The 144,179-nt window shown below is 39.3% G+C and overlaps 4 protein-coding genes and 1 non-coding gene across 20 annotated transcripts; 1 reads left to right on the top strand and 4 right to left on the bottom strand.

Moving 5' to 3' along the window:
- Window positions 1–9,520: 9,520 nt before the first annotated feature.
- Window positions 9,521–25,602, bottom strand: LOC131252554 (probable LRR receptor-like serine/threonine-protein kinase At3g47570). Of its 8 annotated transcripts, none has more exons than XM_058253152.1 (4): window positions 25,456–25,602; window positions 25,211–25,319; window positions 24,164–24,278; window positions 9,525–9,803 (listed from the first exon to the last, which is right to left on the bottom strand). In XM_058253152.1, exons 1-4 carry the CDS (start codon window positions 25,577–25,579, stop codon window positions 9,801–9,803), a joined length of 351 nt encoding a protein of 116 aa, XP_058109135.1. In that variant the 5' UTR covers window positions 25,580–25,602; the 3' UTR covers window positions 9,525–9,800. The 8 variants fall into 8 exon arrangements, with proteins under 8 accessions (XP_058109134.1, XP_058109135.1, XP_058109133.1 ...); XM_058253150.1 differs by lacking the exon at window positions 9,525–9,803 and adding an exon at window positions 9,882–10,607; XM_058253146.1 differs by lacking the exon at window positions 9,525–9,803 and adding an exon at window positions 19,711–20,622.
- A 17,071-nt stretch (window positions 25,603–42,673) lies between these two features.
- Window positions 42,674–128,421, bottom strand: LOC131252556 (cytochrome P450 72A397-like). 9 transcript variants are annotated; one of them, XR_009174536.1, is made up of 6 exons: window positions 128,012–128,421; window positions 127,498–127,744; window positions 127,159–127,357; window positions 123,010–123,077; window positions 121,012–121,066; window positions 42,681–42,804 (listed from the first exon to the last, which is right to left on the bottom strand). XR_009174536.1 is itself a non-coding variant. In XM_058253155.1 (3 exons), the coding sequence occupies exons 1-3, from the start codon at window positions 128,077–128,079 to the stop codon at window positions 123,045–123,047; spliced, it is 300 nt and encodes a 99-aa protein (XP_058109138.1). In that variant the 5' UTR covers window positions 128,080–128,421; the 3' UTR covers window positions 122,123–123,044. The 9 variants fall into 9 exon arrangements, 1 of the variants encoding a protein (XP_058109138.1); XR_009174535.1 differs by having other exon boundaries at window positions 42,684–42,804; window positions 127,634–127,744; XR_009174533.1 differs by having other exon boundaries at window positions 42,690–42,804; window positions 127,634–127,935; window positions 128,019–128,421.
- LOC131254509 (small nucleolar RNA R71) lies at window positions 55,583–55,689 on the top strand. The gene has a single exon (XR_009175621.1). It is a non-coding gene; the product is annotated as a small nucleolar RNA R71 (small nucleolar RNA).
- On the bottom strand, window positions 80,023–83,901 carry LOC131252552 (LRR receptor-like serine/threonine-protein kinase EFR). Its single transcript, XM_058253144.1, has 2 exons — window positions 83,099–83,901; window positions 80,023–80,520 (listed from the first exon to the last, which is right to left on the bottom strand). Exons 1-2 carry the CDS (start codon window positions 83,871–83,873, stop codon window positions 80,117–80,119), a joined length of 1,179 nt encoding a protein of 392 aa, XP_058109127.1. The 5' UTR covers window positions 83,874–83,901; the 3' UTR covers window positions 80,023–80,116.
- A 3,893-nt stretch (window positions 128,422–132,314) lies between the features above and the next one.
- On the bottom strand, window positions 132,315–136,126 carry LOC131252550 (probable LRR receptor-like serine/threonine-protein kinase At3g47570). Its single transcript, XM_058253142.1, has 2 exons — window positions 133,404–136,126; window positions 132,315–132,811 (listed from the first exon to the last, which is right to left on the bottom strand). Exons 1-2 carry the CDS (start codon window positions 136,120–136,122, stop codon window positions 132,429–132,431), a joined length of 3,102 nt encoding a protein of 1,033 aa, XP_058109125.1. The 5' UTR covers window positions 136,123–136,126; the 3' UTR covers window positions 132,315–132,428.
- Window positions 136,127–144,179: the final 8,053 nt, after the last annotated feature.

The following is a 144,179-nucleotide window of genomic DNA, read 5'->3' as shown; positions in this document are numbered from 1 at the left end:
AATCGATTTCATAAAGTCTGCCAAAAGTGGCTAATGAACTTCGTGTCACGATCGGAAGTAATGGTCTTGGGGACCCCGTGTAGCCGTACGACCTCTCTAAAAAATAGATTCACCATGTGTGTTGCATCGAGGGTCTTCTTGCATGGGATAAATTGCGCATCTTGGAGAAACAATTTACCACCACGAACACTGAATCCATGCCGCATTGTGTTCGTGGGAGACCAAGCACAAAATCCATTGATAAATCCTCCTAAGGACCGTTAGACACAGGTAACGGGGTGTAGAGGCCCGTATTCTGAGATTGCCCCTTGGAGGTCTGACAAACATGGCAACGTTGTATAGCTTTTTCCACATCGCATACTAATTGCAACCAGTAATACCGCTCTTCCACAAGAGCTCCCATCTTGTCTCGCCCCAGGTGTCTACCGAGGCCACCTCCATGTAGCTCCTGAATAATTTATTCCCTCAGAGAACTTTGGGAGATGCACAATCAATTCCCTTTGAAGAGAAAATCATCCTGTATATGAAGGTCACTGGGGTGACCTTCTTGGCACTTCATCTAAGAATCTTTGAAGTCCTCATCCTCGGCATACAGCTCTTTGAGACAGTTGAAGCCGATCACCTCGTTGCTCATCGTAACAAGTATTAATGCATGACGGCTTAGTGCATCAGCCACCTTGTTCTGTTGCCCTGACTTGTGCATCAGAACGAACGTGAATTCCTGTAAAAATGCAACCCATTTAGCATGTACACGATTCACGTTAGTCTGACTATTAATAAACTTTAATGCTTAATGGTCAGTTTACAAAACAAACTTTCTTTGAATCAGATAATGCCGCCAATGTCGCAACGCCTGAACAAATACGTACAACTTAAGCTCATAAGTCGACCACTTCTTTCGGGCTTCGTTGAGCTTCTCACTGTAGAAGGCTACCAGCCTGCCTTCCTGTGATAATATCCTCCAATTCCGACGTATGAAGTGTCATACTCAACCTCAAACAATTTGTCAAAATTAGGAAGCACTAAAACTGATGTTGTAGATAAACGATGCTTGATCTCATGAAAGCTCTTGTCAGCTTTATTGGTCCACTGGAACGGTCCTTTTTTCATGCAATCTATTATAAGCGCGACTATGGTACTAAAATCTCGTACAAATCAATGATAGAAAGTCGCCAACCCGTGAAAACTCCTCACCTCATGAATGTTTGTCGGGATCGGTCATTCCTTAATAGCTCGCACCTTTTCATCATCCATACGAATGCCTGTGGACATTACAACAAATCGTAGAAACAATAGACTGTCAGTTAAAAAACTACACTTCTTTAAGTTGAGGTACAACTTATTGATTTGTATGACCTGCAGCACCTGCCTGAGATGTTTCCTGTGCTCCGTCTCATCCTAGTTATATATCAATATGTCATTAAAATATACTACCACAAATCGGCCAGTGAACGGTTTTAGAACTTGATTCATTAAACGCATAAAAGTACTTGGTGCGCTCGATAGGCCGAAGGGCATGACCAGCCACTCATACAACCCTTCCTTGGTCTTGAATGCCGTTTTTCACTCATCACCGGGTCGAATATGAATCTGATGGTACCCGCTTCTTAGATCTAGTTTAGAGAACACCTTGGCCCCTTCTAACATATCGAGCATGTCGTCCAACCGTGGTATTGGGAACCGATATTTGATGGTAATTTTGTTGATTGCCAGGCTATTGACACACATGCGCTAGCTTCCATCTTTTTTTGGCGTTAATAATGCTGGTACGGCACATGGGCTCATGCTCTCTCTCAAGAGACTCTTATGGATCAATTCCTCCACTTACCCCTGAAGTATCTCACACTCCTTTGGACTCATCCGATAATGAGGGCGGTTAGGCAGGCTAGCTCCAGGGACGAGGTCTATGTGATGTTGGATGTCCCTCATGGAGGGCAATCCATCAAGTAAATCCTCAGGCCAGACTTCTTTGAATTCGTTTAGCAACAGTCTTAAACTTGAAGGGATATTTGAGGGTTCCTCTTCCTCGCCCTTCACCACTACAGTGTATACCTCGCCGGTTTTCTTGGATTCCTCCGTAAAATCCCGAATGGTCAAGAGGGAACTCCCCTCCACTTTAGAGGTTTCAGGGTGGTTCTCTGGTGCTATAGGGGCAAGGATTATTTTTCGACTATCCTTGACGAATACGTAAACATTATTTCGTCCCCGATGGGTCGCATCACGGTCCGACTGTCAGGGTCGACCGAGTAATATATGACAAGCTTCCATATCGACCACATCACAAAGTATTTGATCTTTATAATTTTTATCAATTGAAAACGAGATAGTGCATTGTTCAGTTACCTTGGTCTCATTCACCTTTTTTATCCAGCCAATTGAATACGGGGAAGAATGTTTCATCGTTGGTAGCCGCAACTTGTCCACCATCTCTTGAGACAATATTCTCGCTACTACCACTGTTTATGATCACATCACAGACCTTTCCATTAACGGTGCACCGAGTACGAAATATATTGTGTCGTTGTGGATGTAATTCCTTTCGTAGGGCATACAACAATCGCCTCACAACTAGAAATTCGCCATGATCCTTGCCCGTCATTTCATTGCCACATGCTATTTCTTCAGTGATTTATTCATGTTCATCAAAGCGATGATCTTCTTCTGCGGCCTCATCTTCAATGCCCCCTTCGTTTATAGTCAAGTGTGCTGCGGGACGTTGAGGACAAGTGTTTGATAAGTGGCCTAGTTGGCCACAGCGGTAACAATTGTTCGAACTTAACCGAGCAAAAGGATTTGGAATCCTACTCAGACTTGCTGTTGTGGGTGCTAAACGTTGAGGCTTGAATGAGCTGCTCCCCGTATCACAGTTTGCGGTCATAGGAAGTTGAGGTACTGGGTCTTTTCCTCGTGGCAGCACTGGATCCTGTGTGGGACCCGTCATAGAGGATTGAGTTGAAGGATATGGACGAGCAGGAGCTCTTGCAAGTTATGTTTCTACCCTACCCGCCAATTGAACTGCTTCATCCACAGTCCCGACTGGGTACATCTGAACTCGGTCCTGAATTATCAGTTGCAACCCACCTATAAATCATGCTACCTTATGTGACTCAGATTCTGACAAATTGTTTCGTGTAGCCAGCCGTTGGAATTCTTCAGTGTAATCTGTGACTGTTCGATTTTCTTGTCTGCAATTTTGATATTGCTGGAATAATATCTGCTCATAATCACTAGGGAGAAATCGAGATCGAAGAAGACGTCTCATCCGTGGCCATGATGAGATGGGCGCCTTGTTTTGGCGGGCTCGTGAGAGTTATAATTGTTCCCACCATACAAAAGCACTAGATTTTAATTTAAACGCTACCAATTTTACCCTTTTATGATCTAACACGTCCCTGTAATCAAAATATCTCTTTACTTCGGCTAGCTAATCGAGAAAATCTTCTATACGTAATAAACCGTTAAAACTAGGAAGTTCAGCCTTACCTCGATAGTCTCTTTCAGCACGATCTAGATGATCACCTCCATGGATTGGTCATCGAGCAAAACCCTCATTAAAGTCCTCGTCGCTAGAACTTGAATTATCTGGTGTAGCCCTACGGTTTGCCACTAGTAGTGCTCTACGAAAATCGGAGTTGCGTCGTACAGCAACCATGAGTGGTGGAGCCACCATGGGTGGGGGAGCACGGCCTAGGGCTCAGGGCGGGAGTAGCGCATTCGCAAGACGGTCGAGAGTTGCCTGCAGCCCTTGCATGGTCAACTGACTCTTCCAATGGAAAGCTTCCATTCTTTCCGAAAGATAACGAATACCTGGATCACCGTCCACAGGATTTTGATTCATACCTTCATTATTTGCCATCGGCCCGAGGAGAATCTTCACTTTAATATCAATTAATGCATGGATGAACGTAATGAGGATAACTACTCTGAATCCACGGAGCTTCTCTGGACTCCTCATAGAGACTTCTCGAATTCATGAGGAAAGAAAACAGAAAATAGAAATAAATTCTAAGAAATTCAAAATTGATTAATTGATGAATAAAAATGAGTTCACAACCCTTTAAATAGGGGTACCAAGCAATGAGAAAGAAATTAGAATCAAACTACAATTCAAACTCCTAGAATCCGCAACTTATTATAAATAGTAAACTTACTATTTATAGACAGTCGTGATGTCTACTAGTGCGTAAGGTTTTCAGCCAAAAATAGTGTCCTATTTGGCTTCACCAAACTGTTCTCCTAATTATTCTAAGCTCTTTTCACATTGGGCGCAACTCCTAAAGCCCGACGGATGAAGAGTTATAATCAAACTAAAACTTACTATTTATAGTAAAAATGAAATTAAAACAGGGAAACGACCGTCGATCCAGGGATTTTTTGCAATTTCGAGCTGCGCAACCCGGCATAGCGGGGTTGGTTGGCTTCAGTAGCTCGCTCTACCCCAAAATCATATATTTTACGTCAGATAACTCATTCTGGATTGCAAGATACGCCCGATTTAAGGTTCGATGGTCTGGATCACTTTTGTCGTTGACCGGGCCTTTTCTGATCCATCTTGGCCATGTAACTGTCCGTGACTCACTCTACATTAGAACTCCACCATCTATCATGTGCGTCCCACCTTTATTATGGACCATTCATCATGTGAGGCCCGCTTAATGTGTTTAGTCTATCATGTAGGGCCACATTTTGAAGTGGGCCATCCATCACATAGGTCCCACCTTTGTTATTTACTGCCCATCTCATGGGGCCTGCTTGATGTGAATAGTCCATCATGTGAGGCCATATTTTGATGTGGGTCATTCATCATGTAGGGTCCAGCTTCAATGCCCACCATATATCATGTGGGTCCCACCTTTACTGTAGACCATCCATCATGTAGGGCTCAACCTTCAACATAGGACGTTCGTCATGTCAACCCATCTTTGATATCAACCCTCCATCAAGTGGTCCCACATTCAATGTCCACCATCCATCACATGGGTCCCACCTTTGATGTGGACCGACCATCATGTGGGGCCCACCTTTGATGTGACTGTGCATTATATGTGCCCACTTTGACGTCGACCATTCATCATGTGAAGCCACATTAGTCATTAATTATGTAGGCCTATCCTAAAGAAATTGTAAAGAGAAAAGAAGATGATCCAGATGAGAATTATATACTGAAAAAGTTTAAAGATGAACTTGTCCAAATTAACTAAAGAAATCTACGTGTATAAGTCAAATGAGCTCTTAAAAACTAAGGGCCTATTTGTTAATGCTGAATTTTTGTACTTAATGCGGAATTGGGAATATGTTTTGTGTATAGTGGTGTTTGTTAATGCGTAGTTAACGCGGAAGAAGGAAACGTAAGTGGTTTTTCACTGAATTCTTTTTGTGATAGGAGTCTGGCTTAACGGTGAATGCAGAATGCACACAGTGAATTTTTCATTTTAAAAAAAATGTTGCTTCCCAAAATTACCCCTTTTCAAGTTATTATGACAATTTTTTCTCTTTAAATTGTTTGCGCAGCACAAATTCAACTTTTAACCCATGAAACTTCTTTATGCCCCCACCATGATGTATGTGTTTCATCCATTATGTTCATCCATTTTTAAAGATCATTTTAGGGCTCGATATCAAAAAGAGATGAATATAAATCTCCGGTGGACCATACCATAGGAAAACAATAGTGATTGGATATCCATCATTAAAATTTTCCTAAGGCCTAATGTACTGTTTATTTGACATCCAATCTGTTGATTAGGTCATATAGACCTAGATGAATGGACAAAACAAAGATCAACTTGATCCAAAACTTTTATGCCCCCAAAAAGTTTTTAATGGTCGACGTTAATTCAACATTGTTTTCCTGTAATGTGGTCCACTTGAGATTGTGATATACCTCATTTTTTGTCTCATACTATAAAATGATCTAGAAACATAGATAAATGGCATGGATGAAACACATACATCATCGTGGAGCCCACATAACACTGACCATCAGCCATTGGCGGGTGGCAGGGAAGTAGCCACCCTGTTTGCGGATTTCCTGTAAAAGACTTTCGCAAGAAGTTCCCGACAGTGGGAACGCAGGTGGGGCTACTAGGATGTTTGTGATAAATCCTCACCGTCCATACATTTTGTGAGTTCATTTTAGAAAATAAAGCCAAAAAGAATCTATACAATTCTGAAGTGGGAACGTCCACCGTTGAAATATTCGCAGGGCCACAGTAGTTTTGAATCATGCTAATATTTGTGTTTTCAGTTCATCCCAATAGGAATGACGTTTTTAATGGTATGGATGTCATGTAAACATCACTGTCGAACCCAGGGAAGTTTCAACTGTAAGAATTTTCCTAGATACCTTTTTTTCCTTTAGTATGGCCCACTTGAGTCTTGGATCCACATCGATTTTGGTCTAATCTCCTAATATTGCTTCACAAAATGGATGGACGGAGTGGATTCCTGACAAACATCACAGCGGGTCCCACCTATGTTCACAGCGCAGGAGCGCAGGAACTTCCTGCAAAAGGCTCTCGCAGGAAATCCGCGTCCTCCGTGACTCGCTACTGAAGTTACGTCCCCAAGTTATGTGGGCCCCATTATGATGTATGTTTTGTATCGATGTCGTCCATCCATTTGTAAATATAATTTTAGATAAAGATCTAAAGAATGAGTCAAATCCAAAGCTCCAGTGTACCTCACCACAGAAAACTATGGGGAGAGTGACGCCCACCATTAAAAACTTAAATGGGCCACAAAAGTTTTTGATCAAGCTGATATATGTTTTTTCCCTTCTTTCATGTCTGTGTTAACTTGTGAACAGGTTGGATTTCAAATAAAAATCATGGTGAGCCTTAGGAAGGTTTCAACGGTAGGCATCAATTTCGCCACTGTTTTTTTGTCATGTGGTCATTTACATATTTGGATCTGCCTCATTCTTTAACTCATGCTCTAAAACTAAATATCCAAATAGATGGATGGTGCAGATAAAGCACATACATTATAGTGGGCCCATGGAACTTGATGACATCACTTCATAGCAAAATCTATCTATTCCAATCCGCGCGGATTGGTTGGTGTACTTCACACCAGCTATATAACTGTTGGTTCTGTGGGTCCCATCATGAGGTATGTGTCATATCCAAGCCATTCATCCATTTGGCGAGTATTAAAGCTTGAATTGAAAAATAATCTGCATATGATTTTTGGAATCACAGAAGCTTTGGATCAATATGATTTTTGGGGTCACAGAAGATCATATTAGAGCTCAAGAAAGGATGCGGATTGAAACCCAAACTTATTTAGGCCACAGAAGTTTTGTAATGACCTTATAAAGGGTTTGGTTAGCATATAAATATAAGATGGACCTTATTTAAAGTTTTTTAGCTAATGATTTTATTTTCATTTAATAAAAAATAATTTCTTTATGATGTAAAACATTTCCAAACGAGATATAGGGACAAATGTGTCAAATTAACATATTTCAGACATTTAAGATGTTTGTTAACAAACCATTTGTTTCAGATTCAATACTTAATTTTTAGACTTCAGCCGTAATTATCAAACAAGTTTTTTTACTTCAGATTTTAGATTCAGGCTTTAGATTTCAGTTTCAGCTTCAGATTTCAGATTCGGTCTTCAGACTTCAGATTTAACAAACGGGGCCTAAGTTACGTTTCAATATCACTTATTTTTTTAAGAATTGTTTTGTTAGTTTCTATAAAATTAAATGATAAAACCAAAAACAAAAGTTTGCTTTTTTTAATGTGCCAAACAACTCTTTAATTTACACCAACGAAATTACATGCAGTGAGCTTCACGTTTTTGGGAAAAAAAGGAAAAAAAAAAAAAAGAAAAGAAAATCTACATCGATCAGATATCTGGCCAAACATCTAAAATCTTCTCGCAATGGTAAGAAGAACTTTCAGATCCATGGAATACTTTGGACCACACGTCATGCCACTTCGAAAGTGAATTTGACAATTCAATACTACCAGCGAAGAGAATTGCACCTGGGTGCCGTGGGGCCTACCATGATGTATGTGTTATATATCTACACCGTCCACGCATGTTGCCACCTCCTTTTAGAGCATGAACCCGAAAATGAAGCAGATCCAAAGCTCAAGTGGACCACACCACAAAAAATTGTGGGGATAAAGACACCCACAGTTAAAACCTTATTGGGACCCACCATGATACTAATTTGCCATCCAACCTGTTGATAAGGTCTCCCAGACCTAGATAAAGGGAAAACACAAATATCAACTTTATTCAAAACTTTTGTGCCCCTGAGAACTTTTAATGGTGGCGTTCAATCACCAATGTTTCCAATGGTGTGGTCCACTTGAGCTTTGGATCTACTTCATCTTTTTGGGTATGTCCTAAAATAAGCTTACAAAATAGATGAATGGTATAGATAAAACATACATACATCAAGATGGGCCCCACAGCACCAAGGGCACTAGGCAATCCACTTCAAACAACAAGGAATACACCAATACAAAGCATATAGTAAGAAGAAGAAAGGAAAAAAAAAAAACCCAAAACATCACAAGCAGTTGATCAACAACCTGCTATGCATCTTAAGCACCAGTGCACCACCAAAATTAGACTACAGGTCACTCATAACCACACCAAGTTTCAATCCAACTAGAGGTCAAAATAACTGACAATGGACGAAAATGAGCAAGCGTCCGAGCGGTTGGGTTGGCTCACCCATATTCAAAATACTGATTTTTCCTGGCCCACGCTTGGCCCATTGCTAGCCCTAATCATTCCATATATTCAACATCAATATCTACATCTTACTAATAAAATATTCAACTATTTTGTTCCATTGTTTTTTGTTTTTTTTTTTCTAAAACAAATTATTTAGGTCACAAATTGTACAATTGGATGTCCAAATCAATATCTTTGCAGTGAGACTGGTGCAACCACATAATAGACTGGATTGAAAAGCCCAAACAAGATAACTGATGGCCTGTTTAAATCAACCACATATTTGAGGAGTACCCTCCCTCATAGATCTGAGGGCAAAGATGGCAGTCGCATGTAATGGCCTGAATCCAAATGCACATATCAGGCCCCACCTCAATCTAGTTACCCCATCTTCATCCTATATGGAAATAAGTCTAGTCTACGGAGAATGGCCCATGGAACAATTGACGCCATCCAAATGTTTTCCCTGCTTTGGTGGTAGAATGGTTCAAATCAAACTTTGATGGGGTGGGTCAATTAGCATGGGAAATTGAAGTTTGATTGATGGAATTCTCTAATAAATATTAGCTGTTAAAATATGTTGGATCGACTATTTGCACTCTCATATCTACTCCCGTCTTACCTTCACCATGATATCAAGGTACGGAGAATTTCTTAATCACTACTGCATGCGACAGAATCTACACCACTCAAAAGGTGTACCCGAAATTTCAATATTACACCAAGGATCACACCAATCCAGAGCATGAACCATGAATGAGTCCAAAACATCGTATTAAAGTAATTATGGTGATGGAATGGATAATATGATTGTTTTGGGATCTCATTTCAGTGGGCCATGTGGCCAATAGATTTATTGCTTAGTGACAAATGTTATACATACAAATCTTAGAACGATTTTATAATTTAATCCAACATTTCGCCTGGGATTTGAAACCCCCAAATCCATGGAGCCAAACGACCCCTTATGGAAGATGAGTTTGTCTTGCCCTCGCCCTGGTGGTTGCATAGAAATACCCGGGCCGCTCAATGCCTCTCACGAAACTGCCCTGATTTTGCTAACCTTCCTTCAAGATTATGCGTGCAATAATAGTCTGTCACTGCACACGTATCATAAACAAGTTTTATATAGACCAGTCTGATTTTGGTAAAATGCACACGTAAAGTAATTGAACATGATGAATGACCTGGATCGCCTGCAAGTGTTGTTGATCCAGACTATCCGATTAGTGGGTCCTGTTGTAGATGGGCCATAATCCCAAAGGTGCACTATTCATCCCTCGTTCCTTTTTCAGTTCTTCTCTGGCATGCATTTGTTCTTCTGATTGAATGGGTCCCACAATTATTTTGCAGAAAAGCATCCTGACATGGCTTTAAGGTTCCATGTTCTCTCCCTGTGGACACAGATTCATTGGATCTAGGACGGGGGAGGCAACTGTGATGTATATGTTTTATACCCCATAATGTCCATTCATTTTTCCAGCTCATTTTAAGAGCATGAACTAAAAACGAAGCAGATCCAAAGCTCAGATAGACCACACCACAAGAAATAGTAGCGATTGAACACTCACCATTTAAAACTTTCTAAGGCCCATCACAATGTTTATTTGCATCCAACCAGTTATTAAGGTCTCACTAACCTAGATGAAGGGAAAACATAAATCTCAGCTTGATCTAAAACTTGTGAGGCCCCAAAAAGTTTCTAATTGTGGGCATCAATCAACATTGTTTCTATAGCGTGCTCCACCTGAGATGTGGATTTGCTTTATTATCAGGCTCATTTCCATAAAATAATCTGGTAAAACAGATGGACGGTGTGGATATAAAACACATACATCATGGTTGGCCCCACAATCAAAGATCCACCCAGCTCAGTGGCCGTGAAAGGCTGAGATCATTTTGCTCTGCAAGGGTGGCACCTATCTTTTAGTAAAACACCAGCTCTGTTTGGTAAGCACCAACTCGGGATGCTGCATCGAATGGTTGGAGTGTATCTCACATAAACATACAATGGGTCATGTAAGAAACCAAGGGCGTGCATCCCTGTACCCAATGGTTTCCCTTGGTATGCTCCACCTTAATCACAAACCAGTTTGATTTTTGGGCCTTAAGCCTAATAATAATGATGATGGTGATTACGATAAGAATTACAAAAATAACAACAAAGATGATAATGATATGAAATATATGAAATTATTACCTGGAGCAATGTACCCAATAGATCCCTTCATCCCAGCTGAGCTAGTTTGGGCAACCTCTGATAAGAACCTGGCTAGCCCAAAATCACCCACGCTAGCAATCATGTCATCATCAAGAAAAATGTTGGTTGGCTTTAAATCTCGATGAATGATTGAAGTTTGGTAATGATTATGTAGATAATCCAGTGCAGAAGCCACATCTATAGCTATGTTTAACCTTTGAGTAAACTTCAAGCTCCTTCTCGGCTGGTCATGGCCATCTTTGGGCAACCACTTCTCTAGACTTCCATTGGGCATGTACTCGTAAACTAGAGCTTTAAAATCATTGCCCTTAAAATCAATGCTCGAGCAACAAGTTAAGATCTTAACAAGATTCCGATGCCTAATGTTTCTCAAGGCATCACATTCCGCCGTGAAGCTCCCCAGAGCTCCTTGTCATTGAAGGTTGAAGACTTTCACTGCTACCGTAGTCCCAACATGATCTAGAATCCCTTAATATACGGCGCCAAAACTTCCAGTTCCGATCAAATTGGCAAGAGAGAACTCATCTGTTGCTTTGAAGAGCTCCACATAAGAGACGTTCATAAAAGGATCCTCCACAGAAGGCACAGAAAAAAGTTGGGGCCCACTGGTGAGCAATCACTAGTGGGTGGGTCCCACATGTTTAGGCATCTTCCGGCCTTTCTCCTTTTCGGTTATATTTCAAATTCAAAATTGAATTTGATTTATGATAGGAGATAGGGATAAGACCGGATGATATGGTCTCATCCAATCTCCCCTCCTTTCCTATAAAAGGCACGCGCTCTCTCTCGCATAAATATAAGATATACAAAATACTGAGAGTATACGGAGAGAGAAACATTGTGCACGAGAGTCTGTCCATCTTAGCTTGTCCTTGGGACGATCTGATCCATAGATCGCAATCCGGGACCACTATATACCGTAGGATCAGAGGTGTGAATAGTTCCATCTGCTCTAGTAGTAGATAGGCGGGCCATTGGAGCACCGTTCTTCTGCTTTGTAAAGGTTTCAAACGTCGTGTAGACCGTCAGATCTTGAGGGCTCACCTTCCGCGCTTCCCAACAGTGGTATCAGAGCAAATTTAACGGCGGATCTCCGATTATATTCATCTAAAAAGGTAAGTGACCCAACCTTTTTTTTGGATTGGAATCTATGACTTACGAATGGTATTGGATCAGTATATGTATGGTGGATTAGATTTTGGAAACACGCATGAGGATACATGTAGTATATGCATGTATCCTGGCTTTAAATCTAATCGGCATAAATGTATACACGTATGCCATATGCCTGTAAGCCCGATTAAGTTTCCATACACATTATGCATCATACCACATGCGTGTACATCACAGTCATACCACATGCGTGTACATCAAAATAAAATACAGCAATAGTTGTTGTTGTATTGAACTATCCCACTCAATATAGAGCCGGTGACGTACCTCACCATACATGAATGATTGGTTGATGTACATACACCTGTGTTGGCTTCTGTACATATACGTGTCACGTGTCACGTGTGTTGGCTGACGTGTCACATGTGATGGCTGATGTACATGTACGTGTGTTGGCTCATGTGCACGTATAACACATGTGATTGGCTAGTGTACCGCTTGCCATAAATGATAGCACACTTGGGAATTAGATTGGCTAGTGTACATCAGTGACGTACACAACTAAGACACGTTATGTGTTTTATTTACGTTGACAAAGATAGAAGTTGAATTTACATGGGTTACTTGATATGTACCATGATATGTATTGTATCCAATCCGACCATCCAATTAGACCCAAAACATCATGTTGGTGGCCCACCGAATAAGATGGCCCATTCACGTTGATATGTACATTGAAGTGCATTCACATAGACAAGTGCATGTGAATGTGGGCCCTATGGAGCATGATCATAGCACATTAACGTGTCCTTTTTAAGTCTTTAAAAGAAACATATATATTAATGCATGAACCATGATCAGACCGATAGGATACAAAAGCATAGCTACTGCGGATTGGCTGATGTGAATAAACCCAGCCATTTAGTTGTTGTATTCAAATACACTGCCATAAATATAGCTGCCGTATGAAGAAGAAACGGATTGGCTGCTGTTCAATCACACCAGCTATATTAACGTCAGCAACATATGTAGGTCTGATCACATGGTATAAGTTGTATCAAAACGGTCAAAAGATACACATGTTATTCTATATACGTGTTGTTTTGTACACACGGTACACATGTTGGCTGTACATGCAATAGCTAATCTGTCCATGCAATAGCTAATCTGTACACATGGTACACATGTTGGCTAATATGCAAGTACACGTGTTAGCTACTGTAAACGTGTGTGTACGTGTTGGCTAATCTGCAAGTGTACACATATTATATTGGGTCATAGCTTCTGTTATACACATGTTTACACGTGTTGTACACATGTTGACACGTGTTGTACACATGTTGACTGATGTACATGTGTTGTACACGTGTTTAGCAGAAGTTACCATGGCTTCTGTACACATGGCTTTAGTACACATGTTGTTTTGAACTCATTTTTGGCTTCTGTACACATGGCTTTAGAACACATGTTGTTTTGAAGGATGATGGACTCATATAAAAAAATATAGTTTCCTTTATTATATCATCTTCACTGTTGATCTATTGCTCATTAGTGAACGAAACGATCATCAACCATGATGATTAATGTTGATGAAAGGATCCATCATCAACAATGATCATTATCGGTAATGATCGGATCCATCACTAATAGTCATGATCACAGGTGAAGATTGTACTCTCTTTAATATCTTAGCACTTCATTTTTCTTTCTGATGATGATGCTTATATATGTGTGATGTAATTAGGCTTGATGTGTTTAGATCATAGCCCTCTACATTTTCCATTAGAAATTATAAAACTTAGTGCTTAGATGCTCCCTAACAAATAAAGGTTGTGCATAACCTGAGTGGAAGTTTATTCTCCTACACCAAATGATGCATGCAACCATGTAATGGTAGGTTGCACGTTATATAAATTTATTCTTATAAAAGCATTAAACTCATCTTAAATAGAGAACTTAATTGTTCTACACTGCCCATTCGGGTATGCGGACTTTCAGATCTCATTAAGATGTGTTAAGTGCTTTTATACTTAAAAAATTTATATAACACGTAGAATGCTGATGATTAGTGTCAATACCTTAGATCATAGCTAAATAGTGATACTTATGTAATGTAAAGATGGCCACCAAAGCGTTAATCGCTGAACAGCTGAAAGGACAACATTTCGATGGCAACAACTACGAAGACTGGTCCCGGGCGGTGCGATGGCTTCTGGACGAGGACAACATATTGCACATAATCGATGAAGTTCAAGAGGAACCATTATTGTCTAAAAATGAGAATTTACAAGAACATAGGGTTGCGATGACTCGCTACAATAAATGGCAAAAACAAAATCGTTCAGCTCATAATGTCCTTCTTAGCACTATGCACAAAGAACTCATACCTACGTATGAAGTGCATGAAACCGCTAAGGGAATCTGGGAAGCACTGACAGATGCCTATGCGCAGAAGTCAGATGCGAGAGTTAGGGCAATGGAATTGGAATTCCAGGAGTACAGGATGTCTGTCGGCTGTCCCATCAAAGATCATATTCGTAAGATGGAGCAAATGATAGGTGCCCTTAGGAATGTTGGGTGCAAATTGACTGAAAATCAGAAGATTATAGCCATGCACCGTTCCTTGCCTGAATCTTGGGCCCAAATCAAAAGAATTCTGAACCATACTGATTCTATCACAACGTTCAGAGACTTTTGTGGCCACTTGGTACGTGAGGTTGAAATGAATGCAATTCAGCCAGGTTTGGCCAAGGTCTTTATAGCAGAGACCCATAAGCGAAAAGCTAACAATAAACGGTTCAAAGCTCGCAAGAAGGCGAAGAAGAATAATCAAGAACAGAAGACCACAACACCTCCTCCAAATCTCAAGAAGGGGAATGGAAAGAAGAAGCAGAAAAAGATAAAAATAATCTGCTTTATCGTGGAAATTCCGGCCATTATGCTCGGCAGTGTGCCCACATTTCTCAGTCAAAAGAGACTTTTTATGTACGCGTTTATTCTGAAATCCTTTCCGTTGATACTATATCTAACGAATGGATTTTAGATTCAGACGCAACAAAGCACGTGACATGGAGTCGTCGAGGACTCGAGGAATTTCATCTTGTAGCCAAGGGGAGTTACAAGCTGTACATGGGCAATAACGTTATTGAAGATGTACTAGGGATTAGTGTTTGCCATCTTCGTACGCGCATAAAGCGAACAATAATCCTCAGTGATACTCTTTTTGCACCGGGGATGCGTCGGAATTTAATTTCTGTTTCTAGGTTATTATTTGATGGTTTCGATATTTGATTTTCTGGGACTAGAGTTTCTTTGAGACAAAATAACCTCATCTTTGCATGGAGAAATTTAATTTCAGATTTATTTATTCTAGACGTAGATTGTGATAATGCACCTCTTGCTTTATCTGCTATGTCGAATGAAATTGTAGTATCTGAATCTCAAAAATAGCACGCGAGGTTAGGTCACATCGGAAAGGATCGTATGACAAAACTAATACGTTCTGGTCTATTAGACTCCTCATCCAAAGTTAATTTGCCTTTTTGTGAACATTGTGTATTCGGAAAGACTTCGAAGAAACCTTTTCCTGAAGCGGCTAGGTCCAAGGGCACACTAGAGATAATCCATTCAGATATCTGTGTACCATTCAATGTACATGCCAGAAATAGATGTCAATACTTTGTCACTTTCATTGACGATTACTCTCGCAATGGATATGTGTATCTCATCTTACACAAATTTGAGGCTTTTGATTGTTTTCTTAAATATAAAGCTAAGGTGAAAAATCAGCTTGAGAAAAAGATTAAAATCCTTCAATTTGATAGAGGTGACGAGTATACATCTGAAACGTTTAAATCATATTCTGAAAATGTTAGAATTATTCGGTAGTATATAATGGCTTACACTCCACAACAAAATGGTGTTGCAAAGAGAAGGAATAGGACACTATTAGACATGGTTAGATCGATGATGGCATAAGCCAATCTCTCTACTACATTTTGGGGAGACGCACTGTTAACAGCCGTCTACGTCCTTAATAGAGTCCCATCCAAAACCATTCCTAAGACTCCATATGAGATTTGGTCTGGGAGGACTCCTTCTTTAGCCAACCTATGCCATTGGGGATCTTTGGAATATGTTTTGCTACCTACTCAACATAGAGGTAAACTTAATAGTAAAACCATTGAATGCGTGTTTATTAGGTACCCTATGCATTCAAAGGGATACGTTCTAGTTTATGAGGACCATGGACGATGGATTGAGATAGAATCCGAGGACGTGACCTTCGTTGAAGATAGATACCCAAGCCGAATGAAGCAAAAGGTTCCAATAGAATTTTTTGAAATACCTGATGTATCTCAGGAGAGTGGGAGTTCTGCTCCTCAAGATGAAGATGCTCCTATAGTTCACCAGGACAGTGGGAGGACATCTCAGCAGGCTCCTGAGTTACGTCGAAGCGAAAGAGGATTGATTCCCCAAAGATACTTCGATATTGAGGGGCAAACATTCTCTTGCGTTGCAGTTGATGATGATGAACCTGATTCATATCAAGATGCATTATTATCTTCTAACTCGGCCGATTGGGTAAATGCTATGGACGAAGAGATCGCCTCCATGGAGAAGAATAAAGTCTGGGAACTTGTTGATCTGCCTTCCAATCGCAAAGCGATAGGTAATAAATGGGTACTTAAGATCAAAAGAAAGGCAGATGGTACAGTGGACAAGTATAAAGCACGATTAGTTGCTAAAGGTTTTACACAACAAGAAGGCATTGATTACGAGGAGACCTTTTCACCTGTTGCAAAGTTCTCCTCAATCCGCATGATCTTGTCCATTGTCGCAAGTTTAAACTTAGAGTTATATCAGATGGATGTAAAGACCGCATTCTTAAATGGTGACTTGGATGAAGAGATATACATGCAACAGCCCATGGGTTATGTGGACAAAAAGTATCCAAAGAAATTCTGCAAGTTGTTGAAATCTATATATGGGCTGAAGCAATCTTCAAGACAGTGGTACATGAGGTTCCACTTGGCCATCACCACTTTTGGATTCACGATGAGTGAAGAAGATCATTGTGTATACATGAAACGGTCTGGAAGATCTTTTCTGATACTATCTCTATATGTAGACGATATCCTGTTAGCTGGTAATGACATGCAATTGTTAATATTGACTAAAGATTGGCTATTCTCGAACTTTGAGATGAAAGACCTCGGTGAAGTCAACTTTATTCTTGGGGTAAAAATCATCAGGGATCGCCCTAAGAAATTTTTAGGCTTGTCTCAAGCAACCTATATACAAAAGATCTTAGAGCGGTTCAGGATGAAAAATTCAAAAGCTGTTGAAACCCCTATGGATAAAGCTACCAAGCTAGACAGAAAATTGTGTCCCCAGACTGAAGCCGAGAAATTGGCTATGTCCTCAGTACCTTATGCAAGTGCAGTAGGGAGCTTAATGTATGCTATGCTTTGCACCAGACCGGATATTAGCTATGCAGTTGGCATAGTCAACCGTTATCAAAGTAACCCGGGACAGTCTCATTGGCAAGCCGTCAAACGTATATTTTGCTATCTCAAAGGAACAAAAGACCTAATGTTGTGTTATAAAGGCACAAGCCTGGAGCTCAAAGGATATTCTGATGCTGCTTAGGGTAATGACGCCGACGAGGAAAAGTCTACTTCAGGGTATGTATTCTTACTCAGAAGAGGAGCTATCTCATGGTCGAGTAAGAAACAGACATCCACAGCTCTTTCATCTATGGAGGCCGAGTACATTACATGTTGTGCTGCAGTTCAAGAGTGTGTATGGGTTCATATATTTCTATTGAGTCTGGGTGTTGTACCAAGTGTTCATTAGACTATATCGCTGAAGATAGATAATACGTCTACTATTGACTTGACAAAGGACACTAAACACCACCAGAAGTCTAAGCACCTTGAGATCAAGTATCATTATGTCCATGATCAAGTGAGAGATAAGAAGGTCGCCCTCAGCTATATTCCTATTAAGGAGATGATGGTTGATCCCATGACGAAACCTATAGCTAGAGATCTATTTTAGGTTCCATGTCAGGTAGATGGAAAACTTGAATAATGTACTTGTTTTGTAGTACCTTTAAATTTTATTAATGAGTAACACATTCAATTTATTCAGTATTGAATACTAATATAACTAGGTAAGTAGATCATCAACATTTACCTTGAGATCATGTGGGATTTCTATTTTTGTCGGCAGGCTGGTTACCCACTCGCACGGGTTGACTAACCTTAAATGTATAAGAGAGGTACATTTGGGACTATGTTTATACATTGAGGTATGAACTTCCCTTTATTGTGAATAATAAAGGATGAGGATATGAGTGAGTCGTATTCGCTTACAATCTTATAAAGATTGAAGATGAGACTGATAAAGTCGAATAACATAATCGCACCATTCCGTTACATGCGATCAATGTTATGGCCTGAAATTAAAGCCAGGTTATGAGGTTATGAGATGAGTTGTACCCTATGTAGAATAACCTGCGTATTGTAGACCCGACATTCACCTAGTATTGTCTACTTTACGACGTGGATTGTAGCCACGTGCTGGGACCTATTACCTACAGATTGCTTTGATTCGATCTAATCATTGCAACGTGCGAGTAGCCAGTCCCGTAGGTGACTCTTTGTGTCCTTAGCTACCCTCCTCTTGTGTATATGAGGATGAGATTGAGTGTTGCTACTTTAGTGTACGATGACGAAAGGTCCTTGATTGGCCAGACTCAGTTACGCTAGGAAAGCAGCTTGATTAATTCCAAATTACACATCTGCGTGGGGAAGATCCCGTGACAGCTACACCAAGTTTCTAGAACTATAAATACGCACTTGAAGACTTATGCGCCGACAGTATCGAGTTGTTTTTATTAGACTTTTGCAAACAGTATTTTTCTTAAAAAGCATATATATATAAGTATTGCTTTGAATTGGTTTTATTCGAAGTTTGTGAAAAATCAAGTTTTCATAATAACTCGATAAGTTGGATAAGTGCGTATGTTGGCCGAGTACTCCAGGTCGGGAGTTAACTCCATCCGGTGTGGTCATGCGGACTAGGACAGGCATTGCAAAGCTTGGGTTATTGAGTACTAGTCAGGTGGTCACTTAGTACTTAAGCACCTGTGAGAAGATAATGGTGATCCAGCTGGTCCCACGCCTCTGATTCTTTTGATCGCGATGTTTGGTTTTATGATTGTTATTAGGCAAGTTAGATGGACAAATTTATGTGCCTATCCCACAATGTGATTGAGTGGGAGATGTTGGACGTAGGCCGGTGGGGCCCACTGGTGAGCAATCACTAGTGGGTGGGTCCCACATGTTTAGGCATCTTCCGGCCTTTCTCCTTTTCGGTTATATTTCAAATTCAAAATTGAATTTGATTTATGATAGGAGATAGGGATAAGACCGGATGATATGGTCTCATCCAATTTCTCTCTCCTTTCCTATAAAAGGGATGCGTTCTCTCTCTCGCAAATAGACAATCATACAAAATACTGAGAGTATATGGAGAGAGAAACATTGTGCACGAGAGTCTGTCCATCTTAGCTTGTCCTTGGGACGATCTGATCCATAGATCGTAATCCGAGACCACTATATACCGTAGGATCAGAGGTGTGAATAGTTCCATCTGCTTCTAGTTCCGATCAAATTGGCAAGAGAGAACTCATCTGTTGCTTTGAAGAGCTCCACATAAGAGACGTTCATAAAAGGATCCTCCACAGAAGGCACAGAAAAAAGTTTCCTTCTCGACTTTCTTACCCAATGAAGAGTGGTAAAGAAAGACAATAATGATATAAGACACAGGATAACACCAATTATTGAGAACTTTGACTTTCGAAGCAAGAGGCTTCTCCCGTTTCTTGGAAGCTTGGCTAGAGCATGGATGCAATTGTAATTCATGAATACCCCCACAAAGCTTACTATTTCCAAGCACTGAAATTCAATTAGCATTTCCAAAGACCCCCTGTTTTGGTAATTCACCCTCAAAATTATTGAGGAATAGATTTAGATACTCTAGAGAAAACTTCTCCAGATATCTTGGAATCTTCCCAGATAAGTTGTTGCGTGAAAGATCCAGGTATTGAAGGCCTTCTAGAGTACTAAATGTTGATGGAATTGATCCTTGAAAGAAGTTACCATCCAACCCGAGATACTCTAGGCTGAGACAATTGCCTAGCCAGCTTGGAATTTCGCCTGATAATTTGTTATTGAAAACACTGAATATTTCAAGAGCTTGCAAGTAACTGGCTTCATGTGGCTGATTAGTGAAAAAGTTATCTTGAGCTCGGAGATCAAGCAGAGATGGAATGCTGAAAAGTTGTTCGGGTTAGGTACTTCTAAAGTTATTATTGAAGAGGAGTATGAAGTTCAGGTCTATGCAATTACCAAGAGTTGAAGGTATGCTCCCTGATAGTTTGTTTTCATGTAAACTGAGTAGGTACAATCTGGTGATGTTGCCCAAGGAAGATGGAATTTGTCCTGATAATCCATTTGAATCCAAGTATAGTTTCTCCAACTTGTTAAGCTTCCCAACACCAATGGGAATTGTACCTGTCAGAAAGTTATACTCCATATTCAGTACTGTTAAGCCAATAAGATTCTGAATCCTAGATGGAATGCTTCCGAATATCATATTTCCTAAAGATAGGAATGTCAGTTGGGTCGAAAGATTTGCTATCGAGTTGGGCAACGCACCACTGAGACGATTTCTGCTCACCTCCACCACTTGTAAGCTACTGCAATTGGTCAAAGAATCAAGAAAACTCAAGTCACGAGCTTTCCCAATTCCAAGTTCATTTACCCCCAAAACGAATCAGAAGAGACCCTTGAGGTTTCCAAAATTCATGGGCACAGATCCGCTAAAACTATTCATAGCAAGGTTAATTACTGCAAGTCCGGAAGCAATGGATAATGAAACTGGTATGGGTCCTGTGAATTGGTTTCCTCCAACACAGAGTCCTTGGAGATTAAGAAGAGAAAGGCCTATATTAGGTGGAAGATTTCCATGAAATCTGTTAAATCCCATGTCAAACATGACAATAGAGGAGAGATTGTAGAGCCGAGGCAGAATTGTACCTGACAGTTTATTTTCACCTATGCTAAGAAACTTTAAGCTCACCAATTGACAAAGGTCATCTGGGATGCTGCCCTCCAGACTATCTTGAGAGATAAAGGTCAGTGAAAGACGAAAGGTTTCCAAGTGAAGGTGAGATGCTTCCTGCAAGACTGTTGTGATGAAGGTTTAAGTAGGTGAGCTTCGATAGAGAGCCAAGCTCAGTCAGAATCCTCCCTGTGAGCTGATTCCCAGAAAGATCAAGAATTTGGAGTTTCAAACAGTGGATCAGATTTGCTGGATATTCTCCAGTGAATTTGTTATTGGTCAGACGGAGATACGTCAAGTGGAACAACCAGCCAATCTCTTTAGGAATCGTCCCATAGAAGCTGTTGGTTGAGAGACTGATTATCCTCAGAAAGGTGAGGTTCCCTATGAAGGGTGATATGGAGCCCACCAAGTTTTGGCCAGTGAGGTTCAAGGCGGTGACCCTTTGAGGATGCCGTCGACCACCGCAAGTGACACGTTGCCAGTGGCAGAAGTGGAGAGTATGGTTCCATGAGCTCAAGGAATGTAGAGGATTGTCGGTTATCAGATGTTTGAGTTTGAGCAAAGCAAGGAGATCCGTTTCGTTGGAGAAGTGAGAGGCAGATCCAAAGAAACATGGAAGGTAATGGAAGATAGAAGGAGAAATGACCAAATTGCACATAGCCTCATACGTGGGAGCTCCATTTTGGAGTTTGTGAATGTAGTAAAAAGGAATAGTGAGGAGAGAAATATGGCATGGATTCTCCCATACATTTATAGTCGGGTTGGGCAGCCTCAGATGGCCTGACCTGCTCCTCCCGTTTTCCTTCCATATGATAGGTGGGCCAGTGGCCATTTACATTGGCCCTGCCTGAAATTTTTGTCTTGTATAGTGTGATGTGTTTCACATCCTTTTCAATATAAGTAATCTTTGCCTTTATCACTTCCAAAAGATGGTTTCTGTGCTAGCAATAGCTCAGTGGTTTTAAACAAGTTGATGATCTGGTATCAACAATTAGAGTTGACCCGTCATGTGAATATACAGCTTTCATATTTCATTGTGAGATAAAAAATGAAGTTATGTTCATCGAAAGAAGAAATTCACAGAATTTGTGGTATCAGAATGTAAAGAAAGATGCAAAAGCAAAAAATCTGTTGAAAGTAGTAAAATCACCTTGTGTTTGCAAAATTTACAGAAAGGATTTATCGAAACAAGAAATACCACGACATCAAATGCCTATCTGCGATTGGGGAAGCATTGCTGCTTGGGAACTAGTCAACTAGTTGCTCATTCACACCATCACCAAATTGAAGAACAAAACTGTAGCCTGTTTGTAACATAAAAGCACTATCATTACGATTTTACAACATTTGTTTAAACACGTAATCCGACGGTCAAATGCAAAAGAAATAAGAGATAGGTAAAGAAATTTGTAATCATTACAAATTTTCATTATACTACAATGGCAATCTCCTATCCAAACATGCACAGGTGTATTTTTCCTGTTGATTTTTGACATTTCAGTAATAGAAGTATCATCATTATGAGTTTACCATGCCTATCCAAACATGGGAATTTTCGGTCAAATTACCTGTTTTCCAAGAGACGGGTATTGTAATTTATAACCATTGCACTTTTTCAATGAATTGCTGATGGGATTCGCAATCCAAACAGGCCCTAAAATTTCTACTGGGAATTATAGGACCCTAAGGCATATCAACACATAGTGATTTCCCACCCTTCGTCCTATTCATTGCATTGGTTTTATTTATTTTTTTGAAAGGTGAAATTTTATTAAGCAAAAAGCAAAAGGGGCACACAGGCAAAACAGACTAAGAACAGCAAAAGACAAGAAAACAGAAAAGTAAAAAACCTAGAAAAAAAAAAAAAGGAGAAAACCTAAAGGATATAAATACAACAACAATCAGCGCCATGTCTGGAACAACCCTCAAAAAACATTACGGGTCCAATCCCGCATAAATTGGAGAACCCTACAGAAAACCCCTGCTTCCGCTCCTCTTGTTGGGGAAACATTGACCGTTCCTTTTATACCATAAAGACCATAATACAGCTAACAAGGCTACACGCCATCTCCTCCTCCCCAGCTTTCCCCCATCCGAGGCATGCCAAGCTAGGAGAAGGTTGTCAATAGATTGTGGCATAACCCAATGGACCGATGCATGATCTAGAATCCCATTCCATACACCCGGCGAAGGAGCAGTGAAGGAATAGGTGATTGATAGTCTCAGCTTGATTATAGCATATCAGGCACATGTTGGGAAGTACCAATCCCCTATTCATTGCTTTAATGAGAACCAAAAATCATCTATGCCCTTGCAGAATACAGGTGAAGGTCTCAGAACAGAGCAGTCTACTGGAAACATGCAGAAAAGGCAAAAAGGGTACTGTTTGCCTATTTCAACAGGGAAATAACCACTCACGAGAGAGCACATGAAATTAAGAAATGCTATATTTTGATAGATTCATGAATAAGAAATCATAGGACTTCAGGAAATACTAAACCACTCACAAAATACAACATGAAAAAGATCCATGAACAAAATGTAGAAATATACATTTTGATAACATTATAGAATGAAAGTGCATGAAAAGCTTATCTACTAGGTAAAAGGAACGAAACCATACCAAGCTTAAAAGGTTGACCCTTTCCTTCAGAACGTATAATAGCATATGTGGAGCTCTAAATGTTAAGAAACAATAACATCTGTTTGCAACCAATTCTTTATTGCCCAAGCTCAGACAAGGGCATTTTCTAATGTCCCTACAGTTACATTCAACTAAATAAATATCCAAGTGTAACATGCAGGGATTTCGCAATAAATTAATTGCACAAGACAGCTAAATGAAAACAACAAGCAAAGCAAAATACACCAAGAAGACAGATTCATAGCTATCCCATTAGAAATGCTGTCACAGAACTTTGTAGCATTCAACTAATGCAATTGCAAGGATTGATAACTGAGAATCCACGAGTCATACTGAGGGCTCACCCTAGACTTCAGTGCAGTTGGACGAGCTTTGGGGGTTACAATCTGACCCAGGGTGGATTTGTTTGACTCCATTTCCAGAGAAGGAAAAAGGGGAGTACCAGGTGGCGTAAGAAGCCTGGAATCAGAAAAGAATCCTCAGTAAGTCTCAATCCATACTTATCTGTTTAACCTCACTAACATCATGCATAAGCCACCAATAAAATTGCAAATAAAATCTTCCAGTTCCGATGCAGATGCATCTCGAACAGGCACACATGTGAAAGCAAAAAATCAAGATGCTTAACAAATAACAATGATTAAGAAAGGCAGAATATACTTTCCATCTTGAAAGGAAGTAAATTTCCGCTTTACAAGGAAAAAAAAAAGAGAAATGAATTTCTCAATCAATTTCACAACAATATTTCTGGAAGAACTAATGCAAAAGAGAATCGTTACTGAGAAGATTGTTCTTTTTTTTTTTTCTTTGAAAGGTAAGATCGTTCTTTTAATAATTTGTGATATAAGAAAATTCAACATTGCTAATTTGTAGTAGTGCAAATTATATAAAATTGTCTTCACGGCTTCTTTACACCACCAGTTTTAATTCCTCTGTATAAGAATTTTCTGAAACTTTTGGTGGTAGAAGTGCTGCAATACATGGTATGCACGTGCATCTCCAATCCTTTGCAAGTAGTTTTGTTTGATTCTACAGTGTTTTTTTTTTAAAAAAAAATCATAATAATAATGTGCATTACGGTTTGCAACTCAATTTTTACAACAAAAAACCTGCCAGAACTCTTGATGTTAGGGGAAATCTGGGCGATCTGATTCCCAGGCCGATAAGATGATGCTGCCAAATTATGAGATAAGAAATGACACCTCAGTTGTGATTGGGGAAGGAAAGGGTGGGAAATGCTAACATGATTAATGGGTTCTTCCCAAGTACCAAATGTACTGACTGCACTTTGGAAGCCCTGCCAACCACAACTTGGTGGTGCACCCAAATATTCCTTATCATCAATGTTTTTCAGCATTCCTTAGGCAGGGGATGAGACGCTGTAACATTACCAATCATAATCATTTTTCTCGCTGTCGGAGTTTAGGAAGTCATCAGAAGCAGTTTTACGTGGTGTTGATGACACTATCTTGAATATGGGAGAACCGCCTGGTTTCGACCCTGTTATCCAGAAACATTTACAAGTTAGAAGATGGAAAAGATCTATTACTTTGTGGATAAGTCCAGTTTTACAAGATTGATAACACTAATTAACAATAGGTGAATTTGATACACACATTTCCAAATGCAGCCATACATGTCAAAATGGCACGTGTTTGGGACATCCAAGCCGTGCAACAGGTGTCCCCCACCTCGTAGATGACCCAACCGAAAGAGCAGGCCGGTCCACCCATCATGTGGGCTACACTTGTATGCTTCATGTAAACAAGATAGAAACTTGCTACCGAACATCCATTCTTGTGTCCTACACCATATCTGATGGGTAGGCTGGCCCAATGTCGGGAGTAGGTCATCTACATGGAGGGGTCCACCTCAGGAAGTCACATGTATGCGGTAGATAGAAAATTTACAAAGGAGATTCAAACGTTGCACTGTCGAAAATGAAATTCGAATAAAAAAGAATATCTGAGTTCTGAAGCTATCACTCAATGGACATTGACATCCGATTCATAGAATACTAATAAAGAAACCAAAAAAAAAAAAAATGATGATGCGAAATAGCAATTTGGCAGCATTTTCAATACCTAAGGCCTGGAAATAACTGAATCTAACCACAAGAAGTCTGAATGTTACAGTGGGAACCATTGTAGATTTTATTGAAGGGAAAGTAGCGTCAAATGCCCCCAGTTTCATGGATAACTACTGTAATGCCACTGTAGATTTTTTATTGGGAAGACGCTTGCGTATCTCGCGTAGGTACCTAACGGGGTCACTTTCTCCGTAAACGGGTTAACGTGCTCGAACTCTACCGCCTCCATCAAGTACATCACCCCAATTTTTTGTTCTGGATTAGAAAATCGGGATGATTCAACCGTAAACGCACGTGCCTAGCCTATAGGATTAAATGGTATTGAATTGTATTCGGTGGGTTTTGCACAATAATCATTGCATGTCGGAAATATGATGGTATTTTAATTATCAATCCATGTTTAGGATAAAATTCTTAATATGGAAAAAATATTGGATTAAGAAAAATCCGGTTTGGTTGACCATAGAATTGTAATCAACTAATCAAATTCACAATGAATGTTAGTCACTTGTATGGGTAAACAAGTCTATCAATGTGAGGCCCACATGTATAGTAGATTTCAAAATTTATAAAAATCTTAGTTAAGACCAAATGCAATTCCATTCCATTGAATCCCAACCTTTACTACCCTCACCAAAAGCCCGATGGAATTTAGACAGATCAAATACAATTCCATCCCACTTAATCTCATTTAATAGTATGCGCCAAACAAGCTCATTTAGATACCATCACATTAATTAGGTTTATGATCAAATTATAAATACCTTTTCTAAAAAAAGATTAAAGTTACTTAATCACTTCAATTTTAGAAGTAAAAAAATCAAGATAAGCTTTTCTTAAATAACTTATAATCTAAATGCCACTTAAATTCACATGGAATAACTCACCTTTGTTTTGAAATCTTCATCGTGATTAGACACATCATGTAAATGGACTGAATTCCATGTAAACTCCACCATACGCCTGTCCTACCTGTCTTTAGTCTTCAACTACCTAAATTCCAAATCAAAGGGATTTAAAGTCGAGGATAATTTTAAGTTCTTTAGCTATATTTAGCAACTTGTATATGGAATTACTAATAATTCAAAAATACTAATGCATTGAAATTATGTAGCATATTTACAAGAGTTTGAATGTAATTACTAAATTAATATTAATATCCTTAATGAGGGGACATATGTAATGTTTGATATAGTGATTATAATAAATTAATCGAAATATATACGTTGACAAAAAATGATGAAATTTCATAGTTCGGATTGACCACAGCATAGGATCACAACTAAACCACTAGCGTTTTTAATCATTGATTTATAGGGCTAATTTATGGACTTCTCAAATCATTCCATTAATATAATTTTAGTTATGTAGTTGATAATGAATTAATAGCTTAGTGACAACTATATGTTACACATCCCACTCTCTTTCTTTCAAAAATAAACAAAAAAGGAAAATAATTGATAATCTCACTAAAAAGAGAGAATGCAAAATCAGCATGACAGATGATTGACAATTCCCTTAATTCCAAATACATCCCTTCCATGCTTCCAAATGACTTTTGGATTCTGAAAACCCTTCAATGGAGGTGAATCCTCCCAATCTATGCTGCCAAACGGGACTTGATTCGCTCCACACGCCTGCCTCGGTGATGCAGACACGTGCCAATTTTGGACGTTGTTAGGACACGTGGCAATATCAAACATTTATGCTTTTCAAATGGGTCAGGACAATGTTTTAAAAAGCAGCCCATTTTACTCACATGGACCACAGTGTCCCTAGTAAACTTAAACTATTAGTTTAAAGAATTTTCTGGCCGTCCATTAGTCCAGAAATGAAGCAGATTCATTTCTCAGGTGGACCATATTAGCGGTGATTGATCATTAATGTGCCAAAAAACATCGGGATCAAGCCAATATATGTTTTTTACCTTCGCTCATGCTCACGTGATCTTATCAGCAAGTTGGATGGAAAATAAACCTAATGGAAACTTTACTATAGCCTTTAAGAAGTTTTTAATAATAAAGTGTTCAATCACAACTGTTTTTTATAACATGGTCCACTTGAAATTTGTGTGTTTTTATTTTTTAAGCTCATTCCCTAAAATGATCTTGGAAAAAGGGATGGAAGACATGGATATAAGATAAGGGGTGTTCCAAAATGGTAATGGTGGCCATAACGGCCACCACCATTATCGTTATAATACGGGCCATAACAGCCGTTACGGTCCCGGTATCCACAGTTATGGCTTTTTTCATTTTTTGAAAAAATTGTTATCGAATTGTTATGGACTGTTATGAGGCCGTTACGACCATTTCGACACTTCGACCCCACAATGCATAACGGTTATTACTGTTATCACCGTGTAACGGCCTGCTGTTGGGTAACCGAATTTGAATGCCATTACATATTTCAAGTTGGGCCGGACAATAATGACAACACCTTCTAAGGGTGAGGTCGGGGCCTGAAATGCACTTCTAAAATTTTATATAATGAAGCTACCCTTCCATGGCACTTTAAGCACAAATTGGATGGTTAGGATCATTTGCTATGATCATAGCTCAGTGTCAACCTGACATAACATGAATATAAGTTTTTTTTTTTTTTTTTTTCCACAAATGGCCCCGCCTGTACCACTTAAGAAATTTGAGGGCGATTTTAAAAAACGCTGCAGTGGGCTAATAAGTGCATGGGGACCTTTCAATGCACTAGTTGTAGTTGAGAAATGTGTACAGTCCACATCATCAATCTGGATCGTTCATTTGGTCCAATTATTGATTAGGTGGTTCTCACCATCCAACCAATAGCATGAAGAAATGATTGGATGCCATTTTTTTGCCAAGGGTAGGTGGGATCATCAAAGCCCATCATACTTTGGAATAGGGGTGCACATGGGTTGGTTCAGTCCGGTTCTGGGGTGACACCGGTACCGAACCGTTCCATACGATTCTAGGATTTTCGGAACCGGAACTGAACTGTTAGCACCCTAGAACCGAACAAGAACCAGACCGTGAAAATCAATTCGGTTCCGGATCGGTTCCATGGTTATGGGCTTTTAAAATCCATCCCAATTTTGAGAGAGAAAGGATCTTTGAGAGAGAGGAGCAACGAGAGAGAGAGAAAGGATCTGTGAGAGAGAGGAGCAACGAGAGAGAGGAGCAGCAAGAGAGATAGGAGCAGCAAATAGAGAGAGACAGGGCAGGGGCAGCCGCACGCACGCAGCAGGATTGAGTAGATTTAGGGTTTTGTTTTGTTTTTAATTTTTAATTTTTTTTTTAGTTTTAAATTCAGGTTTGATTCCTCTAAATCGGAATCGAACCGAACTAAACGGTTCTTTGATTTTTAGAATTGCAACCGGTGCACTCTAGAACCGGACCAAACCGGACCGTTTGATCAGTTCTGGTCCAATTCACGGTTCTACTGATTCGATGTGTACCCCTACTTTGGAGGGGCATTTATTGGAGAATGAATGCGGACCACTTGATGGGTGTCTCCTAAAATGAACGTAGAAAGGGCCAAGTTAAGGACGACTAGAATAATTTAGTTTGTGTGATTTCTCACTAAGGCCTAGGAAGAGTGTGCTGGACCCATGGACGGCCCAGATCAATGATCTGGTATATCCAAATATAAATGCAGCTATATGTTAGATGGTTGGCCCACCGTTGTGTTTCTGGGCGAGCAAAGAAAAAGCAACAACAGCAGTCACATACCTTACATCTTACTTGGAATTTGGGTGGAAACCGTGGAATTTTTTTGAGCGAAATGACAGAATTGACCTCGGCTTCCTTTAGCCATTAACAAAAAAAGTCACTTTAAACCATTAAAGCATTAAAGCACAGCTCATTAATGAAATGGTGGCCAAGTTTATGGAACCTATTCATGCCCATATTTTAGTCTGGGCTCGTTGGCATCCAAACTACCTGCATGGACCGTCCATTTAGGTCCATTACACTCTCCCTGTAGACTGCCCTGAAAAATTCATACTAATCAGATGATTGTAATCGTCTAATTAGTGACATACAAAATGGATCTAGAATTTTGTTCCTTGAAGATAGAATCAGTCATGGATGTGTCGAAGTATCTGATTGCTCCGGTTTCTTCGTTAATAGCAGAAGAAGTGGAACCAGATCTAATGGACATTTCTGACAGGCGATTTGAATTTCCAAAGTCCAAACGTAACTATGCACATTGTGCACCGTAAGGTTGTGGTAAACCAAGGCCGCCGGATCATTACTCAACATAGATCACGTGTTGTCACATCATTAGCGGCAGTGAAATGCAGAAAACTTCAATTTACTGCACGGTGTGAGATGAGTCAATCAAATCTCACCTCATCATCACACCACCACCAATGGGTGGCTCAACAACTAATCGCATCCCATAAGGTATGCGGTTTCCTGCCAAAAGCCTTTCCCATTTAGTTCGTGGGAACCTCGTGCGGCACCGTATGTTTGTGAGAAATTATCTGTTCACCCGTTTTGTGAGCTCATCTCACGATATTAGGAAAAACAATATAAAACTGGGCCAGGTGCAATACTCCGGTGGGCTGATAACCTGAGGATTACATGCCTACCGTTGAAATATTCATGGGACCACATCCCAGTAGGAATGATCGTTATGAATCGGATGGATGGCATGTAAACATTAAATGTTGACCCAGAGAGATTTCGACTATAGGAACCTTTTCCGTATGGGCCACTTGAGTTTTTTATTCTTCTCAATTTTAGCCTTAGGTTCTAAAATAAGTTCACAGTACGGATGAACAAGGTGGGTTTCTCACAAACATCACAGTGGGCCCCACTTAAGTTTTCAGTGCAAGAACTTCTTTCGCCAAACGGATGGACAGGGTGGGTTTCTCACAAACAGTACAGTGGGCCCCACTTAAGTTTCCTGCAAAGCCTTCCACTGGAAATCCGTGTCCCTAGGAAGTTATGGCTAGGGCATTAAAGTAGTGTTACAGTTTAGTGCTACAGTTGATATGTACTACAGAAAGTGTCACGTGCGACTCGTGGGGAGAGGAAATTGGTGAAGAGAGAAAATGGAGGAGAGGAATGGGTAATGTACAAAGAGAAAGATGAGTTTTCAATAGTAGATGGGTCGTTCCAGTTTTTTCAGCTTTTGGTTTGCTTAGACTTCTAAAACTATCTTTTGTTTGAACTAACGTATTAACATTAGCGAACATTAGGCGTCACAACAAATGTGCGGATGGATATTACATAGGCATTATGGTAGGCTCCACATATCCATTGTTGTATAGGGCTTAAGAAAAACAAGATAACGCATAAATCCAAAGAGAAGCTTAGCAAGCAAGGATGGATAAAATCCAGGTTTTGTAACTAATGTCTAAGCCTTTGGGTCCTTACTCATGACTTAGCCGTAGACTCGCAAGGGTTTTAATGCTAAAGTCACGGGTTCAAGCACATATTATAGTGTGTGGGTGTTAGGGTGTGTCAAAAAAAAAAAAAAGAAAGAAAGAAAGAAAGAAAGAAAGAAAAAAAAACTAATATTTAAGTCCTTACTTTCTAACCACGTAGATTTTCAAACGGTACACAATTATCAATGGTTTATATTAAAAATCTTATTTAGTTTCATAAAATCTCAAAGGTTATCACTCTTTTAAAGCTAATTATATAAACAAACTTGTACATATACTCCTTGATGTCTACATCATTATAAATGGTAGAAAAAAACACTTAAGTAATTATATGACATGATTATAGGATCCGTAGGCATATGAATGGTTGAAATGACAAATATTCATTGGTCCAATTGTAAGACTCTTATCAGGTGGGCCATATATGATCATTGGTTTAGATCTAACCATTGAATTATTTAGATTGAGCGATTCAGTGAGTCCCAATATAGTTGTGATAATTGTAAATAGTTTGGGATAGGATGCTTGAATCGTGATCCCTCCTATACACTCCTATACACTGTTATTAAGCCGAATATGAAAACCTATTGTGTGGAGACTTTAGAGGAGAGAAGTGTGATGAGTAAGCTTTTTTGGTCCTCTTTCCTATACATAGATATCCTAGTTCCCTCAACAATAAGATAAAACTCTAGTCTCATTGAGAGATTCTACTAAATGCTTGAGATGCGAAAGATCAAAATTTCATTTGGCGACATTTAGGTATCGAAAATGTCTTTTCAATCAGGTACACTTTAAAATTATTGTTTTGAATATTTATTATTGATGCATAAATGATCTGTCAATTCCACGATACAATATAACGCTTATATCAACAAACAAGTGCATTACAAATTAGGAAGTAGGGCCGTAAATGGGCTTGTCTCAAGCCAAACAACATCAAAATTTTAAATGTCCCCCCTTGAACAATTCGAAATCTAGGCCCGGCCAATCCAACCCAAGCACAACCTCTTGACAATTCTAGAGAAGAGGATAGTTCAACCATTATGACCATGTACCCCACTTATTTATAGTGGGTTTAGTAATTTAAGTAGTTTAATTTGTGTGATTAAGGGACCAATATATAATTACCCAATACGCGAGTATCAAATACCTAGGGGTGTACATCGAGTCGAACCGGGCCGAGCTGGCCTCAGCTCGACTCGGCTTGGCCACTGGCTGACCTCAGCTCGAACTCGGCTCAACTCGGCCACTGGCTGACCTCAGCTCGAACTCGATCCTCAAGCCTGCTTGGTCAACTCAGCTCGGTTCGGTCAACAGCTTGGGCCAGCTCGGGCCGAGTTTGAGCCAAGATCGAGCCGAGTTCGTCATTGAGGCATTTCCACAAATACCTGGACTGCACCTTCAAAATTCCTCTGTATGTGAAACAAAAGTAATGATTTTAAAGGTATTTTATCAAACACCTTCTAAGAAACATAAAAACCAATAAAAACTAAGAAAAAAAGGGTATTTGTTTCATGTACATACCTTCCTTACCATCTGCCACACTTCGTTGAGTCATTTTATCAAACACTTGGTGAGCAATAGAGCTGGGCATCAGTCTGGATCGAATCGGATTGGACCTAACTGGGTCCGATCCGAAATTCCAATAGTTTGACCCAAACTTGATCCGATTCGAGACCGAGTCCGGATCACCTGACTCGGACCGATCTGATGTTTGATTGACTTGACCCGAACCGAGTCTGACTCGGTCAAGGAAACCAAGTAGGATCAGATTGGGTACGATTTGGATCGTTTGATATGGTGTGGTCCACTTTAGTCTTCAATATATCGTACTTTTGTGTTCAATGCCTAAAATAATACCTCAAAATGGATGAACAACTTAGATAAAACATATACATCAAGGTGGGCCTCACATGACTATGAAAGAAGTGCATCACGCTTTCTCTGGACATTATGTTGAAGTGCATTACACGGCAGTTACTTTCTTTTCACGCAAGTCACGAACTTGCTGTATTGAGGTTAGCAAGTTCTATAGGTCTAATGGTAGGGTATGTGTTATATCCAAACTGTCCATTCATTTGGTGAGCTCGTCTTAAGGCTTGAGACTAAAAATAAGACAGATCTAACTATCATGTGGACCACACAAATTGTTTAACGGTGAAAATCATTCTCTGCTTCTATTTGTGGTGTTGTCCAGATGATCTTTGGATATTATTTATTTTTTGGACAATGCTCTATAATGGCCTCTAAAAACATACGAACGGTGTAGATATAATAAATACATCACAGTGGGGCCCATGTAACTTTGATATCCTTTAAACCATTCGTACAACTCGAAGCTCGAGGAGTGCTAGCGCTCGTCTTGGCACAACACGTACCTACAGCTAGCATTTAAAAAAATAAAAAAAAATCATGATGCGAAATAGCAAATTGATAGCATTTTCAAAACCTAAGGTCTGGAAAGAACTGAATCTACCCCCAAGAAGTCTGAATGTTACACTGGGAACCATTGAAGCGCATACCTAAAAGAGGATCAAAATCTTCGGAGGTGTGGAGGAGCAGCAAGCTATTCCGCTCCTTCTCCCGCTTCCGCATCTCGAGAAACAACGCAAGATTCTCTTCCTTGTCCTTCATCATAGCTCCAAGGCTCCTCCCTTGCCTCTGCTGCTATACGGGCGCTTGCATTTGCGACTCTACAACCCTGAAACTCCGATTCATCAATATACGGCAAGGAAAACGACAGTGAAAAATATATAGCGATTTCCTGATCTAAACCCTAATTCTCAACCACTCCATTAGATCTGTAAACGAGCTGCCAAACTCTCATTTTCTACAACGTATGAGACTCCATCAGACTTCATCGCGACCGTTCGATTGATCCGAACACCAGAGAAAGAGAGAGAATGGAGGTGAAAATAGGGCATTTAAGAGTGAGCGGAGAAAGGAGGCATTCATGAGATCAGGAGCTCCTTTGCTTTGATTTATTGACGCGACAACAAATCTCCCTCTCTTTATCTCTCTCTATCTAACGCTAGTTACGCTACGTTTCTGGATTATATCGAAGGGAAACTAGCGTCAAATGCTCCCGGTTCCATGGATAACTATTGTAACGCCACTGTAGATTTTTATTGGGAAGACGCTTGCGTATCTCGCATAGGTACCTATGGGGGTCACTTTCTCCATAAACGGGTTACTTCATCTTTTTGGATAACTATTGTAACGCCATTATGTAACATATTTACAGGAGTTGGAATGTAATTACTAAATTAATATTAATATCCTTAATTAGGGGACATGTAATGTTTGATATAGTGATAGTAATAAACTAATTAAAATATATATACATTGGCAAAAAGTGATGAAATTTCATATTTCGAATTGACCATAGAATAGGATCACAACTGAACCACTAATTTTTTTAATCATTAATTTATAAGGCTGATTTAGGGACCGCTCAAATCATTCCATTGATGTAATTTTAGTTATGCAGGCCATAATAGATTAATATCTTAGTGACAACTATAAATGTTACACATTCTACTCTCTTTCTTTCAAAAATAAACAAAAAAATAAAAATAAAAAAAATTGATAATCTCACTAAAAAGAGAGAATGCAAAATCAGTGTGAGAGATGACTGACAATTCCCTTAATTCCAAATACATATCCATGCTTCCAACTTAGGGCCCGTTTGGCCAGTTGGATTGGAAGGGATTGGATGGTATTGGAAGGGATTGGATGTTAAATCCCGGGATTGCCAAACAGAGCCGGTGATCTGATACCAATCCCAGGATCTTAAGACAATCCACTGACAACGCCTTTATTACCTTTAAATCCCATCCAATCCACCCCAATTTGCCAGGGACGTGTTTGGTTAGAGGGATTGGAAAGGATGGGAAGGTTTAATCCGGTATTGGCAGGGCGTGCCAAACAAACTGGATATAGCAGTCCAGGGGTAGAGCAATCCCATGGATCTCAAGACAATCCACTGACAAAATCATTATTACCTAGATATCCATGCCATCCACCCCAATACCATCCAATCCCTTCCAATCCACCCGGCCAAACGGGCCCTTATGGATTATGAAAACCCTTCAATGCCGTCAAATCCTCCCAATCTATGCTGCCAAACGAGACTTGATTCGCTCCGCACGCCAACATCAGTGATGCAGACACGTGCCAATTTTGGACGTTGTTAGGACACGTGGCAATATCAAACGTTTATGCTTTTCAAATGGGTGGGGACAATGTTTTAAAAAGCAGCCTGTTTTACTCACGTGGACCACAGTGTCCCTTGTATACTAAAATTACTAGTTTAAAGAACTTTCTGGCTGTCCATTAGTCCAGAAATGAAGCAGATTCATTTCTCAGGTGGACCATACTAGTGGTGATTGATCATTAATGTGGCAAAATCATTAGGATCAAGCTAATATATGTTTTTTCCCTTCGCTTAGGCTTATGTGATCTTATCGGCAGGTTGGATGGAAAATAAACCTCATGAAAACTATACTATAGCCTCTGAGAAGTTTTTCATAATAAAGTGTTCAGTCACCATTGTTTCTTATAATATGGTCTACTTGAAATCTGTGTGTTTTTTATTTTTTAAGCTCATTCCCTAAAATGATCTTGGAAAAAGGGATGGTAGACATGGATATAAGATCACGGGTGTTCCAAAATGGTAATGGTGGCTGTAACGACCACCGCCATTATCGTTATAATACGGGCCGTAACACCATTACGGTCCCCGTATCAACAGATAACGCTTTTTCCATTTTTTGAAAAAACTGTATAAAATCGTTACAGGACTGTTATGAGGCCGTTACTGCCATGTCGACACTTCAACCCCGCAATGCGTAACTGTTATTACTGTTATCACTACGTAAAGGCTGGCTGTTGGGTAACCGAATTTGAATGCCATCACAGAGTTCAAGTTGGCCGGACAATGATGAAAACACCTTCCAGGGTGAGGTCGGTGCCTGAAATGCACTTTTAAAATTTTATATAACCAAGCTACCTTCCATGGCACTTCAAGCACGGATTGGATTAGGATCATTTGCTAGGATCATAGCTCAGTATGAACATGACACAATATGAATATAGGTTTTTTTTTTTTTTTTTTTTTTTCCACAAATGGCCCCGCCTGTACCGCTTAAGAAATTTGAGGGCGATTTTGAAAAACCCTTCGGTGGGCTAATAAGTGCATGGGGACCTTTCAATGCACTAGTTGCAGTTGGGAAATGTGTACAGTCCACATCATCAATCTGGACCCTTCATTTGGTCCAATTATTGATTAGGTGGTTCTCACCATCCAACCAATAGCATGAAGAAATGATTGAATGCCATTTTTTTGCCAAGCGATGGATGGGATCATCAAAGCCAATCATACTTTGGAGGGGCAATTCTTGATTTTTAATTTCCCCGATAAATACAGGGAAATAAGTAATTATACTTACCCCACCTGTTTGAAATTCGCCCGGAATTACGTTTCGATAAGCGGTCCATTTAGTATATGTTATTACTGATTTAAATATGTGGGCCCCACCATGATATATGTGAGTTATCTACACCATCCATCCTTTAAAAAAAAATACATTTTAAGAATAAACTCAAAAATTAAGAAAATCAAAAGCTCAAGTGAACCACACCTTAAGGAACAATGATCATTAAAACGTTAACGGTTGAAAGGTATTTTCTCCCTAGGGCCCACATTGATGTTTATTTGTCATCCAACCTGTTCATATGGTCACACAGTCATTGATAAAGGGGAAAAAAAAATATCAGTTTGATCCAAAACTTTGGAGTCCTCAAGAAGCTTTCAATGGCAGGAGTTCAATTCCCATTGATTCCTATGTTGTGGTCCACTTGATCTTGGGATCTACTTCATTTTTTGGCTCATGTCCTAAAATGAGTTGGCTAAAGGGATAGACGGTGTGGATAAGACACACACATCATATTGGGCCCCATGATTTAACATTTTTCTCCTCCGACGACGGGAAGAGTGTTATGAATGAAAGGTGGTGGTCAACATCACCTTGGAAATCCAATCTGAAATACACTGGCAAATAATTATTACCCATTTAACTTGAATTACCTCTATAATTAGAAAATCAAATAGGTCTACAGAAAGGGCCAAGTTAAGGACGACTAGAATCATCTAGTTTGTGTGATTTCACACTGAGGCCTAGGAAGAGTGTGCTGGACCCATGGACGGTCCAGATCAATGATCTGATATATCCAAATGCAAATGCAGCTATAAGTTTTGATGGTTGGCCCACCTTTATGTTTCATGGCCGACCAAAGAAAAAACAACAACAGCAGCCTCATACTCTACGACATCTTACTTGGAAATTGCGTGGAATTTTTTTGAGCGAAATGACAGAACTGACCTTAGCTTCCTTTAGCCATTAACAAAAAAAGTCACTTTAAACCATTAAAGCACAGCTTATTAATGAAATGGTGGCTAAGTGTATGGGACCGATTCATGCCCATATTTTAGTCTGGGCTCATTGGCATCCAAACTACCTACATGGACCGTCCATTAGGTCCAGTGTACTCTCCCTGTGGAGTGCTTTGAAAAATTCATACTGATCAGATGATTGTAACCGTCTAATTAGTGACATACAAAATGGATGTAGAATTTTGTTCTTGGAAGATATAATCAGTCATGCATGTATAGAACTATCTGATTGCTGTGATTTTTTTCTTAATAGCCGAAGAAGTGGAACCAGATCTAATGGACGGTTCTGATAGGTGATTTGAATACCCAAAGTACAAAATCAAAATCAACTATGTACATTGTGCACCGTATGGTTTTGGTCAATCAAGGTCGCTGGTGTTCTGTTCCTATAGACGTTGGTGGTGTTCAGAGGCGGGGTGTTTCTCTACCCTCTAAGTGCTTGTGCTGCTCTAACGACTCTTCCAGGGGACATTCTGCGGAATCTTTGCACCACCTGTTCATCAACAGTGCAATTGCTTCTGCTTGTTGGCAAAGGCCGGGGGATGTTTTTGGGATCCCGTTTTCCGTCAATCGGTCAATTGTTGAGAACCGAGTTTTTGGTGGAACACCGCGGGCTTGCTTCATCAGTCCTCCCCGATTAGTAAGATCACCCCATCTCTTTTGCTGTGGGAGATTTGGAAGGGCAGGAATTCAGCCAAATTCGATGGCAAGGTCATGAACGAGACAGAGATTCTGTACAAGGTGAAGCGGTGGCTGCAATTGCTTGTTCAGCGAGCCCCTGATCTTCTGTTCCCTCCGCCGAGCAGATCCTCAAGGAATTTTCTGGAGATAGCTGAGGCTACTCGTCTCCACCATCCTCCAATTGTGGTCACATGGAAGAAACCGTGTATTGGCTGGTACAAACTCAACTCTGATGGTTCAGCCAGAGGAAATTCGGGGCCCTCAGGTGGAGGTGGTATTTGTAGGGTTGACAAGGGTGAGTTTATGTTTGCTTTTTTTTGCTGACTACGAGTTGGCGTCTAACATATATGCGGAGCTTCGTGCTATTCATGACGGGATTTCCCTATGTCTCCATTCTGCCATTTCTAATATCATCGTTGAATTTGACTCCAAGATCGTGGTTGATTTCCTTAATGGTATATATCGTGCGTCCCTCCTGGAAGTGGACATATTGGATTTGTTGGGTTGTAAACCCAATCCTTTTGCTGACGAGTGGCTGCAGCCACCTCAAAACAAAAAATAAACTTTTTTAAAAGAAACAGTGATATGCTGCTATATTAGAATCGTATTCAAACGGAAATGAATACACGGTGCTGTTATAGGCTTTTCTTGTTACGTAAAAAGACTAATCTATCCCTGTCCAGATACATCGCAGGGGCAGCTAGAGAAAGAAAAAAATCTAGAAAAATCTACTGTTTATCTTCTCTTAGCTAGCAGAGTAAACTTAGAAAAAATCTCACAGCTAGCAATCTAATTTTAGAAAGAAAATCTAATCTCACAGCTAGCACAGCTAGCTCAGACGATGCTCACACGGTTTTGGATTTGCACAAATCCATCACCGCTTCCAACAGGATTGAGAGAATTCAGAGATTTCGAACTATTGGTCACCTGCAATTTCTACATATTTTTAGAGAAGGGAATGGGCTAGCAGATGGTATGGCCCGGATGGGCAGCGAAACCAATCCTTTGTCTTTTATCGGAGCACTAAGCTCCTCCCCTGGCATGTTTGGGGCAGCCTCTTCCTTGATAGGTTGGGCCTAGGGGCAGTTCGAACTGGCGCGGTTGCGGATTAGTTCATTTCTCTTCATCCACTGGAGGGGATGTCTAGCTTTTCACGGAGTTCCCTTCTTGCTGAGTGTCGTTCTTCTCGGCTCGGCATCTGCACGGTTGCCTGCTGCTGCAGTTTTCTATTTTGTGAGAGTTTGGCTGCCTCTTATAGATTGGAGCGGCTGTTTGAGGTTGGAGCTGTTTCGTTTCCGCTGCAGCTCTGGCCTCTCCTGACTCTCATCTCTGGGTTTCTTTTCTCTATGCCAGTTTGCCTTTGCTGGGTTTGCCGTTGTCTCGCCGCTCTCTGCAGTTAGTAGTGGTCTCCAGTTTTCGTTTGTCTCTGTTTAGCCAGGTGTAGGGGTTTTATATTATAGGCAGGGCCCGAGTCTTTTTGTTTGGGCCTGCCCGAATGGTTGTACAAAAACAAAGAAGCTGATCAATACAAATCTTTCTTTTTTGGAAAAAAATAAAAAAATGAAAAATAAAAAATCAAGGTCGCTGATCATTACTCAACATAGATCACGTGTTGTCACATCATCAGTTGCAGTGAAACGTAGAAAACTACAATTTACTGCATGGTGCGATGGATGAGTCAATCAAATCTCACCTCATCATCACACCACCACCAATGGGTGGCTCAGCAACCTAATCGCTCGAACCTACGTGGGGCCACTGTGATGTTTGCGATAGATTCACCAGTTCATCCGTTTTGTGAGCCCATCAGAAGACATTAGGCTAAAAATGATCGGGCTGTAGTACTCAAGTAGGTCGAAAACCTGAGTATTTAGCATCCACGGTTGAAATATTTATGGGACCATAGAAGTTTTGAATCCAGATAATATTTGTGGTATGAACGGTTTCGATGGCATGTAAACATTATTGTCAACTCAGGGAGGTTGCAACTGTGTGAATTTCACTACCTACCTTTTTTTTTTTAAAAAAAATTATCATGCAGCCCACTTGATTCGTTGATTTTTCTCAATTTTAGCCTTACCCCCTAAAGTAATTAGCTCACAAAACGGATGGACATGGTGAATTTCTTACAAACATCACAGTGGGCCCTAATTAAATTCCCAGCTCAAAAACTTCCTGCAAAATGTCCTCAGGAAGTTATGGCTAGGGCATTAAAGTAGTGTTGCAGTTTAGGGCTACAGTTTAGATGTACTACAGAAAGTGTCACGTGGGACTCATGCAGGGAGGGAAGAGGAAACCGGTGAAGAGATTTTGTCAAGAGAGAGAGAAAATGGAGAAGAATGGGTAATTTACGAAGATAAAAGAAGAGTTTTCAATAGTAGATGGGTCGTTTTTTTCATTTTTTGGTTTGCTTGACTTCTAAATCTATCTTTTGTTTGAAGTCTTAATTTTAGCTAACGTTAGGCATAGCAGCAAATGTGCATATGGATATTACATAGGCATCATGGTAGGCTCCACATATCCATTGTTGGATAGGGCTTGAGAAAAACAAGATAACACATAAATCCAAAGAGGATCTTAGCAAGCAAGGTTGGATAAAATCCTAGCTGTAACTAATATCTAAGCCTTTGGGTCCCTACTCATGACTTAGTGGTAGATTCACAAGGGTTTTAATGCTAAGGTCATGGCTTCGAGCACATATTGTTGTGTGTGCGTGTGTTAGGACGTGTCTTAAAAGAAAAAAAAAAAAACCCTAATATTTAAGTCCTTACTTTCTAAGCAAGTAGATTTTCAGGCAATTATCAATGGTTTATATTAAAAATCTTAATTAGTTTCATAAAATCTCAAAGGTTGTCACTCTTTTAAAGCTAATTATATAAACAAACTTGTACATATACTCCTTGATGTCTACATCATTATACATAGTAGAAAAAAACACTTAATTAATTATATGACATGGTTATAGGATCGATAGGCATATGGATGGTTGAAATGACAAATATCCATTGGTATTGTTGTAAGACTCTTATCAGGTGGGGCGTACATGATCATCAGTTTAGATCTGACAGTTGGATTATTTAGATTAAGCAATTCAATGGGCCCCAATATAGTTGTGATCATTGTAAATAGTTTAGGGAAGAATGCTTGAACCGTGCTCCCTATATTATTAAACTAGATATGGAAACCTATGGTGTAGAGACCCTAAAAGAGAGAAGTGTGATGAGTAAGTTTAATTTTTTACTAATATTTTTTATAAATAGATGTCTTGGTCCCCTCACCAACAAGAGAAAATTCTAATCTCATCGAGAGATTCTACTAAAGGTGTGAGGTGCGGAATATCAAGATTCCCGTTGGTGATATTTAGGCATCAGAAATGTCTTTCCAATCAAGCATACTTTAAGATTATTGTTTTGAATCTCTATTATTGATGCCTAAATGATTCGTCAATTTCACAATACAGATCTAACACCCATATCAACACACAAGTGCATTACAAATTGGGAAGTAGGCTATAAATGGGTTTGGCTCAACATCAAAATTTTAAATGACATTGCTTGAACAATTCAAAATCTAGGCCCAATTCAACCCAAGCCCAACCTCTTGAGAACTCAACGGAAGAGGATGGTTCAACCATTATGACTTTGTAGATGCCACTTTTTTATAGTAGGTTTAGTAATTTAAGTAGTTTAATTTGAGTGGTTACAATTACTCAGTGTGTGTGTATCAAATACCACACAAATTTAGTAAAGTTGGGAAAACTATGGGGCATACCTTGACTTATGTATTGTACATCCAAGCCTTCCAACCGTTTCCCTAGCTTATTTTAGGGCATGAGGCCCAAATGAAGCATATCAAATCTCAAGCGGATCAAACCATATGGAATAGTAGCAATTGATCCCTTACCATTAAAAACTTCCTAAGACCCACTCTAATATATTATTTACCACTTCCTAAGATCCACTGTAATATTTATTTTCCATCCAATCTATTGATAAGGTCACATGCATCTGATGAAAGTAAAACACAGATCATATTGTGGCATACAAAACTTTTGCAGCCCATAAGAAGTTTTTAATGGTGGATGTTCGCCACTGTTTCGCATGGTGTGGTCTACTTGAGATTTGAATTAGCTTCATTTTTGGGCCTGTGCCCTTAAATTAGCTATCAAAACAGATGGATGACATGGATATAGAACACATTATCAAGGTGGGCCACTGTCACAGACTCACCAGAACCCGCGATCTCACTTGCTAGCCATCGCAGTACTAAAATGAAGTCCTCGAGATGAAAAGCAGGGCCACTTTGGTAGTTTTGTGAAAGATGAGTCCGTCTTGTGTAGCTCCAGTGCCTGGTCGTGGTATTAAAAGATCTAGAGCGGGATTAAATCTGCCTGCCAAATATGAGGATGGGCCCAAGACATAACTCTCCTCTGCCAAATACCTGAGTCCTAAATACCCAATAAAAAAATAACTCTAATGCCATCCGTCGATTCTTGAAAGTCTCCTTACACTGAATCTGACTACTGCAGTCGGATATTGCAAGTCTTTTTCGTGTCCTCACGATGTATGTGATGTTTGAATTCGATTTGGTGGCACTTAAAGCTTCTCGCGAAACTTTCCTTGTTTCATTGTATAATTATAGTTTATAACCTTCAACTTGAAAAACTACCGAATTAACCCTTACTTCCAAATTAAGCGTGTCATAATACTCCACATTCAGTGCACACGTGCCACTGGGAAGCGGATTGTGTAGTGAGCAACTCACTACACTTAACATACTGAGTAAACTCTTTGAGGTCTACCGTGATTTATATACTTTATCCTCTCCGTTAATCCATTTTACTAGATAATTTTGGAGCTTGAACCAAAAATGGGGCTTGAACCAAAAATGGGGCATATCCAATGTTCAAATGGACCACATCATAGGAAATAGTTGAATTGAATGTCTACCGTTGAAAAATTCTTGACGGCCACAGAAGTTTTAGATCAAGCTTATATTTTTGTTTTCCTTCATTCATGTCTGCATGATCTCGTGAACAAGTTGGATGGCAAATAACCATCATTGCCAGGCCTAGAAAGGTTTCAACGGTGGAAATCATTATCCCCACTGTTTCCAGTGGTGGTCCATTTGATCTTTGGATATACTTTGATTTTGGGCTCAGCTCCATAAACTAGATGGAAAAATGGATGAACGGCATGGATAGACCACATAATTTCAAGGTGGGCCCAACTGAGTTTACTCAGTATGATAAGAGCGTACTGAGTAACTCAGTACGCGATGTGATTCCGTCCCAGCCTGATTTTGGTACAGTGCACACATAAAATACAATCAACATGATAAATGGCCGGGATTACCTGTAAGGGTGAGATCTTAGGGTCTCTGTTTATCCAGACAATCCAATTAGTGGGTCCCTGATGTGAATGGGCCATAATCCAAAAGGTGCACTCATATGTATGATAATAATCATATGATGCCTGTAAATTATGGATGATTGCTTTTGTTTGCAGGATAAGTTGAGATACACCCTGATCCATGGCTCAAGTGGTAGACTGAGTGAAAGATACATCGTTTCAACACTGAGGTCTTGGTATCAATCCCTAGTGGGGGTGACTAACAGCGAAGTGTCAACTAGCAGTGGGGTGTACTAACAAGCTGACCAAAAACAAAAAAGAAAAAGAAAAAAAAAAGGATAAGTTGAGATTATTAAGATGGCTTGATCAAAACTGATTTGGCGATTTCCATTTATATTAACGGTGTGGATGGCATTTTGCATCTAGGCCCACCATTAGTTGCGGTATTGATCAATCATCGCTTTGTCAATTCTTCTCTAGCATTTATTATCTGGATTGAATGGGTCTCACCAAGCTATTTTCTAGAAAGCATGGAGATATGATCATAGGGTCCGATAATTTAGCATTACTACCGTGCAATTCAGGTCGCAAATTTAGAACCCTCTCATGATTGCTTTATTAATTAATTTATTTTTATTTTAAGCTGTCATGGAAATGTGAAAAGTTTCAAGAAAATCATGGACATGGATTACGTACTGGCAGCGTCAGTACCGAGGCGGCTATTACATAGCTAAGTGGCCCCACATGAATGGTAAAAGTTGCCGTAACAATAACTGGTTCTCAATGTTGAAAGTTGCAGCTTCTTCAAATCTTCGAGAGGGTTGAGATAAGGAGATCCGCTTTCTCCCAGCATTTTCATTCTCTGTGCGAAAGTCTTTAGCTGTGGCATTTCTAGGTTGGTGGCAGCGGGCTCAGTCACTTCGTTCAAGCTTAAACAGGGTTGCACCCAGATTTCCCACTTCCTCTATGCCAATGACACTGTTCTCTTTCTTAATGGTGCATCCTCCTCTCTCTTTCAAAGGTGCGACAATTCATCAACAATTACCAGGTGGCTTCTGGGCAGAAGGTTAATCCCAGGAAAAGTGCTTTCTTCGTCTCGTCCAAGGTTCCACCCGGTAGGGTGAGATCAATTGAAAGATCGCTTGGCTTCTGTAGAGCTACTGGGGTTTTCTCCTATCTGGGTGTCCCTATCATTGAATGCAGGGTGTCTAGCGCTAGCTTTAAGCCTCTGTTAGACAAGATCTTTGCCAGAGTGCAGGGCTGGAACGCGAGGTTGTTGTCCCAAGCTGGCCGGCTCACGCTCATCTCCCACGTCCTGAGCTCGATCCCGATTCATTCTTTGGTGGCTACCATTCTTCCAGCGAAGGTGATAGGGCAAATGGAGCAGTCCTTTTCCAATTTCTTCTGGGGATGGAGCAACGGCAAAAGAAAACTTCATTGGGTATCTTGGAGCTCGGTCACGAAGCCTAAGGAGGAGGGTGGCTTGGGTGTTCGTAAGCTAAAAGAGGTTATGAAGGCGCACCATTTGAAGATGGCCTGGAGTATTCGGTACAAGTCCAATAGGAGCCTTTGGGCAGATTTCATTAAGTCCAAATATTAGCAACCAGATTGGAACGCCTCTCTATTATCGCCCCCTACCAGTTCTTCTCCCTTATGGAAGTGGCTGGTGGGGTTGTATATCGTGCTGGATAGTAATGTTCAAGTTGATATCTACCAAGGGGAGTGCAATATGCGGAACTATAACTGGTCGGGCCTTGGGCGTCTAATTGATATCCCCCCCCTTCACATTCCTGATAATTGTAGAGAGCTCAAAGTGGTGGACTTTTTGGATGAAGGCAGCCTTGTTTCGGAACCTCCATTCGAGTTGCCTGATTGGATAAAGGCGCATATTCTCCAGCGTAGTTTTTGTTGTTCAGTTGATGATGATCGGCAAATCTGGCCTTTTGATCCTTCGGGTTGCTTCTCTGTGAAGTCTGCTTGGAGGGTGACGAGAAGGGTGGACCAAAGGAAGTCCTGGTCGAGAGGGGTGTGGCATCCTAAGGTTCCGCCAAAGATGTCCACTTTTATGTGGCGGTTATTGCTGGGGGTGATCCCGGTTAATGTGAACATTCAAGTCAAGGGCTTTTCTTTAGCGTCCCAATGCTCTTGTTGTCAGCAAAGTGCGTCTTAAGACCCGTCCATTGAATCTTTGTCTCACTTGTTTATGGACGGTATCCTGGCAGATATGGTTTGGAAGCTTCTTGTAGAGTTTTTTCATATTCCTCTCTTCGCCCACCAGTCCATCCAGATTTGGCTTCACTGGTGGTGGAACAGACCCGTTCCTCCTACCATCAGCCCCACCCTCTTCAAACTCGCCCCGGTCTTCTACCTTTGGCAAATCTTGAAGATCAGGAACGAGGCTAGATTTGACAACCTCCCTATGCATTTTCAGTCCATCCTTCAGAGGGCTAAGTGGTGGATTGGGTCCCTTTTCCACGGTCCCTCTTGGAGCCCACCCAGAGCAGCGCCAGGGCGGTCGCCCTCCCCTATTAATCTAGTTGTGAAATGGATCAGGCCTGTCGAGGGGACATTTGAGCTGAATGTTGATGGATCGGCGCTGACCAACCTAGGTCTAGCAAGGGGTGGTGGAGTGTGCAGGGACAACAACGGCAAAGTGATCTTCGCCTTCTATTCTGGCTTCGGGATTGCTTCCAACAATATGACCGAAGTTCGGGCCATGTGCGAGGGGATGGAGTTATGCGTCAACCTCAGAATCGACAAGGTGTCTGTCGAATTAGATTCCAAATGGCTGATTGATTGCATTTTAGGAAAATCCACACTGGCTTGGATTTGGAGATATTGGCGGGAGAGGATCAAGGCGCTTGCCAGCCGGGGTAACTTTAGCTTTTTCCATATTCCGCGAGAGGCGAATGGGCCGGCTGATGGCCTGGCGAAGGAAGGTAGTTCAAAGCAAACTCATGACTTAGTCAGAAATCTGACGAGTCTTCCTCGGCTAGTGAGAGGAAGTTTGTTTCTGGACAGAGTTGGGATCGGTTCCATTAGGAAGAGTGGAAGTACATTTGTATAGCACATGATAGATGGGGCCTTGGATTTTTGCATGGGCCCCATCCGAAGAGTTTTGTTCCTCTGTTCTGTTCATAGTTTCATAACAATCTTGTGTTTTTAATGTATTACTACATAGTTTCAAAACAAAGGAACAACTTCAAAATAATGCCAAATACATTCCTAATACATACTTCAATTTCAAACTCTTCCCTTTTTCTATGCATGCAACATAGTTGTTCACACCCCAAGTGCAGGGTTGTGATGTAGTAATAAACTCGGTAAGACCGAGGTCGAATCCACAGGGACTGATACCTGTACGTTATCTGGAACCAAGTAGAACTAGAACTAGACTAAGATGTGATCTAAACCAAATAGAATTTAAGAAATAATTGTGGAATAATTATCTAAAACTTTAAGGAATTCAGAGGAAGAAAACTAGGGATTCAGAGGATCCACTTGTAGAGATCAGGGAGAACTTATGCCTGCTTCAGAAATCATGGAAATTTACTAGACTTCCTTTGATATAGTTTTCAAGGGGTGAAAGGTATATGAATTAGAATGGATTCCATCATCTAACCATGCCCAGGAGACAAAGCAAACAACAGGATTGAACTAATTACCAGCCAATCAACAATGTATGAGGATCAGGAAGGGTACTGCCATCCTACCATGCCCATGGAGCAATGATGAACAATATGGCTTCCTGACTTCATAAACATAAAAAGGGAAAAAGAAATACTCAAAGCCATTGCAAACCCATTGTAATTTCAGTCACAACAGACCATAAAAGACTAAGAAAAATATTCCTTTAATAATCAACTATATCAAATTCAGTTTATGAATTAAAGACACACAGTAAAATCTCCCATCTTGCTACAGGCTTCACCTCTTAGCCCTAGCTAAAAGGTTTAGCCAACCATGATTAGGCTAAGGGCCTTAAGATTCATAGAAGGAAGAAAGAAAGAAAATAGCATAGAAGATCCGGAAACAAACCTAGCTCTCCCTGTCTTCTCTGTTTCCCTTCCTTGCCTTGCTCGTTCCAGCACCAAAGCCTTCCACTTGTGCAGCCATCCAATCCCAACTCCCATGTCCCTCCAAAACTATGGTTAGCTTCCACGTTCCTCCCCAGCTTTTTCCTTTCTTGACAGTCCCACGGTTGCTCTAGCAGCTCTCTCTCCAAAACCTCTCCAGCAGCAGAAAAACCACCTCCTGCTTCCCCTTTTTCCTCCAAACGGTTACAGCAGTAGACCACCTCCCGTTTACACCAGAGAGATCCCTTCAATCGTCCTCAAAACGAGCGCTGATCTCCTCTCTTTTCTTCCGTTCCGTAGCTGCCCCCTGTTCCTTCACATGTCTGCCTCCAGCCGACCTCCGTTTTTTTTTTACACTTTCTCTCTCTGTCTCTCTCTCTCTCTCTCTCTCTCTCTCTCTCTCTCTCTCTTTTTATAGCACTCTCGTCGGAGACAAATTTCCGTCCTCCATGCGGAAGTCTTACGCATAAGAGAATGTGTTGGAGTCGGAATAAAACAGCTTTCGCAGCAACAGGCGGAGGACCTGCGATCAACCCGCGTTTGGCTCAATAGCCGATCTGTTTCAGCTATCTGATCCATTTGAACTTCTTGGACAGGGTCAACACCTTGTTATCATATGTCTGGATGGTCTGGATCATCGACCTGATGTTGATCAGAAGCACAGAAGGGCCCACAGCGGCCGGGTTTCCCGGACGCCCGCGAAACAGGGACCGCTTGAGAGTTCCGCTGGATCCTGGCGGGGTCCTCGATCAGGCTCAGATGAGAAATCCACTCCGTCCATTTGATTCCCGGCGAAAAACAAGTTAGAAAAAACAGATTGTAGATTAGATTCCGTGCGGCCCACTGGATTTCTCCTTTCACCGTTCGTCCTGTGTTTGAACGGTTGATATCTAATCTATACTGCCTACTGAAATTATCTCTCCTAGGTCCACGTTGGTTGCGCTGTTAGAGTTTACTGAACGGTCCAGATCGACCTGAAAACCTCAGATGGTGGCCCACTACAAGATCACAGCGATCGGTTTACGAAACAGATCCTTCTCTGTTGCGTGCGGGAGCTTGCGGTCAAGCAGCTGGTTCAGTGCACCGCGCGTCTTCAAGTATATGGTGTACACGCACTGCAGCATAGGGTCCATTTTGATATATTCACGAAATCCGTTCCGTCCATCCATTCTGTCATATCCTATAAACCGTCCATACCAAATTTGAAGTATATCCAGATATCAGGCGGGCCCCACATAATGATTAAAGGGGCTGATCTGTCCGTTGGGCCACTTCCGTAGGGATCTGAGGGTTGAAATCCGTCATGTACGGTTAATTTGTGGTCTTCAGGCCATATATGGAGTTTCGAACTGATCGGATGGTGGGAACCCTATGATCTTGCATTCTGGACACTTTTCAGGCCACTTGAGCTTTAGTTCCTCAATTTTCTTGGGTTCCTAGCATGCACATCCGTCGATCTTGGTCTCCTGGGGTTCGTCCCTTGCCTTGGTGCATTCCGAACGTTAATTCCATGCTTTTAGCATCCCGATCCAGTCCCAGCTCGCAATTCCACCTTGCAACAGAAACATGATTAAAATGAGCTATTAAACGGTGCCATGTTCATAAATCTAGGCAACAACTGGGTCTGATATGCAATATTTGACCCTCAACACAACCTCCAACCAGCATTTTGCTAGTCCCGAGCAAAGTATGCGAAAAATAAGTTGAGAATTATAAGACAATTTCTACAAACTCAAGAGAGTTATGAAAAACAATTCAGATACTCGAACTCTAAGATTCATGAATGTTGGCATTACTTTCTCCTGAAATCAAGCTCATGGTAAACTTCATAATCAAGCTCAAATATTAATCCATTAATTAGAACGATTCTAAATATTGAGTTCCATGGATGTAAAGTCTAATCTTGACTTATCAACATTAAGATTCACCTCTCTATTTAAAGATATTATCGGAGACCAATAAGAGAATTCACGGTAATCCAACTTTGCCTTATACATTATCTCTTTATTCTTTTAATTTTTGACTTTTTCATTAGAAATAACGCCAAGAAGAAGGATCAAACCTCACCTATAGGGAGCAAACCTAAGGTAAAGACTGTACACCCAACTCCTTTTCAAATATCATCCATGGGGAATCGAATCCTCACCTATAGGGAGCAAACCTATGGTAAAGACTGTTCGCCCAATCCATTCAATTTTCCAAGTTGGTTCCTTTCATGTTTAGTGAGTACCAAGTAAATCTTTCAATATCAAACTGAAACCTTAATGTGAAAGCGAGATGTGTTTTGTGAAATCCTGACTCAATCAATATTTAAAACCTCTAATCATGGATTAATAGTTCAAACTTAACTGTGAAATCTAAAAGATACTGAATCCAAGAGTCATAGAAAAAAAGTAATTACCAACATCACTTATCTTGTAATTTTAAATCCAAGATGGCCGTCAAAATCACTTCGAATTCATACGAAATTCCAGAAAAATTTAAAAATTTTCACAATTTCTGCTCAAGACCAAGAAAACACTGATTAGGTAGCCTAATCTCTCACCCCCAACTAAAAATCTACATTGTCCTCAATGTAAAAGAAATAAGCATGTAATGCACATGGGACAATAAAATATAAAGGAGTGATGGAAAGATAGTACCTGGACGAAAGAATCAAGAGGCTTTCCAAAGATATCTACGTAAGAGCGGGTAAGCACAAGAGAGAAACCAACAGAAGTAGAATAAAATATCAAAAATAAAATCCTACCTATATCACTTTCGTAGGTGCTCTCGATTGCATTTAGCGTATGCAACAAGCCTTTAAACCCCTAGGTTGCCCCTAGTGGACGAGTTGTAGTCTCGTGAGGGTTTGCAGTAATGTTACCCACAAACATTGAACTAACTAATGATAAAAATGAAATGAAATGAAGAACTGGGTTACCTCCCAGGAGCGCTAAGTTTACTATCTTCAGCCAGACAAATAAAGCAACTACCCTAGTCCTAAGAAAACAGGAAACCTACCTATACCTCCATCAGACTAGGAGATCAATCCTGGTAAACAGGATCAGTCAGAGGCATGGACATGTCCTCTGAATCAAATTTCTCGACAAATGGTTTCAATCGATGTCCATTGACTTTAAACTCCTTGCCATTGTTGGGATCTCTTATCTCAACGGCCCCATATGGAAAAACAGTGACAACAATGTAAGGGCCGATCGAACGAGATCGAAGCTTACCCGGAAAGACATGTAATCGAGAATTGTACAAAAGGACCTTCTGACCAGGCGTGAATGATTTTCGCAAAATGTGTTAGTCATGAAATGCTTTCATCTTGTCCCTGTAAATTCTTGAATTATCGTACGCATCATTCCGGATTTCCTCAAGTTCATTCAATTGAAGTTTGCGTAGCGAGCCAGCGTTGTCCAGATTGAAATTAAGATTTTTGATCGCCCAGTACACTTTATGTTCCAGCTCCACAGGCAAGTGACAAGCTTTCCCATAGACAAGTCTAAAGAGAGACATTCCAATAGGGGTTTTAAAAGCAGTACGGTATGCCCATAAGGCATCAGTCAATCGGATTGACCAATCCTTACAGTCTGGGTTAACCGTTTTCTCCAAAATGTGTTTGATCTCCCTATTGAAAATCTCAGCTTGTCCACTTATCTGTGGATGGTATGGGGTGCTCACCTTATGAGAGATACCGTATTTCTTCATTAAGCTCTCAAATGGTTTATTACAAAAGTGTGAGCCTCCATCACTAATGATGGCTCGAGGCGTTCCGAATCGAGAAAGGATGTTTTCTTTTAGAAATTTAATGACCGTGCGATGGTCATTAGTTCGACACGGAATCGCTTCAACCCATTTAGTGACATAATTCACGGCGAGCAAAATGTACAGATTTCCAAACGATTGGGGGAATGGTCCCATGAAATCGATGCCCCAACAGTCAAATGCTTCAATGATAAGGATGGGATTCAAAGGCATCATATTTCGATGGGACAATGCTCCCAATTTCTGACAACGCTCATAAGCTTTGCAAAACTCATGAGTGTCCTTAAACATAGTGGGCCAGTAAAAGCCACACTACAGAATCTTGGTCGTGGTCTTTTTAGCAGAAAAGTGACCACCACAGGCCTGTGAGTGACAGAAGGAGATGACGCTTTGATGCTCATCGTCTGGTACACATCTCCTTAGGATTTGGTCTGTGCAATATTTAAATAAGTAAAGATCATCCCAGAAAAAGTTGCGCACCTCGGTGAAGAATTTCTTCTTATCTTGCGCAGTCCACTGTGTCGGTATGGTACCTGTAGCAAGATAATTAGCAATATCAGCAAACCAAGGTGAATGGGAGACTCTGAACAGTTGTTCATCAGGGAACATGTCATTGATATGAGTCGTCTCAAGGGACTCAGAGGTATTAAGGCGAGAAAGGTGATCGGCCACTACGTTCTCTACTCCCTTTTTATCTTTAATTTCCAAATCAAATTCTTGGAGTAGAAGGATTCATTGTATCAAACGGGGCTTAGAATCATTCTTCGAAAGAAGATACTTAAGTGCCGCATGATCTATGTAGATAATGATCTTGGATCCGATCAAGTAGGACCTAAATTTGTCCAAGGCGAATACTACAGCTAAGAGTTCCTTTTCCATAGTCGAGTAGTTCACCTAGGCAGAATTTAAAGTTCTACTTGCGTAATGAATGACGTAGAGCCTCTTATCTTTTCTCTGGCCTAGGACTGCCCCAAGAGCATAATCAGAAGCGTCGCACATAAGTTCAAAAGGAAGGTTCCAGTCGGGTGGCTGCATGATAGGTGCAGTGGTTAATGTGCCCTTAAGCTTGGTGAAAGCTTCCTGACATTGCTTAGTTTACTCGTACGGAGCATCCTTTTGAAGAAGAGTGCATAAAGGACGAGAGAGGAGACTAAAGTCCTTTATGAATCGCCTGTAAAATCCTGCGTGTCCTAAGAAGGATCGCACATCTCTGATGTTCTTGGGTGGAGGTGGGTTAGAGATAAGATCGATTTTTGCCTTATCTACCTCGATTCCCTTGGACGAGATGATATGCCCAAGGACAATTCCCTTCTGAACCATGAAATGACACTTCTCCCAATTAAGTACCAAGTTCTTCTCTTCACATCTTTTCAGCACACATTTAAGACTTTCCAAGCATTTGCTGAAAGATGGACCATAAACAGAGAAGTCGTCCATGAAGATCTCTAGATATTGCCCCACCATGTCAGAAAAAATACTAAGCATACATCGCTGAAAAGTGGCAGGGGCATTACATAGTCCGAATGGCATCCTTCGATAGGCAAAGGTGCCGTAGGGACATGTAAATGTGGTCTTTTCCTGGTCTTCAGGGGCTATCTCTATCTGGTTGTAGCCCGAATACCCGTCAAGGAAACTGTAATAGGAATGACCAGCTAACCTTTCCAGGATCTGATCAATGAATGGTAAAGGAAAGTGGTTTTTCCTCGTGACGGTATTCAACTTCCTGTAGTCAATGCACATTCTCCAACCAGTAGTGACTCTAGTTGTCACGAGTTCATTATTAGCATTGGCTACGATGGTGATTTCGGACTTCTTAGGGACCACTTGAGTTGGACTCACCCATTGACTATCAGATATAGGGTATATGATACCCACATCCAATAGTTTAAGAACCTCGGCCTTAACCACTTCCTTCATATTTGGATTTAGTCTACGTTATGGTTGCCGAGCGATTTTTGCATTATCCTCAAGATATATGCGGTGAGTACAAATTGAGGGATCGATTCCCTTGAGGTCTGCTATCATCCATCCCAGGGCTCCTTTATGCTCAATGAGAGTAGATATGAGCATACTCTCCTGTTCTTTCTCCAAGTGGGCAGAGATCACCACCGGGTATGTCTCATCTTGACCTAAATAGGCATATTTCAAATCAGAGGGCAAAGGTTTTAGGTCAAGCTTCGGCGGCTTGAGGTTAGACGGTAGAGGCACTACATCGGTTTGTGGCAATTCTTCAAATTGTGGCCTCCACCGGTTAACTTCAACTACCGGTGCAGTATCAAGCAAGGCACACGTCTCCCTAATCATGTCATTATCAAAATCATGGGAGTGGGCCAGGCACGTCTCCAAATGGTCGGAGGATAAGGTCAGCGGTGTCGTATCTTCCACGAAAGAGTCAATCATGTTAATGTCGTGGAAATCGTCATCATCCTCTGAGTTGCTGCCGTTATTGAAGCAAATGTTTGACTCCAATGTCAAATTTCCAAAAGACATAGTCATGACACCATTCCTGCAATTGATAATTGCATTTGACGTGGCAAGGAATGGGCGACCAAGAATGACGGAAATCTGAGTGCTCATGTTATTGATGGGTTCGGTGTCTAGGATGATAAAATCTACAGGGTAGTAAAATCTATCGACCTGGACTAACACATCCTCAATTATCCCTCTTGGTACACGAACAGAGCGATCAGCAAGTTGTAGTGTGGTTAGGGTGGGTTTTAATTCACCCAAACCTAACTGTTTGTATACCGAGTAGGGAATCAGATTGACGCTCGCTCCTAAGTCAAGAAGTGCGTGATCAATTCGATAGTTCCCGATTACACATGATATGGTTGGGCTACCGGGATCTTTGAATTTCTATGGCACGTCTTGCTTTAGGATGGCACTCACTTTCTCAGTCAAGAAGATTTTCTTTTGAATAATTTTTCGTCTTTTGGTCGTGCATAAGTCTTTCAGGAATTTGGCATATGAAGGTATCTGTTTAACGACATCAAGTAGAGGAATGTTGACTTTCACCTGTTTCAACACCTCTAGGATATCCTGAGAGTTAGAGAGAGGTTTTGGTGAAACCAACCGTTGGGGGAATGGAGCAACTGGCTTCTCTAGAAGTTCCGGTTCTAATTTTTGTGGGGCATCACTAGCTCCATCATTGTTGTCCTCTTCTGGTTCTTGAGGTTTTTTGGGTCTAACCAGAAGAGTTTTATCAATGATCTTCCCACTCCTAAGAGTAGTGATGGATTTAGCATGCCCCATCTGATTTAAAGAGCTAGGATCATTAATCTCGTACTGCGGTTTAGGATTGGGGAGAGGTTGTGCAGGAAGCATCCCCTTTTCTATAACCATCATACGAGAATCTATCTTTTGCATAAAATCTATAATTCCTTGCATTGCCTGAGTCAGCTCTTGTATGGGATTTTGAACCGGTTCCTCTTGAGGTTTCACTTGATTTGGATTTTGATTGAAGAAACCTGGAGTAGTAGCCGTTTGTCCATTCCTCCAACTAAAGTTTGGATGATATTTCCAGCCAGGGTTGTATGTATTAGAGTTAGGTCCAGTAAAAGGTCTTTAATAGTTATTTATGGCATTGGCTTGTTCATTCAACACTCCTCGAAAGGCGGGTATTGTAGGACAGTTTTCAGTTGTGTGAATATTGCAATCACAGATGCCGCAAATAATTTCATTGACCTTATCCTTCTTTCCTTCCATGGCCTCAACTTTCCTTATGAGCGTAGTCACTTTACACTTGAGATCATCCTCTTCTTTCAAGAGATATAATCCACCTTTCTCCTTTAATTAAGTCGGCCTAGACGTGGTGTTCGACTTTGGGTAATAGTCCCAAGATTGTGTTTTTTCAGCCAGACTGTCGAGGTAGTCCCATACCTCGTCGACATCTTTATTAATGAACTCTCCATTACACATTGTCTCGACCATTTGGCGCATGGAAGATGTCAGTCCATCGTAGAAAAAATTTGTAATGCGCCACGTTTCAAATCCGTATTGTGGGCATGAACTGACCAAATCTTTGAACCTTTCCCAACATTGGAAGAATGTTTCATCTTCCTTTTGGGCAAAGTTCATGATCTCTTTTTTAAGGGTAATCGTTTTATGAAGTGGGAAGAATTTTTTTATGAATTCCTTCTACATGTCGTTCCATGTGCCAATCGATCTAGGACGCAGTGAATGTAACCACGACTTAGCTTTCTCTTTTAAGGAAAAAGGAAAGAGTTTCAGCCTAATTGTATCCTCAGATACATTAGGAAAACATAATGTAGCTATAATCTCATCGAACTCTTTCAAATGTAAATATGAACTCTCTGATTCAAGTCTATGGAATTTGGGAAGGAGTTGGATAACTCCTGGCTTGATATCCATTTGTCCTGTGTTTTCAGGAAAAATCATGCATGAGGGCGTATTCACTCCCGCCGATTGTAGATAATCTCGTAAAGTACGAGGCGGGGATGCCTGTTGCACCTCATTTTCATCTTGGGTATCCTCCACCCTGGGTGGAAGTAGAGGAGGTTGGTCTTCAGCCATAACTTCACTTAACTCAGGAGATTTCGAGTGGTGTCTAGTCCTGCGATGGATAGTCAACCCCTCAACCAATCCTCCTTCAGTCAAGAGAAGTCGAGTGTTGTCACGGGCCCACTTGGGCATGAAATACTCGCAGCCCTCAATCAAATTCAAAGTCTAATCCTAAGAAAGGAAAAGAAAATCTAAAAAGAAAGAGAAGGAGAGTTGGAAAGAAATTACCAAATTGAAGCCCCTAAGTTAAGGACCCGCAAAATAAAACAAAAATAAGTTAGATTCTAAAAAGGAGAAGAACAATCCTTTAAAAGAAAGATAGCAGTAAATTGATTTCTAAAAGAAAGTGAAAACTTCTAAAATAAATTAGAAAAGTCCTAAACTAGAAAGTAAATTACTAAAAGAGAACTGAAAAATAGGAAGTAGAGAAGGAGCTTACCGAATTAGAAATTTCTATCTTAAAGGCCTACAAAATAGGAAGGTTAGTTTCTAAAAAAAAATTCTAAAAATATATTAGGAAACAAATTAGATTTTAAAATTAGAAAGTTACTAAAAATAAAAGTAGAAAATTAATTAAGAAATAACCTAGTTTCTAAGAATAAACTATTTCCTACAGATGGGAGGATACTAGAATTAGAAAATTTCTAAAATTTAAACCCTAATTCTACAAATAGAAAAAGTAGAGGAATTAGAAAAGGATTACCAATTTAGAAGTTTATGTCAGGATCCTATAAAACAGGAAACAAGTTAGTTTTGAACTCAAATAAAAATAAATAAAAAAACTAAGGTTAGTAAAATCCTAATCTTAAACTAATCCTGAAACCAATTAATTTCAGAGAATCGTAACCGTCAGTCCCCGGCAACGGCGCAAAAAACTTGTTCACAGTCTAAGTGCAGGGTTGTGATGTAGTAATAAACTCGGTAAGACCGAGGTCGAATCCACAGGGACTGATACCTGTACATTATCTGGAACTAAGTAGAACTAGAACTAGACTAAGATGTGATCTAAACCAAATAGAATTTAAGAAATAATTGTGGAATAATTATCTAAAACTTTAAGGAATTCAGAGGAAGAAAACTAGGGATTCAGAGGATCCACTTGTAGAGATCAGGGAGAACTTATGCCTGCTTCAGAAATCATGGAAATTTACTAGACTTCCTTTGATATAGTTTTCAAGGGGTGAAAGGTATATGAATTAGAATAGATTCCATCATCTAACCATGCCCAGGAGACAAAGCAAACAACAGGATTGAACTAATTACCAACCAATCAACAATGTATGAGGATCAGGAAGGGTACTGCCATCCTACCATGCCCATGGAGCAATGTGAACAACAAGGCTTCCTGACTTCATAAACATAAAAAGGGGAAAAGAAATACTTAAAGCCATTGCAAACCCATTGTAATTTTAGTCACAACAGACCATAAAAGACTAAGAAAAATATTCCTTTAATAATTAACTATATCAAATTCAGTTTATGAATTAAAGACACACAGTAAAATCTCCCATCTCGCTACAGGCTTCACCTCTTAGCCCTAGCTAAGAGGTTTAGCCAGCCATGATTAGGCTAAGGACCTTAAGATTCATAGAAGGAAGAAAGAAAGAAAATAGCATAGAAGATCCGGAAACAAACCCAGCTCTCCCTGTCTTCTCTGTTTCTCTTCCTTGCCTTGCTCGTTCCAGCACCAAAGCCTTCCACTTATGTAGCCGTCCAATCCCAACGCCCACGTCCCTTCAAAACTATGGTTAGCTTCCACGTTCCTCCCTAGTTTTTTCCTTTCCTGACAGTCCCATGGTTGCTCCAGCAGCTCTCTCTCCAAAACCTCTCCAGCAGCAGAAAAACCACCTCCTGCTTCCCCTTTTTCCTCCAAACGGTTACAACAGCAGACCACCTCCCGTTTACACCAGAGAGATCCCTTCAATCGTCCCCAAAATGAGCGCTGATCTCCTCTCTTTTCTTCCGTTCCGTAGCTGCCCCCTGTTCCTTCACACGTCTGCCTCCAGCCGACCTTCATTTTTTTTTTTTACACTTTCTCTCTCTCTCTTTTTTTATAGCACTCTCGTCGGAGACGAATTTCCGTCCTCCATGCCGAAGTCTTACGCATAAGAGAATGTGTTGGAGTCGGAATAAAACTGCTTTCGCAGCAACAGGCGGAGGACCCGCGATCAACCCGCGTTTGGCGCAATAGCCGATCTGTTTCGGCTATCTGATCCATTCGAACTTCTTGGACAAGGTCAACACCTTGTTATCATATGTCTGGATGGTCTGGATCATCGACCTGATGTTGATCAGAAGCGCAGAAGGGCCCACAGCGGCCGGGTTTCCCGGACATCCGCGAAACAGGGACCGCCTGAGAGTTCCGCTGGATCCTGGCGGGGTCCTCGATCAGGCTCAGATGAGAAATCCACTCTGTCCATTTGATTCCCGGCGAAAAACAGGTTAGAAAAAACAGATTGTAGATTAGATTCCGTGCGGCCCACTGGATTTCTCCTTTCACCGTTCGTCCTGTGTTTGAACGGTTGATATCTAATCTATACTGCCTCCTGAAATTATCTCTCCTAGGTCCACGTTAGCTGCGCTGTTAGAGTCTACTGAACGGTCCAGATCGACCTGAAAACCTCGGATGGTGGCCCACTACAAGATCACGGCGATCGGTTTGCAAAACAGAGCCTTCTCTATTGCGTGCAGGAGCTTGCGGTCAAACGCTGCTTGACCGCAAGTGTTGGTTCAGTGCACCGCGCGTCTTCAAGTATATGGTGTACATGCACTGCAGCATAGGGTCCATTTTGATATATTCACGAAATCCGTTCCGTCCATCCATTCTGTCATATCCTATAAACCGTCCATACCAAATTTGAAGTATATCCAGATATCAGGCGGGCCCCACATAATGATTAAAGGGGCTGATCTATCCGTTGGGCCACTTCCGGAGGGATCTGAGGGTTGAAATCCGTCATGTACGGTTAATTTGTGGTCTTCAGGTCATATATGGAGTTTCGAACTGATTGGATGGTGGGAACCCTATGATCTTACATTCTGGACACTTTTCAGGCCACTTGAGCTTCAGTTCCTCAATTTTCTTGGGTTCTTAGCATGCACATCCGTCGATCTTGGTCTCCTGGGGTCCGTCCCTTGCCTTGGTGCATTCCGAACGTTAATTCCATGCTTTTAGCATCCCGATCCAGTCCTAGCTCGCAATTCCACCTTGCAACAGAAACATGATTAAAATGAGCTATTAAACGGTGCCATGTTCATAAATCTAGGCAACAACTGGGTCTGATATGCAATATTTGACCCTCAACAATAGTCCCATGCATCATGAATGCACTTGGGCTAAAATAATGGGTTGAATACCAAGGTCAAGCTTGATTGATGGATTAGGCTTTCCCCTTGAATTTTGGACATTGTTAGACCACTTGATTTTCTACACAAACTTTGTATTGAAGCAAGTTGATTTATTTATTTTTTATATATGCATGTGCCTTTTCTTGCTTCCTAACCAGTAGTATTCCATTATCCAATTTAAATAGGCATGGCCTATGGTTCCCATGGGCTTTTCACAGGCTAGTTGCTAGGGGGTTTGGCTCATTATTCTCCTCATTCTAATATCCTTAATTGGTTTAGGTTGTTGATATACCTTTTTAATAGCTTACGGTTTTCATAACAATATGAACTTTTAAAACCAATTGTGATTGCTCCAAATCCTTTAAACTTATCTTGTCTTTCCCCTGTTGTATATTTTTATGGCAGTCCTTCAATGATAGTGGTAACTTTGCGATTATAAAACTAACTTGAAAAAAATCATGGATGTTATAGCTCTTTCTATTACTAGATTAGTTGCAATCATTTGCATTTCATGTAATCAATCTGATATGGATTTGTCATTTGGCATCTTAAAATAGAAATACTAAATATGTTTTGTTGTCAGCATCTTTGAGTCTTTATTTCCTCACAAGCACATCCAAAATCTCAAATTCTTTACAGAAGAATCACTACGTGAAAAACGGAAAAAAAAAAAAAAGAAAAAAAAAAAAAAAGAGGAGCTCTCTACCGTCCTTAATATGATGGAAAATTGTCTTTTCATTTAGTAGGACGGTCAAAAACCATCGTTAACTTCGAAGAAAAGATAGCTATCGACCGTCTAGAATTAAAGACGGTCTTTAGTCATCTTTCATGCAGTTATATAAGACAGGCAGAGACCGTCTGCATTTGAGACGGTCATTGGCAGTCCTATAGCGGTCATCTGAGATGGTCAAAGACCGTCTACATTAGAGACGGTCCTTAGTCGTCTTATATTGGTTATCTGAGACGATCAAAGACCGTCCACATTAGAGACAGTCCTTGGCCGTCTTATATTGGTTATCTGAGACGGTCATAGACCATCTGCATGAGAGACGGTCATTGGCAGTCATATAGCGGTCATCTGAGACAGTCAAAGACCGTCTGCATTAGAGACGGTCCTTAGCCGTCTTATATTAGTTTTTTCCCTTCATCTAGGTCTGTATGAACTAATTAACAGATTGGATGTCAAATAAACAAAACAATGGGCCTTAGGAGGAATTTAATGATAGATATCCAATCACTATTGTTTTCCTGTTGTGTGGTCCACCTGAGATTTATATCCATCTCATTTTCGGTATCAATCTCTAAAATGATATGTAAAAATGGATGAACAGCATGGATAAAAGATATACTAGTGGGGCCCACATGGCTGGTGGTAGCGGAGTAGCCAATCTGTTTCCCTAGGAAGCCGATTGCATACAGGTAACTCAGTACGCTTAGTGTACTGAGTAAACTCTGTGGAGTTCACCATGACTTGTGTATTTAATCCAGTTTGTCCATCCATTTTATCAGATAATTTTATGGCTTGAACCCAAAAAATTAAGCATATCCAACATAAAATGGACCATACTATAGGAAACAGTTTGAAATGAACTTTTACCGTTCCAAAATTCTTGGGGGCCACATAAGTTTTGGATCAAGCTTATATTTGTGTTTTCCCTTCATCCATGTCTGTATGATCTTATAAACAGGTTGGATGACAAATAAACATCACTGTGGGGCCTAGAAAGGTTTCATTGGTTGAAGTCATTATTCCACATTTTCATGTAAGATTGGATTTTAATGATGGATATCCAATCACTATTGTTTTCATATGGTGTGGTCCACCTGATATTTATATCTCTCATTCCACCATGATGTATGTTTTATATGCACACCTTCCATCCATTTGGAGAGATCATTTTAGGGCAATATCCAAAGAACGAGTTAAATCCTAAGCTCCAGTGAACCCCAGTGACGAAAACAGTGTGACAGTGATGCCCACCATTAAAAACTTCTAAAGGCCACAACAGTTTTATATCAAGATGATATTTGTGTTTTCCCTTATTTCATGTATTTTTTTTTTTACTTTTCAACAGGTTAGTTTCAAATAAACATTACGATGGGCCTTAAGATAATTTCAATGGTGGGAATCACTCTTCTCACTGTTTTCTGTGGTGGGGTCCACTACAGATTTATATCTACCTCATTCTTTAGCTCATGACTTAAAATGATATCTCAAAATGGATGGACGGTGTGGTATAACAAATACATCATAGTGGAGCCCACAGAAATTGTGAGGTGTACGGATTGGCTACTCCCCCTGACACTAGCCAATGGCTGGTGGTCGGTGCTCCGTGAGCCCCACCATGATGTATTCATTTCATGTCATCCATTTATTTTTATAGATCATTTTACGGTATGAGACCAAAAATGAGATATATCCAAATCTTAAGTGGACAACATTCTAGGAAATAGTGTTGAATGAGCGTCAACCATTAAAAAACATTTTGGGGCCATGAAAGTTTTGGATCAACCATTTTGGGTCCTAAATCGTCTTACCCTTCCATTACCATCACACGGTGGAGCATGCTTTAATGTGGGGTTACTGTCGAGGCCACCTTCATGTATGTATTATGTATCCAGGTCAAAAATTGAGAAGTTCAAAAAAATTATGAATTTAAAAAAAAAAAAAAAAAAAAAAAAGTCGAGAAGTTTAGAAAAATAATTAACAATGTTTAAGAAAAATTTAGATTTTGAAAAAAAAAAAAAAACTGTGATTTTATAAAAATCTAGATTTTGAAAAAAAAAAATTAAGAACTTTGAATAATGTTGATAATTTTGGAAAAAAAAGGATTTCAATAAAAAAATGATATTTTGAAAAAGAAAATTTAAAAAATTAAACAAATTTGTGAAAAAATTGACAAATTTGAAAAAAAAATATTTTAAAAAAGAAAACTAGATTTTGTATTTTGACAAGAAAAATTGAAAAGTTAGATAACAAAAGTGAGATTTTGATGATGTGTTGTATATCCTTGCCACCCATATGTTTCTCCAACCCATTTTTGAGCCGAGTATAAAAAATTGTGTAGATTTAAATCTTAAGTAGACTACATCACTGAAAAGAATGATAATATAGTACCTCGCCATTAAAAATTATAAAGAGCCCATCGTAAGGTTTTAGTAATGTTTATTTGCAATCCAACTTGCTGATAATGTAAAGAAGATCTAGATGAAGGTAAACTACAAAGATCAAATTGATTTGAAATTTTTGTGGCCTTCAAAAGGTTTTTAATAGTTATTCATCATTGTTTTTATTGGTATATATGGCCCACTTGAGATTATTGAGTTCTTATAATTTGAAATCACATCCTAAAATATGATGGAAAAATACATGTACGGTGTCGATATACATAAAATATATCAAGGTGGGCCCTACATGGTTAGAGTAACACCCACGAAGAAGTTACCTAAATAGTGAAATGGTACTACAAGGTCACCTCATGGGAACTTCCCATGAGGTTAATCTGTGCGCGCCCCACCATGATGTGTGTAGAACATCAACACCATGCATTTGATGTGTCCCTTTTAACTCCAAAAATCAATTATATATGAAACTCAGGTGGGCCATAGCATCTAAAACTATGTGAAGACATCCCTAAAACATATGAGAGCATTTGGTGGGGCCCACATGAGTTTTGGATGTGTATGAAACTTGGTCTGACTCCTCATCCAAGTGGGACACACATAATGAATGGGCTGGATCTATGAACCACATCTAGGTGGGCCCAAGAAATGATTATGAATGTTTTAATGGGAGGGTAACCCTTTCAATTGTAGTATGTGGTGTGGCCCACCAAAGTCATGGATTGACTTTATTTTTAAGCTCGTGGCCGACCATGGAATGGTGCATTTGACTGATGGGGCAGATCCAAAGTTCAAGTGGACCCACCATAGAAAGGAGTGGGAATAATGATTTTCGCTGTTGGAATCTTCCTATGGCCCACAGTGATGTTTATTTGTCATCCAACCTGTTCATGGGGCCCATTGGAATATACGTGTTTTATCTAAGCCGCCCATAAATTCTGATATATAATTTCAGTGGATGAGCCTAAAAAGAAAGTAGATTGAAGGTCTAATGGACCACACCATAAAAAATAAATTTCTATCGTTAATATTTTATGTGGTCCATTTACAGCTTCAATATGACTCCTTTTTTGGATCAACCCTTAAAATGATCATTTAAAATGAATGGACGGAGTAGATAAATAACATACATCACGGTGGGCCCCACAAGACCTAAAACTAAACACTTAAAATTCCCTCCGTCACCCCCACCCCCAAAATATAATCGGCCCGCACGCGTCCCTCTCCCAAATCCCTCACTCTTGTGCGCCCGCCCCTCTCCCAAAACCCAAACCCTTTCTCTCTCGCGCCCGCCCCTCCCCAAAAATCCAAACCCTCTCTCTCTCTCTCTCTCTCTCTCTCTCGCGCGCGCACGCACTCGGCCCTCTATCTCTCTCTCCGCCCCCTAACCTCTCTCTCTGTGTTTGATCCAAAGAAGGGAGGGAGCCGAAGCGACGCCCTCCCTACCCACACATGCCCTCTCTCTCTCTCTCTCTCTCTCTCTCTCTCTCTCTCTCTCTCTCTCTGAAGCTCGGTTGAAGATTCGTTCACAAACTCAAGGTATCTCTCTCTTTCTCTCTCAATCTCAATGCTGATTTATAAATTTCGGGGATTTAGTAATTTTTGGATTCCCGATTCGATGTGGACCCCATTTAGGGATTTGGAAATTTTAGGGCTTATAGATTTGAATGTGGACCTCGAATCGAGGATTTTCTGATATTACAAATTAGGGATTTAGGAATTTTAGAATTTTAAGGATCTTGAGGATTTTTGTAATTGGGGATTTTGGGTGGTTTTGATAGCTGATTTGGTAGATTTGATGTTTATTTGTTCATATTTTGTTAATTTCTAGGGTTTTGAGGGCCGATTTGGAGGATATGATGGTTGTTTTTTCATGTTTTCTTGATTTTTAGGGTTTCGATGGCCAATTTGTAGGTTTTGGTGTTAACTACAATATTCCTTGGTGGCCCTTTGATGATGGACTAGCCAGTGTATCTGTCATTGATTTCTTCTTAGTATTTGAACTAGAAGAACTTGATTCGAACAAGTGTCTACAACTTACTTGGGCTGGTCTTCTTTTTTTTTAATAATAATAATTTGTATTTTCTTCTCTCTTGTAGAACTGCATGCTTAACATAAAGTGAACCTATTTGACTGGAATTGTATATTTTCCGGTAGCTATATGCATACACAGTCACTGACTCGATAGGAAATATAGTGGGCTCATTTATTTCAGGCTTCTTTAAAGTTTCTCATATGGAGAGATGCTTGAATGGCTGAGCTGAAATAATGGATGGTCATACACTTCATTCTGGGATATCCTAGTCACTAGTTCTTTATTGCTTTTCTCCAACCATTTATTTGTTTACTGAAAGGGATCTTGGGTTACATTGAAGATGATTTGGTTTCCACTGACTTTGTTGGTGATAACAGGTAAAGAAAGATTCATATTTACTTGTTACATTTGTTTTCTTTACCCTTCTTAAGAATTAATGTGATACCTTTTTTTTTTCCCCTTCTAGAACTGCCTAATCCACAAAACAACTAGTTGTTTTCCAAGTCCAGCATTCATATAAATTTTCTTTAGCATTTCCTTGACTAATATGGCTCCAAAACTATTCCTTATATTGTTATTTAGACTCCTAGCTGAGCACTGGATGTTTAATTCATGTAGTGTCTTGTCGAGTACAATGCAGCATTAGCATCAATCTGCTTCATGATTATGCTCGGATTTGTTGATGATGTCCTTAATGTTCCATGGAGAATGTAAGTTCTGGTTTCATCCTTAATGGCTTCCATATGTGCTTGAGAAGCTTGACTTAGTCTTTTTTCATTCTGGTTTCTCATTCTAGAGAATTTCACACTTTTAAACTGTTTAAGGGCCTTGAAAGTTTCCATTCAAGATGATATTTGTGCCATTTCTGAAGGTCCATGGAAGAAAAAGAACCTGCTAGAATTTGGTATTGTCACTCAATGCATTGTGCCTCAAAGAGTCAATGACCAATGCCTGACAAATGTTCTTTTGAAGATAAATGTCAAGGTGAGCTGTTACTGAAATATTATGTCCATTCCCTATCACTACCAAAAAAAGGGGCAAAGGCTACAAATAAAATCCGTAGCCATAGACTTATGGCTACGGTTTTAGTCCGTAACTAGTCCGTGGAATGATTGTAGTCGTAGGTGCTGTAACAATAGGTCTGGAACCTATGGTTACGAATTTAATTCGTAGCTATAGGTTACAACAGCTATAGATATAATCTGTAGCAATTATATCTGTAGCGAAAACTTCAAACAGCTACGGATATTATTTGTAGCTAAAAGTCCGTAGCAATATGCCAAAATTAAAAAGGCTACACCTGTCTGATTAGTGGCTACGGTCAATATTCATAGCTATTTTGTATATTAAAAAATTATATATTATCATTTGTTCATTCAATTACCACCTGTACAATCATTCATTCATTCAATTACAATCAATTACAATCGTTCATTCAATCAATTACAATCCTTCATTCAATCAATTACAATTGCAATCCTTCATTCATTCAATTACAACTACAATCACAATTACAATTACAATAATGTTGAAAATACAAATCTTTGGCTTCATTAGAGAAATGTGCTCGACTTCACCCTGAATTTTCAACAGCTTCGTATAGTCCATCATCCTACAAACAGTCATGTCATTCATAAATTAGAATGCCCATTGGGAAAAAAAAAGACAAAGTGAAAGAAGTGCATCATGTATAATCATTTTTTTCTTAGTGAATTAAAAAAAAAAAAAACTCAAAGAGGAATGAAATTGACACAGAAGAAATCGTCTCACCATATGATTATAGGTTTTGGTATAGGTTTAGGTTATAGGTTTAGGTTAAGGTTTAGGTTAAGGTTAGGCTATAGGTTATAATTAAGTTTAGGTTATAGGTTAAGGTTTAGGTTATAGGTTATAGGTTTTGGTTTAAGTTAAGGTTTAGGTTCATGTTATAGGTTTAGGTTTAGGTTATAGGTTATAGCTTTTGGGAACTTGATTTTAGGTTAAGGTTTAAGTTTAGGAAATCGGGTTCGGGTTCGGGATTGGATTTAGGTTTGGGTTTTCAAGTTTAGGTTTAGGTTAAGGAGTTGAGATTAGAATTATGTGTAGGTTTGGGTTTAAGGATTTGATAATACATTTAGGTTTTAAGTTTAGGTTTAGGTTAAAGGTTTAAGAAAAGGTTATGGGTTTAGGTTAGGTTTAGGTTTAGGTTATAGGTTATAACTTTAGGGAATTGAGAATGGGTCGTGGTTTAGGTTTAGGAAATCAGGTTCAGGTTCGAGATTGGGTTTAAGTTTGGGTTTTCAAGTTTAAGTTTAGGTTTAGGTTCGGGAGTTGAGATTAGAATTAGGTGTAGGTTTAGGTTTAGGGAATTGAGTTTAGGCTATAGGTTTAGGGAGAGGTTAAGTTTATGTTATAGGTTTTGGGATTTGGGAATAGTTTTAGGTTATAAGTATAGGTTTAGGTTAGGTTAGGTTATAGGTTAAGATTTAGGAATTTGAGTTTAGGTTATAGGATTAGGTTAAGGTTTGGGTTTAGGTTATGGGTTTTGGGATTTGAGAATGGGTTTGGGTTTAGGTTATAGGTTTTGGTTTTGGTTTAGGTTATAGGTTTTGGTTCAGGTTATAGGTTATAGGTTTAATTTATAGGTTTTTGGATTTGAGAATGGGTTCGGCTTTAGGTTATAGGTTTTGGTTTTGGTTTAGGTTATAAGTTTTGATTTAGGTTATAGGTTATATGTTTATGTTAAGGTTTAGGTTTAGGTTATAGATTTTGGGATTTGAGAATGAGTTCGGGTTTAGGTTATAGGTTTTGGTTTTGGTTTAGGTTATAGGTTATAGGTTTAGGTTTAGGTTATAGGTTTTGGGATTTGAGAATGGGTTCGGGTTTAGGTTATAGGTTTTAGTTTTGGTTTAGGTTATAGGTTATAAGTTTAGGTTTAGGTTATAGATTTTGGGATTTGAGAATGGGTTCGGGTATAGGTTATAGGTTTTGGGATTTGAGAATAGGTTCGGGTTTAGGTTATAAGTTTTGGTTTTAGTTTAGGTTTAGGTTACAGGTTTTTGGATTTGAGAATGGGTTATGGCTTAGGTTTAGGAAATCGGGTTCAAGTTCGGGACTGAGTTTAAGTTTGGATTTTCAAGTTTAGGTTTAGGTTTAGCTTAGGGAGTTGAGATTAGGATTAGGTGTAGGTTTAGCTTTAGGGAATTGAGTTTAGGTTATAGGTTTAGGGAAAGGTTACGTTTAGGTTATAGGTTCTGGGATTTGGGAATAGTTTTAGGTTATAAGTATAGGTTTAGGTTAGGTTATAGGTTAAGGTTTAGGGATTTGAGTTTAGGTTATAGGTTTAGGTCTAGGTTTAGGTTTAGGGAATTGAGTTTAGGTTATGGGTTTAGGGAAAGGTTAGGTTTAGCTTATAGGTTTTAGGATTTGAGAATAGTTTTAGGTTATAAGTATAGGTTTAGGTTAGGTTATAAGTTAAGGTTTAGGGATTTGAGTTTAGGTTATAGGTTTAGGTTTAGGTTTTAGGTTTAGGTTTAGGTATAGGTTTTTGAGATTTGAGAATGGGTTCGGGTTTAGGTTATAGGTTTTGGAATTTGATAATGGGTTCGGGTTTAGGTTATATATTTTGGTTTTGGTTTAGATTATAGGTTTTGATTTAGGTTATAGGTTAACGGTTTAGGTTAAGGTTTAGGTTTAGGTTATAAGTTTATGAATTTGAGAATGGGTTCGGGTTTAAGCTATAGGTTTTGGTTTTAGTTTAGGTTATAGGATTTGGTTTAGGTTATAGGTTATAGGTTTAGGTTTAGGTTATAGGTTATAGGATTTGAGAATGGGTTTAGGTTTAGGATATAGGTTTTGGTTTTGATTTAAGTTATATGTTTTGATTTAGGTTATAGGTTATAGGTTTAGGTTTTAAGTTTTGGTTTTGGTTTTGATTTAGGTTATAGGTTATAGGTTTTGATTTAGGTTATAGGTTATAGGTTTAGGTTTTAGGTTTAGGTTCTGCTTTTGATTTAGGTTATAGGTTATAGGTTTAGATTAAGGTTCAGGTTTAGGTTTAGGTTATAGGTTTTCAGATTTGAGAATGGGTTCGGGTTTAAGTTATAGGTTTTGGTTTTGGTTTAGGTTTAGGTTATAGGTTTTGGGATTTGAGAATGGGTTTGGGTTTAGGTTATAGGTTTTGGTTTTGGTTTAGGTTATCGGTTTTGGTTTATGTTATAGGTTATAGGTTTAGGTTAAGGTTTCGTTTTAGGTTATAGGTTTTGGGATTTGAGAATGGGTTCGGGTTTAGGTTATAGGTTTTAGTTTTGGTTTAGGTTATAGGTTTTGTGATTTGAGAATGGGTTCGGGTTTAGGTTATAGGTTTTGGTTTTGGTTTAGGTTTAGGTTATAGGTTTTTGGATTTGAGAATGGGTTATGGTTTAGGTTTAGGAAATCGGGTTCAGGTTCGGGATTGGGTTCAAGTTTGGGTTTTAAAGTTTAGGTTTAAGTTTAGGTTAGGGAGTTGAGATTAAGTTGGGTTTTCAAGTTTAGGTTTAAGTTTGGGTTTTTAAGTTTAGGTTAAGATTTAGGTTTAGGTTATAGGTTTTTGGATTTGTGAATGGGTTCGGGTTTAGGCTATAGATTTTGGTTTTGGTTTAGGTTATAGGTTTTAGGTTTAGGTTTTAGGTTTAGGTTTAGGTTATAGGTTATAGGTTTAGGTTTAGGTTATAAATTTTGATTTAGGTTATAGGTTATAGGTTTAGGTTTTAGGTTTAGGTTTTGGTTTTAATTTAGGTTATAGGTTATAGGTTTAGGTTTATGTTATAGGTTTTTGGATTTGAGAATGGGTTCGGGTTTAGGTTAAGGGTGTGGTCCCTGCAAATACAAATATAAACATGACCTGTCCAAATGGCTAGGCCCTTCCAATGCTGTCTATAGAAAATGGACAGCTTCATCATGGTCATAACAACAGTTTATACCTTCCTGGGACCCCCGCTCATCCGGATAACTCCGACGCACATCCGGGTCTACTCCATTAATTTCGAGCAAGTACATAAACACGGCTTGTCCAAATGGCCAGGCCCCTCCAATGCCGTCCATAGGAAATCTACAGCTTCATCATGGTTATAACAACGGTTCCCACCTTCCAGGGACCCCCGCTCTTCCGAATAGCTCCGACGCACATTCAGGTCTACTCCATCAATTTCGAGCAAATACATAAATACGGCCTGTCCAAATGGCCAGGCCACTCCAATTAGGGGTGCACACGATTCGGTTCTGGTTTACTGGAACCGAATAGTTAAGGAGATAGATGAATTGGTCACTGCCAGCTATTGATATGGACCATTCATGTGAAGGAGGCCACCTTTAGTTCTCATCCCTTTTGAAATCGGATTCGAACCGTGTGTACCCCTAACTCCAATCATGTGCATTCTTGACAAGAGACGTACCAGATGCTTGAATCTGAAATATGCATTTACATAAAAAATAGCATTGAGAATCGCTTCTCAAAACCGCAGACTGTTTTGTTTTGAAACTCGTTCATCTCACCTGAAAACCTGTCACATAATGAATAACTGTAACCACAATGATAACTATTATGAATGCACTATAATGAACAAATTATTATTATTATAGATAACTATAATTACAAGAAAGATATCATGCACACGATATCACATAATGTATTGTTTGATGAACTACACATGTGCATTCTTGACAAGAGACATACCAGATGCTTAAATCTGAAATATGCAGCTCTAATCCTCCCACATGCAACATCCACCTGAAAGAATGCGCATAACCGTCATGCTTAAGTAATCAATACAAGTGGCAATATAATCAAGCTAGGAAAACTAAATGTACATATAGATGAACAGATTCAGAAACATACATGCTTCAACAACAAAATAAACCGCATCATCTTCTGAGTATTACAAATAAACCACAATCCCATAATCATGCTGCCAGGATGAGCTCAACTGTTGATTTATGAAGCTCAATGCGAGCCATTGAAGTTAATCATTTTAGGCTCTGTTTGGTTGCCACTTCAAAGTGATTTCATCTCATTTAGTTAACAGTATTATGTTTTAGAGATCATAGTTTAGTTTATGTAAATTATGGGTTACCAAGAGCTTTTTTATCTTTATGGAAATCTCTAATACACAATTAACGTTAGGATGCCTTTGGTTGCACCAATTCAAATTTCATGATATTTCACCATGAATCAGTCCAGTCCGGTGAAATTTTTCATGAAATTTGGTGCAACCCAATACACCTTATATAAAATGAGATGGACTCATTTTTAAGTAGCAGCCAAACAGGGCTTTATCCATTAAAACTAGCCAAACAGGGCCTTATCCATTAAGGTTTAGGTTATAGGTTATAGGTTATAAGTATAGGTTTAGGTTTAGGTTTAGGTTTAAGCATTCTTTAATAAATCAAGTAATAACCCCAGCCAGCATGCACACAATGAATGTCAAAACATAGTAAATAGAAGGCTAGTTACATGAGCAAAGAACCAATGTCATATCTTACTCAAATGGACAGGCCTTAACAGCTAAAATACACCATTCACATGATCCTGACCATTAGATTGAAGGACTTCCAATGATTACAAATGAACAATTGCAAAAGATCCGGCCAAGGGTCCACATTCAATAGAAAAAAGTCACCAAACAAGCACTTGGGAAAATCTTCTCTTTATCCATGAGATTCCCACCACCTCTCTTCTCGACATTTCTTCAAACAAGCAATGTGCATCATTCATCTTCCCACAACTTGTGTATAGTTCAACTTGTGTTACTCAGTTACCACCAGCATTCCTATGGTAATTATGCAGAGTTTAAAAAGTAACTCATACTCCTCATTTGTGGCACTGATGTACGGGTTTTTGCATCAAATGGTGAATCCATTGGAACTGTGCATATTTAAATTCACACTGATAGAGCAATCCCAACTAATGAGAACCAAATACCCAAAACAAACAATAGGGGCCTCAAGTACAATTCCACATACAACAAGGAATAACCCAAGGAAATAAGCAAAAGTAATATTAAAGTAGCACCAGAACAAGAGCATTAAAAACAAATCTCATGAAATGCACAAAGATATTAGATGAAAATGTACAAAGATATTAGACAGAAATGCACCAAATATCATGATTAATCATTCTAATTTCAGTACAAAATCTCATGAAATTTTATGATATTTGAATCAACCCAAAAATTGAAGCAAATTCAAAACCCAAGTGGGCAGATTGAACGCCCACCGTTGAGACATTCTTGAGGCCACAAGTTTTTCATCATTCCAAAGCTGTCGTGTTTTAAATTCATGCTAATGAGAATGACCTTGTGAGCAGTTTAAATGCACATAGACATTACAATAGACCTCATAAAGGTTTCAACAGTAAGCTATATATTATCTCCCACTTTTTCCCATCGAATGGTCTACTTGAGCTTTGGATCCACCTCAGTTTTGGGCTCATGTATGGCACTGCAAGAAAAGTCCATATGGTAATGCCACCAGCCTGACTAAGCCACGGAAGTTTTCGATTGTGAAGATATATTTTTTTTCTTCCATCTTTTATCTCATGAACAGGTTGAATGGCATATAAACATCACAATGGGTCACTGGAAGTCTCCCTTGGTGTGGCCCACTGAGTTGTGGATCTACATGATTTTAGTGCATCATGTGGCTCACAATCCAAGATAAAAGCTGTGAAAATGGGCAACTGATTTAGGAGGAATTACATATGTGGCGCCATGTGTCTGCTGATGGTTCAATAATCTAGACCATTCATGTCCATTTCGTCCATGGTTAAAAAGATTGATCAGTGACTCCCATCAACTCATTTGGCCCTGAGTCTAGTTCCCACTCGCCCAAGTCAAAGCTGACTCAGCCTGTCTTGCTTGAGTTGAAGGTAACTCAGATTTGACTTGTGTTGTCAAACCGGATTAGGTCCAACGAAGTCGGCGTTGACTCGTCAGAGTAGCACTCCACATAGATCATTCCTAAAACCATGATTCCACAGTTGGGATTTGAGCTAGATATATGCAAAATTTACAGACATTATGTCTACAGTTCATTTGAAGAGCTCTATGATAGATCAACCACCATAATCAAATAGAAGAAAATGGAATAGGGTTTGGACATTCAATATGAGAGAGAGAGAGATACCAAGGACGACGAGGGGCTGAGGGGAAGAAACCCTTTATTTTTACCTGACAGGAAGAAACCTTCTATCCACAACGAGAGTGGCAGCGAGCTGGGAAGAAATGCTCTGTTTTTTCCTGATAGGAAGAAGGCCTTCCGTCCACAAGGAGATTGGCAGCAAGATTGAGTGAGCCAGCACGAGAGAGCGAGAGGGAGAGGGAGATGGCGAGGGAGAACGAGAGGGAGAGGAAGGGTTTTTTGTTCTTTTGGAGCGAGAGGGAGAGGAGAGACAGAGGGTTTAGACAGCCAAAATTCTAAGGGCCACCGAAACGGTTTCAAGGGCAGGTGTTCAATCCTCCACTGCTTTATACTGTGTGGTCCACTTGATTTCTTGATCTGTCTTATTTTTTGTCTCAAGCCTTACGACAAGGTCACCAAGTGGATAGACGGTTTAGATACAACTCATATGCCATGATAGGACCCACATAATTTAGTGACGTCAACACACCAAATCACGTGTGTGCACCAATCTGCTTCCAAGCTTGGGCCATATTTTGGAAGGTGATCTTTAGGGCTACGTGGGGGCCACCAAGATGGATGTGTCTTATCCATCTAGTCTATTCATTTATGCAACCATGGATAGGACAGGAAACCAAAAATGAGGTAGATTGAAGGCCCGAGTCAACCACACCACTCGAAAATAATTTTCAACAATCTACACATAATTTTCAGTGTTTACTATTGTGTGGTCCACTTGAGGCTTCAATATGCTTCCTTTTTTGGGCAAATAAACTAAAATACGATATCAAAATAGATGGACGGATTAGATAAAACAAATACATTACGATGGGCCCCACTGAGACCCCTATGAGACTGGAAAGCGTCGTAGTGGATAGTAGGCTATAGCTCCGTAGCCATAGACCTTTATAGTCTGTAACCTTTGCTCATTTTTTTGGTAGTGTATGGACTTTCAGGTGTGATCTCTTTGTCTAGTTGACAACCTCCTTTCCTTTCTTTTCAATAGCTTGGTGGAATGAATTCTTTACTTGCAGTTGAATGCTTACTTTCCATTCCCCTGATTTTTGGAGTTCCCACAATCATCTTCGAGATGGATGTATCACATGGTTCCCCAGGCCAGTCCGGCGTGCCGTCAATTGCGGTGGTAAGATAAGATGCATGATTTTCCTTTTCAACTGTTAGTCATAGAGTGACAGTACTTGTTTCAATTTTCTTGGATGAATGATGAATGTATTTGTGAATGTAAATGAAAATAAAAAACTTATCATATATATATATGTTATCAATGGTGGATACCTTGTTTAGGGGGACATGAAATTCTTGTAGCTTATGGTATGGTGCCCCAATATTGGTTGTATGTTACTAATATGTAGTAGATAATACTAGGTTCAATAATAGATAATACTAGAGAATACCTAAACCTGATCCGAACCTGATTCCCTAAACCTAAACTTAAACCGTGAGGGTCCCTGAAAGGTGGGAACCGCTGTTATGACCATAATGAAGCTATCCATTTCCTATAGACAGCATTGGAGTGGCCTGGCCATTTGGACAGGCTGTGTTTATATCTTTATTTATAGGGACCACACCCTTAATTAACATATAACCTAAACCTATTCTCAAATCCCAAAACTTATAACTACAACGTAAACCTTAACCTTAACCTAAACCTATAACCTATAACCTAAACCTATAACTTAAACTCAATTTACTAAACTTTAACCTATAACCTAACCTAAACATATACTTATAACCTAAACCTATTCTCAAATCTCAAAACCTATAACCTAAACCTAAACCTTAACCTATAACCTATAACCTATAACCTGAACCTATAACCTAAACTCAATTCCCTAAACCTTAACCTATAACCTAACCTAAACCTATATTTATAACCTAAACTTATTCTCAAATCCCAAAAACTATAACTATAACCTAAACCTTAACCAAAAACCTATAACCTATAACCTAAACCTATAATCTAAACTCTATTCCTTAAACCTTAACCTACACCCTAACCTAAACCTATACTGATAACCTAAACCTATTCTCAAATCCCAAAACCTATAACCTAAACCGAAACCTATAACCTAAACCCGAACCTGAATTCCTAAACCTAAACCTATACTTCTAACCTAAACCTATTCTCAAATCCCAAAACCTATAACTATAACGTAAACCTTAACCAAAAACCTATAACCTATAACCTAAACTCAATAACCTAAACCTTAACCTACACCCTAACCTAAACCTATACTTATATCCTAAATCTATTCTCAAGTCCCAAAACCTATAACCTAAACTTATAACCTATAACCTAAACCGAAACCTATAACCTAAACCCGAGCATAAATGCGAACCCGAACCTGAACCCGAATTCGTAAACCTAAACCTATACTTATAACCTAAACCTATTCTCAAATCCCAAAACCTATAACTATAACCTAAACCTTAACCAAAAACCTATAACCTATAACCTAAACCTATTCTCAAATCCTAAAACCTATAACTATAACCTAAACCTTAACCAAAAATTTCAAAACCTATAACCTAAACCTAAACCTATAACCTACACTTATAACCTAAACCTGTAACCTATAACCTAAACCTATAACCTAACCTAAACCTAAACTTATAACTTACACTTATAACCTAAATCTAAACCTAAAACCTAAATGTATTCTCAAATCCTTAAACGTAAACCTACACCTAATCCTAATCTCAACTCCTTAACCTAAACCTAAACCTAAACCTAAACCCGAACCCGAACCCGATTTCCTAAACCTGAACCTACACCTATTCTCACTTCCCTAAAACTTAACCTATAACCTAACCTAAACCTAAACCTATAAGCTACACTTATAACCTAAACCTATAACCTTAACCTAAACTTAAAACCTAACCTAAACCTTAACCTATAACCTATAACCTAAACCTAAACCTCTACAACCTAAACCTAAACCTAAACCTTAACCTATAACCTAAACTTATAACCTTAACCTAAACTTATTCTCAAATCCCAAAATCTATACTTATGACCTAAACCTAAACCTTAACCTATAACTTAAACCTATACTTATAACCTAAACCTATACTTATAACCTTAACCTAAACTTCTAACCTTAAACTAAACATATTCTCAAATCCCAAAACCTATACTTATAACCTTAACCTAAGCTTATAACATTAACCTATAACCTAAACCTATACTTGTAGCCTAAACCTATACTTGTAACCTTAACCTAAACTTCTAACCTTAACCTAAACATATTCTCAAATCCCAAAACCTATAACCTAAACCTAAAACTTAACCTATAACCTAACCTATAACCTATAACCTATTCCTATAACCTATAACGTAAACTCAATTCCCTAAACCTCAACCTATAACCTATAACATATAACTTATAACCTAAACTTATAACATATAACCTATAACCTATAATCTAAACTTATAACCTATAACCTAAACTCAATTCCCTAAACCTTAACCTTTAACCTGTAACCTATAACCTAAACGTAATTCCCTAAACCTTAACCCATAACCTAACCTAAACCTAAACCCATAACCTACACTTATAACCTAACTATAATATAAACCTAAAACCTAAGCCTAAAACCCAAACGTAAATCCGATCTTAAACCTGAACTCGATTTCCTAAACTTAAACCGTAACATATTCTCAAATTCCTAACCTAAACCTACACCTAATCCTAATCTCAACTCCCTAACCTAAACCTAAACCTAAACTTGAAAACCCAAACCTAAACCCGATCCCGATCCCGAACCTGATTTCCTAAACCTAAACCTTAACCTATTTTCAATTCCCTAAAGCTATAACCTATAACCTATAACCTATAACCTAAACCTAAACCTAAAACCTAAAACCTAAACCTAAACCTAAAATCTAAATGTATTCTCAAATCCTTAAACCTAAACCTACACCTAATCCTAATCTCAATTCCTTAACCTTAACCTAAACTTGAAAACTCAAACCTAAACCCGATCCCGAACCCGAACCCGATTTCTTAAACCTAAACCTTAACCTATTCTTAATTCCCTAAATCTATAACCTAAACCTTAACCTAAACCTAAACCTAAACATTAACCTATAACCTAAACCTTAACCTATAACCTATAACCTATAACCTAAACTTATAACCTAAACCTATAACCTATAACCTCAACCCAAACCTAAACCTATAACCTTAACCTAAACCTAAACCTAAACCTTAACCTTTAACCTAAACCTAAAACTTAAACCTAAACCTAAAATCTAAATGTATTCTCAAATTCTTAAACCTAAACCTACACCTAATCCTAATCTCAACTCCTTAACCTAAACCCGATCCCAAACCCGAACCCGATTTCTTAAACCTAAACCTTAACCTATTCTCAATTCCCTAAATCTATAACCTAAATCTAAACCTAAACCTTAACCTAAACCTATAACCTATAACCTATAACCTAAACCTAAAACCTAAACGTATTCTCAAATCCCTAAACCTAAGCCTAAACCTAATCCTAATCTCAAATCCCTAAACCTAAACTTACACCTAATCCTAATCTCAACTCCCTAACCTAAACCTAAACCTAAACCCAATCCCGAACCCGAATATGAACCCCTAAACCCTTAGCTTAAACCTAAACCTATAACCTAAACTTAATTCACTTAACTTAAACCTACACCTTAACCTAAACATATAACCCGAACCCGAACCTGAACCCAAATTCCTAAACATTTTTAAAAAAAAAAAGGTGTGGCCCAGATCTTAAGACCCACTAGCTATATTATAGAAGAGAAAACTGTATACAGCCTAGGCTATTCGGGCAGGACTGTAGCACAATAGCAAGCCCGCCTATCATATCCTATACACTTTTGTTTTTACAAAAACACCCAAAGGTAGCTCATACGGTTTTGATCACACCCAAACCCACTTTGTCAAGAAAAATGTTACCTTGAACATGACGAGGAAGCTTGGAAAGATTCTCGAAAGAAACCTAGGACTGAGAAGCACTACCCATATGAGCCAAAAAATCTGCTGGCAGGTTCCCTTCCCTTTGGACGTGCACCACATTGACTATACCCCGCCGTCTCAATTGACTAATTCTAAATAGTCATGCCTTCCATTTCCAGCCTGGTTGCGCCAGCAAATTAATCAGTTCAACTACCAGCCTCGAATCTGATTCAATAATAATGTGATTGAAACCCCTCTCAATACCACTGAGAAGTCCATCATGTACTGCTCGCAGCTCGGCAACCGTGTTAGTCCCAAAACCATAACCATCTGAAAAAGCAAAAATGAAATCACCCCTCTCCCCTCTACATATTCCACCTCCACCAGAACTCCCGGGATTCCTCCTAGCAGAACCATCAACGTTAATTTTGATGTATAGAAACAAAGGACAAGAGGATTTATCAGTGGTCCACATTCAACTTGCACGAGTGGCCTACTTGATCACTAAAAAGATTAGGAAAGGCAATATACCAGCTAGAGCCCACTTAGAGAACATGCCTCCGCCGTATGTGGAGTGCATGAACGTGTGCCATTCAACAGGTTGGACCCACTATTAAAATAGCAGACGAAGACAAGAAGAAGTTCCATTAATTAATTGGGCCACAAGTATGAGAAAATTGGGAAACTTAGAAGCTATATGTATGACTAATGTTTGATATTCAAGGTATCATGTAGCTGATGAATGTACTTGGGTTTACTAATTCAACATGGAAGCATGATGTTAGCCCTGTGCTTGTTTGAAATGGGTCTCAGCGGATGGATGGCTCTGTTTTTATGAATGTGTATCACAATGCCATAATCTAATATTGTTGTACACGTGCTGCCAAGAGAATCCATCCATTCATATGATAATCCATACATCTCTGGCAAGATAAATTTAATCTTTAATGTAACTTTTACCACTCAAACTTCCAACTCGACTTGTTCTGATCCTGAAGAAACCGACTCTCTCTGTTGTTCTTTTTTCTTCTGACCTTTTCACCTTTTATGTAACTTTTACAACTTAAACTTCCAACTCAACTGATTCCAATCATGACAAAACAAATAGCAAGCTGCCTCCCTTTGTTTTTTGTTTTGTTTTTGTTTTTGTTTTTGTCTGGGGGGTGCAAGGTTAAAAAAAGAAAAAAGAAATAATGATACAAATAATTAGGGCTATCAATGGGCTGGGCTCTGGCCTACCAAAATTAAAATTTTGAATCGACCAGACTTGAAACAGTTCAAATTTTGGGCCAAAGCCAACCCTAGGCCCAACTCATTGAAAGGTCTACTAAGCATCCCATACCTGCATTGTCCATACCCAGCAAGCCCTAAATCTCACGCAGGAGGTCACCCCAACTATGGAACAAATGATTAAGCTTGCTCGCAAGTATTCCTAAACCATCTGCCACTGAATTTCCTTATCTAAAAGTGTTGGATTTCCTAAATTTTATAACAATTTTCAAATGGGAAATATCCCCCACCTGATACCAAATCTTCCATGGGGCTGGTGCAAGGGGATTAGAAATGGCATTAAAAAATTGTAATCTGATGACACAATAACATGCCTTAGCCCCAGGTCAATGCAATACTAATTAATGATGTCAAAGGCTGCATGTGTTTCAGCCAAATTATTAGTGACCCTGTCATAGAAGTTATGAAAGCCAAAGATAACTTAATCCATGTGATCTCCAAAGATTCTACCCCCTCCATCCTCATCAAGATTCCCACAGGAGGATCAATTAACATTTAGTTTTATCCATCCCTATTCCGGCTTAGCCCATTTTTATTTCGGCCTATCCCATCCCTGTTGGTATTCACAGTTTTATGTGTACCATCCATTTCATCAGAGATTACTACGATCTGATAATTCTAACCATCTTGTTAGTTGTACATCAACATACATTAGAAAACATAGCAATGATTCACATTCGTCAGGCGAAAGAATTACTTACATCAATTAGATGAACCATTGGATCATACAAGTTCATTCATTTTTTTTCTTTCATTTTTTTTTTGGCCAAATCCACGGTAGAATTCATTGAACGAATACCTCATCAAACTTATATCAAGTTGGTAGTCCAAATTCTAGACTAATTTCTTAACATTGTAAAGTTTTATTAAATTCATGATACAATCTCCCTTTCCCTAACATAAGATTTTTTTAAAAAAAAAAAAGAGAGAAGAAAACATCTTCTCATATATTCAATATCAATACAAATGCACTCTTAACCTAAGTCTAAATAATATATCTAGAGCTTGTTTAGGGAAGGATTCAACAAACTTATTTCATTTGGAAATCTTTCTCAAAATAACTACTAACAATAACTTAGTAATGCCTGAGGTAAGACAAACCTTCATCTAATATTTACGACCTAACTTGTTTGTCTCGGTGAAACTTGACCCCGAGATACAAGTCCTTGATTGTGTGCATTTCAAAAACAACATCTCTCATTTGCATTCGTTTTCTTGGAGATTCTGCAGAGCACAACACACCGATTTTGACCATTGAAATCAAGCAGTCATGCATTCTATTTCTTGAATTGATTTGATTTTCATTGCCTTGAATAGCTTCAGCTTCTTCTAAGAGCAGTTGTGGATCAACAATCTCCATTAGTCGTTCAACCAAAGCCATCTTAGCAAAATGATGAAGGCTTAGATTGTCCTTAAACACATCATCAGTTGGCCCCTTTCCAGTGATCATCTCTAGTAGAAGGATTCCGTAGCTGTAAACATCTCCTTGTGTAGATGCTTTTCCGCCCATCGCATACTCTGCAATTTATACAACTTATGTTAGAATCTAAGTGAACATGGCTCACTGGTAGATAGCGAGTTTCAACACCGAGGTCATGGGTTCGAGTACACATGTGGTCCGTGTGGAAAAAAAAGACCATTTGGATACAAATAATATCAAAAGTTAGAATTTAGAGAGAGAGAGAGAGAGAGAGAGAGAGAGAGAGAGAGAGAGAGAGAGAGAGAGAGAGAGAGGAAATATTCTATTTAAACAAGTAATTTGCCTTTTTTCCTTTACTAAAGATCTGAATTCCTAACGTCAATTGGTGTGCTATGAAGTTATATGTTCTTGTAAAGATGCTCTACATTGAATAAGACTTTGTTACTCAAATGAAAGAACTTTGCTCCTCAGTCATCAAGAGAATATATGAGTTGCTGTTATTTTTAATGTAATAAAAAAAAAATAAAGAGAGAAAAAAAAAAAACCTAAGGCCATTAACAGAAAAGAAATCATCATACCTTATTATGGTGTGATTCATGTGGCGGGTGCAAGTGAGTATGTATACCGCTTTGTATATCTAGATCTTAGAGAATCTTGCCAGGTGTGGATCCTTCAATAATAATAATAATAATAATAATAGGAAATAGATGAAATTGTTACCTGGAGCGATGTACCCAATAGATCCCTTCATCCCAATTGAGCTGCTTTGAGCAACCTCAGATAAGAACCTGGCTAGCCCAAAATCACCCACATGAGCAATCATGTCATCATCAAGAAGAATGTTGCTTGGCTTTAAATCTTGATGAATGATTGATATTTGGCAATGATTATGTAGATAATCCAGTGCAGAAGCTACATCTATAGCAATGTTTAGCCTTTCAGTAAACTTCAAGTTCCTTCTCTGCTGATCATGGCCCTCCCTATGCAACCACTTCTCTAGACTTGCATTGGACATGTACCCGTAAACTAGAGCTTTAAAATCATTGCCCTTAAAATCAATGCTCGAGCAACAAGTTAATATCTTAACAAGATTCCGATGCCTAATGTTTCTCAAGGCTTCGCATTCGGCCATGAAGCTCCGCAGAGCTCCTTGTTGTTGAAGGTTGAAGACTTTCACTGCTACCATAGTCCCAACACGATCTAGAATCCCCTTATATACAGCGCCAAAACTTCCAGTTCCGATCAAATTGGCAGGAGAGAACTCATCTGTTGCTTTAAAGAGTTCCGAATAAGACACGTTCATAAGAGGATCCTCCATAGAAGGCACAGCAAAAGATTTCCTTCTTGACTTTCTTACCCGATAAAGAATGATAAAGAAACATGATAATGAAATAAGACCCAGGACACCACCAATTATTGAGAATTTGACTTTTGAAGCAAGAGAGATGCCCCGTTTCTTGGAAGCTTGGCTAGAGCATGGTGGCAATTGTAATTCATGAATACCCCCACAAAGCTTACTATTTCCGAGCACTGAAACCCGACTGGCATTTCCAAAGACCCCTTGTTTTGGTAATTCACCCTCGAAATTATTGAAGGATAGATTTAGATACTCTAGAGCAAACTTCTCCAGATATCTTGGAATCTTCCCAGATAAGTTGTTGCGTGAAAGATCCAGGGATCAAAGGCCTTTTAGAGTACTAAATGTTGATGGAATTGATCCTTGAAAGAAGTTCCCATCCAACCCAAGATACTCTAGGCTGAGACAATTGCCTAGCCAGCTTGGAATTTCGCCTGACAATTTGTTATTAGAAACGTTGAATGTTCCAAGAGCTTTCAAGTAACTGGCTTCATGTGGCAGATTAGTGAAAAAGTTGTTTTGAGCTTGGAGATCAATCAGAGATGGAATGCTGAAAAGTTGTTTGGGTAAGGTACCGCTGAAGTTATTATAGTAGAGGTATATGAGGTTCAGGTTTATGCAATTACCAAGATTTGAAGGTATGCTCCCCGATAGTTTGTTTTCATTTAAATAGAGTTGGTACAATCTGGTGATGTTGCCCAATGAAGGTGGAATTTTCCCTGATAATCCATTTGAATCCAAGTCAAGTACCTCCAACTTGTTAAGCTTCCCAACACCAATGGGAATTGTACCAGTCAGATAGTTAGTCCCCATACCCAGTACTGTTAAGCCAATAAGATTCTGAATCCCAGATGGGATGCTTCCGAATATCATATTATCTCCTAAAGATAGGAGTGTCAGTTGGGTCGAAAGATTTGCTATGGAGTTGGGCAACGCACCGCTGAGACGATTTCTGCTCACGTCCAATGATTCTAAGCTACTGCAATTGGTCAAAGAATCGAGAAAACTCAAGTCACGAGCTTTCCCAATTCCAAGTTCGTTGGACGGCAAATACAATCTGGTGAGACCCTTGAGGTTTCCAAAATTCATGGGTACAGATCCGCTAAAACTATTTTCAAAAAGCATAATAACTGCTAGTCCGGAAGCATTGGATAATGAAACTGGTATGGGTCCTGTGAATTGGTTTACTCCAGCATAGAGTCCTTGGAGATTAGGAAGGGTGAGGCCTATGTTAGGTGGAAGATTTCCATGCAATCTGTTCAATCCCACGTCCAAAACGTCAATAGAGGAGAGATTGTAGAGCCGAGGCGGAATCGTACCTGACAGTTTATTTAAACCTATGCTAAGGATCTTTAAGCTCACCAACTGACAAAGGTCATCTGGGATGCTGCCCTCCAGACTATTTTCTGTGAGACGTAGATACCAGAGAGACGAAAGGTTTCCAAGTGAAGGTGGGATGCTTCCTGCAAGACTGTTGCGACCAAGGCTTAAGTAGGTGAGCTTCGATAGAGAGCCAAGCTCAGTCGGAATCCTCCCTGCGAGCTGATTCCCGGTAAGACGAAGAACTTGGAGTTTGAAACAGTGGGTCAGATTTGCTGGAATTTCTCCAGTGAATGTGTTATTGGTCAGACGGAGATACCTCAAGCGGAACAACCGGCCAATCTCTTCAGGAACCGCACCGTAGAAGCTGTTGCCTGTGAAATTGATGATCCTGAGGAAGGTGAGGTTTGCTATGTAAGGAGATATGGGGCCCACCAATTTCTGGCCAGTGAGGTTCAAGGCGGTGACCCTTTGAGGATGCCGGGGACCACCGCAAGTGACACCTTGCCAGTGGCAGAAGTGGAGAGTATGGTTCCATGAGCTCAAAGAATGGAGAGGATCGTCGGTTATTAGATGTTTGAAATTGAGCAAAGGAAGGAGATCAGTTTCGTTGGAGAAGTGAGCGGCAGATACAAAGAAACATGGAAGGTGAATGGAAGAGAGAAGGAGAAATGACCAAATTGCCCATAAGCTCATACGTGGGAGCCCCATTATGGAGTTTGTGAATGCAGGAAAGGCAAAGTGAGGAGACGTATATGGCATGGATTCTCCCATATATACAGAGAAGGGCGACTTCTCGTCCGTTGATGATTTTCTTTTCTTTTTTTTGGTGGGCCCAGTTTTCGGCTTATTTTTGGGTATATATATATATATATATATATATATATATATATATATATATATATGGGAAAAGGTACTATGCGCTCGACCTCATGAATAGCTCCCGTGAGGTCGAGCTGTGTGGGCCCCACTGTAATGCATGTCGACCATCAACACCGTGCATTTGATGGGTACCCTCTAAATTATGGGATACCCCAAAAATCAACCGTTTATGGAACTCAGGTGGGCCATACCATCTAAAATCTTGTGAAACACCATTAAAACATATAAAAGCACTTGGTGGGGCCCACCTGAGTTTTGAATTCTGCTGAAAATTGGTCTGAACTTCATGAATGTGGGACACACATAATGGATGGGCTGGATTTACAAACCACATCTCTGTGGGCACAAAAAACTGATTATGAATGTTTTAATAGTGCATGGCCCCTCCCCACTTCTGTATGTGGTGTCCCACAAAAGTCACGGATTGACTTGATTTTTGAGAACTAGGCCCACAATGGAATGGTGCATCTGACGGATGGGTTAGATGTTCGAAACGCATTACGGTGGGGCCACGCAACTCGACCTCATGGGACAGACCCGTGAGGTCGAGCGCATAGTACCTTTTCCCTATATATATATATATATATATATATATATATATATATATATATATATATAAACCGTCTCTACTTTGGCATGTAGACTGAAAAGCAGTTAGTCTTAAACTATTTCTCAAAAAACAAACCCCGTTATTTACATATGCAGACCTGCGACCACACCTTTCAACTAATGTAATCGTTACTATTAATTAAGAAAATGACAAATTTATCTTGTAAGTGGATTAAAGATGATATAATTACAAAGGTTATTCAGAAGTATGTACTTGCCTGGAAAGGCTTTACCAGCTGTAAACATATTATACATGTTAGAAAATAATGATTAATATACACTCATAATGTGCATATGATACATGCAATCTAATCATCATGTGCCCTAAAAAACAATTCATCCATTATTAAATGGACCACACGAGGGAAGGATGGGATGTCCATCATTAAAAACTTCTAGATTGCATTTGGGGCCCACCATAATGGGTGGAAGACATCCAATCCGTTTAGTATTTGTATGCTTTAATGCTTTCTTAGGGCCCTAAAAAAATAAAATGAAATCCTTATATAATTTGCAGATTTTGGAAGGTTCACTGCCCAAGTTTTATTGTATGAATATCTACTTTATTCATTGTAAACGCTTTACCAGCTAGTCAAACACACAAACTATTCAGTTTACATTATCACTTAAAAGCCATATAGAATAACATGTAAACCAATTACAGCTGAAAAATCCAGGGACAAAACCAATGCCCTATCCCCTTTTGTTTGAAAGTATGCCCCATCTCCAACCTATGGGTTTAACCTTTTAGGAATAATCCACTAAACTCCAACAATCCTGAGATAATATGGTATAATCTGTGGAGCAATTGATGCCATCTAAAATGTTTTCCTTGCTTTGGATGGTAAAATGGTCCAAATATAGAATCTGCACCGCTCAAAAGGGCAGGAAGATACAAAGAATTTCTGAATCACCATCAGCTGCGATGGAATCTGCATCACTCAAAAGGTCAATCTAACATTTCAATATTACACCAACGATCACACTAATACAGAGCATGAACCATGAGTGAGCCCTAAACGTTTTAAGCATTTCAAGCAATCCACCACTTGCCACACAACAAAGCACTAATCACAACTGCAAAATTAGCCTTGCGGTCACTCATCAGATTCAATCCAACAATTAGTTTAAATGACTAGCAACAAGCGGTAAGAAAAATATTCAACATATTCATTTCATTAGTTTCTTTCAACTTCCATGGATTATATGGTTAGATAGCCACATCAGTAGGATCCTTACTCCTGCTTTGGTGGTAGACTCTTAGGAGTTTCAACACCTGTCAAGGGTTCGAGTATCCATAGGTGGTGAAATCCTACTAAGGTGTGAGTGTGTTGGGGTGTGTGCGTCGTGTGTTAAAAAACAAAAAAGAAAAAGAAAAAGAAAAAGAAAAAGAAAAAAAAGATAGCCACATCAATAAATCAAATCAAGCACATGTATGGATTAAAAGTAAATTAGAGAAATATAAGGGAAAGCCGAAAATGCACTTGAATGATCCTGACTAGGAGGTTGGTGCAGATATTACTGGGATTGTATGATTAAAATTTCCTGATAATAGAGTATTACAGATGGCACATATGTATGGATCCAAAATCTTCTTCTAATGAGGGTCCCATTCGAGAAATTTTTTCTCATTTGAATGTTGACTATTGGCTAGTCTTGCGTTTTCTAATTGCTCCTGTCTTCATCCGATGTGGAAAGAAGGCAAGTCTATTGAGAAAAGCCTTTCACACGTCCACCGAGAAAAGCGATGTGGACAAAACAATGCCGTGTATCCTCTGCCACGGTGAAAATTTCAAGAGAAAGAAGGGATGCCCTGTTTCCACCCCATTAATTTAATCTTTTGAGGACCAATCTGTTCAATACTAAGAATCCTAAGATGATATGATATGGTGTAGCCCATGGAACCTGAGCATGCTTAAAGCCATCTCTTCACATAACACGTTGAATGAAGATGTATGGGACTAGCTCATGTCTATGATTTTTATTCTTGAAATCCATTAAATTGAATATCTACACAGTCAGATCTGCTCAGACATCTTAAAATATTCTGGTAATGATAGGAAGAACTTCTAGATCCACCGATTACTTTTGCCTCCGCGTGACTTTGAAGGTCAATCTGACAGTTCCATAGCATGCCACCATGGTGCTGTAAGCCCCACCGTAAAGTATGTGTTTTATATCCACACGGGCCATCTATTTTGGCACCTCATTTTAGAGTATGTTCTCAAAAAATAAGCAGATTCAAAGCTCAAGTGGACTACACTACAGGAAACAGTGGGGAAAATGGCACACTCAACTGAAACTTTCCTGGGGCTACTGTAATGCTTATTTGCCATCTGACCTTTTGATTAGGTTGCACAGACCTGGATGAAGGGAAAACACAAATATCAGCTTGATCAAAAATTATTATGGCCCCCAAGAAATTTTTATTGGTGGAACATTTAATCTCCAATGTTTCTTTTTGTGTGGTCGAATTAAGCTTGGATTTGCTTCATTTTTGAGGTTACTATCTAAAAGGAGCTGACAAAATAGATGGATGGTATGGATACAACACATATATATCACAGTAGGCCCAATAGAGCCAAGGACACTAACCAATTTGCTTCCAATATCACACCAATACAATGATAAGCTAGGGAACATCATACCATGCACCATAAGATCCATTGCAGTACCAAAATCAGCCTATAGATCACTCATCACAGCACCAAGTTTCTATCCAACTTGTGGTATACAATTTATTATTATTGTCACACATCCCACATGAGTAGAGGTGGGCATTTTTTAACCGATCCGGTAAATCCAACCCGATCCGACCCGTTCCGAACAGAACCGACGGCCTGGATCGGGTAGGATCGGGTAAGATCATTTAGATCCGACTAGTTTTCGGATCGAGATCGGATAGTGGTTAATCCGGACCGTTCCGATCCGAAAACCCGATCCGAATAGATCCGGACCGTTCCGATTCGGCTAGATCCGGAGTAAAAAACAATATTTTTACTTTTTCTTATGATGTGGTCCACTTGAGCTTTGAATATTCATCAATTTTGGGTTCAACAGCTAAAATAATCTGAAAAAATAAATGGACGGCATGGATACACCACATGCATTCATGGTGGGCCCCAACAGAGTTCACTCAGATATGAGAATGGGTTACTTGCACGGCACGCCAACAGGGGGGCTTACTTGCTTTACACGTCAATACGGTAGGTTGTGAGAGTATGTATTAAAGTGGCTTAACCAAGTTACTTGGGCCCCACCATGATGTATGTTATGTATCCAACCTTCCATCCATTTGGAGAGATCATTTCAGGGCAATATCCAAAGAATGAATGAAATCCAAAGCTCCAGTGGACCCCAATATAGAAAGTTTTCTGGACAGTGATGCCCACCATTAAAAACTTTTAAAGGCTACAAAAGTTTTAGATTAACCTGGTATTTGTGTTTTCCCTTATCTCTTTATTTTTCAACTTTTGAATAGGTTGGATTTCAAATCAACATTACGGTGGGCCTTAGAATAGTTTCAACTGTGGGAATCATTCTCCCCACTTTTTTCTGTGATGTGGTCTACTACAGATTTTTATCTACATCATTATTTGGCTCATGCCCTAAAATGATATCTCAAAATTGATCGACGGTGTGGATGTAACACGTACAACGTAGTGGGGCCCATAGAACTTGGTGACGTTACTTCAGTAGCCTTGAGGCTGCCTGCCCGATGGGATAACACATGCAGCATGCATTTATACAAATTTTTTATAGTCATGTGGGGCCCACCTTGATGTATATATGTTATCTAAGCCGTTCATCCATTTTGACATATCAATTTAGGTGTTGAACAAAAAATTATGATACATTGAAGATTAAAGTGGACCACACCATATGAAATGATCCGAATAGTGTCCAACCCGATCCGACTCAATTTCCCTCACCGAGTCAGACTCGGATCGGGTCAAATAAATCAAGCATCGGATCTGTCCGAGTCCAGTAACCTGGACTCGGTCTCGGATCGGATCGATTTCGGGTCCACCTGTTAGAATTTCGGATCTGACCGGGTTAGGCTAAATCCGATCCGACCCGGACCGTTGCCCAGCTCTACACATGAGCACTTGAAAACTAGTGGTATGCCCATTTTTTTCACACACCCTCACATGAGCACTTGAACCCATGATGTCGATGTTGAAACACAATACTAATACAACTAAGTCACATGTCGAAACCCACAATCCCACTACTAATCTGAATAGCTGACAATAGACAACAATGAAAAAGCTTGAGTTGGCCGATTTTTCCTGAGCAAGGCTTGGCCTATTGCCAGCCCTAATTATTCTTACATCCAATGTTTGTCTTACTAATAAAAATATTCATATACATATTCACACACACACATGCTAGACCATAATGTACCTTTCCATGAGATCGAGTGTTTGCAACACACTAGCGGTTAGATGTTGAAAATTCCGAACCAATGGTGAAATTTTATAAGAATGAGAGGAGAAATAAAACCGATGAAACTTGTTATTAAAATGGGACTCCCTGTATTCCCTGCAAAAGCCTTTAACATGAAGTACTGTTATGGAAACCTAGGAGGGGCCTACCATGGGATTTTTTGAGAAATCCATCCCGTCCATCCGTTTTTCCATATCATTTAAGGGGTTGAGCCTAAAATTGAACCAAATCCAACTCTCAAGTTGATCATATCATAGGAAGCAGTGGGAATAATGATTTCAACCATTGAAATCTCGCTAGGCCCCACAGTGATGTTTATTTGTCATCTAATCTGTTCATAAGATCATACAGGAATAGATGAAGAGAAAAACAAATATAAGCTTGATTCAAAACTTCCTTGGACCCCAAGAATTTTTCAACAGTCGGGTGTGGTCCATTCAAACATTTCATATGATTAATTTTTGGGCTCGGGCCTTAAAATTATATGGTAAAATGGATGGACGGAGAGGATCAGATCCATAAATTATGGTGCACCTCACGGAGTTTACTCAGTACGCGAGTTACTCACTGCGCAATCCGCTTCTTTCGAACAGGGGCGCGGATTAGCTATTAAAAGGTTGGGTAGCGACAGACTCGCTGCGGAAGTTACGTCACCGGAATCGGATTGCATACTGAGTTACTCAGTACGCTCTTATCATACTGAGTAAACTCAGTTGGGCCCACCGCGAATGCATGTGGTTTATCCACGCCGTCCATTCGTTTTTCCAGATTATTTTATGGGTTCAACCCAAAATTGATACATATACAAAGCTCACGTGGACCATACCACTGGAAAAAGTGGAAATATTGATTTCAACCGTTGAAAACTTTCTAAGGCCCCCAGTAATGTTTATTTGTCATCCAACCTGTTCATAAGATAAGAAAGACATGGATGAAGGGAAAACACAAATATCAGCTTGATCTAAAACTTCTGTTGTCCCCAAGAAATTTTCAACGGTAGATGTTCAATTCACACTGTTTCTGGTGGTGTGTTCCATTTGAGGTTTACATATACTCCATTTTTTAGATAGAGCCATAAAATTATGTGTTAAAAGAGATGGACGGAGTGGATATAATGTATGAATGACAATGGGGCCCACGGAGTTTACTCAGTACACTTACCGTACTGAGTTACTCAGTACCCAATCCGCTTCCTACATCACCAAGTTCCGTGGGCCCACCATGATGTATGTTTTTGTATCCACACTTCTATCTATTTGGAGAGATCATTTTAGGGCAATATCCAAAGAATGAGTTAAATACAAAGCTCGAGTGAACCCTAGCACAGAAAGCAGTTGGGACAGTGAAGGCCGCCATTAAAAACTTCTAAAGTTCACAAAAGTTTTAGATCAAGCTGATATTTGTTTTTCTCTTATTTCATGTCTTTTTTAACTTTTGAACAGGTTGGATTTCAAATAAACATTATGGTGGGCCTTAGGATAGTTTCAACGGTGGGAATCACTCTCCCTGCTGTTTTCTATGGTAGGGTCCACTACAGATTTTTACCTGTCTCATTCTTTAGCACATGACTTAAAATGATATCTCAAAATGGATGGACGGTGTGGATATAACATATACATCATAGTGGGGCCCACAGAACTTAGTGACGTCACTTCCGCAGCCGACTCGCTGCTCAACCAGTTAGTATCTAACCCGCGTCGGATTGGCTACTCCCCTGCCATGCCACCAGCCAATGGCGGGTGGTTGGTTCTCTGTTTCATCCATGTCGTCTATCTATTTTTCTAGATCATTTTCGGGTATGAGACCAATAATAAGGAATATTCCAATCTCAAGTGAACCACGTTACAGGAAACAATGTTGATTGAACTTCGATCATTAAAAGCTTTTTGGGAGTCAAAAAAGTTTTGGATCAAGATGATATTTGTTTTTTCACTTCACTTATGTCTGTATGACCTAATTAATAGATTGGATGTCAAATAAGCAATATAGTGGGCCTTAGGAGGATTTTAATGGTGGATATCCAATCACTATTGTTTTCCTGTGGTGTGGTCCACCTGATATTTATATCCCTTTTATTTTTGGGATAAAGCCGTAACATGATATTTAAAAATGGATGAACGACATTGATAAAACACATACATCATGGTGGGGCCCATCGGGCTAGCTAGTGGCAGCGGGAATAGCCAATCCGTTTCGACCCGTTCCGCATTGAGGCAAAAGAAAGAGGACGCAAATTATGTCCTACCCCTGCCCGGGCGATAATCCATCGTGGCAAGGCTTTGTGGGGCCAACGTGATGTAAGTGTTTTATCCACATCATCCTAGAAATAAAGCTGGTCCATAGCTCGAGTGGACCACACAAAAGAAAGCTCTCGTAGTAATGACACCTAATGTTGAGACTTTTTTAAGGGCCACCTAATTTTTTTGTTACCATCCAACCTATTCAAAAGGTCATGTAGACGTGGATGAAGTGAAAACACAAATATCAGATTGATCCAAAACTTCTCCATCTCCCAAGAAGTTTTTAATGGTAGAAGTTCAATCCCCGACTTGTGGTCCTCTCGAACCTTGGTTCAGACTCATTTTTTTAATCATATCTTAAAATGACATGAGAAAAACGGATAGACGGGGTGGATTTCTCAAAACACCCCATGTTAGGCCCCACCTAGTTTTCTAGGACCTTTTATGCGAGAGGCTTTTCGTAGGAAAAATACGTGAGATAGAGCCAATTACTCCGGTCTTGTATCTCCACTCTCCTATAAATCTCACCTTTCTTCTTATGAAATGTCACCATTCTTTTGAAACTTTCACCATCGGACCACTGGCATAGTACTAGCACTCGACCTTATAGGAAGGTAACATGCGATTGAGCTCATAGTACCTTTTCCTATATATATATATATATGTGGAGAGAGAGAGGCATGCTCTCCTACGCACCTACGCACGTGCGCATCTTTCCACACGTGTAATAGGTGTCGAATCCAAACGGTCCATAAGATGCGGAATCTCATGAAACCTTAGGGAGTGAATTTTCACCTTGATCTAAGATTCTGGTGGGCCATAGTAAAGAGATATTCAAATAAAGGGAAGAAACTTTTTGCATTTTTATGGCCCACCAATGTTTTGGTTCAAAGTAAAAATTGGTACTAGGGAGTTTTATGAGGTTCTGCTTCACGTGGACCGTTCAGATCTTCGAGAATCATCGGATATGATGAGTTCTAAAAAAAGTTAGTAGGTAGTCCGGGCGAACTGGTTCGCAGGTGAGCATTCTGCATATATATATACACACACGAAAATGCTCACCTGCGAACCAGTTCGTACATACTACATACGAACTTTTTTGAGAACCCATCATACGTGATGTGGATCCAAAATCTGAACCGTTCATGTGAAGCAGCACCTCGTGAAACCCCCCAGGACCAAGTTTTACTTTGATCTAAAGCTTTGATGGGCCATGAAAAATGAAAACCGTTTCCTCTCTTGATTTGCATTTCTCTTTGCTATGGCCCACCAGAATTTTAGATCATGATGAAAATTTGTCACAGGGGTTTTCATGGGATTCCGCATCACATGGACCGTTCAGATTAGACACCCATGACATGTGTGCAAAGGTGCGCACGTGCGTAGGTGCACAGGGGAGCATGACTCTCTCTCTCTCTCTCTCTCTCTCTCTCTCTCTCTCTCTCTCTCTCTCTCTCTCTCTCTATATATATATATATATATATATATATATATATATATATATATATATATATATATATATATATATATCCACACCGTCCATCCATTTTGATAAACATGCCCCAAAATTGTAGTAGATCAGAAGATCAAGCGGATCATAAATCGGTGGGGATTGAAAGCTTGTCATTGAAAACAATTCATCTAAGTCTTTGTGACCCTATGAACACCTTGCATGACAAATAAACAGCATAAGTGGCCCAAGAAAGATTTCAACGGTGATCACTGTTGCCCTCCTCAATGCTTTCTATGGTGTGGTCCACTTGAGCCTTGGATCCACCTCATTTTTGGTCTTGTGTCTTAAAACAATCTGGTGAAATAGACGGAGGGTTTGAATATAACACATACATCATAGTGGGCCTATAGAACTTTGCCACATCAAGTGTGTGAAACACAACCCAATCCTATTGGGGAAAGTAATGAATGACTTCTATAGACTTCCTTTCCACATCGGGTCAAGATTCAATGGCCCATGGAGTTGGTGGATCCAACCGGTGTTACTTTTCTTTCCGCGTATCATGCATAACCATCTAGGTTATGGTAAAGATAAAACAGTGTTAAGTCGTAGATTTACATTCATCGGACGCGGATTGATTAGCTACTGGACCCCACGGTAGCGAGTTGGCTACTGAAGTGACGTCATCACTTTCTTTGGGCCCCACCATGATGTATGTATTGTATCCACACCATTCATCCACTTGGAGAGATTATTTTAGGTCATGATCCAAAGAATGAGGTATATCCAAAGCTAAAGTGGATCCCACCACAGAAAACAGTGGGACAGTCACTTCCACCGTTGAAAATTCCTAGGGCTTACCATGATGTTTATTTGAGATTCAACATGTTTATAAGTTAAAACAGACATGGAATAAGGAAAAACACAGATTTCAGCCTGATCGAGAAACTTCCGTGGCCCAAGGAAGTTTTTAATGGTAGGCGTTGAATCCCCGCTGTTTTCTATGGTGGGGTTCACTTGAACTTTGAATCTGACTAATTCTTTGGCTTGTGCCCTAAAATGATCTCTCCGAATGGATGGAGGGTATGGATACAATACATACATCATGGTGGGGCCCATAGAATGTGGTGACGTCAGTAGCAAGACTCGCTACCGTCGAGTTCAGTAGTTAATCCGTAAAGTCCAATTTCCACAGGCAGTTGTCGCAAGAAGCTCCGATGCAGGCCGCACGGAGCTTGTGTTTGCGTAGGCCCCTACTCCTCGTGTTTCAAGTCTTTCCGGACGTTTTACAGTCAAAAGAAAAAGAAAAAGAAAAAGGAAAGTTTTATTCTTTCCCTTTCTAAAAGCAGGCTTTCGTTTCTACGGCCTTGAACTAACTGTCCGCTTTTTACATTGTTCTTGATGTAGAGCAGGTCCACCAAGCCGGCATAGTAAGCCCGATTTGCAAAATACCTCTAGATTGGTGGTCATTTTCTTATTTTAATTCCGTTTTTACTATAAATAGTAAGTTTTAGTTTGATTGTAACTTTTATCCATTGGGCTTTAAGACTTGCACACAATGAGAAAAATTAGGAGAACAGCTTGGTTAAGCCAAATAGGACACTTACTATTTTTAGCCAAAAACCTTGTACAATGGTAGATATCACAACCGTCTATAAATAGTAAGTTTACTATTTGTAGTAAGTTGCGAATTCTAGGAGTTTTAGTTATAATTTGCTTCTGATTTCTCTCCCAGTATCTCTATTTAAAGGGTTGTGAACTCGTTTATTTCATTTATTAATCAATTTCAAATTTTATAGAATTTATTTCTTATTTTGCTTGCTTTCTTTCTGATAGATTCGAGAAGCCTATGTGAGGAGTCCAGAGAAGTTCTGTGGATTCGGAGCAATTATCCTCTTGAGGGAGATAGTGCTCAACCTCATCACATTCATCCCCGCACCAATTGGTATAGTTTTTCACCGCTTTGGGGAGGGGCCAAAAGTCTTTTTAAACTTTAATGTTTGAAAAAATAATAATTTCAAAATCATTTACTAGTCTCTTTATATGATTTTAGGGGATGTGCCCAAAAATAATGCGTGTAAAACTCTGGTGAGTAACATGTTGAAGATATTGACTATTAAACACTCACCGTTAAAATACTAATGATACCATTAAATTAAGTTTTGAATTATGCTACCATTTACGTGTTTTAAGCTCCTACAAATGGGAATGACAATATGAACAATTTGATAAACCGTATCAACAATTTAGATGGCATATAAGCATCACGTTGGACCTCAGAAGGTTTCAACTGTATGTACTTTCTACTCCTCTTTTATCTCTTCTTTGACCCACTTAGGCTTCGGATCCGCCTCAATTTTTTGCCCAGGCCATAAAATAATCTGGTGAAACTATAGTGGACGGTTTGGATTTATTATGAACATCAGCAAGGTTGCCCCACCTAGATTGATTGGTTGCATGAAAGGAATTACTGGAAGTGTGTATTAGACTATTCGTTGAGAAATGGATATTACCGTCAAGACAAGCAATCAAAATTTATGGAATATATTTGTCGCTTTGGCTTTCTTGCATTCACAAACACGATACTGCTAACCTCATTGCTCACCATTACTAAGCTCGGCACTGGAGGGGTCACTACCAAATCCGAGTCGGTCATTAACGGCATTTCTCTATAAATAGAGTAGAATGTAGAATCCACTTCATATTTCTCTCATTATCACTTTGGCTTTCCTGCATTCACAAAGTCGATAATGGAGATCCTGCCTATGAAATCCATCATTATTTATATGTATTTTATCCGCTTCGTCTATTCATTTACCAAGTAAGTTTACGTCCTCAGGCAAAAAATGAGGCATATCCAATGTTCAAATGGATCACACCATAGGAAACATTTGAATTGAACATCTATTGTTGAAAATTTCTAGGGAGTCACAGAAGTTTTAGATCAAGCTTATATTTATGTTTTCCCTTCATCCATGTCCGTATAATATTATGAATATGTTGGATGACAAATAAACGTCACTGTGGGGCTTAGAAACATTTCGACTGTGGAAATCATTATCCCCACCATTTCTAGTGGTTTGATCTACTTGATCTTTGGATATGCTTTAATTTTAGATGGAAAAACAGATGGATGGCATGGATAGACAACATACATTCAAGGTGGCCCCAATTGAGTTTATTCGGTATGATGAGAGCACAATTCGATTTTGCATGGATCTTATTCATTCTGTCAATTCCTGGCATAAATTCAAAATTGAAGCATATAAAAAGCTCAAGTGGACCAAACTACTGGAAATAGTAGGAATAATGAAATCCACTTTTGAGACCTTCCCTTAGTTTTCAGTGATGTTTAGTTGTCACGGCCTGTTTGTATGGTCACAAATATGTTTAATTGTCATTCAACCTATTCATGAGGTCAGGTAGACATGGAAAACACGAATATCAGCTTGACCCGAAACTTCTTTCACCCGGTGAGAGTTTTCAAACAGAAGGCATTCAATTCGTGTTGTTTCATGTGGTGTGGTCCACTTAGCTCTACATACGCTTCAATTTTGGGTTTTATGCTCTAAATGAGCTGATAAAACGTATGGACAGCGTGTATAAAAGAGATAAGTCACGGTGGGACCAGTAGGGTTTACTCAAGTACGCATGCAATCCGCGTCGTTTCCTGAGCAAAATGACGGACATTGCAAAGCAACAAATGACTTTGGCTTTCCTGCATTCACAAAGAATAAGGAAAGTTTTTTCTTTCCCTTTCTAAAAGCGGGCTATCGCTTTTTACATCGTTCTGCACCCCGTTGGGGACGGGCCAAAAGTCTTTTTAACCTTTAATGTTTGAAAAAATAATAATTTCAAAATCATTTACTAGTCTCTTTATATGATTTTAGGGGATGCGCCCAAAAATAATGCATCTAAAACTCATGTGAGTAACATGGTCGAAAATATCGAGTATTAAATGCCCACCGTTAAAATTCTAGTGGAACCATTAAATTTTTGATTTATGCTACCATTTGTGTTTTCAGCTCATACAAGTGGGAATGACATTATGAACAATTTGATAAACCGTATCAACGATTTAGATGGCATATAAGCATCATGTTGGACCTCAGAGGGTTTCAACAGTATGTATTTTCCACTCCTCTTTTTCCTCTTCTTTAACACACTTAGGCTTCAGATCTCCCTCAATCTTTCAACCAGGCCATAAAATAATCTGGTGAAACTGGTGGACGGTATGGATTTATCACGAGCATCACCAAGGTTGCCCCACCTAGATTGATGGGTTGCATGAAAGGAATTACTGGAAGTGTGTATTAGTTGAGAAATGGATATTATCGTCAAGATCAGCGTTCAAAATGTATGGAATATCTTCGTCACTTTGGCTTTCTTGCATTCACAAACTCGATACTGCTAACTTCAGAGCTTACCATTACTAAGCTCGGTACTGGAGGGGTCATTACCAAATCCGAGTCCGTTATCAACGGCACTTCTCTATAAATGGAGTAGAATCCACTTCATGTTTCTCTCATCATCACTATGGCTTTCCTGCGTTCACAAAGTCGATAATGTGAAATACACTCCAACCATTGGATGTGTGATCCCAAGTTAGGTTCAGGGCCAAAAGATCAAGCTGACTTATGATTAAAGTGGACCACATCAAAAGAAACGGGTGGGAGAGATATATTCACCCTTGAATTTTTATAGGGCCTACCATGATGATAACATGAAATCCACTCCAACCATTAGAGGGCACACTAAAATCTAGGCTTGGCCCAAAAATAAGCTATCCGTGATGCAGGTGGTCCACATGAAGGGAAATAGTTTAGGTGAACAGCGCCCTTAGTACACAGTTCAATCGTGTGGTCAACCTGAATCACAGATTGGGTTGATTTTTGGGCCTTGGGCTTAACATGGTGTAACACACTTGCTAGGGTGGTTGGGTGTGGGCTCCAACAGTGGTAAAAAAGCAGACGTAGCTAATTGCCCCCATATTACCCATGGTCCTGCATGATAAGAGCATCTATGCACAAGCTTTTCACAGCTGCCTCACTATGCAAACATTTCCAGCTTGTGAGCAGATGATCCCAATTGACAACAACCTCACTGGTGGGTTGGGTTTCACATAAACAGAACTCGCCCTATAACAGAATCAGACCTGACTTGGGCCTAAATCAAAATGAAGGTCACCAACCTGATTTTATTCAAATCGGGGTCCTTAAAGATTGACCCCAAATTTGAAGGACCCACACCCAGCAAGATTCACAAAGATCTAGATATACAAAGAGGGTACTCACTTGCACCCCCACATGAATCAGACCATAGTAAGGTATCAATAATTCTTTTCTGTTTAAGGCTTTAGTTGTGATATGTGTTACATTAAAATCATAACTGCAACTCATATGTTCAGTTGTGGACTGAGGAGCTGAGTTCTTTCATTCGAGTGGCAGATCCTTGTTCAATGTAGAACATCCTTACAAGAACGAGTAATTTTATAGCACACCAATTGATGTTAGGAATTCAAAACCTTTGTAAAGCAAAAAAGGCAAATCACTTGTTCGAATAGGATTCTCTTTCTTTCTCTCTCTCTGTTTTTTATTTTATTTTATTTTATTTTTAAAATTATTTACACACGCACCCCACATGGGTACTCAAACCCATGACCTCGGTGTTGAATCGCACTCTGTCTACCACGAACATATGGTCACTTAGATTCTAATATAAGTTGTATAAATTACAGAGTATGCAATGGGCGAAAAGCATCTCCACAAGGAGATGTTTACAACTATGGAATCCTTCTATTGGAAATGATCACTAGAAAGGGGCCAACTGACGACATGTTTAAGGATAATCTAAGCCTTACATCATTTTGCTAAGTTGGCTTTGGGTGAACAAGTAATGGAGATTGTTGATCCACAACTGCTCTTAGAAGCAATTGAAGTTATTCAAGGCAATGAAAATCATATCAACACAAGAAATAGAATGCATGACTGCTTGATTTCAATGGTCAAAATTGGTGTGTTGTGCTCCGCAGAATCTCCAAAAAAACAAATGCATATGAGAGATGTTGCTGAAATGCATGCAATCAAGGACTTGTATCTCCGGGTCGGGATTCACCTAGACAGACAGGTTAGGCTGCAAATATTAGATGGAGGTTTGTCTAACCTCAGTCATTAATAAGTTATTATTGGTAGTTATGTTGAGAAAGATTTCCAAATAAAAGGAGTTTGTTGAATGTTTCTGTAAACAAGCTCTATATATATATTTAATCTTGGCTTAAGAGTCTACTTGTATTGATATTGAATATATAAGATGTATTTCTCTTCTTCTTCTTTTTTTTTCCTTCCTTTTTTCTTTTTTGGACTAATGTTAGTAAAAGGGAGATTGTATCATGAATTTAATAAGAAAAAGACAAAATCATATTATAATAAGAAAAGCATTGACTCACTAATATGTTTAACGCAAAAAATTTCAAAATGACTTTACAATCTTAAGGAATCAATTTAGCTTTTGGACTACCAATTACTTGATATTAGTTACAGTCTTGAGGAATTAATTCAGCATTTGGACTGCCAACTTGATATTAGTTCGATGAGGTATTCATCCAGTGAGTTTGACCATGATTTGGAAAAAGGAAAAAGAAAGAATAAATTTCTATGATCCAATGGTTTGATCCAATTGATGTAATTCTTTTGCCTGACGAATGTGAATCATTGCTTCGTTTTCAAATGTATATTGATGTACAACTAACAAGATGGTTAGAATTATCAAACCATAGTAGTCTCTAACGTAATGGATGGTACAGATAAAACTGTGAATACCAATAGGGATGAGCTGGGCAGGAATAGGAATGGGTTAATATAAAATGGGCTAAGCCTGGGCGGTATGAGTAAAACTGAATGTGACAGTATGGGTAAAACTAAATGTGGATGGATCCTCCAGTGGAAATCTTGGTGAGGGTGGAGGGGGTGGAATCTATAAAGATCACGGAGGCAAAGTTTTCTTTGCTTCTTTTTTTTTTTTTTTTTTTGAAAATGGATTTGTGTATTTCCTGTGATGTGCAACTTCATAGAGGAGGTGTCCCACCGTTACAAAAAGGAGAGGAGGACACCAATGAGAAGATCTTAACTAGAGAACTGATGGGAGGAGACTAGGAGTCCATCACAGAGCCAAGCCCCGTGCGGTCGAGGAGGTACTCTCCATGAGTCAAAAAGTTATCTTTGCCTCTAATAACTTCTATGGCGGGGTCACTATTACTGTGGCTGAAACACATGCGGTGTTTGATGGCATTAATCTGTACATCATTTACTCTTTTCAACAAAGATACAGGGGTGTGGCCCTTTTTATTAAAAATAAAATAAAAGTATTGCATCGACTTGGGGCTCAGTGATGGTATTGAGGAATCTGATTCCAAAATTGTTTTTTATGCCATCTTTAATCCCCTTGCACCAGCTCAGTGGAAAATTTGGTACCAGGTGCAGGCTATTGCTCGCTTGAGAATTGTTATAAATTTTAGGATTGCCCACACCTTTAGAGAAGGAAATTCATTGGCAGATGGTCTAGGAGAACTTATGAGTAGCGGAAGGCGTAATCGTTTGTTCCATAGTTGGCGTGAGCTCCAGTATGAGATCCAGGGCTTGGTGGCGATGGAGAATGCAGATATGGGAAATGCTTAGAATGGCTGGCTTGTCAAGGAAGGTGGTAATTAAAGGGCATTGGGTAATGCATTGGTAGTTTGGGTGGAGCCAGATGCTTTGTATTATTTGTATCATGTTTTCATTTTTTTTAAATTTTTTTTTATTTTTTATTTTTTTAAAAGAAAAACTCTATTTCTTTGTATATATGAACAGGGGGTGTACAAGCCAAAGATTTCAGGTGGGCTCCACAAAAGGAAAACGGGCCTCACCTATCATTTAATAGAATAAGAAAACACAAGATGGGAATAGAAAAGCCTACCCCATCCTGAAGAGCTTGAACCGGCCTCTCTTACTAACAAAGGCCCTGCTCCACTCAATGGGATTGCAAGCTGCACCACACAAACATCACATGCCACTCCTCATCCTGAAATCCAACGGCCCCAGGATACAAAACCAAAAAACCCCAATGCCAAATTTTCCAATCCAACAACCACACTACTGGTTCAAACTACCCACCCACAACGGCCATTTCTCAGCCATTTCAGTCACCGAGCAACATAGACTTCTGTAACAGCCCCTACGCAGGGCCAGCTGCATCAATACGGCAGAGCAGGGACCTTCTGATGCAAAAACAGCAACTGAAACAACCCAAAGGAAAACTGTGAACTGCGCTACTTCTCAGCTGCCTGCCGCTAAGATATCCTGCCAGTAGTCACAGATAACAGCAATACACAGCTAACAGAGGAACACAGCCAATCGTCTATCAAACCAGCCATGCTGCATATGCCCAACTGTACCTGAGCCCAACCAGCAAGGGTGCCTACTCTGTGTTTTTTAGAAGCATGTTGAATGCTGAAACAGAGAGAGGGCGGCTTGAGACCGCATTCGGCCGAACTTGACAGTACCCAGCCCCACCCTGTCTAAGAATAGAGTACCCCGAGCAGGAAAGGGGAGTTCGGAGGCGGAGTGAAAGAGAATCCTCTGCTCGACTTCGTTTCCTAATTTGGCTAGCCCATCTGCCACTCCATTAGCCTCTCAAGTTGCTTGTCGGATGAAGCTGCCCAGGCCCTGCTGTCAGATGCTGCTTGTGCTGAATGTTGACCCAACGCTGCTGGAATTTCTGCAGGTTGTTGAGGCTAAGGTGGTGTCCACCATGAGCTCCAGGCTGTCATCCAGCGCTTTTTTTTTTTTTTTTTTTTTCAGCTTTGCTTTCTGTGGATGTCTGTATAGCTACTTCTGCTCGAATATCTCCGGGCAGCTGCAGTATGTGCGTTGTGCTGCATCTTTGGTGCTTCATTGAATATGGTCAGTGTGTTGTTGTGGCAGGCTTGCTTCTGATTTAAATAATTAAAAAACAAAAGACTCTGAATACTAGCAAGTGCAATACAAACTACCTCTCTCCTCGTGTAAATATAGATTGAAAGGCGTTTGAAAGGAGGAATTCGTTTTATCTATTTGAAGAAAAATCGACGGAGGTTTTCAGGGAGGATTAGTAGAGCATGGCATCAGAAAGCACGGGTTTGTTGGGAGCACAAGCGAATAGAGCCCCGTCCATCATGAGAAATCACACGTCCCAATATGGAGTATGGGTGGCATCTAAGCGTTTCACCAGCTGAGCCCCACTTATTAGCTCTCGTGACTCAAAATAGAGCCATCTCACCCCTCAGGTGAGCCAAAACGTGAAAGACAAATGACCAGCCCAATCAATTTCAGAAATTAACCGGCCTGATTGATAGGCCAAAACATCCAAACTTCTTGCCTACATGATGGAGAGTTCATGTCTCATACCCTCTCGCTATATTGGCACATGTGCTTGCTTGTAGATGGGCAGGGCTTCACACGAATGTAGGCAAAACTATTTAGAGATTCAATCTTTAAAATGGAGCAGTTCCACAGTCAGTGGGATCTCCTAAGTAAATTCTCTCTCCTCAAGGCAAGGTCTCCAATTTTGTCTGGCTCTAGAGCCAGAGGTTGAGCATTCAGTTAAAGACGATGATTGCTGGTTCACCCAAGAAAAGGCTGTTGCTCGCATAATTGCAAAGCCAAAAGCAATGGACAGCTGCTTGTTTTGCACAATGGAGAACCTGAGAGTGAGTGAAATGGCCTAATTTTTAGAATAGAAAAATCTCAAAAAGTGCGACCATATAATAAAATTTCACTTCTCCTACATAAAATTCTCAATGTCGTGACCATCAGTATTGCATTTGAAGTTGGATGGACCATTAAAAGAAAATGTCGATAGTTCACATTCAACTAACAAATCAATGTCTTTGAATCATCCTTTAGCATGGCCAATCTACAAATCCATGAATGGCAGGTGACAATCATCTGACCATCACTTCTAGTGGCCCTATGGATCAACAAAAATTATCTAGCCTCACTCGCAACTCTGTTTTTTCTTTTCTTTTCTAAGGTTTCCTGAAAAACGTCCATACATGTTGCAATAGGATGCAACCCTACTTTAGCAGTTGGAACAGGTTTTAAATAGCTGAGTATTTGCTGCTGTATCAGGCTCTTTCCTATCAAATCAGGCCATATGTTCATGAGCAATACCAATATGTGGGTTAGATTTTTTAAAATTCATTCAGGAACCACTTTAATATTAGAGGAATGTCTGAGGGCTTTAATTCCTCGCTCTTTACCACCACGGCGTACACCTCGCCGGTTTCTATGGATTCCGCTACAAAATCTCGAATGCTGATTAAGAGTGAGCTCTCCTCTACTTTAGAAGCTTCAGGATAGTTCTCTGATGCCATAGGGGTAAGAATCGTCTTTTGACAATCCATGATAAAGACATACATTGACTCGTCTTCAGTGGGTTGTATCACGGTCGGATTGCTATGATTTTATTTATTTATTTATTTATTTTTATTAAGAAAAGATGAAATTTTCCCACCTAAATTTTATAGCCAGAATAAATATTTACAGCCTTGAATTTCGGGTGGGCTCTACAAAATAAAGCAGGCCTCACCTATCATACAACAAAACACAAACCAAAGGGGAGGGCCAAACTGAGATGAGCTCCAGCTGAATAATTAGGAGAATAATGTGGTTAAGCCACATACAACACTTACTATAAAAGTAAAATTACTATTTATAGTAAGTTACGAATTTTAGGGAGTTTTAGTTATAGTTTGCTTCTGATTTCTCTCCCATTACTTGGTATCCCTATTTAAAGGGTTATGAACTCGTTTATTTGATTCATTCATCAATTTCAAATTTTATAGAATTTATTTTCTATTTTGCTCGCTTTCATTCTCGTGGATCCGAGAAGCCTCTGTGAGGAGTCCAGAGAAATTCCATGGATTTGGAGTAGTTATCCTTGAGGAAGACGGTGATCGACCTCATCAAGTTCATCCCTGCATTAATAAACCGAGCATGCCACCCTTCACATTCCTAACCCTACACCCAACCTTGCAAACAGCCCTATAAGGTTGGTGTTTATAAAAGAAAGAAATAGGGAAGTTTATAAAAGACTACCTGCCTATTATTCAATTTACGTTCCTGTAGCTTTTAAAAAAGTATTACAATACAGTACTATTGTGAATTTAGGTAATCATCATTAGAGTTTCTGCCGTGAGATTTCATATTTCTTAACCCAAATTGGTGTGAGCAGTGTGAGCAAGGCATTTGCAGTTCAGGGCAGTCTTATCCCCACTGTGATGTTTATGTGAATCCACCCTTACCACTATGGACCACACTAGTGTTAAGCCCAAGGCTCAAAAATCAGTCCAATCTATTATTCAAATGGACCACACGATTGGAAATAGCGTATAGGGCAGTCCTCACCTTTTAAACTGTTTTTTCTTGGTGTGGCACCACTTGAATGAGGGATGGGCCTTATGTTTGGGCCCTGTGAGTAAATTTTACTGTTTCATCTAATAGTTGGAGTGAATTTTATATTATTATCACTGTGAGCCTTGTAAAAATCAAGAGTGAACATTTCTCTTAACTATTTTCTTTGGTGTGGCCCACCGAATCACAGGCCAGCCTGATTTTTGGCCCTGATCATAAATTGGGATTACCCTTATAATGGAAGGGATTTCATGTATACATTATGGCAGTTACAATAGGTTCAAGCTGTGAAGGAGCACATGGTGATTTTTGAATGACATCCAATCTATCCATTAGATGGACTCCTCCATACCAGCCTCTTTCCCCCAATTCCGGCCTTAATTTTGTGGGCTTGGGCTGGGAATGATTGTCAATTGGGAAGGCCTGGGATTGAATTTTGTATCTGGTTTTTTTTTTTTTTTTTTCAAATTTCTTTTAAAAGGGGAATTTTTTCCATTTTAAAAATGGTTAGAATATTTCAAAGGGCAGCACACTGGCAATCCCTCACTGACTAAAAATATGTATAGATAAAGCGTCTGAGGTGGAGCCTAGCCATAAGCAAACAACCTCATGCACCACCAGCAATCATAACATGCCGAGGGATAACAAGATTCTTCGTAAAACATTCCTTTCACAAGCCATGTAATTGAGGGTTGACAAGATTCTTCGTAAAACATTACTTTTACAAGCTATGTAAGTCAGTTGGTTCTCATCCTTGGACCATGGGTGTTTCTTTCTAAATCCTGGGCAATCAGAGCTGGGGCCACTAAATGTATGATTCAAAATATAATAGGATGGCTTTTCCAATAAGTGCTAAAAAAAAGTTTTTTTTTAAAAAAAAAAAGAAGAAGAAAGAAAGAAAGAAAGGATTATATATTTCTGGTTTGCTGCTTTTGACTTGGAGGCTTGCTGCTTTTTTCTTTTTCTTTCTGGTTTTTTTTTTTTTTTTCCTTAATTTTATATTTGGATTCAATGGACCATACACTGCCCTTAATTTCCCATCTCTTTCTAACAAACGCCTTTCTTTTGTTTCTTTTTCTCTCTTTAAATAAAGAAGACGGATTTTAAAACTTAGATGCCAAAAGCAGGGCCCTTTGTGAGACGGCAACAAGCAAAATCGAATGAGAGAAGAGAGCGTGGAATGACCAAAGAAGACCAGATATTTGTGTGGTCCCTTCATCCAGCTTTTCGTGACCTTATAATCAGGGATCCACCCAATCGTAGGGCCCACTGTGATGTATGTGTCTTAGGTGCATGTACATCCCTTGAAGTAGATCCAAATCTCAAGCAGACCACACCATGGAAACATACATTTTAGTGGGCTCCCAGAAGCCCGTCCTTGGATTGCCTGAACTTTCTGGAGTAATGACTCGGTGGGTGGATCCCTGACAGTGGGGTCCACTGTGATGCATGTGCCCTATATCTATGCTGTTAATCCATTTTGACAGCTTATTTTAGTGGGAGAGTGCTAAAAATGAAGCATTTCTAAATGTTAAGTGGAACTCATGACAGTAGGAAATTAACACCGATGGTTGACCATTTAAAACTTCATCCAGCTATTTGTGACCTTACCACCACGTTGGATGGCAAATAAACATTCCAGTGGACCTCAAGAAGCTTTTAATGGTGAATATTGTTTCACCATTGTTTCTTGTGGTGTGGTCCACCTGAAATTTGGATCTACTTTTTTTTTTAATCATGACCTAAAACGATCTGTCAAAACAGTTGGATGGCATGGATGTAACGTACATACATCATGGTGGGCCCCCACCAAAAGTTTTCGATTAAGCTAATTATTTTTGGACCCTCATAAATGTTTATTTTATTTTATCGTCGGTACGGTGGTGGCACTCAATCATTACTATTTCTTGTGGTGTGGTCTGCTGAAATTTGGATTTGTTTCATTGCCAGATCATCTGGGGTAAAATGAGTTGTCAAAAACATACATAATGGTAGGTTCAACATAAGCAGCATCCTAGGATTGCCTGACCTTTCTAGTGTGCTGATGTGATAAAGTTCCATGGCCATGGGCACTACCATGCTATACTATATATATATATATATATATATATATAGAAAAGGTACTACTGCATGGTACCTTTCCATGAGATCAACTGCTGGCAACACACTAGCAGTAGGATGTTGAAAATTCCAAACCAAACGGTGAGATTTTATAGGATGAGGGGAGAAACAAAACTGGTTTCAATGAAACCAGTTATTAAAGTACGACTCCGCATATTTCATGCTAAAGGACTCCCCGTATTTCCTGCAAAAGCCTTTAGCATGAAGTACTGTTATGCAAACCTAGGTGGGCCTACCGTGGGCTTTTTGAGAAATCCACTCTGTCCATCCTGTTTTCCATATCATTTAAGGGGTTGAACCTAAAATTGAACCAAATCCTCATATCACAGGAAACAGTGGGAATAATGATTTCAACCATTGAAATCTTGCTAGGCCCCACAGTGATGTTTATTTGTCATCTAATGTATTCATAAGTTACATACAGACATGGATGAAGAGAAAAAATAAATATAAGCTTGATCCGAAACTTCCGTGGCCCCCAAGAATTTTTCAACAATAGACATTCAATTCAACCGTTTCATGTGGTGTGATCCATTTGAACATTATATATGATTAATTTCTGAGTTCAGGCCCAAAAATTATATGGTAAAATGGATGGACGGAGCGGATCAAATACATAAATCATCGTGGACCTCACAGAGTTTACCCAATACACTAAGCGTAGTGACTTACTGCATAATCTGCTTCTATCAAACAGGGGTGTGGATTTCAAAGGACCAGTACCAATCTTTTGAAAGATCAATGACAACGCTTACATTGTTAATATTCCGAATGATGGAAAAATCTCACATACTTTCAACGTTACCAACTTGAATGAGTATCATAAACCGAAGCTCGACGAGAACTTGAGGTTGAGTTCTTTTTAAGTGGAGGAGATAGATGTAGAGCAGGTCGTAGATACTTTCGTATCAAAGATGGGCAAGAGAAGGCCCGATCAAAGGTGGAAACAATTCAGACCGTCAAAACCTTAAATCTCGCAAACAAGGATGAGCTTTTTGACATATTATATATGATTTTGGGGTTGAAAAATATTAAATCTTATTTCAACTGCTATTTTTAAATAAAAATTATACCATCTACAATTGAATTCAGAGATTGTGAAATGGGTTGTAGCAATTCCACGTCCACGATAAATCAAAATCATGATGTTGCACAATAACCCTACACTGTTGAAGGCAACCCTGAACGCTTCAATACACATGACAAATGAATGAACGAAAACTTCATATACAATCCTCCCTCACTCTCTATAACACCAACAATGATTTAAAAAAATACAAAATGAAAGTAAAGAAAGCAGGGCCCTGACAAGAAGACAGGCCATATGGCCTGATATCCACTTCCAAAGTTGCACAAAGATCAACCCACAGAGCCCACCTAATACATCAATATGGACTACGGGGATCGTCAAGCAACCCAATCAAATTGGGGCCTAAAACAAGCGACACATTTGTAATAAAACTCAAAATAATTTTTATACAAGATTATCATGTTTTAAAATTTATTTTATTTTGAAAATTTTCAATACCCAACACTTACGGTTGTCGAGCATTCTCTGCTCCTTATGCGGTTCTAAGGACGCTACAAATGCTACTTGGGTAAAATCCAGCTCCTTATTGGCCAATCTGGGAGTACTTTTTCAGCATCCTCTATCCATGGTAGGGCTCACATAAAAATGCTTTGGGTCATTGAAAATTGGTGTTAGCTATTGCTGAGTCTGGGAGTAGAAAAATCAAGATTTTGAAAATGACCAGCCCGACCATTCAAAATTCTAACCTGAACCTTTCTCAGGCCAATCCAAGGTTTAAAGTATCGTCTAAATTGGTATACTGCTTATATGTGACAGCATTGTTGAATGATATGACCTTATTTAGCCGAGACAGCCTGATACAGCAACGAATACGCACCTATTTAAAAACTGATCTTGCTAAACCTATCTTGCTGCTAAAGTAGGGATGCATCCCTTTGTGTGGCCCAAGGCCTAAACAGGATTGAAGTGGAAAGTGACTCAAAAGCAATCGCGGACCTTCTTTCAAAGTCCATCAACAGCCCTTGGAACATTTTCTATTGGATAAAGAGGATAGAAAACATCTGGGGAAACATACCAGTTGCCTTCATCCACACCTTCAGGGAGGCGAACAGAGTTGCCGATGATTTGGCTCGTATGGGCAGCGAGGAGCAATGGGACGGGGACTACTTCCTAGCTGCCGACTTCCCCCATTTGAGCCGTGGAGAGTCCCTCCTCTACGGAACGGGGCTTTTTTTTCTTTTTTTTTTTCAAAACAAGATGAATTTCATTCCATGAACGGATATACATCCGTATATACATTCGGGCTGCCCCTAGAGAAAAAGACCTGGGGGAAGCCTATCATAAGAAGTGCAAAGGAAGAAAGGGGAAAGGGGAAAACAGGAAATAACGGGCAAACAGGCCCGAAGCTATACCGAGTGCTTGATCACTCCCAACCCGACTTTGTCCAAGAAGAGAAGCCCTCTAATCTGAGCGGGGAGTTGGGAAGGAAGGGAAAAAAATGAGGAGGATTGGAGAGCACTCCCTTGGCAGGACATCCAATCAGCTGGGACATTTCCTTCTCTCCAAGTGTGGACAAATCTAAAATTGCCATGACATTTAGCTATCTCAATGCTGGTGATCCAATATTTCCTTTTCAAAGCTGGAACGGAAGCTCTATTAAGCCAATCGACCACGAGCTTTGAATCAGATTCAACCAAAATGTTGGAGTAACCATTGTTGAGGCAGTGGTAGAGACCATCATGAATGGCTCTAAGCTCAGCGTTGACTTTGGACCTCATCCTATAGGCTGACGAAAATGGGAAAAGGAGATCACTGTTATCATTCCTGTAGATTCCACCACCTCTCGATAAACCTGGGTTTGGGCATACTGAACCATCGACATTTATTTTGCCCCGGCCTCTGTCTGGCCTAGCCCATTTAACTATGATGACCTTCTCCCTGGTACGAGTAGGGGCTTTTAAACCCAGCTCACTGAGAGACAAAAGAAGGGAGTTGGGGAGATAAGAATGGGAGAACAAATCTTTGGCCATTAGGGAGAGGTTCCACTTCACGCGGGTGATCGTTGCTGATGCAAAAATGGGGCTACCGTCGAATCTGGCCCTGTTCCTGGACACCCAGATTTCCCAGCAGATCAGACTTGGAAGTATGCAAACCAATGCTGCTTGATTGCAGGAGAGCTGGGTCGAGGCCCACCATTGAGTGATTCTACCTTGGATGGAAGGTCCTCTCGAGCTGGATAAACCGAGGATGGCCCTGAAGTAATCCCAGTCCTCGGCCGCTAGCAGGCTATTGAGAAACAGATGGGACGCTCTGATGGTTGTTGGGAGAGGCCTTCATCACAGCAGACACATCTAGAGGGGAGAGGGATCCTGCGGGATTTAACTGAGCTATCAACAAGGGTGGCATTCTTTCTAAGCCTCCATATAAAGAGGGAGATCTTAGGCGAAAGAATCCGAGGCCATTCCCATCTGGCCCACAATCTGCGCAGGTCTCAGCTTTTTTTTTTTTTTTTCCCCCTGTAAATTTTGAGAAATTTTTCCGAAAATAAGGAAAATTGTAAAAAGACTAAATCTATTATTAAAAAAAATAAACATGTGTTCAATGGAGAATCAGACCATTACCTGAGAAGAATGTTGATTGTTAGCTTCACCACCTAAAAGTCAAGCAAATATGCCCTAACCAAACACAAACCAAGCATGATTTTGGTGGATTAGATACACTATATTGAAATATATTAAATAAGGATATAAAATAAGGAGGAAAAAAAGTGGAAAGCAGTGGACTGATGGCTTACCCCTTCTTCCTATTCCCCCCACCCCCCAAATGGTCTATTTTGCTTGGATTAATCAACCCCCACTAATATCTTATGTTTTGATCCCCAAAATAGGCCTGGATGTGGTAACAAATTGAGTTTCTCCACTTCCCTTATAGTTCGAGTGAGGAAAGAAGTGGGAAATGAAAAAGGCTTTTTCTTTTGTAATGGACTAGTTCACCCTGCATCACATAACAGGCCAGCCGGATGTGGCCATATAATAACCAATTTTCAAAACCATGTGCATGCATCTCTAGATCACCTATGTGAAAAGCACTATGAGATGGGAATTGTAGATGTATGGAGATAAAAAACCACATAAACACCCCCAAGCAAGCTTTTCTACGTATGTCTCATTGTTGAGTTGTGGCAAATTCAATTGCCATCTTTAAAAAGGATGACATGCTTGCCACAGAAGAGGCAAACGTGAAGTGTTGCCCCTCAAAAAGTTTGCCTTGCACAAGAAACAAACTATGCCCAAAAGTGATTCTAGTGCAGTACATGATGCAAACAACACGTTCCAACAAAGAACCTTGAACCAAGGTACTGCTTCAGAACCTCATTCCTGCTTTTGTTCCGGAACTTATCTTGCACCCATCTTCAACTGCTGTGATTAATGATTCTACCAAATCAATCTATTTTCTACTCATATGCAACTTTCGTTCTAAACTAAATATTTCTAGTTATACATACACAATCCATAAAAACCTTATCACTATATTAAATATGGATGCATGCTTTACATTTAACTCTATAGTACACAACTAGAGGGCTGTCGAAAATTGTCTTCACAGCTTCTTTACACCACCAGTTTTAATTCCTCTGTAAATGAATTTTCTGAAACTTTTTGTGGTAGAAGTGCTGCTATACATGGTATGCACGTGCATCTCCAATCCTTTGCAAGTAGTTTTGTTTGATTCTACAGTGTTTTTTTTTATAAAAAAAAATAAATAAATAAAGTGCGTTACAGTTTGCAACTCAACTTTTACAACAAAAAACCTGCCAGAACTCTTGGTGTTAGGGGAAATGTGGGCGATCTGATTCCCAGGCCAAAAAGATGCTGCTGCCAAAGTATTAGATAAGAATGACACCTCAGTTGTGATTGGGGAAGGGAAGGGAAGGGAAGGTTGGGAAATGCTAACATGATTAATGGGTTCTTCCCAAGTACCATACTGACTGCACTTTGGAAGCCCTGCCAACCACAACTTGGTGGTGCGCCCAAATATTCCTAATCATCGATGTTTTTCAGCATTCCTTATTAAGTAGATGAGATGCTGTAACATTACCAATCATAATCATTTTTCTCACGGTCGGGGTTTAGGAAGTCATCAGAAGCAGTTTTATGTGGTGTTGATGACACTATCTTGAATACGAGGAGAACCGCCTGGTTTCGACCCTGTTATCCAGAAACATTTGCAAGTTAGAAGAAACAAAGAAGATGGACAAGATCTACTACTTTGTGGATAAGTCTAGTTTTACAAGATTGATAACACTAATTAACAATAGGTGATTTTGATACACATTTCCAAATGCAGCCATACATGCCAAACTGGCACATGTTTGGGACATCCAAGCCGTGCATCAGCTGGCCCCCACCTCGTAGATGACCCAACCTAAAAAGCAGGCCAGTCCACCCATCAGGGCTACACTTGTATGCTTAATGTAAACAAGATAGAAACTTACTACCGAACATCTATTCTTGTGTCCTACACCATATCTGATGAGTAGACTGGCCCAATGTCGGGAGTAGGTCATCTATTCTTGTGTCCTACACCATATCTGATGAGCTGCCAAACTCTCATTTTCTACAACGAAACTCCGTCAGACTTCATCGCGACCGTTCGATTGATCCGGACGCCAGAGAGAGAGAGAATGGAGGCGAAAATAGGTGAAAATGGAAGGGCATTTCAGAGCGAGCGGAAAAGGAGGGCAATCACGAGATCAGGAGCTCCTTTGCTTTGATTTATTGTCGCAACAGCACATCCTTCCCCCCCCCCCCCCAACGCTACGATTCCTGGATTATATTGAAGGGAAAGTAGCGTTAAATGCCCCCAGTTCCATAGATAGCTACTGTAATGCCACTGTAGATTTTTTATTGGGAAGACGCTTGCGCATCTGGCGTAGGTACCTACCGGGGTCACTTTCGGGTTAACGTGCTGAAAGTCTACCACGTCCATCAATTACATCACCCCATTTTTTTTCTTGATTAGAAAAATCGGGATGATTCAACAGTAAACACAAGTGTTTCAACGGTAAACACACGTGTCTAATGGAATTTAGCAAAATCTTGGTAAGGAAAAAATATTGGATTAAGAAAAATCTTTTTTTGGACCATGTAATTGTCATCAACAATTCAAATTCACAATGATTGTTGATCACTTTTATAGATAAACACGTACATCAATGTGAGGCCCACATGTATAGTAGATTTTAAAATTTATAAAAATCTTAAATAAGACCAAATGCAATTCCATTCCACTAAATCCCAACCTTTACCATCCTTCCCCAAAAGTCCAATGGAATTTAGACAAGCTCATTTAGATACCATCACATTAATTAGGTTTATGATCAAATTATAAATACCTTTTCTAAAAAAAGATTAAAGTTACTTAATCACTTCAATTTTAGAAGTAAAAAAATCAAGATAAGCTTTTCTTAAATAACTTATAATCTAAATGCCACTTAAATTCACATGGAATAACTCACCTTTGTTTTGAAATCTTCATCGTGATTACACCATAGGCCTGTCCTACTTGTCTTTAGTCTTCAAATACCTAAATTCCAAATCAAGGGGATTTAAAGTCAAGGATAATTTTAAATTATTTAGCTATATTTAGCAACTTCTATATGGAATTACTAATAATTCAAAAATACTAATGCATTGAAATTATGTAGCATATTTATTGGAGTTTGAATGTAATTACTAAATTAATATTAATATTCTTAATTAGGAGACATATGTAATGTTTGATATAGTGATTATAATAAACTAATTAAAATATATACATTAACAAAAAATAATGAAATTTTATATTTCGAATTTACCACAGCATGAGATCACAATTGAACCACTGATTTTTTTTTTTTAATCGTTGATTTATAGGGCTAGTTTATGGACTGCTCAAATCATTCCATTGATGTAATTTTAGTTATACAGTCAATGATGGATTAATAGCTTAGTGACAACTATATATGTTACACGTTCTACTGTCTCTTTCAAAAATAAACAAAAAAGAAAAATAATTAACAATCTCACTAAAAAGAGAAATCTCAAAATCAGTACGAGAGAATATTTACAATTCCCTTAATTCCAATTGCATCCCATCCATGCTTCCAAATGACTTTTGGATTCTAAAACCCTTTAATGCCATCAAATCCTCCCAATCTAAGCTGCCAAACGAGACTTGATTCGCTCCACACGCCTGCCTCGGTGATGCAGACACGTGCCAATTTTGGACGTTGTTAGAACACGTGGCAATATCAACGTTTATGATTTTCAAATGGGTGGGGACAATGTTTTAAAAAGCAGCCTGTTTTACTCACGTGGACCACAATGTCCCTTGTATACTTAAACTACTAGATTAAAGAATTTTCTAGCCATCCATTATTCCAGAAATGAAGCAAATTCATTTCTCAGGTGGACCATACTAGCGGTGATTGATCATTAATGTGCCAAAAACATCGGGATCAAGCCAATATATGTTTTTTCCCTTCGCTCATGCTTACGTGATCTTATCAGCAGGTTGGATGGAAAATAAATCTCCTGGAAACTTTACTATAACCTCTAAGAAGTTTTTAATAATAAAGTGTTCAATCACCACTGTTTCTTATAATATGGTCCACCTAAAATTTGAGTGTTTTTTAATTTTTTAAGCTCATTTGAAATGATCTTGGAAAAAGGGATGGAAGACATGAATATAAGATCATGGGTGTTCCAAAGCAGTAACGGTGGCACCATGATCGTTATGATATGGATGTAATAGCCATTATGTCCTGACTGTTACAATTCTTTAAAATAATAATAATTATAAAATTAAAAAAATAAAAAAATAAAAAATAAAAAAATAAAAAAAACACTGTTAAAAAATCGTTATGGCACTGTTATGAGGCCGTCATGGCCATTTCGACCTTTTGAACCCGTAACGCATAATGGTTATCACCGTTGCGGTTACGTTGGCGGTTGGGTAACTGATTTTAAATGCCCTTACATATTTCAAGTTGGGCCCAACAATAATGACAGCACCTTCTAGGGTGAGGTCGGGGCCTGAAACGCAATTTTAAAATTTTATATAACCAAGGTACCCTTCGGATGGCACTTCAAGCCAGGATTGGATGGTTAGGATCATTTACTGGGATCATAGCTCAGTGTCATTGCGACATATCATGAGTACATGTTTTTTTAATTTAATTTTTCCACAAATGTGCCCCACCTGTACCGCTTAAGAAATTTGAGGGTGATTTTGAAAAACGCTTCAGTGGGCTAATAAGTGCATGGGGACCTTTCAATGCACTATTTGCAGTTGGGAAATGTGTACAGTCCACATCATCAAACAATTTGGACCATTCATTTAATTGACAGGTGGTTCTAACCATCCAACTAATAGCATGAAGAAACGATTAAATGGCTTTTTTTTTGGCTAAGAGATAGGAAGGATCATCAAAGCCAATCATACTTTGGAGGGGCATTTATTGGAGAATGAATGCGGATCACTTGAAGGGTTTCTCCTGAAATGAATGCAGAAAGGGCGAAGTTAAGAACGACTAGAATCATCTAGTTTGTGTGATTTCTCACTGAGGCCTAGGATGAGTATGCTGGACCCATGGACGGTCCACATCAATGATCTTGTATATCCAAATGCAAATGCAGCTATAGGTTTGATGGTTGGCCCACCTTTGTGTTTAGGGCCGGGTGGAATTTTTGAGTGAAATGACATAATTGACCTCAGCTTCCTTTAGCCATTAACAAAAAAAAAAAAAAAAAGTCACTTTAAACCATTAAAGCATAGCTTATTAATGATACGGTGGCTAAGTGTATGGGACCTATTTATGCCCATATTTTAGTCTGGGCTCGTTGGCATCCAAACTACCTACATGGACCGTCCATTAGGTCCAGTGCACTCTCCCTGTAGACTGCCTTGAAAAATTGATACTGATCAGATGATTGAAATCGTCCAATAAGTGACATACAAAATAGATGTAGAATTTTGTTCCTGGAAGATAGAATCAGTCATGGATGTGTCGAACCATCTGATTGCTGTGGTTTTTTAGTTAATAGCAGAAGAAGTGGGACCAGATCTAATGGACGGTTCTGATAGGTGATTTGAATATCCAGAGTCCAAAATCAACTACGTACATTGTGCACAGTAAGGTTTTGGTATATCAAGGTCGCTGGATCATTACTCAACATAGATCACGTGTTGTCACATCACCAGTGGTAGTAAAATGCCGAAAACTTCAATTTACTGCATGGTGGGATGGATGAGTCAATTAAATCTCACCTCATCACCACACCACCACCAATGGGTGGCTTAGCAACCTAATCGCATCCATAAGTTATGCCCGCCAAGATCCACCTTTTCATCCATTTTGTGAGCTCATTGGAAGACATTAGGCTAAAATGAGCGGGATGTGGTACTCAAGTAGGTCCAAAATCTGAGTATTGAACGTCCACAGTTGAAATATTTATAGGACCACAGAAGTTTTGAATGGGGATAATATTTGTGTTTTAAATTCATCTTACTAGAATGACGCTATGAACGGTGTGGATGGCATGTAAACATTATTATCCTCCAGGGAGGTTTCAACTGTGTGAATTTCCCTACCAACCTTTTTCTTTAGTGCGGCACACTTGAGTCTTTGATCCTTCTCAATTTTAGCCTTATGTCATAAAGTAAGCTCACAAAACGGATCGATAGGGTGGATTTCTTACAAACATCACTGTGGGCCCTACTTAGGTTTCCGCCTCAAAAACTTCACGCAAAATGTCCTCGGGAAGCTATGGCTAGGGCATTAAAGTAGTGTTGCAGTTTAGGGTTACAGTTTAGATGTACTACAAAGTGTCACGTGGGGCTCCTGCAGGAAGGGAAGAGGAAACCGGTGAAGAGATTTTGCCAAGAGGGAGAAAATGGAGAAGAGTGGGTAATGTACAAAGATAAAGAGGGTCATTCCAGTTTTTTCATTTTTTGATTTGCTGGAGTTCTAAATCCATCTTTTGTTTGAAGTAACGTCTTAACATTAGCTAACATTAGGCATTGCAATAAATGTGCGGGTGGATCTTACATAGGCATCATGATAGGCTCCACATATCTATTGTTGGATACGGTAGAGAAAAACAAGATAACACATAAATCCAAAGAGGATCTTAGCAAGTAAGGTGGGATAAGTAAGGTGGGATAAAATCCAAGCTGTAACTAATATCTAAGCCTTTGGGTCCCTACTCATGACTTAGTGGTAACAAGGGTTTTAATGCTAAGGTCATGGGTTCGAGCACATCCTGTAGTGTGCATAGGTGTTAGGGTGTGTGTCCAAAAGATTTTTTTTTAAACAAAAAAAAAAAAAAAAAAAAAAAAAAACAAACAGAAGAAGAAGAAGAAGAAGAAGAAGAAGAAAAAAACTAATATTTAAGTCCTTACTGTCTAAGCAAGTATATTTCAACCTTATGCAATTATCAATAGTTAATTTATATTAAAAATCTTATTTAGTTTCATAAAATCTCAAAGGTTATCACTCTTTTAAAGCTAATTATATAAACAAACTTGTACATACATCATTATACATGGTAGGAAAAAAAAAAAACACTTAATTAATTATATGACACAATTATAGTATCGATAGGCATATGGATGGTTGAAATGACAAATATCCACTGGTGTTGTTGTAAGACTCTTATAAGGTGGGGTATACATCATTATTAATTTAGATCTGACAGTTGGATTATTCAAATTGAGCGATTCAGCAGACCCTATTATAGTTATGATCATTGTAAATAGTTTAGGATAGGATGCTTGAACTGTGGTTCTTATACACTATTATCAAGTCGGATATGGAAACATATGGTGTAGAGACCTTAAAAGAGAAAAGTGTGATGAGTAAACTTAATTTTTTACCCATATTTCTTATAAATAGATGTCTTGGTCCCCTCACCAATAAGAGAAAATCCAAATCTTATTGAGAGATTCTACTAAAGGTGCGAGGTGCGGAAGATCAAGATTTCCGTCAGCGACATTTAAGCATCAGAAATGTCTTTCCAATCAGATACGCTTTAAGATTATTGTTTTGAATCTTTATTATCGATGCATAAATGATTTGTCAATTTCACAATACAGATCTAACACCTATATCAACAAACAAGTGCATTACAAATTGAGAAATAGGCTATAAATGGGCTTAGCTTGCATCAAAATTTTAAATGACACGGCTTGACCAATTCAAAATCTAGGCCCAATCCAACCCAAGCCCGACCTCTTGAGAACTCTAGAGAAGAGGATGGTTCAACCATTATGACTTTGTACCTACCACTCATTTCCAGTGGGTTTAGTAATTTAAGTAGTTTAGTTTGTGTGAGTGAGGGATCAATATACAACTACTCAGTACGTGAGTATCAAATACCACACAAATTTAGTAAAGTTGGGAAAACCATGGGACCCACCTTGACTCATGTATTGTGCATCCAAGCCTTCCATATGTTTCTCTCGCTTGTTTTAGGGCATGAGGCCCAAATGAAGCATATCAAATCTCAAGTGGATCAAACCATACGGAATAGTGGCAATTGAACGCCTACTATTAAAAACTTCCTAAGATCCACTCTAATATATTATTTACCACTTTCTAAGACCCACTGTAATATTTATTTGTCATTGAATCTATTGATAAGGTCACATGCATATGATGAGAGGAAAACATAGATCAAATTGTGGGCATACAAAACTTTTGTGACCCACGAGAAGTTTTTAACTGTGGATGTTCAATCACCACTGTTTCGCATGGTGTGGTCTACTTGAGATCTGAATTGGCTACATTTTTTGGCCCATCCCTAAAATGGACTATCAAAACAGATGGATGACATGGATATAGAACACATTATCAAGGTGAGCCACTGTCACAGACTCACCAGAATCCGCGATCTCACATGCTGGCCAACGCAGTACTAAAATGAAGTCCTCAAGATGACAAGCAGGGACATTTTGGTAGTTTCGTGAAAGATGAGACTGTCTTGTGTAGCTTTAGTCCCTGGTCGTGGTATTAAAAGATCTAGAGTAATCTGCCTGCCAAGCACGAGGACGGGCCGAAGTCATAACTCTCCTTTGCCAAACACTTGAGTCGTAAATACCCAATTAAAAAAAATAACTCTATTGCCATCCGTCCGATTCTTGAAAATCTCCTTGCACTGAATCTGGTGGCTGCAACCGGATATTGCAAGTCTTTTTCATGTCCTTGTGAAGTACGTGATGTTTGAATTTGATTTGGTGGCACTTAAAGCTTATTACGAAACTTTCCTTGTTTCACTGTACAATTACAGTTTATAACCTACAACTTGAAAAACTACCGAATTAGCCCTCGCTTACGGATTAAGCGTGTCATAATACTCCACACTCAATGCACACGTGCCACCTGGAAGCAGATTGTGTAGTAACTCACTACACGTAGGGCCGGTTTGGCCAGCCGGATTGAATGGGATTAGGAGGGATGGAATGGTAAAATCCCAGGATATGCCAAATGTGCCAAACAGACCTGTGAACTTGTCCCAGGATACAGCAAACCCATGGATCATAAACCAATCCACTGGCATCACCATCATTACCTTAAAATTGATCCCATCCCTCCTAATCCCATTCAATTGGGCCCGGGGCATGTTTGGATGGACGGATTGGAAGGGATAGAGTGGTAAAATCCCAGGAAAGGCCAAATGTGCCAAACAAACCCGGTGAACTTGTCCCGGGATATAGCAAACCCATGGATCTTAAACAAATCCTCTGGCATCACCATCATTATCTTAAAATCAATCCCATCCCTCGTAATCCCATTCTATCCAGCCGGCCAAACAGGCCCTTAGGGGGTGTTTGGAGGGACGAATCACATGGGATTGGATGGTAAAATTCTGGGATATGCCAAACAGACCTGGTGAACTTGTCTCGGGATATAGCAAACCCATCTGATCTTAAACCAATCCACTGACATCACCATCATTACCTTAAAATTGATCCCATCCCTCCTAATCCCATTCAATTGGGCCTGGGGCATGTTTGAACGAATGGATTGGAAGGGATTGGAAGGTAAAATTCTAGGATATACCAAACGTGCCAAACAAACTGGGTGAACTTGTCCCAGGATATAGCAATCCCATGGATCTAAAACCAATCCACTGACACCACCATCATTACCTTAAAATTCATTCCATCCCTGGTAATCCCATTCAATCCGGCCGGCCAAACAGGCGTACTGAGTAAACTCTTTGAGGCCCACCATGATTTATATACTTTATCCTTTCCATCCATCCATTTTAACAAATAATTTTAGGGCTTAAATCCAAAAATGATGCATATCCAATGTTCAAATGGACCACATCACAGGAAACAGTTGAATAGAACGTCTACCGTTGAAAAATTCTTGACAGCCACAGAAGTTTTGGATCAAGCTTATATTTTTGTTCTCCTTCATCCATGTGTGTATGATCTCATGAACAAGTTGGATAATAAATAAACATCACCGTCGGGCTTAGAAAGGTTTCAATGGTGGAAATCATTATCCCCACTGTTTCTAGTGGTGTGATCCACTTGATCTTTGGATATTCTTCAATTTTGGGTTCAACCCTTAAATTAGATGGAAGAACAGATGGACGGCATGGATAGACCACATACATTCAAGGTGGGCCCAACTAAGTTTACTCACTACGATGAGATTCGTACTGAGTAACTCATTACGCAATCTGATTTCGTGCCAGCCTGATTTTGGTACAGTGCACACATAAAATACAATAAACATGATGAACAGCCGGGATTACCTGTAAGTGTGAGATCTTAGGGTCTCTGTTTATCCAGACAATCCAATTAGTGGGTCCCTGATGTGGATGGGCCATAATCCAAAAGGTGCACTCATATTTATGATAATAATCATGTGACGCCTGTAAATTATGGATGATTGCTTTTGTTTGCAAGATAAGTCGAGGTTAATGGATTGATCAAAACTGATTTGGCAATTTCCATTTATATTAACGGTGTGGATGGCATTTTGCATCTAGGCCCACCATTAGTTGCGGTATTGGTCACTCATCAGTTATCTAACATTTGTTCTCTGGATTGAATGGGTCCCACCAAGCTGTTTTGTAGAAAGCATACAGATATGATTGTAGGGTCCGATAATTTAGCATTACTACCGTGCAATTCCCGTCGCAAATTCAGGACCCCCTCATGATTGCTTTATTAATTAATTTATTTTTATTTTAAGCTGTCTTGGAAATGTGAAAAGTTTCAAGAAAATCATGGACGCGGATTACATACTGGCATATATATATATATGTGTGTGTGTGTGTGTGTGTGTGTGTTTATTCAAGCCATCCATCTATTTGTTCATATTATTGTAGAGCATGAACTCAAAAATTAGGGATATCAAAATCTCTAGTGGACCACACTACAAGAAAATAGTGGAGATTGAATGCCCTCCATTAAAAACTCCCCAACACTTATTGTAATGTTTATTTGTCATTCAATCTATTTATTAGGCCAAACACTTGATGAAGAAAAAAGAAACAAATATCAGCTTAATTCAAAACTTTTGTCACCCCAAAGAAGTTATTAATGAGAAGTGTTCAATCACCACTATTTCTTTGGTGTGGTCCATATAAGATTTGAATATGCCTCAATTTTGAGCTCTTGTTATAAAATAGTATACATCATGGCGGAGTTATGTAGCACTGTCGGTAGCCACCTCACTATCAGTCGGTAATCTGCGTCAAAGAACCATGTCCTTGAGGAGCACTCCAATAAGCAGATGAATAGGTAAGGTTATGTGCTATAGTTAAATATGAGGCCATGATGTTGTGAGAATGAATTTGTGATGTAGAGTGGGTTGCAACACTTTCATGGCTAAGATGGACTGGAGATGGCCTGATCGGAGGTGGAAGTAATCAAGACTGTCAAAATACTAAAGGTGGTGTATTTCGCAAACCAAAATAAGTTATTCGATATACCATATATGATTTTGGGGTAGGAGAAGCTACTTTAGCCAACCAACCCACTATGCTGGGTCACCTACACCGAATTTCCGAGATTCCATCATATCGATGGTCAAAAATCCATTTTAATTTTGTTTTTACTATTTATAGTAAGTTTTAGTTCACTCATAAGTCTTAATCCTTTGAGCTTTAGTAGTTGTGTCTAACATGAAAAGGGCTTAGAAAAACTAGAAGAATAACTTGGTTAGGCCAAATTGGACACTTACTATTTTTGGCTGAAAACGATAAAGTCTAGTAGAAATCACGACCATATATAAATGGTAAGTTTACTATTTATAGTAAGTCATGTTTTTTTAGGGAGTTTGAGTTGGAGTTTGATTTTGAAACTTCTTCCTTGGCTAGATGACGTGGGACTACTTCTTCCTAGAGCTATATATGAATCGAGTTAACTCGGTTAACTTGCTCGCCTTGACTTGGAAAAGCTCAATTCAACTCGGCTTGAAATTGACTTCAAACCAAGTCGAGCTAAGTTTTTAGCTTGAAAAAATTTTGAGCCTAGTCCGAGTTAGACTGAGCTTGACTCGACTCTACTCAAAACTTGACTCGGTTTTAATCGATTCGATTCGAATCGAGTTCACTTAATATAAATATTTTGTAAATATTTATATATTTAAATAAAAAATATATATTATATTATATTATATATTAAAAACCTTAAAATCTAAACTTGAACTCAACTTGTAGGCTCAATCTTGAAATTGGCTCGAAAGATCGAGCTCAAGCTTTAGCTTGAACTGAGATCGAGTTGGCCCAAGCGGTTGACCGAGCCGAGCTGGCCAGTTAATCTCGAGGACTAAGCCAAACTGAGTTCAAGCTGAGGTAGATTGTTGGTTGAGCTGGGCCAAGCTTGACTGAATTCAGCTTATGTACAAAGGTGAAATAAAAACTGTTTTTCTCAACCATTGCTTTTGTAGTCCAGTTATTATCGGTGATTTTTTATTTTTTATTTTTATTTTTTATTTTGTATTCTTTTAAATTTCAATAAAGAGACATGCTAACCACTTGGAAAGAATAAAATATCCCTCCTATGAATTTATTTATTTTTCGAACTCACACACCGACACACCACAATGGGTACTTGGACCATGACCTCAGTGTTAAAACTCTTGTGAGTCTGCCACCAAGCCATGACTAGGGACCCATTCTTTCCATGATTGAGTTTAGTGCATTCTAGCTATTAAAAGAAACATGTGCTAGAGTGATATGCATACAAATGTTGACTTCTTGATAAGTAGGGTGGTTTTGGCTTAAAGCATCTTAAGACAGTTTTCATCCGTGAATTGCATTTATTCCACACAACATGCTCCATTCAACTAAGCCTAGCAAGGGGCTGCACCTGGCTCAACAAATCAAACTTTTGAATTGGCTGGCCCAATACTCTCATATGACCATTTCAAAATCCAGGCCTTGCCCTGGCCCATTGCTAGGCCTACCTTCAACTAGCATGAAAGAATACCATTTAGTCTATTGTGATTCCACTTTTGTTTCAATTATGACTAGTACATCAAATAATGTCGATACTGGGTCTTATTGATGTAGAACTCAAAGAAATGCAATAAAGAGAAAGAAAGAAAATGTATGTTATTATAATTTAGATCAAGAGAATATAAGCTGAATGAGAATGAGAAAAGGAGGTAGTTTGGGGAATCACCTACCGAAGGGAGTGGGGAATCATTCACCCAATAAGGAGTCACGCACCCAAAGGGTATAGAGAATCACTCACCTAACAAGAGAGGAATTAATCAATTCACAAATACAAATCTTTTAGAAAAATAACTCAAAAATTGAATGCCTTTCCATTACAAAATAGATCCTTTCATAGATCAATTACAATTACCCCTCATAAATACATTAATAACAATCTTGTATTTTTAATGTATTACTACATATTTTCAAAACAAAGGAGCAACTCCAAAATAATGCCAAATACATTCCTAATACATACTTCAATTTCAAACTCTTCCCTTTTTCTATGCATGCAACATAGTCCCATGCATCATGAATGCACTTGGGCTTAAATAATGGGCTGAATACCAAGGTTGGGCTTGATTGATGGATTAGGCTTTCCCCTTGAATTTTGGACATTGTTAGACCACTTGATTTTCTGCACAAACTTTGTATTGAAGCAAGTTGTTGTTTTTTTTTTTTTTTACATATCCATGTGCCTTTTCTTGCTTCCTTACCGGTAGTATTCCATTATACAATTTAAATAGGCATGGCCTATAGTTCCCATGGACTTTTCATGGGCTAGTTGCTAGGGGGTTTGGCTCATTATTCTTATCATTCTAATATCCTTAATTGATTTAGGTTGTTGATACATCTTTTTAATAGCCTATGGTTTTCATAACAATATGAACTTTTGAAACCAATTGTAATTGCTCCAAATCCTTTAAACTTATCTCATCTTTCCCCTGTTCTATATTTTTATGGCAGTCCTTCAATGATAGCGGTAACTTCGCGATTATAAAACTAACTTGAAAAAAATCATGGATGATAGCTCTTTCTATTACTAGATTAGTTGCAATTAATTGCATCTCATGTACTCAATCTGATATCGATTTATCATTTGGCATCTTAAAATTGAAATACTAACTTAATATGTTTTGTTGTTAGCATCTTTGAGTCTTTATTTCTTCACAAGCACATCCAAAATCTCAAATTCTTTACAGATGAACAATGGTTCTATTATAAATTCCAATACTCTTGTTGGCATTGTATTGGACATTTTAAAAAGAACAATGATTCACATTCATCAGGGAAAATATATCTTAATCCATAATATGACCGGTTGGATGACTTGTACTACTGCCATGTGGAAATAGTTCAACTATTAAAATGCTTCCGCTGGATTGTGATGGCATTTTGAAAGGGGTTTTATAAAATGTTTCAGCTATTAAGCATCTTAGTAACCCCATAATCTTCTTATTGTAATAAGATGATATCTTTATCATATTACATACATCATACAATCTCCCTTTACCTAAAACCAGGACTAAAAGAAAAAGAAAGGTAGCTTTCTATGCATAGACCATCAGTACAAGAACAGCTTGCAGGTGGTGTTCCTCTTTGATTGGAGTGGTCAGAAGGCCACTGGATCTAAAGGAGCAGAGGCTGCCGTTGTATCGAGTCTGTTGTGGACTTGATGGCTGCAACATCATCCGGCCGTTGCTTTCCCTGCTTCCAGATTTTGATGCAGTGGAGCCTGGATCAAAGTGTCTCTGGCTAGATGTTGTTTTCAGAGTCTTTTGTGGATCCAAGTTGATTGTATTGTAATTTTTTGTTGATTCTGACTAGTGCAATTATATGATAGGTGAGGCCCGTTTGTTTTTTGTTGAGCCCACCTTAATGACTGTACATCATCCCAATCCATCAACAAAGTCACAGGTGTTGTGCTTCCACCTTTATGTCGAAAAAGAAAAAGAAAAAGAAAAAGAAAAAGAAAAAAAACTCCTAACCCAAAATTAAATATATCTAAAGCTTGTTAAGAAAAGAAATAAACTTATTTTATTTGGAAATATCTATAAACATCTTCACATAATTGTTGTGACCTAAGTCATTTGTCTCAGTGAATTCTGACCCCAAGATACAAGTCCTTCATTGCATTCATTTCCATGACAACATCTTTCATCTCCATTTGCTCTATAGGAGACTCCTCAGAACACGACACAACAATTCTAATCATTGAATTCAAGCAGTCATGCATTCTATTTCTTGTGTTGATACGATTTCCGCTGCCTTCAGTAACTTTGGCTTCTTCCAAGAGATATGGATCTACAATCTCCGTTACTTGTTCAGGCAAGGCCAACTTAGCAAAATGTTGAAGGCTAAGATTATCTTTAAACATGTCATCAGTTGGCCTATTATCACCAGTAGAAGAATTCAATAGCTATACACAGCTCCTTGTATGGATGATTTACCACCCATTGCATACTCGGTAATTTATGTCTCACAAGAATGTAGGCAACCACTTATATACAAATAAAAATAGAGGTTGAATCCATTTAAACAAGTAATTAGCATTTCTATTTTTCCTAAAGTTAGGAATTTCTAACATCAATCCATGTGCTATGAACTTTGACTGGATAGTGGATACCCATTTCCAATCTTATTATTAATGTTATTTTTAATTACTTAAGATTAGCTATTGGAATCTTACTCTCAGTCTAGCTAAAGGAATATACTCTCACTTGCATCTAGCAATGTGCTATTGCCTAGAAATTTGGATTGTCATATTTAAACGTGTGCAATAGTCCTACTAAGAAAAAGGGCGAGTAGAGGATTTACCAGTAGTCCACATTCGAGCTAGAGCCCACCTAAAGAACAGGCCTCCGTCATATGTAGAGCGCATGAACATATGCCATTCAACAGGTTGGAGCCACAATTAAAATAGCAGACGAATACAAGAAGAAGTTCCATTAATTAATTGGGCCAAAAGTATGAGAAAATTTGGAAACTTAGAAGCTATATGAGTAATGTTTGATATTCAAGGTATCATGTAGCTAATGAATGTACATCGGTTTACCAATTCAACATGGAAGCATGACAACCTTTTGAATGCATCATACACACACATACATGTATGCATAAAACGTACATAGATACGTATAAATACATACATAAATACATATTTAAGAATAATATGAAAAAACCCAAATCAAAGAAAGAAAGAAAAGAGAAAGAAACAGACCAGAAAAAGAACAGTCTCATACCACTCAGGATTCATTGCAAGGATTCATCATTGCCGGCTTCTCCTGATTTGATACATTTCTCCCTCTTCTCGATCCTACTCATCATAGTAGCTTGCACTTCTCTGATGATTTCCTTTCTCTTTAGGTTTTCTTTCGTGGGCAAAAACATGCAATGTGATAGTGTGCACGACATGAAATTTAAATAAATTATCATTTGGATCTCTAGTTTCGGAAGGAGTGACCAAATTGTAATAATGAGAAGCAGTGGTTAGACTATAGTTACATGGAGCCTAGTTCTTTGATATGTATGCCAGGCAAGATAATTGCGTTTCCACTATGGGACTGACTATTGTAATGCAATTTCTTAGTGCGTCCAAACACAGATTTCAACTGATGGTGGAATTAACAATTGGAATCCTACATAGTCAGAAGTAGGACCATAGGCATAATGGGTACTGAAAATTAATGCTCCTCAGCTAAATTTGGCCACCCTTCCTCATTTTGCATCTTGAGGTTCTTTGCTCAAAATCGCAATCATGTAAGATTGAAGCTGGATTTGAAAGGAATGCAATGGCTATTTGTGGGCTATTTCCTCACAATGAGTAGTTCCACTTGAATGAGCTTAATCATTGTGATTCAATTCAGTTGAGCTTCCAAACACACCTGTTTGTTTAAGTGGAAATTTGTGCAAAAGTTATACAAACTCCACTTAAGAGATGGTTTCTTCTGTTTGAAAAATAAAAAATGAGGAAATCAGTTTCCTTTTCCTAACTTTTCCTTGCATAATGGGGAAAACCATTCCACACTCCCCCATGCGAGAGACAGGTCTCACTGTTCAACTGTTGACCTTTTTCACATTTACACAAAAGACAACACTCATAACCAAACAATGGAATTATGGTTGATTGGATTTGGTTGGATTTTGCGGTTTTCCATTCCTTGAGGATTATGTAGGGGTTTTCCACTTCCATATTTTGGATTCTGTTTATCAAAACACGAAATAGAAAGAATGCAGCAAAGAAAAAAAGAAAATGAAAGAAAGAAAACAAGAGGAAATTCAGAACACAAACATAAGCAGGTATGTATGCCCTATGAAGAGCCTCGATATATAACAACCTCAGATTGTTCTGTTTGGAGTTGAAAATTCCGCCTTCCTTCTTTATAGCTGCTGCCAAACCCTGTTCGTGGGATAATGTCTCCCATTAAAGCCTGAAGATCATGCCACATCTGATTCACGGGACTCTTCAAAACCAACCCACTAATCCCATTTGCTGACCAAATCATAGCAACATACAGAGAATGATAGTAACATCCACTATAGCCAACAAGAAACAGAAATCAACTGACCAACGTACTAATTAAAAAATAAAAAATAAAAAATCAACAAATTCACATATTGCAAATAAGTTGACATGAAGCCAAATAAAAATAAAAATTAATCGAATCCAAACTGACCAAATTCAAAGAGAAGAAACTTTGTTCAAGGCCGTACACCCCAGGGCTACCGGCCTTCTCCTTGGCATTTCCACAAACATCTACTAGGCATTCTTATGAACTCATTAAAGAGAACTCGATGAAATAAGGAAATCACCTCTACCAATCTTCAAGGCTTTCCACATATGGTCCATCCACAAGAATGCCCATCATATCAACAGTCTGGAACACCAGAAATGGTCCCCATACACCATATAACTTCTGAAATCTATACAGAAAAACAAGGAACATGATGCACGTCTGTTGCTACAAATCACATCCAAACAAGTTTAGAAGAAATCCATTGTGACATCATCAGACCCCAATACTTTATCTCCGTCTCATTTTACATTCAAGATCTCTTCCCAAAAGTCCCTTGCAAGCCACTCTGTTAACTCATTTGAAAGCCTCTTGAAATTTCTGAATAATCAATACAAAATAACCATAACTCATGAATAATACAAGGTGAAGATGAATCAAGGAAAGAAAAGTATACCTATTACATGAAGAGTCTCCAGCCGTGAGAAGCCTCTGCTCCATTCTCTCGTAAGACCCCAACACCATTAATTCCGACAACCCACACCATTAAATCCGGTAACCCAGTCGCTGCAGCCCATCTCCACTCCCAATATCAATCCGAAAACCCCCAAATCCGGAAACCCCTAAATCCGAAAACCTCCAAATTCAAAAACCCCCAAATCTATCAACCTTCCGCTTTCGAATCAACGGCCCAAAAGGTAGCATTCTGCTATTACCATTGCTACCACCTCCCAGCTGAGGAATCAACTAGAATGGCTGCCCCTAATTCAAGCAGCGTGCTAAAATAAGAAAACCCTACGGAGAGGGAGAGGGAGAAATAGAGAGAGAAGGATCGAGAGAGAGAGAGAACAAGTGGATTGGGCAGAGATTGACGGAAACGGATTGGCTACTCCCCCTGACGCCAGCCCCGGAGCTGGTGGTGCGTGCTCGTGGGTCCATCATGATGTATGTGTTTCATCCATTCCGTCTATCTATTTTTCTAGATCAATTGATGGTAATAAAAAAATGAGGTATATCCCAATCTCAAGTGGACCACATTACAGGAAACAGTATTGAATGAACTTCGACCGTTAAAAACTTTTTGGGGGGCATAAAAGTATTGGATCAAGTTGATCTTTGTTTTCTCCCTTCATCTGGGTCTTTATGACCTAATAAACGGATTGGATTTCAAATAAACAGTACATCAGGCCTTAGGAGGATTTAAATGATGGATATCCAATCACTATTTTTTTCCTGTGGTGTGATCCATTTGAGATTTATATCCCTCTCATTTTTCGGATGAAAATATAAATTGATATTTTAAAATGTATGAACGGAATGGATGAAACACATACATCATGGTGGGCCCCACAGCGCACCGACCATCAGCTCCGGGGGAGTAGCCAATCCGTTTCCGAGATTGACGGTGGCCTACCTACACGGAGGATGGAAGCGGATTGGTTGGTGTACTACACACCAGCTCTATAGCCGTGTGTTGACGTCAGCAAGTTCTGTGGGTCACGTCATGAGGTATGTGTTATATCCAAACCGTCCATCCATTGTACGAGCTCTTCTTAAGGCTTGAGACGAAAAATAAGAGTGATCTAAAGATCAAGAGGACCACACTGAAAAAAAATCAGTGGGGGATTGAACGTCTACCATTAAAACCCTTTTGGGGGTCAATGAAGTTTTGGATGAATATGAAATTTGTATTTCCTCTTCATCCAGGTCTTTGTGACCTTATGAACAGGTTGGATGTAAAATAAATGCTACGGTGGGCCCTACGGATTTTTTAAGGGTGAAAACCATCATCTCCGCTGCTATTTGTAGTGTGTTCCGGTTGATATTTTGATATGATTCAATTTTTTGAATAGTACCTAAAATGATCTCGAAAAATGGATGAACGGTGTGGAAATAATAAATACATCATTTTGAGGCCCGTGTAACTTTGATCACCTTTGAACCGTTCGTACAACTCGGAGCTGGAGGAGCGTCAGAGCTCTTCTCTGCACGACACGTAACTACACCAGCTATACACATCAGCAATGGACGCGGATTGCGCACTGACAGCGTCAGTAGCAATGTGGCTACTGACAATACTCTGTGGGCCCTGTACAGTGTATTTTTGTTTTATCCAAGCGGTTCATATAATTTTACAGATCATTATATAGTATTATCAGAAAAATGAGAGATATTAATATCGCCAGTGGACCACACCACAAGAAAACAGTGGAGATTGAATGCTCACCATTAAAAACTTTCTAGAGTTCGCTGTAATGTTTATTTGTCATCCAACCTGTTGATTAGGTCACTCACACATGGTAGAAGAGAAAAAACAAATATAAGCTTAATTTAAAACTTTTGTGGCCTTTAAGAAGTTTTTAATGGTAAGTGTTCAATCACCACTCTTTCCTGTGGTGTGGTCCATATGAGATTTTCATCCGCCTCATTTATGGTCTTATGAAATAAAATAGTCTGAAAAAATAGATGAATGGCATGAATAGGACACATACATCATTATGGGACCCACGGAGCACTGTCAGTAGCCACCTCGCTACTGACGCTGTCAGTACGCAATCCGCGTCCACCATCAATCCACTTCCGTAGAGACGGACGGTCATGTTAAGGGCTCTGTGGAGCCCATCGTGATGCATGAGGTTCATCCACTCCATTCGTTAATTTTAAAATATAGTTTTAGTACACGATCCCAAAAAAGGATGTAGATCGATGCCCCAGGTGGACCACACCAGATTAGAGAGAGATGCGGGAAATAGCGTTTTGAGCAGGGGAGAAAATTTTAGAACACGCAGCCAAAAATGAAGTCTATCCAAAATTCAGCTTGATCCAAAACTTCTATGAACAAAGTTATGGTGGGCATTCAATCAACATTGTGTGGTCCATTTGAGGTTTGAATCTATTTAGTTTTTTGAACTACAGACTAAAATGGGCTGGAAAAACGGATGGATGGCATGGATATACATTAAATTATTAAGGCAGGCCCCAGTGTAAGGGTGACACCAAAAGGAAGGGTTTAATAACCGATGCGTTTGGCTACGGTTACTAAGATTCACCGTTGGATGAAAACCGTCGAGGAAACCTCCATACGACCGTCGCGTTTGCTCAATTGTTTTGATAGTGGTACTCTTGCTCCAGTGGTAGGTTCTCGGGAGTTTCAACACCTGGTGAAGGGTTTGAATACCCATAGGTGGTGAAATCCCACTACGGCGTGAGAAGTCCAATGCTTGTTTGAAATGGGTCTCAATAGAAGGATGGCTCTGTTTTTATGAATCTGTACCACAATAGCATAATATAATATTGTTATACATGTGCTACCAAGAGAATCCATCCACTCATTTGATAACCCATACATCTCTGACAAGATAAATATAATGTTTTATGTAACTTTTACAACTTAAACTTCCAACTCAACTGATTCCAATAGTAATGAAATGAATAGCAGGCTGCCTCCCTTTGTTTTTTTCTTTTTTCTTTTTTTTTTTTTTGTTTTAATTGTTTTGTTTTTGTTTTTATTTGGGGGCGCAAGGTTAAAAAAGTAAAAAGAAAACATGATACAAATAATCAAGGCTATCAATGGGTCGGGCTCTGGCCTACCAAAATCAAAAATTTGAAATGACTTGACTTGAAACATTTCAAAATTTGGGCTGAATCCAACTCCAGGCCCAGCCCATTGAAAGGCCTACTAATCATCCCATGCCTGCATTGTCTTTAGCCAGCAAGCCATAAATCTCACGCAGGAGCTCAACCCAACTATGGCACAAACGATTAGGCTTGCTCGTAACTATTCCTAAACCATCTGCAACTAAATTTCCTTATCTAAAAGTGCCGGATTTCTTAAAATTTATAACAATTTTCAAATGGAAAATATCCCCCACCTGATACCAAATCTTCCATGGGGCTGGTGAAGGGGATTAGAAATGGCATAAAAAAAAAAAAAAAGGAATCTGATAACATAATAACATTCCTTAACCCTAAGTCAATGCAATACTAATTAATGTTGTCAAAGGCTGCATGTGTTTCAGCCACATTATTAGTGACCCTGTCATAGAAGTAATGGAAGGCAAAGATAACTTCACCCATGTAATCTCTAAAGATTCTACCTCCTCCATCCTCATCAAGATTCCCACAAGAAGATTTATTAACATTTAGTTTTATCTATCCCTGTTCCGGCTTAGGCCATTTTAAATTAACGTCCCATCCCTATTCCGGCCTAGCTCACCCTTGTTGGTATTCACTGTTTTATGTGTACCATCTATTACATCATAGACTACCATGGTCTCATAATTCTAACCATTAACATACATTTGAGAACGTAGAAATGATTCACATTCATTAGGCAAAAGAATTACATCAATTGGATGAACCCATTGGATCATACAAGTAGATTTATTCTAAACTCATTGGATGAACACCTCAGCAAACTAAAATCAAGTTGGCAATCCAAATGGTAAACTAATTTCTTAAGATTAATTGTTATGTCTTTTTGAAAACTTTAGCATAAAATATATTAGTAATTCAATATTATTCTTATTATAATAAGATGATGACTTTTTCTTATTAAATTTATGATACAATCTCGCTTTGCCTAACATAAGATTTTTTATTTATTTATTTTTTTCAAAAGGAGGGATCATGTCTCCATATCATTGATAATATGAACAGAGGATGAAAAAGAAACATCTTCTCATATATTCAATATCAATACAAGTACACTTTTTAACCCAAGACTAAATAATATACCTAGAGCTTGTTTAGGAAAGTATTCAACAAACTCATTTCATTTGGAAATCTTTCTCAAAATAACTACCAATAGTTACTTAGTAATGGCCTAGGTAAGACAAACCATCATCTAATATTTGCAACCTAACTTGTTTGTCTCAGCAAATCTTGAACCCGAGATACAAGTCCTTGATTGTGTGCATTTCAGCAACAACATCTCTCATTTGCATTCGTTTACTTGGAGATTCTGCAGAGCACAACACACCAATTTTGACCATTGAAATCAAGCAGTTATGCATTCTATTTCTTGCATTTATTTGATTTTCACTGCCTTGAATAAATTCGGCTTCTTCTAAGAGTAGTTGTGGATCAACAATCTCCATTACTCGTTGAGCCAAAGCCAGCTTAGCAAAATGATGAAGGCTTAGATTGTCCTTAAACACGTCATCAGTCGGCCCCTTTCCAGTGATCATCTCCAGTAGAAGGATTCCGTAGCTGTAAACATCTCCTTGTGTAGATGCTTTTCCGCCCATCGCATACTCTACAATTTATACAACTTATGTTAGAATCTAAGTGACCATGGCTCACTGGTAGACAGTGAGTTTCAACACCGAGGTCATGGGTTCGAGTACACATGTGGTGCGTGTGGTCAAAAAAGATCATTTGGATACAAATAATATCAAAAGTTAGAATTTTGAGAGAGAGAGAGAGAGGGAGAGAGGAAATATTCTATTTAAACAAGTAATTTGCCTTTTTTTCCTTTACTAAAGATCTGAATTCCTAACATCAATTGGTGTGCTATGAAGTTATATGTTCTTGTAAAGATGCTCTACGTTGAATAAGACTTTGTTACTCAAATGAAAGAACTTTGCTCCTCAATCATCAAGAGAATATATGAGTTGCTGTTATTTTTAATGTAATAATAAAAAAATAAAGAGAGACAAATAAAAACCTAAGGCCATTAACAGAAAAGAAATCATCATACCTTATTATGGTGTGATTCATGTGGGGGGTGCAAGTGAGTATGTATACCGCTTTGTATATTTAGATCTTAGAGAATCTTGCCAGGTGTGGATCCTTCAATAATAATAACAATAATAATAATAATAATAGGAAATAGATGAAATTGTTACCTGGAGCGATGTACCCAATAGATCCCTTCATCCCAATTGAGCTGCTTTGAGCAACCTCAGATAAGAACCTGGCTAGCCCGAAATCACCCACATGAGCAATCATGTCATCATCAAGAAGAATGTTGCTTGGCTTTAAATCTTGATGAATGATTGATGTTTGGCAATGATTATGTAGATAATCCAGTGCAGAAGCCACATCTATAGCAATGTTTAGCCTTTGAGTAAACTTCAAGTTCCTTCTCGGCTGGTCATGGCCTTGTCTGTGCAACCACTTCTCTAGACTTCCATTGGACATGTACTCGTAAACTAGAGCTTTAAAAGCTGCGCCCTTAAAATCAATGCTAGAGCAACAAGTTAAGATCTTAACAAGATTCCGATGCCTAATGTTTCTCAAGGCATCACATTCAGCCATGAAGCTCCTCAGAGCTCCTTGTCGTTGAAGGTTGAAGACTTTCACTGCTACCATAATCCCAACACGATCTAGAATCCCTTTATATACGGCGCCAAAACTTCCAGTTCCGATCAAATTGGCAGGAGAGAAATCATCTGTTGCTTTAAAGATTTCCGCATAAGACACGTTCATAAAAGGAACCTCCATAAAAGGCACAGCAAAAGGTTTCCTTCTTGACTTTCTTACCCAATAAAGAATGGTAAAGAAACATGATAATGAAATAAGACCTAGGACAGCACCAATGATTGAGAATTTGACATTTGAAGCAAGAGAGATCCCCCGTTTCTTGGAAGCTTGGCTGGAGCATGGAGGCAATTGTAATTCATGAATACCCCCACAAAGCTTACTATTCCCGAGCACTGAAACTCGACTGGCATTTCCAAAGACCCCTTGTTTTGGTAATTCACCCTCAAAATTATTGAAGGATAGATTTAGATACTCTAGAGCAAACTTCTCCAGATATCTTGGAATCTTCCCAGATAAGTTGTTGCGTGAAAGATCCAGGTATCGAAGGCCTTTTAGAGTACTAAATGTTGATGGAATTGATCCTTGAAAGAAGTTCCCATCCAACCCAAGATACTCTAGGCTGAGACAATTGCCTAGCCAGCTTGGAATTTCGCCTGACAATTTGTTATTAGAAACATTGAATGTTCCAAGAGCTTGCAAGTAACTGGCTTCATGTGGCAGATTAGTGAAAGAGTTGTTTTTAGCTTGGAGTTCAATCAAAGAGGGAATGCTGAAAAGTTGTTTGGGTAAGGTACCGCTAAAGTTATTATAGTGGAGGTATATGAGGTTCAGGTCTTTGCAATTACCAAGATTTGAAGGTATGCTCCCCGATAGTTTGTTTTCAGATAAATAGAGTCGGTACAATCTGGTGATGTTGCCCAATGAAGGTGGAATTTCCCCTGATAATCCATTTGAATCCAAGGAAAGTACCTCCAACTTGTTAAGCTTCCCAACACCGATGGGAATGGCACTTGTTAAAAAATTACTCCCCATATCCAGTGCTGTTAAGCCGACAAGATTCTGAATTCCAGATGGGATGCTTCCGAATATCCTGTTACTACTAAAGGATAGCCATGTCAGTTGGGTCGAAAGATTAGCTATGGAGTCGGGCAACATGCCGCTGAGATGATTTTGTCTTAACTCCAGCACTTGTAAGCTACTGCAATTGGTCAGAGAATCGAGAAAACTCAAGTCACGACCTTTCCCAATTCCAAGTTCGTTGCCCCACAAATATAATCCGATGAGACCATTGAGGCTTCCAAAATTCAGAGGCACAGATCCGCTAAGACTATTGTTTGAAAGTTCAATAAATAAAAGTCCGGAAGCATTGGATAATGAAACTGGTATGGGTCCTGTGAATTGGTTACCTCCGGCATAAAGCCCTTGGAGATTAGGAAGAGTGAGCCCTATGTTCGGTGGAAGATTGCCATGCAATCTGTTAAATGCCACGTTCAAAATGATAATAGAGGAGATATTGTAGAGCCGAGGCGGAATCGTACCTGACAGTTTAGTTCCACCTATGCTAAGACACTCTAAACTCACCAACTGACAAAGGTCATCTGGGATGCTGCCCTCCAGACTGTTATAAGAAAGATAAAGGTAAGTGAGAGACGAAAGGTTTCCAAGTGAAGGTGGGATGCTTCCAGCAAGACTGTTGTGACCAACGATTAAGCGGGTGAGCTTCGATAGAGAGCCAAGCTCAGTCGGAATCCTCCCTGCGAGCTGATTCCCGTAAAGTCCAAGAACTTCTAGTTTCAAACAGTGGGTCAGATTTGCTGGAATTTCTCCAGTGAATGTGTTATTGGCCAGACTGAGATACCTCAAGTGGAACAACCGGCCAATCTCTTCAGGAATCATCCCGTGAAAGCCATTGTGTCTGAGATCGATTCTCCTGAGGAAGGTGAGGTTCCCTATGAAGGGAGATATGGAACCCACCAAATTTTGGCCAGTGAGGTTCAAGGCAGTGACCCTTTGAGGATGACGGGGACCACCGCAAGTGACACCTTGCCAGTGGCAGAAGTGGAGAGTATGGTTCCATGAGCTCAAAGAATGGAGAGGATCGTCGGTTATTAGATGTTTGAATTTGAGCAAAGCAAGGAGATCTGTTTCGTTGGAGAAGTGAGGGGCAGATCCAAAGAAACATGGAACGTGAATGGAAGAGAGAAGGAGAAATGACCAAATTGCCCATAAGCTCATACGTGGGAGCTCCATTATGGAGTTTGTGAATGCAGGAAAGGGAAAGTGAGGAGACATATATGGCATGGATTCTCCCGTGTATATATATATATATCTAAAGTGAGAAGACATAAATGGCGTGGATTCTCCCATATATATATATATATATATATATATATATATATATATAAAGTGAGGAGACATATATATGGCATGGATTCTCCCATATATATATATATATATGTGTGTGTGTGTGTGTGTGTGTGTGTGTGTGTGTGTGTGTGTGGCTGGTGCTGGGCCGAGCAGCTGAGTGGCCCCTGTTTTATGCTCTGTTGCTAGTTCCCCTGCTCTTCAGCAGACGGGCCTTCCCTTGCTGAATGTTTCCAGTTTCTCTGTTCCTGTGCTCCTGCTTCTTTCTTTGTTAGCTAGCTTCTTTACCTGGCCTTCCTTTTCTGGGTATACTATGGGTGAGGTCCATCTCTTTTTGTCTGGACCCGCTTGAAAGGCAGCAAATCCTGTTTCATCAATGAAATTCCAGTGGAAAATGAAAAAAGGAAAAAAAAAAAAAAAAAGTGTAGGGTCATGCTCTCCTGCTAACGCTCGCACATTTGCACACATGCCGTGGGCATCTAATCTGAACGGTCCATGTAATGTGGAATCCCATGAAACTCGTATGTACAAATTTTTACCCTAATCTAAAATTCTAGTGGGCCGTACCAAAGAGAAATGCAAATCAAGGAAGGAAACTATTTTCATTTTTCATGGCCCACCAAAGTTTTTGATCAAAGTAAAATTTGGGCCCAAGGGGTTTCATGAGGTGCTGCTTCATATGGACCGTTCAAATTTTGGAGTGCTGCCCATTTGGATATATGCGCGCACACACACACATACATATACGTAGGGTTATCAATGGGCAGGGCCTAGAATTGATCTTAGCCCAGATTTTGAACTGTTGCTGGCGGATGCGCACACACATATGAAGGGTTAGAATAGGACTTGGCCCAGATTTTGAACTGTTGCTGGATGGGCCATTGGCCTAGCCCTATTCAAAATTCTGATTTTTCTGGCCTGAGCTTGGCCCATTGACACCATATGTTTACGTCTATATATGTATGCATGGCTACATGTGTGTGTATATATATCTGTGTGGTCGTGCAAGTGCACGCACACATAAACACATATGCGTGCGGCCCCTCCAAAGGTGTGAGCTATGAGGCATATTAATGCTCTTGGGAGGGGGAAATTGTCAATTATTTCCAAAAGGTATTCCAGCCCCACGTACAACTGTGCCTACTTGACTGCCTGGGTAGCCCACGGCATGAAGGCAGCCATTTGCAAAAGTATGGCTAGGCTTTTTACCATTTCTCAATTATTTGTTTCATGAAGAATGGCCACCATTTAAAAAATGGCAGTATTTTTTTTTTTATTTAACGGATGATGTACAAGCTAGATTTTCCCACTGTGGGATCCACACAAAATAATTGAGCCTCACCTATCAAATCAGCTAAAACGATAACAAAAATAATTGAGCCTTGCCTATCAAATCAGCTAAAACGATAACAAAAATAATTGAGCCTTGCCTATCAAATCAGCTAAAAAGATAACATAAAAAGTGACAGTGATTCTTCAACCGTGTACATGCATGAGACTACAGGAATCCAAACTTTCTCAATTATTTGTTTCATAAAGAATGACCACCATTTTAAAAATGGGGTGACTCTTCAACCGTACACATGCATGAGACTACAGTAATCCAAACTGTGCAGATAACCCAACTGTAAATTAAGCATAAACCAAAAGCGTATTGATAAGATAAAAGAAGCCATCTGATTTTACCCTTGGACTTCATAGCACTAATTATTTTACTTTTAAGCATATATTTGATCTCCATAAATTGAATGGCTACGAATGCTCTACCAGCGTGGACAACTTAAATAGATAGGAGAGATGTCATACAATACCATGTTGAACCACACACCAACTATTTAGATGTATAACTTGTTGTGTATAAGCATTTCTAGTGTGTATGCATGTGTGCGTGTGTGTATAATTTCTCTGGAGAACCCATTCTTACAAGAACTTATGAGGACCAAGAACTTATGAAACTCTATAGGGTCCAAAAATCAGGTGGGACAGCACAGTCGGTGGGATGCCCACCCTTTGACTTTTACAAGAGTTGCCTGAATGGCAAAATAGCGTAATTTTTTCCTCAAAGTCTTCATCAAAAACAGCTGAAGGGTGATGTGGCCTGGATTACATGCACACATCTAGTGAAACGAGGTTTGCTGATCTACAAGCATGTATGAGACCCTATTACACACCATGCACGGATAAAAGTGGTGCACATGTGCAATTTATTCCATGAATCGGGTGGACCCAATCAAGTACTTGACTTAGATCAGATTTGAACCTGACCTGTGCCTAATTCAAAACGAAGGTCCAAGTACTTGATGGCCACCCAAACCTGATTTTATCCGGATCCAAGTCCTAAAAGAGTGACCTCAGATTTGATGGCCCACACATGGCAAGATTCAATCTTGATGGCATTGAAATCTAATTGATTTCAAAGATACGAATATACAAAGTAGTACTCGCACCCCCACATGAATCACACCATAATAAGGTAAGAAGAATTCTTTTATGATAATTGCTTTAGTTGAGATATATGTTACATAAAAATCACCACTATAACACGTGTTCACTTGATTAGAGGAGTTGAGTTCTTTCATTTGAGTATAGTCTTGTTCAATGTAGAATGCCTTTGCAAGAACTCACTAGTTCATAGCACACCAATTGATGCTAGAAATTCCAGTATAAAAGCAAAATTGTCAATTACTTCTCTCTCAAAATTCAACATTTGATACTATATGTAGCTAAATGGTCTTTGACACTTTAATTTGCGATGTATAAATTGTAGAGTATGCGATGGCTAGTAAAGCATCTACACAAGGAGATGTCTACAACTATGGAACCCTTTTATTAGAGATGATCACTGAAAAGAGGCCAACTGATGACATGTTTAAGGACAATCTAAGCCTTCATCATTTCACTAAGTTGGTTTTGCCTGATCAAGTAATGGAGATTGTTGATCCACGACTGCTCGTAGATGAAAATGAAGTTACTCAAGGCAACAAAAATCATATCAATATAAGAAATAGAATGCAAGACTGCTTGATTTCAATGATCAAAATCGATGTGTTATGGTCCGAGGAATCCCTAAGAGAACGAATGCAGATGAGAGATGTTGTTGCAGAAATGCATAAAGTCAAGGACATGTATCTCAGGGTCAGGATTCACTGGACAAATAATTAGCTTAATCAAAAACTTTTGTGGGGCCCACCATGATGTATGATGTATGTGCGTTACATCTATGCCATCCAACTGTTTTGACGAATCATTTTAGGTTATGATAAAAAATAAATAAAGTAAATCCAAATTTAAGGTGGACCACACCACAATAAACAATGGCGAAATAATATTCACCATTAAGCTTCTTGAGGTCCATTGGAATGTTTATTTGCCATCCAACTTGGTGATAACGTAACAATTAGCTGGATGAAGGGACCACACAAACATCAGCTTGATCCAAAACTTTCATGGCCCATAAAAAGTTTTAAATGGTCAACTATCGGTGTTAATTTCCTACGGTGAGTTCCACTTAACATTTGGATATGCTTCATTTTTAGCACTCTCCCCTTAAAATAAGCTGTCAAAATGGATTACCAGCATAGATATAGGGTACATACATCACAGTAGATCCCACTGTCAGGGATCCACCCACCGAGTCATTACTCCAGAAAATTCAGGCAATCCAAGGACGGGCTTCTGCGAGCCCACCGCTGCCTATGTTTCTTATATTAATGCCATCCTTTCATTTTGACAACTCATTTTACACAGATGTTCCAAACAATGAAATAGATCCAAATTTCATGTAAACCATACTTACAAAAAATAGTAGTGATTGAGGGCAATTGACACTGTAAAATGAAAAAAAAAAAAAAAAAAAAAAAAAAAAACGAAAAACAGAAAACTTTTTTGGGTCGTCGGAATGTTTACTTGCCATCCAACCCAACGTGTTGATAAAGCTACAAAGACTCGGATGAAGTGACTGCACAAATCACTTTCCTATTTCTTTTTCTTTTATTTTGACTGTAAAAGTTCTGGAAAGACTTGAAACACGAGGAGTAGGGCCCACACAAACAAAGACTTGGTGAAGTGACTACACAAATCATCAGCTTGATCCAAAACTTCTGTCCTTTATAAGAAGTTTTTATAAGAAGTTTTTAATGGTGGATCACTGTTATTTCCTTTGGTGTGGTCTGCTTGAGATTTGGATTTACTTCAACGGATGTACATGCACCAAGACACATACATCACACTGGGCACTACGATTGGGTGGATCCCTGATTATAATGTCACGAAGAGCTGGATGAAGGGACCACACGAATATCTGGTCTTCTTTGGTCATTCCACGCTCTCTTCTCTCACTCGTTTTGCTTGTTGCCGTCTCCCCTGCTTTTGGCATCAGGTTTCTTTTAGTGTTTAATAAAATCTGACTTCTTTATTTAGAGAGAGAAAAAGAAACAAAAAGAAAAAGGCGTTTGTTAGAAAGAGAAGCAAAATTAAGGGCAGTCTATGGCCCATTGAATCCAAATATAAAATCAAGGAGAAAAAAAAAAGACCAGAAAGAAAAACGAAAAAAGCTGCATGCCTCCGAGTCAACAGTAAAATTGGCGTGGATCATGATGAATGTGATGCACATGTATGACTTAACACTGTTTTATCTTTACCACAACCTGTATGCATGATTCGCGAAGAGAAAAGTAACACCCCGTTGGATCCACGTACTCCATGGGCCATTGAATCTTGACCGGATGTGGAAAGGAAGTCTACGGAAGCCATCCATTACTTTCCCCAATGGGATTGCTTTGTGTTTCACACACTTGATGTGGCAAAGTTCTGTGGGCTCCGCCATGATGTATGTGTTATATTCAAACCGTCCATCCATTTTACCAAATCATTTTAAGCCGCAAGACCAAAAATGAGGTGGATCCAAGGCTCAAATGGACCACACCACAGAAAGCATTGAGGAGGGCAATGACGGTCACCGTTGAAATCTTTCTTGGGCCACTTATGATGTTTATTTGTCATACAATGTGTTCATAGGGTCACATGGACTTAGATAAATTATTTTCAATGACAAGCTTTCAATCCCTACCGATTTCTGATCCGCTCGAGCTTCAGATCTACTACAATTTTTTATCAAAATGGATGGATGGACGGTGTGGATAATATATATATATATATATATTATCCACACATATACCGCATGTTACCTTCCCATGAGGTCGAGTGCAGGCACTATGCTGTCGGATGGTGAAAGTTTCAAAAGAACAGTGAGATTTCATAGGAAGGAAGGTGAGATTTTATAGGAGAGTGGAGAAACATGACTAGTGAAACCGGCTCTCTCTCTCTTACGTATATTTCCTACAAAAGCCTCCCACATGAAGGTCCTGCCCTAGAAACCTAGGTGGGGCCTACCGTAAGGTTTTTTGAGAAATCCACCCCATCCATCCGTTTTTCTCATATCATTTTAATATATGATCCAAAAAATGAGTCAAGTCCAGGGATCAAATGGACCACAAGTTGGGGATTGAACATTCACCATTAAAAACTTCTTAGGAGATGGAGAAGTTTCAAATCAATCTGATATTTGTGTTTTCACTTCATCCACCATGTCTACATGACCTTTTGATTAGGCTGGATGATAAAAAAAAATAAAAATATTACGGTGGCCCTTAAAAAGGTTTCAACAGTGGGTGTCATTATCACTGCAGCTTCCTTTGGTGTGGTCCACTGGAGTTGTGGACCCGCTTCATTTTTAGGATGACATGGATAAAACACTTACATCACGTTGGCTCCACAAAGCCGTGCCCGTACGGATTATCGTCCGGGCGGGGCTAAGACGCAATCCGTGTCCTCTTTCTTTTGCGTTAGTGCGGAACAGGCGGAAACGGATTGACTTCTCCCCTTGCCACTAGCCCGGTGGTGGTGGTCGGTGCTCTATGGGTCCCACCATGATGTATGTGTTTCATCTATGTTGTTCATCCATTTTTACATATCATGTTATGGCTTTATCCCAAAAATGAAAGGGATGTAAATATCAGGTGGACCACACCATAGGAAAACAATAGTGATTGGATATCCACCATTAAAATCCTCTTAAGGCCCACTATACTGTTTATTTGACATCCAATCTATTGATTAGGTCATACAAACATAGATGAAGTGAAAAAACAAATATCATCTTGATCCAAAACTTTCTTTTTTGGCTCACAAAAAGTTTTTAATGGTTGACGTTCAATTAACACTATTTCCTGTAATGTGGTCCACTTGAGATTGGGATATACCTTATTTTTGGTCTCATACCTAAAAATGATCTAGAAAAATAGATGGACAACATGGATGAAACACATACATCATTGTGGGGCTCACAGAGCACCGACCACCCGCCATTGGCTGGTGGTAGGGAGTAGCCAATCCGTTTCTGGAACGGTCCCTGTTTGACGGACGTGGAGTAGATACTTATAGATTGAGTAGCGAGTCAGCTACTGAAGTGACATCAGCAAGTTCTATGGGCCCCACTATGATGTATGTGTTACATCGACACCATCCATCCATTTTGAGATATCATTTTAAGTCATGAGCCAAAGTGACGTCACCAAGTTCTGTGGGCCCCACTATGATGTATGTGTTACATCCACACTGTCCATCTATTTTGAGATATCATTTTAAGTCATGAGCCAAAGAATGAGGTAGATAAAAATCTGTAGTGGACCCCACCACAGAAAACAGCGGGGAGAGTGATTCCCACCGTTGAAACTATCCTAAGGCCCACCATAATGTTTATTTGAAATCCAACCTGTTCAAAAGTCTAAAAAGACATGAAACAAGAGAAACACAAATATCAGCTTGATCTAAAACTTTTGTGGCCTTTAGAAGTTTTTAATGGTGGGTGTCACTGTCCCCACTGTTTTCTGTGTTGGGATCCACTGGAGCTTTGGATTTAACTCATTCTTTGCATATTGCCGTAAAATGATCTCTTCAAATAGATGGAAGGTGTGGATACAAAACATACATCATGGTGGGGCCCATGGAACTTACTGACATCACTTCGGTAGTTAGTTTCGGTACTCAACCTCCTTTCAGTGGCTAATCCGCGCCCTGTTTGAAGGAAGCCGATTGTGCAGTAACTCACTGCGCTCAGTGTATCGAGTAAACTCTGTGAGGTCCACCATGATTTATGTATCTGATCTACTCCATCCATCCATTTTACCATATAATTTTAGGGCTTGAGCCCAAAAATTAATCGTATGGAATGTTCAAATGGACCAAACCACATGAAATAGTTGAATTGAATGTCTACTGTTGAAAAATTCTTGGGGGCCACGGAAGTTCTGGATCAAGCTTATATTTGTTTCTTCTCTTCATCCATGTTGGTATGATCTTATAAACAGATTAGATGACAAATAAACATCACTGTGGGGCCTAGCAAGATTTCAATGGTTGAAATCATTATTCCCACAGTTTCCGTGATATGATCAACTTGAGACTTGGATTTGGTTCAATTTTAGGCTCAACCCCTTAAATGATATGGAAAAACGAATGAACGGGGTGGATTTCTCAAAAAAACCCACCACAGGCTCCCCCTAGGTTTTCATAACATACTTCATGCTAAAGGCTTTTGCTTTTGTTTCTCCACTCATCCTATAAAATCTCACCGTTGATTTGGAATTTTCAACATCCAACCGCTAGTATGTTGCCAGCACTCGACCTCATGGAAAGGTACTATGCAGTCGAGTGCATAGTACCTTTTCCCATATATATATATATATGAATATTTTTATTAGTTATTAGTAAGACAGACATTGGATCTACAAAATAATTCGGGCTAACAATAGGTCAAGCCTGGGTCAGGAAAAATCAGCCAACTCAAGCTTGCTCATTGTCGTCTATTGTCAACTATTCGGATTAGTAGTGGGATTGTGGGTTTCGACGCATGACTTAGTTGTATACGTATTGCGTTTCAACGCTGACATCATGGGTTCAAGTGCACATGTGAGGGTGTGTAAAAAAAATTGGCA

The sequence above is a fragment of the Magnolia sinica genome, chromosome 8 (genome assembly GCF_029962835.1).
Source record: "Magnolia sinica isolate HGM2019 chromosome 8, MsV1, whole genome shotgun sequence".
Lineage (NCBI taxonomy): Eukaryota > Viridiplantae > Streptophyta > Magnoliopsida > Magnoliales > Magnoliaceae > Magnolia > Magnolia sinica.
This window is presented reverse-complemented; position numbering and strand designations above follow the sequence as displayed.

What these genes read in the sequence shown, in the direction of transcription:
- LOC131252552 (XM_058253144.1), bottom strand. Translation starts at nt 83,873, where the DNA reads ATGGGAGAATCCATGCCATATACGTCTCCTCACTTTGCCTTTCCTGCA. An exon ending in AGGTTTAAATAAACTGTCAG is followed by an intron (nt 80,521 to 83,098) that starts GTACGATTCCGC and finishes TATAAATTGCAG; the next exon opens with AGTATGCGATGGGCGGAAAA.
- LOC131252556 (XM_058253155.1), bottom strand. Translation starts at nt 128,079, where the DNA reads ATGGTGTTGGGGTCTTACGAGAGAATGGAGCAGAGGCTTCTCACGGCT. An exon ending in GGAGACTCTTCATGTAATAG is followed by an intron (nt 127,358 to 128,011) that starts GTATACTTTTCT and finishes TGTTGGCTATAG; the next exon opens with TGGATGTTACTATCATTCTC. An exon ending in TCCAAACAGAACAATCTGAG is followed by an intron (nt 123,078 to 127,158) that starts GTTGTTATATAT and finishes CTCTCTTGTTAG; the next exon opens with GTGAGTGATTCTCTATACCC.
- LOC131252550 (XM_058253142.1), bottom strand. Translation starts at nt 136,122, where the DNA reads ATGCCATATATGTCTCCTCACTTTCCCTTTCCTGCATTCACAAACTCC. An exon ending in TATTGGGTACATCGCTCCAG is followed by an intron (nt 132,812 to 133,403) that starts GTAACAATTTCA and finishes TATAAATTGTAG; the next exon opens with AGTATGCGATGGGCGGAAAA.
- LOC131252554 (XM_058253146.1), bottom strand. Translation starts at nt 25,579, where the DNA reads ATGAAGCATACAAGTGTAGCCCACATGATGGGTGGACCGGCCTGCTCT. An exon ending in AACACGTGCCATTTTGACAT is followed by an intron (nt 25,320 to 25,455) that starts GTATGGCTGCAT and finishes TCTGGATAACAG; the next exon opens with GGTCGAAACCAGGCGGTTCT. An exon ending in CAACTGCACTGAAGTCTAGG is followed by an intron (nt 20,623 to 24,163) that starts GTGAGCCCTCAG and finishes ACTTTCTGACAG; the next exon opens with GTACAATTCCCATTGGTGTT.